The 125,357-nt window shown below is 43.7% G+C and overlaps 4 protein-coding genes across 8 annotated transcripts; 2 read left to right on the top strand and 2 right to left on the bottom strand.

Annotated features, from left to right (window-relative positions):
* Positions 1 to 43,829: 43,829 nt before the first annotated feature.
* Positions 43,830 to 94,831, bottom strand: LOC118366978 (rab3 GTPase-activating protein catalytic subunit). The gene is made up of 24 exons (XM_035749864.2): positions 94,733 to 94,831; positions 94,581 to 94,636; positions 92,665 to 92,740; positions 92,407 to 92,539; positions 90,980 to 91,058; positions 90,611 to 90,730; positions 87,893 to 88,058; positions 85,851 to 85,950; positions 82,218 to 82,299; positions 81,957 to 82,025; positions 80,323 to 80,396; positions 78,879 to 78,971; positions 78,390 to 78,553; positions 77,716 to 77,826; positions 77,249 to 77,421; positions 74,903 to 74,957; positions 69,301 to 69,678; positions 64,547 to 64,684; positions 62,282 to 62,509; positions 60,491 to 60,587; positions 60,294 to 60,397; positions 59,950 to 60,065; positions 49,021 to 49,123; positions 43,830 to 45,282 (listed from the first exon to the last, which is right to left on the bottom strand). Exons 1-24 carry the CDS (start codon positions 94,751 to 94,753, stop codon positions 45,037 to 45,039), a joined length of 2,982 nt encoding a protein of 993 aa, XP_035605757.1. The 5' UTR covers positions 94,754 to 94,831; the 3' UTR covers positions 43,830 to 45,036.
* A 490-nt stretch (positions 94,832 to 95,321) lies between these two features.
* On the top strand, positions 95,322 to 99,288 carry LOC118366977 (FAST kinase domain-containing protein 3, mitochondrial-like). Of its 2 annotated transcripts, none has more exons than XM_035749862.1 (6): positions 95,322 to 95,478; positions 95,732 to 97,140; positions 97,466 to 97,551; positions 97,757 to 98,001; positions 98,293 to 98,407; positions 98,628 to 99,288. In XM_035749862.1, the coding sequence occupies exons 2-6, from the start codon at positions 95,772 to 95,774 to the stop codon at positions 98,724 to 98,726; spliced, it is 1,914 nt and encodes a 637-aa protein (XP_035605755.1). In that variant the 5' UTR covers positions 95,322 to 95,478; positions 95,732 to 95,771; the 3' UTR covers positions 98,727 to 99,288. The 2 variants fall into 2 exon arrangements, with proteins under 2 accessions (XP_035605755.1, XP_035605756.1); XM_035749863.2 differs by lacking the exon at positions 95,322 to 95,478 and adding an exon at positions 95,619 to 95,638.
* Positions 99,289 to 102,087: 2,799 nt separating this feature from the next.
* Positions 102,088 to 114,781, top strand: LOC118366975 (mitogen-activated protein kinase kinase kinase 19-like). 3 transcript variants are annotated; one of them, XM_035749857.1, is made up of 14 exons: positions 102,088 to 102,283; positions 104,312 to 104,505; positions 105,262 to 105,453; positions 105,816 to 105,976; positions 106,265 to 106,380; positions 107,140 to 107,255; positions 108,036 to 108,096; positions 109,169 to 109,256; positions 109,997 to 110,214; positions 110,396 to 110,439; positions 110,567 to 112,792; positions 112,901 to 113,005; positions 113,248 to 113,945; positions 114,236 to 114,781. In XM_035749857.1, the coding sequence occupies exons 2-14, from the start codon at positions 104,323 to 104,325 to the stop codon at positions 114,309 to 114,311; spliced, it is 4,284 nt and encodes a 1,427-aa protein (XP_035605750.1). In that variant the 5' UTR covers positions 102,088 to 102,283; positions 104,312 to 104,322; the 3' UTR covers positions 114,312 to 114,781. The 3 variants fall into 3 exon arrangements, with proteins under 3 accessions (XP_035605750.1, XP_035605751.1, XP_035605752.1); XM_035749858.2 differs by lacking the exon at positions 102,088 to 102,283 and having other exon boundaries at positions 104,357 to 104,505; positions 105,287 to 105,453; XM_035749859.2 differs by lacking the exon at positions 102,088 to 102,283 and having other exon boundaries at positions 104,361 to 104,505; positions 105,315 to 105,453.
* LOC118366976 (cyclin-T2-like) lies at positions 114,565 to 124,634 on the bottom strand. Of its 2 annotated transcripts, XM_035749861.2 has the most exons (10): positions 124,362 to 124,603; positions 123,327 to 123,408; positions 123,081 to 123,209; positions 122,502 to 122,562; positions 121,926 to 121,988; positions 121,663 to 121,708; positions 117,967 to 118,130; positions 117,730 to 117,800; positions 116,407 to 117,553; positions 114,565 to 116,290 (listed from the first exon to the last, which is right to left on the bottom strand). In XM_035749861.2, exons 1-10 carry the CDS (start codon positions 124,517 to 124,519, stop codon positions 116,223 to 116,225), a joined length of 1,989 nt encoding a protein of 662 aa, XP_035605754.2. In that variant the 5' UTR covers positions 124,520 to 124,603; the 3' UTR covers positions 114,565 to 116,222. The 2 variants fall into 2 exon arrangements, 1 of the variants encoding a protein (XP_035605754.2); XR_004822052.2 differs by lacking the exons at positions 114,565 to 116,290; positions 116,407 to 117,553; positions 117,730 to 117,800 and having other exon boundaries at positions 117,985 to 118,130; positions 121,295 to 121,708; positions 124,362 to 124,634.
* Positions 124,635 to 125,357: the final 723 nt, after the last annotated feature.

The following is a 125,357-nucleotide window of genomic DNA, read 5'->3' as shown; positions in this document are numbered from 1 at the left end:
TGCTTATTTGAGCTGTTCTTACCATAATATGGACTTGGTCTTTTAACAAATAGAGCTATCTTCTGTATACCACCCTACCTTGTCACAACACACCTGATTGGCTCAAATGCATTAAGAAGGAAATAAAAATTCCACAAATTAGCTATTAACATGGCACACCTGTTAATTGAAATCCATTCCAGGTGACTACCTCACGAAGCTGGTTGAGCTGATTCCAAGAGTGTGCAATGCTGTCATCAAGGCAAAGTGTGGCTACTTTGAATAACCTGAAATATATCATATGTGTTTAACACATTTCTTTGGTTCCTACATGATTCCATGTGTTATTTCATAGTTTTGTTGTCTTCCCTATTATTCTACAATGTATAAAATAGTAAAAATAAAGAAAAACCCTTGAATTAGTCGGTGTGTCCAAACTTTTGACTGGCACTGTAAATCAAAACTAAACGTTGGACTGGCATCTGTGCTCAGTGTGAAGGCACACATTTTCCAGTTAACATGTCACATTCTTGACCTTAGTTCCTTTGTTTTGTCTTTTGTTTTAGTATGGTCAAGGCGTGAGTTGGGTGGGTTGTCTATGTTCGTTTGTCTATGATTTTCTATTTCTGTGTTTGACCTGGTATGGTTCTCAATCAGAGGCAGCTGTCAATCGTTGTCCCTGATTGAGAATCATACTTAGGTAGCCTGGTTTCACTTTTGAGTTGTGGGTGTTTATTTTCTGTGTTAGTGTCTGTGCCACACGGGACTGTTTCGGTTTGATTTACATCACGTTTATTGTTTTGTTCAGTGTTGTTTATTCATTAAAAAACATGAACACTTACCACGCTGCATTTTGGTCCTCCGATCTTTCATACTACTCCTCTTCGTCATAAGTAAGTAAGTTAATAGTGTACTCTGACTGCAGGTTTTTCTCTGAGACGGAACCCATCCAGAGGACTGACAAAAAAAAAACGAAAACTTTCCACCTGCACACGGAGATCCTCTGTTCTTTGAAAATTAGTTTTCCTGCTTAGGAACTAGAATTGGAGATGTATGTAATGTAGGCTGTGTTTTTGTGTTAAAAAGAGAATCCTGCTGCTCACCCTAGTCATAGTGATTTATTCCTGTGGATCTCTGGCACCCGTGTAGGCCACAGCTCGGGGGCACACAGCATTCTTCCAGACCTGCCCATTGTTTCTCTATGCTGGCAGTAATGAGAGCTTCCATAGGAACAGAGCCCATCTTTCCTGTCAGGGTGAAGAATGCAGGCGGTGTGCAAAAAGCCCACACACAGATGCGCACAAACACACATGCACGAGCACACACAAATACACTTCAGAGAGGCAAACAAGTAACACATGCACATACAACAACACAAAGACAGATTTGCCAGAAAATGTAGATGCACGCATGCACGCACGTACACACATACACACCTTCCAGCAACACAGACACTGTTCAAACACCTCAACAGCCCATAAATCACAGTGTCATTTCACACTAGCCTCCTGCAGTTAAGGCAATTAGGAGGAGGAAAATGCACTTATTTTCCCCTACATTTAACATGGAAGAACATAATAAATATAACATTATGCATATGTAAGGTATACATTTCCTGAAATATAATGTGGCTATCTGTATATGTACAGTACCAGTCAAAAGTTTAGAGACGCCTACTCATTCAAGGGTTTTTCTTTATTTGTACTATTTTTGACATTGTAGAATAATAGTGAAGACATCAAAACTATGAAATAACATAATTATGGAATCATGTAGTAACCAAAAAAGTGTTAAATCTAAATATATTTGAGATTCATCAAAATAGCCACCTTTTGCCTTGTTGACAGCTTTGCACACTATTGGCATTCTCTCAACCAGCTTCATGAGGTAGTCACCTGGAATGTATTTCAAATAACAGGTGTGCCTTGTTAATTTGTGGAATTTCTTTCCTTCTTGGTGCATTTCAACCAATCAGGTGTGCTGTCACAAGGTATGGGTGGTATACAGAAGATAGCCCTATTTGGTAAAAGACCAAGTCCATATTATGGCAAGAACAGCTCAAATAAGCAAACAGAAACAACAGTCATCATTACTTTAAGACATGAAGACCAGTCAATGCGGAAAATTCCAAGAACTTTGAAAGTTTCTTCAAGTGCAGTCGCATAAACCATCAAGCGCTATGATGAAACTGGCTCTCATGAGGACCGCCACAGGAAAGGAAGACCCAGAGTTACCTCTGCTGCAGGAGATAAGTTCACTAGAGTAACCAGCCTCAGAACTTGCAGCCCAAATAAATGCTTCTCAGAGTTCAAGTAACAGACGCATCTCAACATCAACTGTTCAGAGGAGACTGTGTGAATCAGGCCTTCATGGTTGAATTGCTGCAAAGAAACCACTACTAAAGGACACCACCACCAACACACGGAGGGCATGTGGTCCGGTCCTCTGGCAGTCTCTATGGGGGTACCACAGGGTTCAATTCTTGGGCCGACTCCTTTCTCTGTATATATCAATGATGTTGCTCTTGCTGCGGGCGATTCCCTGATCCACCTCTAGGCAGACAACAAAATGTTGTATACTTCTGGCCCTTCCTAGGACACTGTGCTATCTAACCTCCAAACGAGCTTCAATGCCATACAACACTCCTTCTGTGGCCTCCAACTGCTCTTAAACGCTAGTAAAACCAAATGCATGCTTTTCAACCGTTCGCTGCCTGCACCCGCACGCCCGACTAGCATCACTACCCTGGATGGTTCCGATCTAGAATATGTGGACATCTATAAGTACCTAGGTGTCTGGCTAGACTGCAAACTCTCCTTTCAGACTCATATCAAACATGTCCAATCCGAAATCAAATCTAGTATTGGCTTTCTATTTCGCAACAAAGCCTCCTTCACTCACGCCGCAAAACTTACCCTCGTAAAACTGACTATCCTACCGATCCTCGACTTCGGCGATGTCATCTACAAAATAGCTTCCAATACTCTACTCACCAAACTGGATGCAGTTTATCACAGTGCCATCCGTTTTGTTACTAAAGCACCTTATACCACCCACCACTGCGACCTGTATGCTCTAGTCGGCTGGCCCTCGCTACATGTTCGTTGCTAGACCCACTGGCTCCAGGTCATCTACAAGTCTATGCTAGGTAAAGCTCCGCCTTATCTCAGTTCACTGGTCACAATGGCAACACCCACCCGTAGCACATGCTCCAGCAGGTATATCTCACTGATCATCCCTAAAGCCAACACCTCATTTGTCCGCCTTTCCTTCCAGTTCTCTGCTGCCTGTGACTGGAACGAATTGCAAAAATCTCTGAAGTCTGAGACTTTTATCTCCCTCACCAACTTCAAACATCTGCTATCTGAGCAGCTAACCTATCGTTGCAGCTGTACATAGTCCATCTGTATATAGCCCACCCAATTTACCTACCTCACCCCCATACTGTTTTTATTTTATTCACTTTTCTGCTCTTTTGCACACCAGTATCTCTACCTGCACATGTTCATCTGATCATCTATCACTCCAGTGTTAATCTGCTAAATTGTAATTATTCACTCCTGTGGCCTATTTATTGCCTTTTTTTTCTACTATGTTACTGACTTGTTTATTGTTTATTGTTTACTCCATGTGTAACTCTGTGTTGTCTGTTCACACTGCTATGCTTTATCTTGGCCAGGTTGCAGTTGCAAATGAGAACTTGTTCTCAACTAGCCTACCTGGTTAAATAAAGGTGAAATAAAAATAAATAAAATAAAAATAATAAGAAGAGACTTGCTTGGGCCAAGAAACACGAGCAATAGAGATTAAAACATGAAGGACATGTGAAAACATGTCCTTTGGTGTCATGAGTCCAAATTTGAGATTTTTTTCTCCAACCTGCCGTGTCTGTGTGACGCAGAGTAGGTGAACGGATGATCTCCGCATGTGTGGTTCCCACCTTGCTAGTGACACTGTTGTGATTTATTTAGAATTCAAGGCACACTTAACCAGCATGGCTACCACAGCATTCTGCAGCGATACATCATCCCATCTGGTTTGTGCTTACTGGGACTATCATTTGTTTTCAACAGGACAATGACCCAACACACCTCCAGGCGGTGTAAGGGCTATTTGACCAAGAAGGAGAGTGATGGATTGCTGCATCAGATGACTTGGCCTCCACAATCACCCAACCTCAACCCAATTGAGATGGTTTGGGATGAGTTGGACAGCAGAGTGTAGGAAAGGCAGCCAACAAGTGCTCAGCATATGTGGGAACTCCTTCAAGACTGTTGGAAAAGCATTCCATGTGTAGCTGGATGAGAGAATGCCAAGAGTGTGCAAAGCTGTCATCGAGGCAAAGGGTGGCTACTTTGAAGAATCTCACTTTTTTGGTTACTACATGATTCCATATTTGTTATTTCATGGTTTTGATGTCTTCACTATTCTACAATGTCAATAATAGTAGAAATAAAGAAAAACCCTTGAATTAGTAGTGTGTCCAAACTTTTGACTGACTGGCACTGTATATTAATTGAGAACAAGCTGGATTTGGGGCAGAATGAGAGTATTGCTATTCCAATTAAGAAAAATTCAAATAATTTGTGGCACAAACTGGACAAAATGATGAACTTACACCATGCAATTATTCATGTCAATTATTCATGTCAACCATATTCTACTGGAGGTGCTTCCTTTTCACTGTAAGAGTTTCACTGTACGTGAGATGTGTAACGGTCAATAAACTCTCATCCATTCAGTGATTTCAGAACTTCTGTTCTTCCTTCTCTCTCCAACGCTCTAGAAATCCCTAATTCTCCTTCCGTGATGTAATTGTCTGACTTTCCAACTTCCCTAAATGTGGATGGCTCTTCACCTTAAGAGGAGCTATCCATCTATGATTTATTACGGTGAAGCACTGAGTTTCCATCTTCGCCCCTGGGTTGTCACTGCTGTTCTATAATTGGGCGAGCCGCATGACCGACCTAGCCAGTGTTGATGCTTCAGCCACGCGATAGCTAGCGCCAGCACCGACGCTGTCTTTCTTTGGGAGATTACCTCCCTTTCTCCCTCCCTTGTCTTCTTTCGTTTCCTTTTTCACCAACAGTGAGTGAAAGTAGGACGCCATTTGCGTCTCCTTCATTAATTGCTCTGCCCTTTCTAGCTCAACCACAAAACAACCCCCTATAAAAGTGACGAAGTGAAAGGAAAGCAACAAACATGAAAAAAAAGAATTAAAGAACCGCAGCCAGTGCTGGACCCAGCTTTGAGGAATGGGTCAAATTAATGAGGCTGTTGTATGCTGTGAGCTGGAGGGAGGTGGAGGCAGCTCGCTCCTGCTCGCCCTTTGAGAAAGTCATAATGATGGTGCTCTGTCTCCCTCACTGTTCCCGGTTCAAGGGGGGATGCTGGCTCTGGACTTGACCTGACCCCTATGACTGGCCTCAAAATGTAATTTGCCCTTGTGACCCTGTTATGTCTCCTGCATCCTCCAACCATCCTCTCCTCCTTCCATCCTTCCAACCTCAGCGTGTCATCCCTTATTTTTTTACCTGGCTGAGAGGACCTCTAGGAAGCTGGGATGGAAACCATCGATCTCTCCCCTCTACCTCTCCCATCTCTCCCCCTTTTCTCCCATAGCTGTGTATGTCTCTGTCAGGGGAAGAAGTCTGCTTCAAGCCAGGCAGGCCAGTTTGTTTCTCACCAACTCCACCCCTCATTTCCTTTCACTGTAGACAGTCAACACACAGAGCTTATGTAAAGCAATATTTACCTTTATAGGCTATGTCTATGTGTTGGGCATCACTTATTAATGCATGGATCCCAATGGAAATGGAGAGGCATCCCGGGTCATGGGTGAGTAACTATGTCTCCCAGGGGAAGAACAGACCAATTAACCAGGAAGACAACAATGTATTTCTGCTAATTACTCATGCTTCTTTTATGTCTGAACAAGAGGATCAACATTAAACAAAAACAAGTGGGTGTAGCTGAACAAAACAACACTGACACAGAACAATAGTTTAAACTCCCTGTATCTTATAGGACGGGGAAGTACTGTGAATGTGTTTTGAAAGAGGACTGTGCTTATAAGACAAGGATTTCCCTTGAGGCCAGTATCTCTATGTTATAGTGTCAGTGTTTCATCTTTGAGGAAATGTGTTGCCTACAACAGGAACATGGTTGATTAGCATCTCCTTGATTATCTGCTAATAAAAGGTGTGTAGCCACCAGTATTAAAGGTGTGGACCAACCAGCAGTAAGGTTGTGGACAGGCTCTGTCGACCCCCTGCCATTTGGGCTCTGTTCCTGATACCACCCTGGAGCCCGAGCTGCAGAAACCAACCTTCCTCTTACAGCCCTCCTCTCTGAAGCAGTGGTTTCCATGACAACCTCGGGAGCTCAGCTCGCAGGAAAGTTTCTATCTTCACTTCTAGAAAGTCGGGTGCTACGGGAGTCACAGAGGTGCTTTAGCTACAGGTGACATGAAGAGGAGCACTAAATATGCAGAAAAACAAAGCAGGGAGGGAGCGGCTTGGAGATGGATGGTATTATTACCAACTCCCAACCCTTCTCTCTCTTTGCCACGAGGAGTCATGAAGTGGTCTCTAATGGGTGGAAAGTGATAGGCGTCAGGCACGAAGACATTGTCTATTGTGATGAGACACCCCCAATAAGAGAGTGGCTGCCATGGCAAGGCTTACTAGACTCCTACCAGAAAATGTGATTTTTTTAATTTGTCATTTTCAGATTCGAAGTCACCAGGCAGTTGATGAATTTCACTGCAGTTTGCCTTATCCTCTTTAAGTCCTATTCTCCCACTGTTGTTCACCAATGCAGATACCAACCGTGTTTCATTCCTTCTCCACTTTCTTAACATTAACCACACTGCCAGTTAACCAGAAGGGTGAAATAGGACATTGTGAGGAGCACATCTGCAATTCCCCTCCACACACACATACACGCCGGACCCACACACGCAAACACACACAAACACACACACGATATTCTATCTACTGGCTCTCTGCAACTGAGAGAACCCAGTGAACGTGTGATGTAGCTAACATATTTTGCTTGACTCTTTACGGCGGGTCTGTTCTACAAGGCAGACATTTTGCAAGGAACAGATTGGAAGCTCAACGCTCCAATTAAGCATCGGAGCAAGTACAAAAGCAGGTGGTGGTAAGAGCTCCTGTATCGCACATCACGAAAGACTTCAAGTTTGTGTGTGGGTACCTTTGTTCCCCCCACCCACACTCAAACCCTTTGATATTTAGTGGCTCTGCACTTTTGCAGCAGCCACCTGTGAGAGGAAGCCTGAGCCAGATGATGTGTGTATATTGACAGGCAGCTTCACAGCAGGTAGCTAGCGCATCAGCTTGTTACAAAGGGAATTTCAGGTCTGTGCAGTGTGACACTTGGGGAATGTAAGGTGCTCAAAAGCACTCACACACACACACACACATGCAGCACACACACGCATGCACGTACGCACACAGACACACACATACATGCGCAGACGCAGACACACCCACACACACACACCAAACTACAGTTTTTCGGTCTTCACCTGTCATCCCAGCTCAGTTGAGGCGTTCGTTCACCTGGGCCAGGAGCAATCAATGCTACCTGCAATTATACTGCCACCTTACCCTCCCCATCATGGTGGCTGTCATAGGTTCTGTTGTCTGCTTATTAGACCAGAGACAGGGGCAGGGTGGGGGAGCAATGGAAGGGGAGGGGATGCAGGTCCATCCCCAACCCCTTCATGAGGCAGAACACAGATGTGTAGCATGGGCATCACCTGTCAGAGCCATCATCACATGACCTCCCCACCTGCCTCTCTCTCTCTCACTCTCTCGCCATGCAATTACTGATCTCATCACATGCTCTGCTTATTCTGCTCAGAAAATCCCATTGTCTTAAATTTGCAAGACCTTTCTGACCCGTCGTGAGGAAGGGGAGTGGAAGGGAGAGAGAGACCAGGAGTAATGGATTGAGAGAAAGAAGGAAAGTACACTGCATGACCAAAGTATGTGGACACCGGCTTGTCAAACATCTCATTTCAAAATCATGGGCATTAATATGGAGTTGGTACCCCCTTTGCTGATATAACCGCCTCCACTCTTCTGGAAGGCTTTCCACTAGATGTTGGAACATTGCTGCAAGGACTTGCTTCCATTCAGCCACAAGAGCATTCGTGAGGTTGGGCACTGATGTTGAGTGATTAGGCCTGGCTCGCTGTCGGTGTTCCAATTCATCCCAAAGGTGTCCGATGGAGTTGAGGTGAGGGATCTGTGCAGGCCAGTCAAGTTCTTCCACACCAATCTCGACAAACCATTTCTGTACGAACCTCGTTTTGTGCACTAGGGAATTGTCATGCTAAACAGGAAAGGGCCTTCCCCAAACTGTTGCCACAAAGTTGGAAGCACAGAATTGTCTAGAATGTCATTGTATGCTGTGGTGTTAAGATTTCCCTTCACTGGAACTAAGGGGCCTGAACCATGAAAAACAGCCCCACACCATCATTCCTCCTCCACCAAACTACAGTTTACACTATGTATTCAGACACGTAGCATTCTCCTGGCATATGCCAAACCCAGATTCATCCGTTGGACTACCAGATGGCAAAGCAGGATTCATCACTCCAGAGAACGAGTTTCCACTGCTCCAGAGTCCAATGGAGGTGAGCTTTACAACACTCCAGTCGACACTTGGCATTGCGCATAGTGATCTTAGGCTTGTGTGTGGCTGCTTGGCCATGGAAACCCATTTCTTGAAGCTCCCGATTAACAGTTTTTGTGCTGACATTGCCTCCAGAGGCAGTTTCTGACTCAGTAGTGAGTGTTGCAACCGAGGACAGACGATTTTTACGAGCTACGTACTTCGGCACTCAGTAGTCTTGTTCTGTGAGCTTGTGTGGCCTACCACTTTGCTGCTGAGACATTCTTGCTCCTAGACATTTGCATTTTACAATAACAGAACTTACAGTTGACCCGGGGCAGCTCTAGGAGGGCATATATTTGATGAACTGACTTGTTGGAAAGGTGGCATCCTATGATGGTGCCACGTTGAAAGTCACTGAGCTCTTGAGTAAAGCCATTCTACTGCTAATATTTGTCTATGGAGATTGCATGGCTGTGTGCTACATTTTATACACCTGTCGGCAACGGGTGTGGCTGAACTAGCCAAATCCACTAATTTGAAGGGGTGTCCACATAACTTTGTATATATAGTGTATGTCTGGGGTGCTTTGTGGGTTTGTGGCTGGAAACACATTGGAAGTTGAGACTCCTTGTCATCCCTAGCTGTCCATTCAGCGCCACTAGAGGGCTTGAGAGTTTCAGCACCATGGAAAGCGTCTATACTTTCCCTGCTTTGTTGAGAAAGTTTCTATCAGTGTTCTGTTATGCAGTTGGATGACCTGTGCAGTTGGATGAAGTTAGCATTGTAAGGTAATACAGGGTATTATAATTTTATGACCAACTAGAGCATAGGAAAAGCATATGTTAAAGCATACTATTACATAGCACCTTTGTATTTCTGCCCGTTGCCAGGGAACAATAGACAGCAATTACCATTAAACAGGAGTAGTACATCTCTTAACACGCTTCAGTTTAAGGAATGTTGTTTTGATTTCTTACTTTACTTTCAGCTCGGCTATTATGAACTTTGGCCTGAATGTCTCTGTGTTGTCAGGGGACTGTGAAAAGCTAGTCTTAAAATAAGGAAGAAAATTAGATGTTTTATTGCTGTTGTGTTGCGCTGTGCTCCTCTGAGAGAGCGCTCTCCGCAACTCAGGAAACTAATCTTCTCCACACGCTCTCAATAGCACGCCAGGAAAAGGTGTGAAAAAGAAAAAGGAGAAGACGAGAGGAGAAGACGACAGCAGGAAACAAAACGTCTACCGTAAAGTACGCAATTTCACCTCCCCATGCGAACATTTTCACACGTTCAGATTCCTCACCTCCAATAAGCAAGGAAATGGAGGCTGAATTTAGATCTCCCAGAAGACACTCAATCTGATCACAACACATGGTTGGTAAGAGACCCCAAGAACAAATCTGTATCACAAATGGCACCCTATTGCCTATATGGTGCAATAGTTTTGACCAGAGTCCGATGGGCCCTGTTCAAAAGTAGTGAACTATGTAGGGAGAAGGTTGCCGTTTGGGACACATCTCAAATGAACGTGATTACAGTTAGCTGACGGAATGAAGCCCTGGTGAGAAGGAGGTAAAGTTAGTTAGCTGAATAGCTGGGTTGCTGGATGACTGGCGCCCTGTGGTGTGGCCAGCAGTGCCTTCCACCAATCTCATCAGCAGCTCTCGGTGGGAGACAATCAAAGAGGGCTTTGGAGAACTTTGTGTTCTAGAATTGTAGAACGAAGGAAATGATTAACTATTGTGCTGTTGACAATCTGGCTTAGGGTATGGCATGGGTTGAGTGCTATGCATGGCAGTGTCTGTCCGCCATACAGTGGGTGGTATTATTGTCCCCTTTCAATCAGGCTCTTTTCCTAATGATGCATTTTCCTAATGACGACAATGTATCACACTGTGAATGGAATGTAGCACTTGAATAGACCGGTATGACATGATAAGACAATACAATAGTAGCCCAGTAAGACATCCCTATTTATCTTATCAAAAAAGGAATGGCCTTCGACTGAAATCGCTTTACTGTTTCATCTATGTATAAAGGTTTCCGCATGCTTCACATCCAAAACAGTTCTTAGCAGTTTGTGCATATATTATGATGACATTTTGTGACTTTTTTGTTAGTTTTGGTCTTCGGCAAAGTTTTTTTCCGGCTGTTCGTGCACATAAAAATGTTCCTTGAGGCAAGTCGAAGTCGTCAGCCGAAGTTTACACCCCTTTGTTGGTGATTGGTCAATAGTAAGGATTCTTTAACTAAGTGTTTGTTGTAATTCAACAAGTGACGACTTGTTTTCATGCAAATCTTTTCACTTGAGTAATACTGATACAAAAAAACGTCAAAATGAATGACCGATTTCTTGAGTTAACTTATATTAATTCTGACTATTTTGAGGAAGTGTATACTGGCTACGGTGTCTCAAGATGTACGAACAGTACTACTGCCACGTTCTCATTTTTCAAGCGAAGGTATTTTAAGAGAGTATGCGAGCACACTCGCTCAGTTCGCCTAGCCGAGTTTGGAGCATGCTAATGCCTTAAGAGTTCAGTGTCTGCGGCTCAGTGTCTGCATGCAAGCCCTCAGAGTAAAGGTCAATTCGAAAGCTAGTGAGCCATCTCATTGGACTCTCGCCTCAGGATAGGGATGGAGCATCCTAAGACATGCACAGCTACACAGCTAGTTGGCTACACCCCCCTGGGCCCTGTTGTTGTCTATGGAACAGGGGTTAATCCATGAAGATGGAAGCGTTCTGTCCTGTCCTGCCTCCACTGGCCGTGGTGAATCCACTGCAAAAATCTGCTGCAGGCCTTGTGACATATCATCATTATGGCAGACGAAAGGGGCCAATATTCCGTAATGGCCCTAGTAATAAAGTCCTGAACCAACCTCTCTGGCCCACGACTGGGGGTCATACAGCTCAATCTAAAAACACCATCCTCCAGGCCTATAGTCCTAGCCCAGTGAGCAACCTCATTTTCTTACCACTTAGAAGTAGCAAGTCCCAATCACGTTCTTCTATTGGTTTGAGGCCAAATCCGTCATCCCCCCACTAATTTCTCCCAGCCCCCCCATCTCTCTCCCATTTCTCCTGTTCCCCACATTTCTCCCCTTTCAATCTTCCCCATTCCCTCCATCTCTCCCATCCCCCCATCTCTCCCATTCCCCCCCCCCCCCCATCTCTCCCGGTCCCTCCATCTCTCCCATCCCCCCATCTCTCCCATTCCCCCATCCCCCTATCTCTCCCAGTCCCCCCATCTCTCCCAGTCCCATCCCAACAGTGGGAGTGTGTCAGTAATTAAGAGATGGACTCACACTCAGAGGCCCCAAAGTACAGGAGAAGGGGCCTCTGCAACTCTCTCTCCACCGAAACGTTAACTGGCCAATGACAAGAGAAGAGAGCCAGGAGGAGAGGACGTCCTTCTCCTTCCCCCTCATATCCCCACAGCAGCCCCACTCAAGGTGACAAATCCAGGTTGGCCCTCAGAGGGATTGGCATAATATGGAGATGGGGTTGGGGTAGTGGGATGAGGGGGGTGATTGAAAACAGATACAATTGTGTAAATTAGGTTATGTAGAGAATGGGAACAAGGGGTATTATGTATTCTATTGTATGTAATAAAAGAGCTCAAAATACCCTTTTTGTGGTTGATATGAAATGAGAACTTTTTTGGACTGCTGCATTCTCAGAGTGATGTAGTACCACTATTATGGAAGACATGCTGTTGCAAAACGGACAAGTCTTTCTTGTGTCAAAGTGCTAAATTTGACCTTCTGTTATATTAAATCAATCAACTCAATGTGGTTCTTTCCACCGTTTTGGGTGGTATGCTGTGTACAGTAATGACATCTCACTTCTAAGGCATGTACGTCACTGAGCTGTGTGTGCTTGTGTTTGCTTGTGTGAGTGTGTGTGAACTATGTCAGAAGATGACACACACACACCTTGTCCTCGGCCACTCGTCCCTCACCCCAGTGACCCTGCCAGCACCCCAGCCGGGTGAAGCGGATGAGGAGGCAGGTGATCTCAGTTAGACCCCCGTGCCACTGGTGAGAGGACATCTGTCTGCCTTGCCAGTCTCTCCACACAGAATAACACATACAGTACACACCAAACACACACAAACACATGCGCGCACACACACACATGACCACACAGTGCACAACAGAGAATGCCACGCCACGTATGTAACAGAGCCCGGTGGGTGAGCTCCCAAAAAACAGCAGAGAGAAAGAAAAGGGGTATAAATTAACAGGGTTAGAAATGAATTTTACCTTGATTTATAAGGTTAAGAAAACCCTTATCATCTTGCCCAACCTGTTTTTAATCAAATTGTTAAAAGCAAATAGATTTTTTTGTGCATTCAGATTTGTTTTATTGTTGGTTTCTTTCTACATCCTCAAGTTGTTATATTTGACCCCAAGTCACTCTTTGAACAAAGAATTTAAGTGCTCACAACAACAGAAATCTGCTGCCCGCCATACGTTTCATCAATCACAGCATACCCACAAATCCTCCGGAAACCTAGCAACAGCAGGAGCCAGGCTCCACAGATTTAACGATTCCATTCCATTGGTGTATCTTCTTAATTGGCGGTGTTTCCAAATATCTCTGTGTTATTTCAGGGTACAGGGTGCATTCTGCTAGATCTCACTTTATTGCTATCATGAAAATCATGCTGCTTTCATCTACCTTTCATCCCCTTATTTTCAGACAAACGGTATGGCGGGGTGAAAATGTTAACCATCAGTAGGAATTATTGTGTAGGCAGAGAATGATCATTAGAAGAGAAAGCAGATTTTTCCGCCATCAGATAAATTTCCATTGGAGACAGCACACTGGCTATAATGTAAAAAAAATGCAGATTCTGACATTCTGTGTCTTCTCCTGTTTGATATCTGAGTACACAGATGTTAATAGGCCCATTTCTTGCTCTCTCTCGCTCTCTCATCCTCAATGCAATTAACACAAGCTAGCTGTTCTGTTTTATCTCTAATAAAAGAGCTATCAAATTGAATATGTCTAGCTGTCTACCAAGTTATGTCCTAATCTCAGGCTTCATATTGCTATATTTTTCTGGTGCTCAGTAAAAGTAAGATAACAATTTGAAAGTCAGACAAAAATTATGCCCACCAGCCATCTGGTTGTCACTTATATTCATATCAGTCTTGAATCACACTATAATTTTTGATCAATATTATCCCATTATAACAGAATCTCTTATTTTTTTTTCTTTGGTATAAGAATTAATCGTACAATGACAACACCATAACAGAAAAGCATAAAAATATAGAAAGTGTAAACAGTAAATGAAAGGACATTCTTTATGAAGGGCTATTTAAAAGCCTCCTGTTTTTGCTTGGTGGATTGACCCTGCCAGTGCCATGACTCCTGATACAGAGACATTTTCAGTTTGTCAGTATTTATGGTCAGGCACCTCTTTGTACCCCTCCTCCCAGGAGAGGAGCACAGTAAGTCAGCCTCTCAGTTGGAAGATTAGATTAAACAGAGGAAAGGTCAGTTCCATCACTTTCCCCTCACATTAAGGACCTCCGTCACCTGTGCTGCTCAGAATAGCACCTCCGCCATTCTATTCTATCTCTCCACCACCATATGGCGTGATGAATGTGGAGTGTAGAGAGGAAAGAGGAGAGGAGATTGACTAGAACACGTTAACTAACGGGAGGGAATGACATTAATTCAGCTCTGGCAGAGCTGAGTAGCTGGAAAGATGTATTGACCTCGCTACCCTTGTCTTAATGAATCTACCGACCGCCACACTGAAAACAAAGAGAACACGCACCAGTGTCTGTTGTGTCTCTCCTTTTTCAATTATGGTTTTGTGATTGAACCGATGCAGCAGGCGTTTTGTTTCATAACTTATATAAAGGGAGTACATTACTAAAAGAGGCCCATTAGCGATGGTATTTGCGTTGCTGGCTCTCCTAGTGTGTGATTTCCCATTGTTCCTCCTCTGAAACATATGCTGTTGAATTGGCTCTAACAGATGCATTCAATGTCCTACATCCTGCTTGTGTTCAGCGAGACAAAAATGGGCTACATCAACATGATGATTTAATACGTAGACTTTCCTGGTTGGTTTATTGTCAGAATCAGAAATGTTTTAGCAGAAAAGTTATACTTTCTACATTTACATTTTAGTCATTTAGCAGACACACTTATCCAGAGTCACTTAAAATTTGTGCATTCATCTTAAGATAGATGGGTCAGAAATCCACATATCACAGTCAAATCAAGTACATTTTCCCTCAATAAAGTAGTTATCAGCAACGTCAGTGCTAGTAGAAAGAAACCATTTTTCTGGGATGAATTTAACATACTCTTTGAAGAGGTAGGGTTTCAGACGTATTCAGAAGATAGGCAGGGACTCTACTGTCCAGGCTTCGGGCGGAAGCTGGTTCCACCATCGGGAAACTTTCTCAATTTGAGCTAGGATATATAATCACTACAGTGTTAGAATTTTGAGAACTAAGCCATTTTTTACATGTTGGCGTGCAGACATACTGTAGTCTCATTTTCATATTGGCGATATAACTAATATGTCGGCCAAAGTGACATATAACTACAAAGGGTAAATGTCACAATTTTGACACATTCTAATGAGACCATGTTGGAATGGAGAGACATAAAGCATACTTTCTCCCTAAAGAGTTACATTCACAATGATGTTATAAAGTCCTTAAAGTTTTTCTTCATCTGTTCCTTCACAACCTGGCAGCTGAGAGACATCTGATTGGACAGTCCTTATCGCTGTGGCGACACTGCAGCTGTGGCATATTTTTCCCTACCTGCGCGGTGTTCAAACAACGAGAAGGAACCCAAGTGTGTGTCATTCCCAAATGTTCCCCTGTAGAGGTGTGATGAGGTTCTAACATTGTCTCTCTGTCACACCAGCAGCCCTGTCATGACACAACCTAATGAGCAACACTTTACTGTCTGCCACTGGTGAAGGCTTCCCTTCTTCTCTCTGACACAAGGGTACAGAAGTGAGACCAACACCTAAAGTCAACCCTTATGATTGGACCTGAAGTTTTTCCATGCAATGTGACCTGACAAAAATAAATTGAAGCCACCACTACCCCTTGACACGTATACTACAACAGTGACAGTGAGGCCCGATGTAGCGAAAAGTTTCAATTGAACTTCCACTTCAAGACATCCCTGTGCTGAACTATTCTCCCACCTTTAATACAACCCAGCTTGGAAAGGCCCCAAGGCATGTCGGCCAACAGAAAATGACAAGACGCATTTAGACACTGTATAAAGTGAGTGAGGGGCGATGCCATACATGTCTCCCTCCCAGAAGCTTACTCAAACAGCTGTAAGAGAGGGCTATACTAGTACTAAAATGAAGAAAATGTAAGTCACCTTGGCTTAGGCGAATGAATAATGGAATGGAAAGCAGGCCTGGCCCAGTTAAAATGTTATCTGCGGGTGTGTATGAAATGGCACCCCGTTCCCTATTTAGCGGTGGCTCTGGTCAAACGTAGTGCACTATCTGGGAATAGAGAGCCATTTGGGCAGCAGACTATGTGTGAGGCTGAACATGGGGAGGATGTCTCCAGTTTAAAGACAGACCTCCTGGGTGCTTCCATCTGAAACAGGATCTCACACAAGGCTATCCCCTACGTGAACTTACATATCTTATTAACATTCGGTGAACACCTATCTGTAGTGTTAATACAAGTACTACATATATATCTCCATGTTCTGATATCTGTGAAATGCGGCTGGCTATCTAACTCATTAGACTATAGTAGACTGGGGAATGCAAGGTTTTCAAGTATGGATGGTACATATGTAGAATAGAATAGAACAGAATTGAACATAATAAAATAGACTAGAATATAATACAACAGAACAGAATAGATTAGAATTGATACTGCCGTCAGCTGGTCCGTCTTTTTAAGCTCTATAAAAAGCTTCAAAAATATGTTAAAATGGATCTACAAACTAAACTGGTCACTTAATGGCAATGTCAAAAAGCCATTACAGAGGTTAAATTTCTGAATTCTATTGGAATGTTAGTCCCACAGGCCTAAGCATAGAACAAAAGTAGAACTAAGGGAATTTTAAAAATTATTCTAATCAATAAAACACAGAAAATATGAATACATCATTTACACTGATGTAATTGACATGAGCAATAGTGACAATAGGGATACATATTGTATTGTTTCTTCTTATATGAATACATTACCAAATGAATAATTCATTGATAACTGGTGGCTTAAGTTTCACAAATATGCTGCTTCCACAATGAGTTAAGCTACAATGAGGGAGATTCTGATTGCTTCAGACATTTACAGTTAAGTAAACAGATTGCTGCCAATGATTTTTTTAAAACATTGAAATTAGAGCAAATTATCTCCAAATAGTATACTGATAAACAGGTGCTGTCATCATATTATTGTACTGTTCATAACTAAAACATGTTTTTTCTTATTTTCTATTTCAATTTATCTTTATTTGACCAGGTAAGACTGAGAACACATTCTAATTTACTCTGTTTCTTCCCAACACTCCATCAGAATGTGTTTCATGCTAGATTGGTTCTGAGGACAAGCATCCATTCACACACTCTCAACACATGTCGGTGTTGCCGCGGCAGCAAGCGCCAGCAGATGTAACGCTAGGATGGGAAGCTGCCTTCATGTCGCTGAAGAAGAAGACACAGCGGTACAGCAGAGCTGGCAGCCAGCTGTTACACTCCACAGACACAGCTCTCAACGGCAATGCTCTTCTCAACTACACCGTGTGTGTGGGTCAGGGGGCTGAGAGGGTGTCACGTCTCAAATGGCACCCTATTCCTTATATAGTGCACTACTTTTGACCAGAGCCCTATGCACCCTGGTCAAAAGTAGTGCACTAAATATGGAATAGGGTGCCATTTGGGACACACACTTAGGCCTACTGTACACCCCAGCTCAACGTGATCACAAAACACATATCACCCATGATTCACAGGTCTGATGTGCGTTGGCACAACGATAGAGAGAAACGAAAGACGTCAGGTGGCTCATAGAGGTAGGCATCATCACTTTGTGTAAATAATCAGGTGTTAACCAAATGATATGCTTATTTTCATAGGTGCAAGAGGACGTGGTATTGTTCACAAAAGGTGGTGTTTAGATTCATCACTAATCATTAATCAAGACATTCTTACTATCTCCTAGATTTCCACCTGCCTTGAATTAATTAGTAGAGTCACAGGCTACGTGTCTCCAGTTTCTCACAACAATAGACAATAGATTAGTACTACACATCCCAGGCATTAGCAATCATACAGCTAGTACCTATACATCCACAGATATGAGATGTATTAGTGTTGAAAATAGAACCATTTGATATATTGCATGAATAAGTAATGAAGTGTTGTCTCAAGAATACGAAGCTTAGATTTCAATGTGTTGTTAAAAGGCATGTCTTTGGAGATTTTGGCTGGTACTAGGGAATGGAGGGGGATTTAGTGGGGGTGGGACCCAAAACTCAGATGACATTTCATAAAATCAATAAGAGTCCCTGGCCTTTTGAGAGATGCCAAGAAACAGCTTCTCGGGGTGGAAAAAACAATTAGCAGCCTTTCTGAGGCGCAGCAGAGGAAAAAGGCACGGCATGCGTCTTTTGTTTTCACATCGACCTGTGGGGGAAGGTGTCTACAGCCACTTAAAAGGGGTACTGGCAGCGGTTAAAGCATGTAGCACATTACATGGGTCGTTGTCGGTCACGCAGGCCTGCTTTTCTAGGAACACCTACCATGAGAAGTCCCCACTTAAGGCCCATATTGTAAAATCATGAAAGCTGTATATTTATATATATATATATATTTACACACACATCTGCACATAAAGCATTTAACTTCCTTTTTTTACCTGGGTTATGTCATTATCTCAATCCTCCATGTAGTGAAAAGGTCTATGACAGCCAACTCTACTGTCTGTTTGTCTTCCTGTATATGTTACATAAAGCTCGCATTTGCACGACTGTGTAAAGACCTATGTTGTGGGAATGTTTTATCCATCCATGGTGAATTCTAACATTGCTGTCACTCCTCAATGAGGATAATCGTCAATATTCCATTACATTCTGGATCTTTATCTTCCGAAGGATATCGCCGATTCCTCATCTCGCTCTCCCTGCAGACCCAAAAAGTACAGATATCTTCAAATATGGATTTCCGCGGGCCCCTTCTCTTATTTACAGATGTAGGATATTAATTGTATTTATTTTGTTGCTGAGAATTGTAAAACTTTTAAAAAGGCTTCTAAAGTTTGTAATTTCCACTTTAAAATGTCAGACTTGATTTGCCCTAACACAAAATATATCAACCCCTACAAAAAAATGTCCATTAACTACAAACCACATAATAATTCACATTTCCTGTTGCTGTAGGATTATTTTTCTGCTGTAGCAAACTGGCTCAAATTAAGATCCTACATCTGTATCCTGAGTATTCCACCCCTTCTCTTTCATTTCATCTGAAGGTTACTGCAGGGTTTAATCACTACTTGCTAATAAAATGGGATATCTAGAATGTTCAGAGCATACATCTATTTTTATGCATTCCACCCATGCAGTCAGTTCCTGTCTTGTGTCCCAAATTTTACCCTATTCCTTACACAGTGCATTACGTTTGACCAGACCCTGGTCAAAAGTAGTACACGATATAGGGAATAGGGTGCCATTTAGGACACAGCGCCTGACTGGTCTGGAACCATGACGTCAGCGGTTTTATTTTATCATTTGATGCCATTGACCAGAGTGGTGTCCTGATGGGTTTATGGATTGGCCTACGAGCTATTGCCAGGCTAGTGTTTAATTCACAATCACACCTTCTGAGGCATATTTCACTCCTTAATCACGGATCCCTACTACTGCTCCCTGTGGAGCAACAGGCCACAAATGACACCATTTATTACACCTGCTTATTTTCCATTTGAGGAGGGAGAATCTTGATTCTCCATTAATTTGTACATATATTAAAAATGGTACCAAAATATCCATCAAACTACTCATCAATACCATAATCCCATTTCTAAATGAACACAGTAAACAATACAGTACAAAATAAATGATGGTGCATTAGTAATTTACTCCACATCTACATGGTAAGTAAAATTGGATGCAAATGAAGGAGAAAAAATAGATACTCCAGAGTCTCTTCATACATACTGTGCTGAGGGGATGGGAACCATATGCTGCTCGCTACATCACAGCAGCTCGAGGTCAGGGAAGGTTGAGGAAAATGAGTTGGCAGTGAACCATCAAGTCAGCCTCATACATACACCAACCACCATCAAAGACCCAGTGTCAACCAGGGGACCAGGGTTCCGGTCTAGAAGCACCCTTTTCACTGTCTTCAGAAGACACATTCGGTACTTCAAGTTTAGCTAAAACCGAGCCCAAAAGGACAATATAGATGGCTCCATTGAGAATTCCAATTCCAAGACACTTTCTATATCACGTTAGCACCAAAAATGTCCATTCTTTTCCATGACTCACAGCTAAAGATATTAACGTATAATATTCATCCGATGTCTGCCATATTTCTGGATGACGTGATGATGTCATCTCTGCTTGAGTCCTAGTGCGGCGTTATCAACTCTGTAAAGCAGAAGACGGGCCACGAAATGGCAAATGCAAACATGGGCAGATTACGTTGAGAACAAGGGGCGTCCATCTTGGAAGCAGAGAGAGAGAGAGGGAGAGAGAGAGAGAGAGAGAGAGAGAGAGAGAGAGAGAGAGAGAGAGAGAGAGAGAGAAGAGAGAGAAAGAGAGAGAGAGAGAGAGAGAGAGAGAGAGAGAGAGAGGCAGTATAACACACCAATCAACACCCCCTCAACCTCTGGATGCCCTCTGAAACCTGTCCAAGGATTTATTTCTGGATGTTTTAGATCCTTGAAAGGATACAAAAAACGGCCAACAATCAAACAGAGATCATTGAAATGGCAAAGGCTTGTTTATTTCTTTCATTTTCCCGCCCGCCTCCACTCCGTCTCCCTGGAGAAAGACGTTGCCATGACCCCAGAGAGCAGCTCTTAATAGCTGTTAATGGGGCTGTGTGATTACTGAGGCAGTGCTGTGTTCCTATAGGCTACCTCTGCTCTCTTGTACCAGTGCTTCATTCTCATAGATTGTCAGTACCAATGCTACGTTCTCATTGGATGAGTCTTTGCTCGCCAGCGGTGGCATGTCAGGGGGTTAAATTTCGGGGCACAGTGGTGGGTCAGTTAGGTTGGACCTGCATGGATCTGATGCTCAGCACCAAGCGAAACGCTTTCTTGTTCACTCATTCGACCAGGGACACAAAAAACTCTCTCCATGAAAAAAGGAGCGTTAGCAACACGTCTTCCTTTTTTAGCAACCTAGCAACGCCAACGTGGCATGGCAGCTTGCTGGATGCTTTCTCAAGGTGCTGATTGATCCTAAAGGTTCCTCGCCCGTTGTGTCTGTTCCTTCCATGCCCATTTCCTATGTAGTGCACTGCTTTTGGACCAGGGCCTAGAGGGCTTAGGTCAAACTAATGCACTCTATATAAGGAATAGGATGCAATTTAGAAAACGAACCATGACATTTCTTCCTGCATTCAAAAACGTCTCCGTTCTATTATTCAGGAGTCAATGGGTTGTATAACCAGGTTATAATCACATTCACTCAGTACGGTCTCATGGACATTGATTGTTGAAAGTTAATAGGCGCTATAGACAGACAACAGTGGCGGTGGGTGAAGGACGCAGCAACATGACCAAACTACAGTAGAGAGAAAGAGAGTGATCTTCACAGCTTTCGCTGTCACCTGCTGGCCTTTTCTCTCACAGCTCCTGGCGTTATTATTTTGAGGCTCTGTGACAGACATTAATGAACACCACCCCCATTCCATCAGCACTACTTTCCTCTGCCGCGTTGACAGGGAGCGGGTGGTGGGAGACGGGTGGCGGGTAGTGGTGCGATTCTGCTGATGCCACCCTTCCTTCCCTCATTCGCCACAGGCTCTTATGCCAGCAGAAAACCTGACAGGATCTGTCTTCAGAATAGCAAGGTGGTGACGAACGAGATGGTGGATAGGGTCTCTGTGTGTGTGTGTGTGTGTGTGTGTGTGTGTGTGTGTGTGTGTGTGTGTGTGTGTGTGTGTGTGTGTGTGTGTGTGTGTGTGTGTGTGTGTGTGTGTGTGTGTGTGTGTGTGTGTGTGTGTGTGTGTGACACACACAGGCATGAACAAACACTCACCCATTGCAATCACCAGTTTACCTACACACACATGCAGTGAGCATACACACACACATGCAGGTGCTGACATAAACACGTTGCGTACTCTCAACACACGCCTACACAAAACCATTATCAAGTGCATTGTTGAAAAGACGGACAGATGCAGTAAGAAGAGTTATTTACAATCTCTTGCATCCAATCAACTTCATTTGATTCTGTGTCTGTCCTTACCTGACGCCCTGCAGATAGAGGAGAAGAAGAGAGGGGACATGGTCGTCTAGCTAAAGCACATAGCTGAAACTGAAACAAGCCACTCAGCTCAACTCAGAAGAGAGGAGACCTGATTTACACTGTGTCAGATTATTTTAAACCCGGGGGTATTGTTCAAGCCCCCTCTCAGTCAGGGTTTATGTTTTCTGAGGGGATCTGTTTAAATCTGTAATGAGATTAGGGCTGCTGAATGGAAAGGAAGATTATGCCGGGATGGGGTCTGGCGAAGGAGAAGAGAGAGAGAGAAGTGTATCAATGTCTGTCCTCTTCCCCCAGTCAATCACGTCAACTGCCGTCACTTGGCTGTATCGATCGCCAACAAGCCGCCATGCGTTCTCATCCTGATTCCTGTCTCTAGTCAAAATGCCTGCTCCTGCTCTCTCTGTTTCTTTCAGTTTCAACTGACTTGAGTTAAGATTTTTAAAAAGCGTAAAAACCTGGTGGGTGGATAACCCCAGTGAGTCAGTGACATCCATCCATCGATTGGCCATTTGTAAGTGATAGAATGGAGAATAGCTTTTATTCCTGTCAGGATGGAATTGGTTTTGGCTTCTGTGTGGGAGTGTGTGTGTCATTAGAGGGCTCACTCTTTCTCCTCGCCCGCCCACACGCTGAAGGGGAGAGCGGAGCGTCTGAGCAGAGCTTTCATCCCTATGGATGAGCCGGTAGATGCATGGTGGGAGGATGGAGAGAGGATGGAGTGCATAAAGGAAGAGAGGAAAAAGAGAGAGGAACCAGGATGCTGTGAACAAGACGGCAAGCACTGTGGTGTTTGAAGCACACAGAGAGAGAGAAGTCCGACATGCACATGAAGTGGAGAATGAGAGTTCATAGTGATGCAATGTGTGCGTGTGTTTGTGTGTTTGTGTGTTGTGTTTGTGATTTGTGTGTGTGATTTGTGTGTGTGTGTGTGTGTGTGTGTGTGTGTGTGTGTGTGTGTGTGTGTGTGTGTGTGTAAAGCTTGGGCTGCAAGAGAGTGCACTCACAACTTACACGAGGAGGACAGAGGTTACAGTTACACCCAAGGCTGTACAGTGTTATACAACACAATGGCTTCAGTTTCCACACTGGACCTCTTTCAGCTTTGGCTTAACACAAAAACAACTGCAGGAAATAACGGGGAACCTTACAATAAATGAGTGAAGACTGTTAGAAAGACCTCTGAAGTTTATACTCTTTTCATTTGCTTAGGAGACTCAAAGGTAACATTTGTACACTTGTACAGTACGTGATATTTATGTATTTTAAATACGTTCTTAAGCAGTTCAGCAGAGTTGAGTGACTTTAGCTGTCTTTACTCACACCCCAATAAATGTACTTCCTGTTACCAAGTTAATTACGGTTTCTATTCCTTTCGTCTTCCATTTGGACCAATTTATTGGTGAATTCTGAAAAGCTGTCCAAGGATTGTTCCATAGGGTTGTGTTTTTAGGGAGGGATATTGGTTCTTGTAGAATACGTTTCATCTTCTTCCATGTTGTTATAGTGTTCTTAAACTATGAAGTTGTTCATGTTCTTAGGTTTATCCTTTGAAAATAGACACGTACAAATATTCTGGGGATGAGCATCTTCAATATGTACCCCTAGTTCGTGCATTTAACTATATAGTATGGGTAGCGAGTTGATACAATTTCAAGTCTGGAAGTTTAAAACCATTCTCAGACATTTTATTCTATTCATTTTATTTGCCCATATAAAGTCTGTTATGTCAAGTATACTTTTTAAAAGAATGTCTTCGGTGGTGTAATTGGTATTACCGAAAATAAATCCCAAAACTTTGGGAGCTAAGCCATTCTAAAGAGTTTTATTCTACCGGTAAGAGTTATGATAATACTGTTCCATTTAATTAGTTCTGCTTTCACATTGTTCAGCAATGGATTAGTTATTTTTATATATTTGTTGTTTTCTTGTCACTTATTAAGTATCTTATATTTTTTTGTGGTCCACTTAAAGGATTGCTGTAATCTGCAAATAAATGTAGTTTCTATTCATGTTTACCAACACTGATGCCTGTTACCAGTCCAGTAGGACTTTTAATAAAAATGCTAGCTGAGGTTAACTGTTTCGAATTCCAAGCACAGATAGGACACATGGAAATGGATTTGGTTAGGCATTAATCATCAAAACACACCAAAAGAATGTATTTTGGCATGGCATCAGTGAGATTTGAACCTTGGATCTTTGGATCAATATGAATGGTTTTAGTCCACCGAGCCACCAGGATGAAGCTAGCATAGCATTATTTTTTACTCATACGAAGCTGTTCATTTTTGTCTATTCAAACAGAACCCATTAATGGGTGCGGCCAACACACCTGAACACATTTAACAAGATAAAGGATAACAAAAAAATAACAATTACGCTGAGAACAAAATGCATATGTTTTTCAATAACATTCTTAGATTATCGACTCGGTAACGGTAGTCCTTGTATATATTCTCTTTATTGTTAATTTTTGTCTTAATATTTATTTTTGGCATATTTTTCTTAATTTTTACCTCTGCATTGTTGGGAAAGGCCTCGTAAGTAAGCATTTCACGGGAAAATCTACACCTGTTGTATTCGGCATGTGACAAATACAATTTTATTTGATTCTTTGAATGTTTTCTTGTGGTTTTTATGGAAAGTTCTCTTAATGTTCTGAGAACATGACCATGGGGAAACCTGTAGGAAACGTCATGCTGAAGTATTGAAATTCCCACAGAAGAACCTTTCCTTCACATCCTCTGAACAATTTGAGAACATTCCCAATGCCAAAGCAGTAGGAGAACAGTCCTAGGACATTTACCAAACAATTTATTAAATGTAACCATGCCTGAGCTTTTAGGAAACATTCTCTTAAAGTAAGGAAATACCAAGAACATTTAATCTTGTAAAGTTCCTTAAATGTGCTCAGAATGTTCCAAAGCCAAGCAACTATCCTGCACCATAACTTTGTGGGAAGGTTGTATGCAAAATAACCATAGGACCACAACACTCACACCGAGCTCTAAGAAACATATGGTTCTCAGAACATTATGTGTCAACTGGGACAACCCTATGATTGGTTTCACACTATTTCTGTTAGGTACAGTACTGTAACTCCTTCTAGGTAGAAGACAATAAAAGGAGGCACCAGTGTTTCTTCACTCCATTAGCGGCAGCATTGAGGGAGAAAACATGATCATTAAAAGGTGAGAATCCTATGGAGGAACTAGTTCCATATACAAACCCCCAGTGAGATCACCCCTCAGCCCACTACTGTCCCAGGGCACAGACACACGCGCCCAAGCGCAAGCACACCTACTCCTATGACCTGATCCGAACCCTGTCAGGATGGGATGCACCTTTCATGTGATCCTTTTCATTCCCCCCTCCACTCCTCCATCCCTAATTTCTACTGCTCTCCGCTGCTATTTGCCACACACACACGCACACACGCACACACGCACACCCACACACACACACACACATGCACAAGCACACGCACACACACGCACACACACGCACGCACACGCACACGCGCACGCGCACGCACACGCACACGCACACACACACACACACACTTCTCAGATAATACAATCTTCCAGGAAAACTTTCAAGGGAAAATAATAAAACATTCTCAGAACCTTTCACTTGTGTCCTTGGAACGTTTAAAGTTCAGTTTTGCCGGTCAGGAAATGTATGGCTTTGTTCCCACAGCCAATGTGAAACCAAAAACATACATTCCCACAACATCCAAGGAACCAAATGTGCTAGCTGGGATAGGACTGAAAGGGAGGAATAATGGAGCTGCTTCACTGCTAAGTAAAATCCACCCAATGTCCAAAATCAACCCACTTGCTTCACGATCCACGTCTCAGAGGAGTTAATCAAAGAATTGACTCTCTAAACAGGGGTGACGTGACGTGGAGATGGGGTTGACGTGTTAGTGTCACTGCGGCATGGGAAAAGATCAAAAATAGAAATCACTCATGGGCTGTAACTTACGCTGAAGTTAACTGTTATCATCAAGTAAAGCAGAGGTGTGTCGCATGTCTGTCTACGGTGAGCTTTGATTTCACTGAAGCCAACAACGTAACTGTGATTTATCTGTGTTTGGCATCAAGTTTCATCACAGATCTTAACATGGCATCACTGAGGTAGCCTGGTTAAACAAGACGGAAGTGAAACAACCAGAGTGAAGGGTTTAGCCATGGTTTAACCAAGCTATTACTGAGGCGGAGCACAGATAATATCTAATCCGAAGAAGGTGGTCAGGAGAGAGACGTGGGATGGGCTGAGGGAAGCTGAGGGTTGGGATGTGGAATTGGAGACAAGTGGGAGTGGAGTTGTTGGGAGGGGATAGAATAACGGCCAAAGATAAAGTATAAAAAATAAAGTCAAAATAAAACATAACAAAAAGTAAAGTTTGAATGACACTGAGGGGCAGTGTTTTTACAGCTAATGCTGGTTTTCCTGAAGTCAAATAACATATAGTATCTTCACAGAGAACAATCATTGAAGAACACAAACCGAGGTCCTACCATACCAGAGCCCACATTTGTATCCTGTGGCGTACAAGGTACTCTCTAATAATGGAAGGTAAACACTGGTGGTCATGGAAGACAGAAGTAGTGGTCAGAAGGCACCAATATGCAGAGAACTAAGAATAGACCTGATGAAGAGAGAGCGATGACCCCATCTGGGATCTGCACACATAGAGTGGCTCTGGTGTCAAATCAAAATAAAATCAACCCCCTCCAATATCACCACCAGAGAATAGATATATTGTAATAATAATGAAATGTGAAACCAACGCTCCCTCCTCCAATATCACAGTGTTTGCTGAAGCGATTCCCCCCTCCTCTCCCCCTGGCTCCCTCTCTCAGGGGCCTGTTCAGATGGGGCTCGATATGAGGTTAGGACTCAAAGCAGAGGATGAGATATCGCCCACAGACTGTTTGCTCTGCTGAGCCCTGCGGCGTCTACAAAAACAACGTCGGGCGGATCCTGGAAGAGGAACGAGTGAATGTTTGGCTATGCGGGGAACTTAATCCATTGTCTAAGACCTGAGGCAGGTGGAGCTGGAACCCCATTGGCTGGTTGGTGTGGACGTTGCCTTGGGAACAGCGGTGGGCTTTATGTCGAGCAAAGAAGGTCTCTGTGAAGGCTGGGGCTTCTGGGTAGAGCAGGAACCCTCAGCGGGCGAGGCACGGATCAACAGGCTCTCACTGGTGCACCATGGGATAAGTTCACCCCTCCACAGAGAAATAAAGCAGAGAGAACCATGCAGATAAAGCTACATTATGTCGGTTTCAACGTCAACATCTGAACTCTGTGTAGTTTTGATGAGGTCTGTTAGGCTGGAGGAGCATGGAGTTAGTGTGTGTTTTGAAAGAGGTGGAGGAGAGGATAACCTTCAGACAGAACATGAACCCTGGGGTAGTGCTCAGATAGAAACACACTGCTCTCCTCTCTGTCTCTGTGTCCCAATGATCTGCTTGCAAAGCTTAAAGCCTCTTTTAGATCCATTTGACTGGATAATGACGAAAACATGATTCTATTGAAACAAGATGTTAGAAATGCTCACAAGATCATTGAAAATCCATATTTTGCTTTTAATGATGATGATTTTGCTAATTATTATTGATCATGTTTAGTCACAGTATTGAATTACTTAGCTGTTGTGTTATTAATAGATCCCAGTAAATGCATGCATGACTGTAAGTTGCTTTGGATAAAAGCATCTGTTAAATTGCATATATGTAAATATGTTATAAATGACTAGAAATCTCTAACACTATCCAAACTACTGCCTGACAAAACATATGAGAAGTCATATATGAGCTTCTGAAGTAGTGTACAAAAAAAAAAATCTGTTGTACAACCGATGAAAACTCAGGTTTACATAAGTATTACGCAAACCAATCCAATAACTAAAGTAAGATATTGTATATTCATACAGGACAGTATATCCGTCCAAGACAGTGGACGTTATGGAACAGCTAGTGTGAATCATTGTGGACTACTAGGGATAAATGTTTCAGAGTGAACTACATAAAGCTACAGCACTTTTCTACCATTCCACTAAAGCCTTTACAATACCTTACAAGAACTGGGGTGAAAGGGTAAGAACATGTTCTAACCCCCCAGTTCTCCTGTAGCTTCTCTGTCCATGGCTCCGCTACCTCATAAAGCTCTGGGAAAAAGAGAGAGGCGTCTCTGAAGCTGTCAAACAGTGCCATGGGGAGGTGGGGGGGGGGGGGCGAGAGAGAGAGGGAGAGAAGGAAAGGGGGATGAAACACCAACACATTCTCTCTCTCTTTCTTCCCCTATGATCTGCGGCTTTGTGCCGGGAGAAGATAAACGATTTGGAGCTGCGTGGGATGCCCTCCCCCTGGAAGAGAGCAACAATGCCAAGATGCCGACGGAGGGATGGTGGTGGGGGAGCGAGGGAGAGAGTTTGAGGGAAGGAAGGAGATGGGGGGAAGTAGAGAGGGTGAGATGAGGTTGGAGGAGAGGGGTGGTGAGGGAGGGGTAGGTGTTTAAGGGATGTGCAGATGCCTGTGGGCCTGTGAGACGCTTACAGGAAATAGAATCCGGGGTCCGGTGGAAAAGGCATTGATTTCTCCCTGCAGCTCAGCTCAGCTCAGCTCAGCTCACCGGTCCCCAGCCCAACGGCCCTCTGATACTGTTTGCCATTTTCCCACATGAGCCCCCAAAGACTGCTTCTCAAAAATCAATGGTAGCCTTTTTGGCTGGCTAGACCTCCGCCATGTCAGAGAGGAAATAGTCAGGACAATAAATACTATCAGTAGTGAACATGATTAGTCCAATACAGTGGAGGTTCAGACCTCTTCTCCCTATAGAGGAGTGTACAGGAAGGGGAATGCCCAGATGTGGTAGTATTGGTCTGTGTTTCAGGGGGAGGGTGTGTGTGAGTGTGCGCGCGCGTGCATGTCCTACGTGTGTTTGAGTGAGATTGTGCATGTATGTTTTCAGGTGGTTTGTCACTTCCACTAAGTGCTCCTTTAAGGTCCTCTGGTGGTTCTCTTGTGCTGCTCAGCCCAGATCAAGCATATTACACACTCTGAAATGGGGATCGATTTCTGGGGCCGGACTCCTCCTGTGGGTGTCTCTGCCTAAAGAGCCCTCAAGGTAAAGTCTGTGATTTGGGCCTCTCTCTCTCTCTAATATGCAACTGCGGTTCCATTTTGTACCCTCCCTCACTGACATTTTAAATGGCATTTTATTGAATTCATTATTAGTGTGCTGGGGACATTATTTGTTTAGCCAAGTCAACACTGCCCTTCAGAAAGAAAGAAAGTAGGTCTTCACTTCAGACCACACAACATCTGCAATGCATCATAAACAATCAAGGCAGTCATCACTAATGGGTTAGCCCATAGACAGATCTCCTACAGTTCTGAAATAGAATGTTGGAATAGAATGTCGGAATAGAATGTCGCCCTAAACAGAGAGAAGGAAGACAGATTAGCTAAGGACACAAAAATGTTGTGTACACACAGACAGAGACAAAAGTTGAGGTCCAAAAGGCTTCTACTCCCAAGTCTCCTGAACTGCTAATCAAAGCACTAACACTTTTCATAAACACTTTTCTTCTTAACTTCTTAAAGCATTGTTGGTTTAAGGGCTTGTAAAGTAAGCATTTCACTATAAGGTGTTGTATATACCTGTTGTATTCAGCGCACGTGACAAATACAGTTTGATTTGAAAAGCTCCTTGCATTGATTTGTTCTCTGAAATAACAGAGATTACTGGTCTGAGGCCTTATCCTCACAACTGAAGACAATAGTCTCTCTGATAGGTGGACAGCATATTAATAGCAAGACTGTCAGAAGTAGTTAACACATTAGAGGATGGGCAGCCCTTGTCAAAGATGAGTGGCATCAAGAATCATGTGGCCAGAGTGAGTACATGAAGAAACACTATCCATGTTTCCATTGGCTTGACACAGGATTTCAAGCAAGCTTCACAGAGTAATACAATCAGGTTCTATTAAAGTGTCCTTATGATGAACAAACAAGGGAACATATTTCATCACACGTTACAGTTTTCTTTACGTAGAAACTGTTTTGATGGATTGATCAGCAAACTTTGGCAAGACAAAAATAACCCGTGTTTGAGGAGCCCAACACACCATCCTCTCATAGAGGGGTTGTATAATAGTTTCATTTTAACAGCAGTTGTATAACGAAGCATTTTGCTCCTCAGTTCGACACAATCCTATTTCGCTGGAGGTGTTGTAGCAAAATCCATAGCATTGCTTGCTTTCCCTGTGCAGAAGGAGCATCCACCACCCACTCTGTCCTATCTCTACCCATTCAGGAATCACTTTAATCCTGATCAGCCAGCCACACAGCACAGAGACACTAATCTGGCTGTCTGCTTTTCACTGCGACCGGCAGTCAAGCTGCAGTCTCTTAAACACAGTTGATCTAAACAAAGGCGCTAGGCAGCTGTAAATACAGTATACCAGTTCCAGCTACATGCCCTCCACCATAGAGAGGTAATATCAAGAAAGATAAGCAAGTTCCCCAAAAGTACTGCATCATGGGCGAGGACTGGAGTAATCTACAGTTATCTACCATGTATTTAAGTTCTCCCAGAACTGTATCCTATGCAGCGGATTCATGTCAGGTTTGATTTATGACAAGCTTATCTGGCTCAAGGGGGGGGGGGTTAAGAGGGAATGGCGAGGGAAGGAGGGGAATGAGACAGTTGGGAAAGGAGGGTACGGTTAAAAGTGTCACAGCTATTTTTAAGTGGTGCAAAACTTAATGAAAAATGGCATTTGCGATGCCTTCTCCCTTCTCGCTGCATATTCCAGTGTGTTTTCAAGTTTCACAAAGTTCTCCTAACATCATGTCTGTTAGGTTTCGTCACATTTGTGTGAAGGGAAGGAAGGAAAGGGAAGCAGCCCTCGCTTTTAACACACCCAAAAGTTCCTTGTCTTCTTTTCTGCGCTCCAGCCGACTCTTTTTTTCAGTGCTAATTGAGCTTCTGAACTTCACAACACAACATACAGTATTCATACCAGGGGTATGTGCTTCATCGAGCTGCAATTGAAAAACAACAAAGGAGCACCGGAAATTTCCGGCCTTAGTAAAACATGTTGTTAAGTTCTCGAAGAGATAAGTGTGTGTGGTGTGTGTACGCATGCGTCCCTGTGCGTGTGTGTGTTTGTGTATCGCTGCCCACATAACAACCCATCCAACTGTACTTCTATGTTTGTGGCTGTAATACAAGAGGAGTAAGGCGAAGTTGGGGGCGGAGGGGCTGGAACAAAAGTGCTGCACGTCGCCATGGAAACAGAGGCTGAGCGATAAGCCGCACTTAGAGTGTTGAAGCGCTTTACAGCCATATTTCTGTTTATGGAAACGCTACGGGACCAGCTAGGAGCCATTGATCAAGCTGTGAACAGCTCTACCACTGAACTGATCACATTGTGCCAGGAGAACCATATCTCAATCTGTCTCACATGCTCACACATTTGGCCTAGCAATAATGAGACGATAAACTTGATTGATAAACTGCTGAGAAAGAAAGTTTTGTGGCTTTTATTTCAGTCAGTCAGTGATGAGGCTATTGAACAATTGGCAAGCTAAAAGTTCACAGAAAGGAGATGTCATTATCCTGAATATGTGAAGAAAAATGGAACTCCCTGAAACAGTTATCAACGCCATACCATTATATGGCATAGAGTCTAAACCCTGTCTAAGCTGGAGGGGGGGGGGGGGGTTCAACTAAGCTATATGGAATTGTTTTAAGAGGGTCATACCAAGGATCATTTTGCTATTTTATTTGAATTTCAAGACCCCTTGAAGTATCCCAAAATTAAAAAATCTTTGATAAAATGTTTTATTTGACCTTTTATTAGCCCATACAAACACATTGAATAACAGATTCACTACATGGAACAACAGATAATCCCACAAAAAAAATCTAAAGGTATCACGCCCTGGTCATAGAGAGGTTTTTATTCTCTATTTTGGTTAGGACAGGGTGTGACTAGTGTGGGCATTCTAGTTTCTTTATTTCTATGTTGGTGTGGTTCCCAATCAGAGGCAGCTGTCTATCGTTGTCTCTGATTGGGGATCATATAGTTGTCCTTTTTCGTATGGGTTTTGTGGGTAGTTGTTTTCTGTCTAGTGTCTGTACCTGACAGGACTGTTTTGGGTTCCCCTCTTTGTTGTTTTGTTTGCGTGTTTTAAGTATCAAATTTATCATGAACACTTTACGACGCTGCGTTTTGGTCCACTCCTTCATACGATGATCGTTACAAAAGGAAGTTTGTTCTGAAGTGTATGTCCTATATCTGAGAGATATAAAAAAGATAAAAAATGTATTTTTTATATGTGCTTAACCCCTTATTTCTGGCACTAAACAGTCCCCATATACAGTGCCTTAGGAAAGTATTCAAATCTCTTGACTTTTTCCACATTTCGTTAGGTCACAGGCTTACTTTAAAAAAATGTTTTTTAAATTCCTCATCAATCTACAAACAAAACCCCATAATGAAAGATCAAAAACAGTTATTTAGAAATGTTTTCTAATATATACAGTATACACTGCTCAAAAAAAATAAAGGGAACACTTAAACAACACAATGTAACTCCAAGTCAATCACACTTCTGTGAAATCAAACTGTCCACTTAGGAAGCAACACTGATTGATAATAAATTTCACATGCTGTTGTGCAAATGGAATAGACAACAGGTGGAAATTATAGGCAATTAGCAAGACACCCCCAATAAAGGAGTGGTTCTGCAGGTGATAATCACAGACCACTTCTCAGTTCCTATGCTTCCTGGCTGATGTTTTGGTCACTTTTGAATGCTGGCGGTGCTTTCACTCTAGTGGTAGCATGAGACGGAGTCTACAACCCACACAAGTGGCTCAGGTAGTGCAGCTCATCCAGGATGGGACATCAATGCGAGCTGTGGCAAGAAGGTTTGCTGTGTCTGTCAGCGTAGTGTCCAGAGCATGGAGGCGCTACCAGGAGACAGGCCAGTACATCAGGAGATGTGGAGGAGGCAGTGGGAGGGCAACAACCCAGCAGCAGGACCGCTACCTCCGCCTTTGTTCAAGGAGTAGCAGGAGGAGCACTGCCAGAGCCCTGCAAAATTACCTCCAGCAGGCCACAAATGTGCATGTGTCTGCTCAAACGGTCAGAAACAGACTCCATGAGGGTGGTATGAGGGCCCGACGTCCACAGGTGGGGGTTGTGCTTACAGCCCAACACCGTGCAGTACGTTTGGCATTTGCCAGAGAACACCAAGATTGGCAAATTCGCCACTGGCGACCTGTGCTCTTCACAGATGAAAGCAAGTTCACACTGAGCACATAGGAAGATTTTTGGTGGTTCCAAACTTTTTCAGTCTAAGAATGATGGAGGCCACTGTGTTCTTGGGGACCTTCAATGCTGCAGACATTTGTTGGTACCCAGATCTTTGTACCTTGACACAATCCTGTCTCAGAGCTCTATGGACAATTCCTTCGACCTCATGGCTTGGCAAAACATTTTTTTTTTTTATGTTTGCATTATGAGTTATTGTGTGTAGATTGCTGAGGGTAATTTTTTAAAATCCATTTTAGATGAAGGCTGTAACATAACAAAATGTGGAAAAAAGTCAAGGGGTCTGAATACTTTCCGCAGGCACTGTATACTTCCATTCAACTGGTACCGGGGGACCTTCAGATGAGTCTTGTGAAGCCTTTGGGTGTCCTAGAGCAAAACAACCAACACTGTACTATACATTTTCGTGAGAGTTTCATCTCTCGATAGAGGGGTCATAATAGTTTGGAGGCCAAACCGTTCGGACGCTACAGACGAGCTACAGACTATTTTGTGAGAAGACTGACTTTTGGGATGTCTTATGGTCTGACAAACACTGCTCTAGCTCTGGCACCTTTCACCGCAGATGCGGAAGTGCGACATAGGTGGATTGAGACGCATCCAAAGAAAAAAACAGATTTCTCTAGTTTAAACTAACAGATTTTTATGGGGACTTTTATATTATGTTAATTCAATTTCCGCAGGGGCGAAGGACATTGATCTATTCAAGTTATTCAATGAATCGCAATTCCACAAGAAAGAATCCTTCATATTTTTTCTTCATAGCCTAGAATTTCTTCAAAGTAAAAGTAATTTTTTCAGTGTAACAGCTACAAATAGAGCATGGACTGTCATTAATGTAGAGGAAGTCATGTTGCCTGGAATAATAACATATTAATAGGGAAACACTTTAGCTGGATAAAGGACATTAGGCATACTAAAGAGACAGAACGGAAGCCATTACAGAGGGGCTAGAGTAGCTAAACTGAATGTGGCACTAGCAGTGCTTTGATGTGATAATGATGTTCTATCTAACATTTTTACATAGAGTATGCTATTTACTTGGTGTACTTACAAACCGCATGGCAAAATTGTTACTTAATAAATACAGTTGGTTTCTTTGAGATTCATTAACCAACAGTGCAGTTCAAGAAGAGTTAAGAAAATATTTACCAAAGAAAAGAAAGTAAAAAATAATAAAAATGAACACGATAACATAACAATAATGAGGCTATATACAGGGGGTACCAGTACCGAGTCAGTGTGCGGTGGTACAGGTTGGAGGTAATTTGTACATGAAGGTAGGGGTGAAGTGACTATGCATAGATAATAAACTATGAGTTGCAGCAGTGTACAAAACAAATGGAGGGGGGTCAATGTAATAGTCCAGTGCGCATTTGATTAATTGTTCAGCAGTCTAATGGCTTGGAGGTAGAAGCTGTTAAGGAGCCTTTTGGTCCAAGAGTTGGTGCTCTGGTACTGCTTGCCATGCGGTAGCAGAGAAAACTGTCTACCCTCTTCACAACTGTCTTGGTGTGTTTGCACCATGATAGATTGTTGGTGATGTGGACACCAAAGAACTTGAAACTCTCGACCCGCTCCACTACAGCCCCGTTTATGTTAATGGGGGCCTGTTCGGCCTGCCTTTTCCTGTAGTCCACGATCAGCTCCTTTGTCTTGCTCACATTGAGGGAGAGTTTGTTGTCCTGGCACCACACTGTCAGTTCTCTGACCTCCTACATATAGGCTGTCTCATCATTGTTGGTGATCAGATCTACTACCTTTGTGTCATCAGCAAACGTAATGGTGGTGAGTCCTTAACTTAGTGATGAGCTTCGTGGGCACTATGGTGTTGAACGCTGAGCTGTAGTCAATGAACAGCATTCTCACATAGGTGTTCATTTTGTCCATGTGGGAAAGGGCAGTGTGGAGTGCGATTGAGATTGCGTCATCTGTGGATCTTTTGGGGCGGTATGCGAATTGGAGTGGGTCTAAGGTATCTGGGAGGATACTGTTGATGTGAGCCATGACCAGCCTTTCAAAGATCTTCATGGCTAGTGACGTGAGTGCGATCCAGTGCGTTGGGAGAGAACAGACCCTACTCCAACTTCGGAGGCGTCCACATCCACTATGAAGGGCAGAGAGGGGTCAGAACAGGTGCGTTCGTAAAACGTTCCTTGAGTGCAAAGGAAGGATTCGTTGGCCTCCTCAGTCCAGCGCAGCTGTCTAGGACCTCCCTTCAGGAGGGAGGTGAGAGGGGCCACCACTGTGCTGAACCCCCTAATGAAGTGCCTGAAGTAGTTGGCAAAACCTAGGAAGCGTTGCACCGCCTTTATGTTGGATGGAACAGGCCACGACCGTACTGCACTGACCATCAGCTCTTCCATCTCCACTCCTGCGGTGGATATCCGATAGCCCAGGAAGGAGACCGCCTGCTGAAAGAAAAGGCACTTCTCTGCCTTGGCATACAGGTGATGCCCCATCAGCCTCTCCAAAATGGACCTGCCATGAGAGACATGTTGCTCACGTGTAGTGGAGTACACTAAGATGTTGTCAATGTACACCACTACACAGTGACCCAACATGTCTCTAAACACTTCATTAATGAAGGATTGAAACACAAAGGGTGCATTTTTCAGGCCGTAGGGCATTACGTTGTATTTGTAGTGCCCAGTGCTGGTGCTGAAGGCGGTCTTCCATTAATCCCCCTCTCTGATGCGTACCAGGTTGTAGGTACCGCGTAAATCCTATTTGGTAAAGTACTGAGCACCGTGTATCTGTTCGATCACAGTGGGTATGAGAGACAGGGGATAACTGAATTTAACAGTTTCCTTATTCAGTGTCTGGTAATCGATACAGGGGCGGAGACCTCTGTCCTTTTTCTTTACGAAAAATAAGCTGGAGGAGGCCGGAGAGGTGGACAAGGGCAAGCTCCTCCTGGAAGTAGACTTCGGTTTCTGCATGTGAGAGAGGGTAGATGTGCCCCCCGGGAGGGTAGAACCAGGCAGTAGGTCGATAGTGCAGTCCCATGGGCGATGATGGGCAGGCACGTGGCACGAATCTTTGAAAAAGCCACCTGTAGGTTCCAGTACTCCTCCGGGATAGGGACGTGGGTGGCCTGGTCTGGACTTTCCAAGGAGGTGGCACTGATAGACACAGAGAGACACTTCCTCTGACACTCCTTCGAACAACCCAACAACCTCCTCTCTGTCCACAATATCCTGGGGTTATGGAACTGTAACCAGAGAAAACCTAAAACTATGGGGTGTGCAGGAGAGTCTAAAATGAGGACAGTGATGTGTTAATGGTGGTTGTGAGCAACTGATGAAAATGGAAATCGTGGTCTGGCTCACCAGTCCTATTCCTAGGGGACAGTTGTTTAGGGCATGGACTGGGATAGGGTGTTGTAAAAGGACTAGAGGAAGTGTATATAAAAGTGGGACGAAACTCAAAGTGGAAAATAATAAAGTACTTAAGTAATAAAAATTCCTCTCAGGAAAACAAGCAACATTTACAATGACCGACAAAGACAAATGACAGAGGGAGTATATATACAGTGATGGAGTGGGGATTGGAACCAGGTGTGTGTAATGATGACGAGACAAGTCCGGGGTTGATGAGCGAAGGGCGTTTGCCAATAGCAGGTTCGGCAGCAGCTAGAAGGCCGGCGACGCCGAATGTCTGCGCTGGATAGGAGGAGGAGCCAAAGTGAAGGATGGTGTGATGGGCTATTTTGCTTCCACTGGCCCGGGCCCTTGTTAAGGTCAACGGCATCGTGAACTTTACCCAGCACCAGGACATTGTAGCCAAAAACCTGATTGACAGGGGGCTGAAACTTGGCTGCAATGTAGGGGAGTAATGAACTACATGTAGTTCAACTAGTAATTAAACTACAGCACATTTTGCCAGGGGTGCAATTTAGGTTTAAGAAGTCGGAGGTACATTTCTATCTTTATTTATCCAGTCGGATAAAACCTTGTTTTTGTGTTTAATAGGCTAAATTGCACATTCTGTTAACATCTGAGTGTTCTGTTCATGTAATCAGTAGTCAATGAAATTTCAAATATGATAATTTTTCACTAAGTAGTTTGGATGTAGTGAACTACTTTAAAAAAAAAGTAGATTTAGTTAAAAGCTATATTTTTCTTAAGGATAACTTTAGCTTAACTTCTTCCAGTGTGAAGTAATTGATAGCTTGGTAAAATACGTTGCATTGGGAAAGTATTCAGACCAGTGGTGACCAGTTGGCATGTTTTTATTGGGAGCATTTAGTTTTTGCATGTTATTTTGGCATTAATAAGTGTCACATATAAATATATCATTGAGTTAATAAAACCGCATACAAACATGATCTCTTTTTGTTTTCTTGAGTAAGGCAGCTCCAATATGCAGGTGTTTCAGCCTAGCTCAGTGCTTTCTGTGGTGGTGGGGCAAGCCAGCAGAAAATACGAAGAGAATTTATAGACACAATGTATCGGTGCTCATCGGCCATTGGATATAAACATAACACAACAAGTAGAAAATCACAAATTCAACAATGAGTGGTTCTGAAGGAGTCAGTATGGCTAACTGTAAGCATTGCAAAGCAATCATTAGCCTTCTTTTCAGTGGAGTGGCTGTGTGGTCCCAAGTCTAAGATGAAGGGTCTCTTTTCCTAGTTTAAAATGATAATCATTTAACATTGGCCATGCTATAAATGAAGCATGATTTGTGCCGTGCTCAAAACAACTTAACTTGGAACAGCAAAATCGGAGTAGTGAGTTCAAGACAACTGGAAACTTGGGAAAAACATTTTGATCATTCATCCAACTCAGAAATGTAAATTCAGAACTCAGACCTCTTTCCAGAGCTATGACCTAAAGATCACTGATGTCATAATGATTAAACTTTTTTTCATTGAGTTCCCAGTTGTCTTGAAAGCACCATACATCTATCTAGATAATGCCACACTTTGATGACGAAATTTGCCAACGAAGGGCTGCCGCGCCACCTTCCTGTTCAAGTGAGCACAGCACAACAAGGTGAGTCCGAAAATGTATTGTATACTGCTTAATAAATTATGTAATATACCAAGGAGATATGTATACTGTAGCTAAGAAAGTAATACTAAGTATATGTTGTGTAGTAAGCTGTTAGTAGCCCATGTGCCTCACCCTAATAATTTTGTCTATTTTCACCTCCTAATTTTGCCTACTGTTCTGACATGGAGCCTTTTACCTGTTTTTGAGAAATATAATCATCAAATATTCTAAGAGCTTTCATTGTCTGCTATTAGGCCCCCTTTATTTATCTTACAGTTCAGACTTGGTATACAGGGAGAACACTGTAAGAATGGCCCATGTTCTGAATTCTGTTGCTGTACATTTCAAAAGTGCTGAACAAATAGTTATTTTGACTACGTCCGTCCTAGCTTGCTCATTAATGTCAATCGAAATAACGGATTGCCTCTTATCAGCTTGTCGTCCCCTTATGCCATAGTTTGTACATCTCAATTGTCCGTAGAAACCACATTTGCAGGTCAGCCATATCAGCTATGTTTTTCTAAAGGCACTAAATGAGGCTCCGCTGATAGCCAGGGGTAACAGTGGTAAGGTGTTGGGACTGCTTATGTAGGCCAATTAGTATTTGGTAGCATTGCCTTTAAATTGTTCAACTTGGGTCAAACGTTTCGGGAAGCCTTCCACAAGCTTTCCACAACAAGTTCGGTGAATTTTGGCCCATTCCTCCAGACAGAGATGGTGTAACTGAATCAGGTTTTTAGCCCTCCTTGTTCGCGCATGCTTTTTCAGTTCTGCCCACAAATTCTCTATGGGATTGAGGTCAGGGCTTTGGGATGGCCACTCCAATACCTTGACTTTGTTGTCCTTAAGCCATTTTGCCACAACTTTGGAAGTATGCTTGGGGTCATTGTCTATTTGGAAGACCCATTTGCGACCAAGCTTTAACTTCCTGACTGATGTCTTGAGATGTTGCTTCAATATATCCACATAATTTTCTTCCTTCATGAAGCCATCTATTTTGTGAGGTGCACCAGTCCCGCCTACAGTAAAGCACCCCCACAACAAGATGCTGCCACCCCGTGCTACACGGTTGGGATACTGTTCTTCGGCTTGCAAGTCTCCCCCTTTTTCCTCCAAACATAATGATGGTCATTATGACCAAACAGTTCTATTTTTGTTTCATCAGACCAAAGGACATTTCTCCAAAAAGTACGATGTTTGCCCCCATGTGCAGTTCTTCATGATGCTCTCTGCGCTTTTAACGGACCCCTGAGACTATCACAGTGCAGGTGCATTTATACGGAGACTTGATTACACACAGGTGGATTGTATTTATCATCATTAGTCATTTAGGTCAACATTGGATCATTCAGAGATCCTCACTGAACTTCTGGAGAGAGTTTGCTGCACTGAAAGTAAAGGGGCTGAATAATTTTGCATGCCCAATTTTTTAGTTTTTGATTTGTTAAAAAAGTTTGAAATATCCACTAAATGTCGTTCCACTTCATGATTGTGTCCCACTTGTTGTTGATTCTTCACAAAAAAATACAGTTTTATATCTTTATGTTTGAAGCCTGAAATGTGGCAAAAGATCGCAAAGTTCAAGGGGGCCGAATACTTTCGCAAGGCACTGTACACCTCAATTTGAGTCAATTGATGTCAATTAGCTTTAGAAGCTTCTAACGCCATGACATAATTTTCTGGAATTTTCCAAGCTGATTAAAGACACAGTCAACTTAGTGTATGTAAACTTCTGACCCACTGGAATTGTGATACAGTGAATTATAAGTGAAATAATCTGTCTGTAAAAAATTGCTGGAATAATTACTTGTGTCATGCATAAAGTAGATCTCCTAACCAACTTGCCAAAACTCTCGTTGGCTGGCCCTCGCTTCATACTCGTCGCCAAACCCACTGGCTCCAGGTCATCTAAGTCTTTGCTTGGTAAAGCCCCGCCTTATCTCAGCTCACTGGTCACCATAGCAGCACCCACCCGTAGCACACATTCCAGCATGTATATTTCACTGGTCATCCCCTTTGCTATTAGACTCGAAATTGAGCTCAGGTGGATCATGTTTCCATTGATCATCCTTGAGATGTTTCTACAACTTGATTGGAGTCCACCTGTTGCACATACCTGTCTATATAAGGTCCCACAGTTGACAGTGCATATCAGAGAGAAAACCAAGCAATGAGGTCGAAGAAATTATCCATAGAGCTCGGAGATAGGGTTATGCCGAGGCACAGATCTGGGGAAGGGTACGAAAAAAGGTCTGTAGCATTGAAGGTCCCCAAGAATACAGTGGCCTCCATCATTCTTAAACGGAAGAAGTTTGGAACCACCAAGACTCCTTCCAGAGCTGGCTACCCAGCCAAACTTAGCAATCTGTGGAGAAGTACCTTGGTCAGGGAGGTGACCAAGAACCGATGGTCACCCTTACAGAGCTCCAGATTCCTCTGTGGCGATGGGAGAACCTTCCAGAAGGACAACCATCTCTGCAGCACTCCACCAATCAGGCCTTTATGGTAGAGTGGCCAGAAGGAAGCCCCTCCTCAGTAAAAGGCACTTGACAGCCCGCTTGGAGTTTGCCAAAAGGCACCTAAAGGACTCTCAGACCATGAGAAACAAGATTCTCTGGTCTGATGAAATCAAGATGGAACCATCAAGATGGTCTACACATTTTTCTGTGGTCTTGGCTAATTTATTTTGATGTCAAGCCAAGAGGCACTGAGTTTGAAGGTAGGCCTTGAAATACATCCAAAGGTACACTCCAATTCACTCAAATTAAGTCAATTACCCTATCAGAAACTTTTAAAGCCTTGACATCATTTTCTGGAATTTTCCAAGCTGTTTAGAGGCACAGTCAATGTAAATTTCTGACCCACTGGAATTGTGATACAGTGAATTATAACTGAAATATTATGTCTGTAAACAATTGTTGGAAAAATTACTTGTGTCATGCACAAATTAGATGTCCTTACCGACTTGCCAAAACTATAGTTTAACAAGAAATTTGTGGAGTGGTTGAAAAACAAGTTTTAATGACTCCAACCTAAGTGTATGTAAACTTCCGACTTCAACTGTATGTCACAACAGGTGTAAATATATGGGTCATGGCAGTCTTATGACCATATGACAGGTTATGACCAATCAAATGTATTTCTAAAGCCCTTCTTACATCAGCTGATGTCACAAAGTACTGTACAGAAACCAAGCCTAAAACCCCAAACAATGCAGGTGTAGAAGCACGGTGGGTAGGAAAAACTCCCTAGAAAGGCCAGAACCTAGGAAGAAACCTGGAGAGGAACCAGGCCTCTTCTGGCTGAGCCGGGTAGAGATTATAACAGAACATGACCAAGATGTTCAAATCTTCATAGATGACCAGCAGGGTCAAATAATAATAATAATTCTATGGCAAAGATACTTATATGTCTCCCCTTTCATCTGTGTCTAGGTGTTAGCTAGTTACTGGCTAGCTAGATCTTCAACAAGCAAGGAACAAAAGGGGGGTGGTTCATTCAATACTCTGATGCAGTTGTCATGTGCTGCTGTGAATTGCATCACAAGCGACATGCCAAACGGGAGACGTAAACAGAAAAAGTACATCATACCTGCAATTTCAATGTTGTTTGAGTTGCTTTGTTTATCACCAAATTTGCTACAACACTGCATCCAAGTTTCTAGAAATAGGTGTTTATGAATATAAGCTCCCCACCAACTCAGCCTGTCTTTTCAAACTTCTAGTAGTTAGCCATGAGAGAAAAATTGGCCTTGTCAGGCGGGTTAGTTCTTCAGTTCAGTGTCCCATAGTGATGTGTTGAACTGAGAGTACTGACTGAAAGGGAACTAGAACTGCCAAAAGATTTGCTGTGATTAATTGCAAATTCTGAATTTGCACATATTTAGCTGTAATTTGAAGGGTAGGAAATATGAGTATTTACTCACCAATGTAACACCACAGTGTGGTCAAAGACTTTATTGTAGTCACGATCTGGCTACTTCAAAGTAAACAGTTATGTTTTGGGTTATTACATATTTATTAACTTATTCAGATATCTTCTAAACTATCCACAATGCGCTATTTCTCAACGTCATATGGAGGATCTACTCCGTGCTACCAAGTTTGTGTGCTAGCTCTGTAGCTCAAGCTCTTCACAGACTTTGTAACTGTGTTAACCTTATTGGAACCCGTTAGCATGGCAGGTTCTGGTGCCTTCTTGTCGTGAGCTCAAAATGAAAGAGAAAATCCTACCTGCCTGCTCTAATTGTGTAGTACCTCGTCTGTTTTGTCAACATTTTTCATGTTCGCTGTGAAATTGGCTACGGGACTTTTCTAACTTTTTCCACCTTCCACGTAGCTGACTGACATCTGGAATCTATCTATTTCGGGTTTTTCTTGCTATATAGCTATTGGATTTCCCTGACTCTTCCTCAGTCCGGTGAAGCGCCCGCCTCCCCTCACTTTGGTAGCTCTCAGCTTGTACTCTTTTTAAAAGGATAGGCCTGCACTCTACCTTCGGATGGGCCCCGGTCATCAATCTGTAAGTCTCTGCTTGCCCTTTGCTTTTATTTGTGGTTATGTTTTAGTTGTGTTAGTTGTGTTCTAGCTGGTCTCCAGTAGTTGGGGCTCTTGCTTGCCGACCATAACCTTGGTGGATGGCTAGGCTAATAGTAAGTTGGCTTAAAAGCGAACATTAGCTGGCTAGCTAAGATAACTGCATAGATCTAACATTCTTTCATAACTGGTTAGATGGCGTTATGTATTTCCAAAACGTTGGTTTACTTTAATGTAGCTATAAGGTAGGTGTTGATAGCAACTGGCTGACTTATTCAGTGCTAATGTAACGTTAGCAACTCTGTTGGAGTTGACATTAGAGGGAATAGGCTGGCTTGCCGGGTCCTCCATATTACACAACCCGGAAAAACATTTTCTGACATGACATACGTAGAATGTATGCACACATGACTATAAGTCGCTTTGGATAAAAGCGTCTGCTAAATGGCATATATATATATATATATATTCGGATTGCTGATCGGTTTTATTTGATAAAAAGTGATGTGTAACTTTGCATTGGGACTTTTGTTGTGTACACTAATGCAAATCCATACAGTATGTTATGTTTATGCTACCTACCCTTTAAGATTAATGCTTTTTGTATCACAAGAATATTGACGCCTTGATTTTGCCCAAAGTAACATTTCTTTTACCTCAATGTCAACCTGTTTTGACATCGCATTGTTGTTTTTAGCTGTATACAGTAGATTATGTATTTGAGATGTTTTCAGTGTATTTTGAACGCTTTCAGACAATATGATTAATCGCAATTAAGAAAATAAGTGCACAACATTTTAAATAGTTATACCAATAACAGATACCAATATTATACATTTTAGTGTTGAATTAAAATGTTTATTTTTTTTTACCAATGTAACAGGACTAAACTAGGAGACATTTACAACCAAGACTCACTTGACACGTACAGACTGGCTAGCTCCACAGTTTGAATCCATCCCCTCAGTCAATTACTGACAAAGTAGAAAAGTTGTCTGCATTGACTTAAGTAAAATTACTCAGCAATTTAACAATTAACAGCACTTAACATCCTTCTTCATAGAAACAGCACTAACAACATTAACTAGGACACCTTTCTTTCTGCTGCTATATGTAAGGCTACGTCTTTACAATATAGAATATGTAATTGCACTTTCAACTAGGATTCAATACATTTAGGTAACTAGGGAAAACCTACGGTGATTGCATGTATATCAATAAGCATTATTATAGTGAGAAATGCTTTAAGTGGTAACTAATTGCTGCATACAGTACGAGCGCGATGGGCAGCGTGAGAGTGTCTGGGGCTACAGAACAGACAGAGCATTGTGAGCATCTAAGAGATGATGGTCTTCAACCAATGACTGATTGGGCAACTGGAGAGCCACAAACGATCACAATCAAGTGGCAGGGAAAAATGCATGATATGCTATTTAGCGTCCTAATATATTACCACTCAGGGGGATAGGTCAAGGGGAATATTCTTATCCCCCCCCCAAAAACAAATTATTTTCACACAAGGGTACTTTTATTTTTCCCTAGGTTATTTTTTGTCAGAGCTACACAACAAAAAAGCATGAGATTTATTTGACTATCACAGTCATAGTAAGCTCAGTTCCCAATTGAGTACAGTCTATTTTACATTTAAACCCCAAATAACTGAATAGTCTAAATCAACAAATAGTCGTTGGTAGCCCTCCGGGAACCAACGAACAGTCTGATATGAGTCGTTGCACAGTGCGATGATTTCATAGGAAAGCGCTGCCTGCAAGCCCACCGTTCAGTTTCTCCGATCCTCCCACGAGACACTTAAGATGGTGCCAGCCCCGAGATGAGTGGAGCGTTCCGTCATGTGGCTTTGGAACAAACCATAGACTCGCCCATAGCTCCACTCATGATGAGATGCATACAGCCTTGATTGAGTCACTGACCAGAGATCCCAAATGCCCTCCTGACCTCCCACCAACACTCCCTGGTTCATCTTCCAGACTAGCCCCTCTCTCGCTCTCCATTTCCTTCTCTCCCTCTCTCACTCTCCCTCTCTCAGAAGAAGGAGGTGTCGGATGAGAAGGCCCCAGCCAGCCTGAAGTCTTCTCTCATCAGGACACAGAAGAGACGCTGGGGGAGAGCCTTGGAGTAGGGCGCGGGCCGCGGGACACACGTACGCAGCAGGATCTCACGCCCTGCAGGGGGAGGGAAGTCTGGCACACTGGCACCTCCCATTGGCTTTTTGTCATCAGCTCCACCCCCACGTCCTGTGTCTTCATCCAATGGAGCCAAAAGGGCAGCCTGTGTGGGGCGAGGCAGACAGATGGGAGGAGTCAACAGCTGCATTTAAACAGACAGCCCAATTCTAATAACACTAATTGGTATTTTGACCAATCCAATCAGCTCGGAAAATGATCTGATGGGATTGGTCAAAAGACCAATTAGTGGAAAAAAATACCAGAATTAGGCTGCCTGTCTAAACGCAAGCAAAGTGGCTAAAATTTAGGTTGGCACATATTTGAGTGGCTAACATTCAGGCCGGCACAAAATGGAGAATGCAGGGCCCAACACACAGTAGACTTTCTATAAAAGCCCAATAAAATGTGGAAACTAGAACACAATATATTTTTAGGCAGTCTAAGCAGAACCAGTCTAATACATACTACACTTTTACAATGTGAGTATAACAGAGTGTGACACGCGAGACTGAGAAAAACATACATACAACTCATTCTAAGTGGTTGGGGGAATGGAACAACCGCGACAGTGATCAGACCTGGCGCAAGTGAAAGCGTCTGGACTGAGAAACGACAGCAGCATGTTAACACAATCTATTTTTACTGAGCAGGAACAAATTAAATAAATTAGAAAGCTGATTACAAATTAACAAATGCCTTCCCACATCTCCCAAACTATTGTCTAAGGCGAGGAAAGGAGAACACATTTAATGGATTGGAGCGATTCGGTGTGTGCTTCCAGATCAATGTATGCATTTGTTTTCAGTGGGGCACAGCATAGCCCTAGAGGGATGGCAACACAAGAAAGCTAGGTGACGCTAAGATCTAAAGCCAAAAGGGATCAAACACACCACAGCAACCTCCAATACTTATAGTAAACTAGCAGGCTAAAACTAGTATATAACTAACCAGACAGAAAAGAGCAACCTACCACTCCTGAGTGTACATACTAAACAGCAGGATACCGCTAACCTACTGTAATGTATACACTGAGTGTACGAAACTTAAAGGAACAAAGTCCTAATATTGAGTTGCACCCCATTTTGCCCTCAGAACAGCCTGAATTCACCGGGGCATGGACTCTACAAGGTGTCGAAGGCGTTCCAAAGGGATGCTGGACCTTGTTGACGGCAACGCTTCCCCCAGTTGTGTCAAATTGGCTGGATGTCCTTTAGGTGGTGGACCATTCATAATCAAATCTTATTGGTCGCATCCACATATTTGGTAGATGTTTATTGTGGGTGTAGCGATGCTTGTGTTACTAGCTCCAACAGTACACTAATATCTAACAACACACACAAATCTAAAAGTAAAAGAATGGAATTAAGAAATATAGAAATATTAGGACAAGCAATGTCGGAGTCCGGAGTATAATTATATATGTATGTGATGGCATGTTTAGACATTATGTGGATAGAATATGTAGTATATCTGAAGAATAGGTAGAATTCTTGATATACATGGGAAATTGTTGAGCATGAAAAACCTAGCAGCGTTGTAGTTCTTGACAAATCGGTGCGCTTGGCACCTACTATCAAAGCCCATTCAAAAGGCACTTCAATATTTTTTTACAATCCATGTCTCAATTGTCTCAAGGCTTAAAAAGCCTTCTTTAACCTGTCTCCTCCCCTTCATCTACACTGATTGAAGTGGATTTAACAAGTGACATCAGTAAGAGATCATAGCTTTGAGCTGGATTCACTTGGTCAGACTGTCATGGAAAGAGCAGGTGTTCCTAATGGTTTTATGCACTCAGTGTATAGCGACATACCACTCCTTAGTATACATACTAAACCAGCTAAAACTAGTCTACTATAAACCAACCTCCACATCCACCAGAAAACACTTGTTTATCAACGCAGACCCATCAACAGAGAATGAGAGCAAATGGACATACAACAAAAATAATTGATTAGAGCTACACTAACAGATAGGTGGTTAGAAGAAAAGATGGAAGGGAGGAGGAGAAGAAGAGGGGCTAGGTGGTTAGGTAAAAAGGTCAGGGGGGAGGTTAAAAACACGGTAAGTGGCATCGCTTTAGGAACCCTGTGCTTCTCCATTGTGTTATGGAGGTCTGGAAATTGCAGCGGTTCACTCTTCCAAACCATTACCAGAGAAGTAACTGTAATCTTTGTCTGTATCCCTCCCTCAGCTGGCCTGAACCTCAGTTGCAGCACTGCTTTGCAGGTAGAAACAGGGAGAAGTCATTGTGGAGAGGGGCATGGGGGGTAGCTAGGGTGGGGGGTGAACTAGGGGTGTAAAGGGGGGATAGGGAGGGTTGCTAGTGGTTACCTCATCACTGCTGTAGTCAGCGAGCTTGACATGGGTGAGAGGCAAGCAGCGTTAGGAGACAAAAAAAACACATAATAGGATGGAGAGAACGAAAAAACATAAAATAACAAACAGAAGAACAAACAACACAACCAACACAAAGTCAGGTGATTAAGAAGAGGATTAGGTTCTGGTTGAGAAGACATGACATTCATCCCACCGAATGCATCCCATGCATAGCATACGCACTCAAGCCAGAGCAAGCGACATTGCAATCAGACAACAATCAAACTGGTACTCTAGTCTTGTACTGGTAACATGGGTAAGATGAGGGGCAGGACATCTCTCCTCTCTTCTATATTCTTCTCTGTCTCTCTTTCCCTCGTTCTCAAGAAACTCACCTCATTTGATTGGCTGATGATTTCATCTGATTTGCATGTGCTTGGGATAATTACAAGCTTTCTTTTGAGAGCTTGGCAAAACACAGGCTGTAATTTAACACTCCGACATCTTGCTGGGTAAAAAAAAAAAAGTGATTGAGGGAGTGAGAGTTTGCTGAAATCTAACAATTTTTTGCACCGTTTCATCCTCCAACACAAGGCACAGGGGAGAGAGCCAAGACAAGCATTCATTCCCTGTTTGCATTTGACTAGCAATTATTCTAAGGAACAGATCTGGGACCAGGGACTGCATCTGTTGATGAACTCCGGAAGAAGACACATTTATTGGCTTGAACTAACTTTCACGTTGAACAAACAAATGTATGCGTCATTGGATGTGCCAAGACCAAACCAGGCATTGTATTTCAATGTGTTACAGCCAAGCATACACTTACTTTCATAACCAATACAGGTGCAACTGTACAGTACAATGCGAGAGGTAATATATCATTGCAAGTGCCTTAACTGATCATCTCAGACTATTCAGTCGGAGTATACTCAAAGACATGCAGCACAGAATAGACAGTCATTTGGTCCAGGTGTCTCTCTCCTTGCTTGTCAAATCATATCAAACTGAATAAAACAAGACATGTGTTTAATTGTCATTCTGCTAATCATAACAGAGGGAACTACAGAGCCTAGATGTTTGTCTGTCAGATTGCACAAAGCCATTTTTTGACAGACGTTTTTATCATACTTGGTATGAGTTGCATTATGTGATATGCAAGAAGAGTGACTTAACTTAAGCAAGTAAAACGGTTTAATAAAGCGGCAAGAAGAAAGTAGTGATAAGTGAACACATTAGAACACAGTCCAGCAGCAGCATGCTTTTTGTTACTCAGGCAGCATGCCCAGGAGCCCCTCAGGGCCTGGAAAAAGGGTGGGGTTGTAGGAGGGGAATCGTTCAGGGGGAACATAACATCTCCTGCCTGGGCTGTTGGACAAACAGCACGTGAGGCGATAGTGGTGGCGGGATATTCTGTGACGCCAGGAGTTAGGAAAGGCCTCAGTGGGAGACGGTGTGTATGTTTGTACAAGTGTGTGCGTGTGTGTTCTGGATGGTGGTGACAGTGTGAGACGGTGTGCTTTACCCTCTGAGCGCTGACAAACAGCTTATGGATGATGCTGCCGGCTGGGCCGCGCCCTGCTCCGACCACAGACACCTCAGGCTCCTCCAGCAGAGAGCTCACGAACCTGAGAGCGAGAAGAAGAGGAGAGGTGGTTCAGTTCATGTGAGCGTAGTCAGAAAACACATGCAGGTTTTTATATTTAAAAGACATAAAATTATACTTTTACCAACAGAATAACGAGAAGGGGTTGTAAAAACGAGCTACAGTACAGTACACAACATGTGAAAACTACAGCCTATTTGGAACTCATCCCTCTCCCCTGACACAGCATCTCGGATACAAGGCAGGACAGGCCGTTTCATTGTTGGAGAGAAAAGGGACAGGTTAATGGCTGCATGGTTCCAGGCCAGCTCTGAGTGTCCTCAAAATTAGTCTGTCTCTGCCTGGTTCTACTGCCTGAATGGCTGGGCAATCAGAGGCCCCTGGGACAAATGAACACTGTGGGCCTCCCTAATATAACCCCATCTGTCTGTATATCTATGTTTCTCTCTCTCAATGTACCTGAACCTCTGACACTGTAAGTGAATACCTAGACAGACAGACACACAGACAGACAGATCTACACACTCACTTATTCACTCCCAAGATAGGCACATGCACACAAACACACCCACTATAATATGCTCCCTTATTACAATCTGAGCAGAGTGTGTGCCTGGGGAGAGGGTGGTGGAGTTTTAATATGACACACAACACAGTACTTGTGTTTGCCCAACATTTATTAGCATTCCTACTCCTACACCCCCCCCCAAGCAGGTTGTATGATGAAATAAGAGCCGGCTTGTGATATTAATAAAGCGAGAAGGATGAGATGGAAGGCACACAAGAGGTACCCACGACAATTCACATCCCGCCTCAACAGAGCCACAGATGACACAATCTGCACTCCACACCGCCCTCTCCCATCTGGACAAGAGGAACACCTATGTGAGAACGCTGTTCATCGACTACAACGACTACTACAACACCATAGTGCCCTCCAAGCTCATCACTACGCTAAGGACTCTGGGACTGAACACATCCCTCTGCAACTGGATCCTGGACATCCTGACGGTCCGCCACCCAGGTGGTGAGAGTAGATAAAATTGACAGTTTCAATACCCGGGAATAATTCATCTAACCAGAGTCCGGGGAAATACAGCAAAAATGTGCCCATTTAAAGTGTTCAAAACCAAGATATAGTGACTATGTAAAGATTCTCCGCAAATAAGAGAGGTGCTGCGCCACCTTGTCAGCGCCACTATGTAAAGATTTCACAGAAAGTGAAACTGATATTTAGTAATGATAGAGTAAATGACTTGAGAAACAGGCCGTTCATAAATTCAGAGTGTTAATCATGTTCCTCAATTAATTCAGCGCATTTCAGCAGTTGGTCCAGGCTACAGTATCTTGACACACAGCGAACCCCGAGTAGGCTATAGCGTTGTCGGATCATACAAACTTTGTAACGGCAGTCAAACAAAAGTAAAATGACCCAAGTTGAAAGCTTGCTAGATAACCTCCAACGAATGACAGAATCTCTCCTATTTGGCAAAGTCAAGTTGATGATTATACAGACAGCAGATCAGCTCATGAATAACGGGGAGATGATGAGAGGGAACTGTTTAAATATCAAGGCATCTTAACGGGGACCAACTCTATTTATAAAAAACAAAATCCATATCTACTCTCATACCGTTTGATGGTCACATTCTCTACCGAAGCTCTCATATGGGCAGCAATACAAGACAGAGCAGACATATTATAGCGGTATTTTGACATGCATAGGCGAGACATGCTTTGATAATGCAACCTATAGATTACAGAATAAGGTTAGGAATTTTCAAGCGAGACAGGAGTCAGGATTTTGGGTTTCAGTGGGATTGGGACAACAGAAAAATAACCTGGGCTCTGTATAAGGCTACGACGCGAGTCAAAAGATAAATAATAGGCTACAGTTGATTTAGGATACATGTTTCTGATCAGTGATAGATGAGCAAATTAATAAATAAGCTACCACGTCCACTTGTCCAGCCAGAGATCAATTAACCAAATATATACACAGTGAAACAATGAAACAATATATTCAGTGAAACAAAATCACATAGATTGATTATCAGACAAGTCAGAGGTTTTTGGTCAAGAGTAGGCCAGGTTACTACACGAGTGAAGGTCAAGGAGACTAGCATGTATAACATGCTAGCAAAATGTTCTGATCAGATAATATACAGTGCATTCGGGAAGTATTCAGAACCCTTGACTTTTACCACTTTGTTAAGTTTCAGCCTTACTCTAAAATTCATTAAAGGTTTTTGCCCCGTCAATCTACACACAATAATCCATAACAACAAAGCAAAAACAGGTTTTTAGACATTTTTGCAAAAAACTGAAATAATCACTTTTACATAAGTATTCAGACCCTTTACTCAGTACGTTGTTGAAGCCCCTTCGGCAGTGATTACAGCCTAGAGTCTTATTGGGTATGACCCTACAAGCTTGGCACACCTGCATTTGGGGAGTTTCTCCCATACTTCTTTGCAGATCCTCTCAAGCTGTCAGGTTGGATGGGGAGTGTTGCTGCACAGATATTTTAAAGTCTCTCTCTTAAAACGTTTGATCGTGTTCAAGTCAGCGCTCTGGCTGGGCCACTCAAGGACATTCCGAGACGTGTCCCTAAGTCACTAAGTCACTTTCTTTTGGTTGTGTGCTTAGGATCAATGTCCTGTTGGAAGGTGAACCATCGCCCCAGTCTGAGGTCATGAGCGCTCTCCATTCATCTTTCCCTCGATCCTGACTAGACTCCCAGTCCTTGCCGCTGAAAAAGATCACAAAAGCATGATGCTGCCGCCACCATGCTTCACAGTAGGGATGGTGCCAGGTTTCTTCCAGACGTGACACTTGACATTCTTGCCAAAGAGACACTTGGCATTCAATTTTGGTTTCATAAGACCTTCATAAGAATCTTGCTTCTCATGGTCTGAGAGTCCTTTATGTGCCTTTTGGCAAACTCCAAGCGGGCTGCCACGTGAATTTACAAAGGAGTGACTTCCGTCCACAACCATAAAGGCCTGGCTGGTGTAGTGCTGCAGAGATGGAAGGTTCTCGCATCACCACAGAGGATCTCTGGAGCTCTGTCAGAGTGACCATCAGGATCTTGGTCACCTCCCTAACCAAGGCCCTTCTCCTCCGATTACTCAGTTTGGCTGGGCAGCCAGCACTAGGAAGAGTCTTGGTGTTTCCAAACTTCTTCAATTTAAGAATGATGGAGGCCACTGTGTTCTTGGGTACCTTCAATGTTGCAGGCATTTTTTGGTACCGTTCCCCAGATATGTGCCTCAACACAATTCTGTTTTTTCCTTTGACATCATGGCTTGGTTTTTGCTCTGACATGCACTGTCAACTGTGGGACCTTACAGTGGGGCAATAAAGTATTTAGTCAGCCACCAATTGTGCAAGTTCTCCCACTTAAAAATATGAGAGAGGCCTGTAATTTTCATCATAGGTAGACTTCAACTATGACAGACAAAATGAGAAAGTTCTCTACAAGGCTACACACTGCAACAGAATAATACCGTTTCTGGTGAGCAAAGTTTTAATGTTCTGAATGTTTATCCATAGGCCGACTGACATCGCTGGTGAGATTGTCTCAATCCCTAGTACAGGTGACAGCACACAATTTACATCTTTCAAACTGAATTGAATGTGCATACTATTCAAATCACACAGAATGAATATGGATTGTTTACGGTAACAGTAGCAAAATCTTACATTGCCACTTTAAGTGTAGCGTTAGAGTCTGCACTTGCCTAAAACCATTTCCTACAATTTCAGCAACCACAGAGGAACTTTCAAATAGCTTCCCCATGAAACAAAGTTCCTTTCAAGTTCTTTACCTTCCCAGCTATCATTTATTTACTAGTTGGTAACTTGGAGGATGCCAGAATATATATACAGTGGGGCAAAAAAGTATTTAGTCAGCCACCAATTGTGCAAGTTCTCCCACTTAAAAAGATGAGAGAGGCCTGTAATTTTCATCATAGGTACACTTCAATTATGACGGGAAAAAATTAGAAAAAAAAAATCAAGAAAATTACATTGTAGGATTTTTTATGAATTTATTTGCAAATTATGGTGGAAAATAAGTATTTGGACCTGTAACTTCTTTAAGAGGCTCCTCTGTCCTCCACTTGTTACCTGTATTAATGGCACCTGTTTGAACTTATCGGTAAAAAAGACACCGGTCCACAACCTCAAATATTCACACTCCAAACTCCACTATGGCCAAGACCAAAGAGCTGTCAAAGGACACCAGAAACAAAATTGTAGACCTGCACCAGTCTGGGAAGACTGAATCTGCAATAGGTAAGCAGCTTGGTTTGAAGAAATCAACTGTGGGAGCAATTATTAGGAAATGGAAGACATACAAGACCACTGGTAATCTCCCTCGATCTGGGGCTCCACTCAAGATCTCACCCCGTGGGGTCAAAATGATCACAAGAACGGCGAGCAAAAATCCCAGAACCACACGGGGGGACCTAGTGAATGACCTGCAGAGAGCTGGGACCAAAGTAACAAAGCCTACCATCAGTAACACACTACGCCGCCAGGGACTCAAATCGTGCAGTGCTAGACGTGCCCCCCTGCTTAAGCCAGTACATGTCCAGGCCCGTCTGAAGTTTGCTAGAGAGCATTTGGATGATCCAGAAGAAGATTGGGAGAATGTCATATGGTCAGATGAAAACAAAATAGTTGGTAAAAACTCAACTTGTCGTGTTTGGAGGACAAAGAATGCTGAGTTGCACCCAAAGTACACCATACCTACTGTGAAGCAATGGGGGTGGAAACATCATGCTTTGGGGCTGTTTTTCTGCAAAGGGACCAGGACGACTGATCCGTGTGGGGCCATGTATCGTGAGATTTTGAGTGAAAACCTCCTTCCATCAGCAAGGGCATTGAAGATGAAACGTGGCTGGGTCTTTCAGCATGACAATGATCCCAAACACACCGCCCGGGCAACGAAGGAGTGGCTTCGTAAGAAGCATTTCAAGGTCCTGGAGTGGCCTAGCCAGTCTCCAGATCTCAACCCCATAGAAAATCTTTGGAGGGAGTTGAAAGTCCATGTTGCCCAGCAACAGTCCCAAAACATCACTTCTCTAGAGGAGATCTGCATGGAGGAATGGGCCAAAATACCAGCAACAGTGTGTGAAAACCTTGTGAAGACTTACAGAAAACATTTGACCTCTGTCATTGCCAACAAAGGGTATATAACAAAGTATTGAGATAAACTTGTGTTATTAACCAAATACTTATTTCCACCATAATTTGCAAATAAATTCATAAACAAATCCTACAATGTGATTTTCTGGATTTTTTTTCCTCATTTTGTCTGTCATAGTTGAAGTGTACCTATCATGAAAATTACAGGCCTCTCATCTTTTTAAGTGGGAGAACTTGCACAATTGGTGGCTGACTAAATACTTTTTTGCCCCACTGTATATAGACAGGTGTGTGCCTTTCCAAATCATGTCCAATCAATTCAATTTACCACAGGAGGACTCCAATCAAGTTGTAGAAACATCAAAGATGATAATTGGAGCCTGAATACTTATGTAAATAAGGCATCTGTTTTTCATTTTTATTATTCTGCAAAAATGTTCCCAGAACTGTTTTTGCTTTGTCATTGTGGGGTATTGTGGGTAGATTTATAAGGAAACAAATGAATTTAATCCATTTAAGGCTGAAACAAAACAAAATGTGGAAGAAGTCAAGAGGGCTGAATACTTTCCGAATGCACTGTATGCTACCAGCTCTCATAGGTCTCATGTCAGAATTAGACGTTCATCCATGTTTGTCAAACATCAAATTTGGAAATGATTCCAAATGTCGAGATTGGCATTTGGGATTGGCCCCCCCAAAATGGGATTGGCCCCCCCAAAATTACATGCAACCTTTGGAATCAGACACAGATGCTTAAACTCATCCGCCGTCCCTAACGCACTTGAAGAATCGAAACCAAACAAACTTGAAAAAGGTAACAGCGCTCACTGTTGATCCTAGCGGCAGGTTTCCACTTCATCTCCAGACATGGATGGACGTTGAATACTGACTTGTATCACGAGTGAATATATGAGCAAACGTAAAAATAAATATGATCATTAGCACTCAACTCAACAGCAAACATTTTCCCCAGACTATTTGTTACCAAATATCCAAACTCAACACAGGGTCCCCATCAGGGGTGCATGCTCAGTCCCCTCCTGTACTCCCTGTTCACACACAACTGCGTGGACTCAAACACAATTATTACGTTTGCTGACAACACAACGGTGGTAGGCCTGATCACCAACCACAATGAGGCAGCCTATAGCAGCGGTTCCCAAACTAGGGGTCGTGACCCAATGTGGGGTCACCTGATATGAAAACGGGTCGTGGATAATTTCCAAAATCCTGAGAAAAATATATACAGTTGAAGTCGGAAGTTTACATACACCTTAGCCAAATACATTTAAACTCAGTTTTTCAAAATTCCTGCCATTTAATCAAAGTAAAAATTCCCTGTCTTAGGTCAGTTAGGATCACCACATTATTTTAAGAATGTGAAATGTCAGAATAATAGTACAGAGAATTACTTATTTCAGCTTTTATTTCTTTCATCACATTTCCAGTAGTTCAGAAGTTGACATACACTCAATTAGTATTTGGTAGCATTGCCTTTAAATTGTTTATCTTGGTTCAAACGTTTAGGGTAGCCTTCCACAAGCTTGGGTGCATTTTGGCCCATTCCTCCTGACAGAGCTGGTATAACTAAGTCAGGTTTGTAAGGCCTCCTTGCTCGCACATGCTTTTGCAGTTCTGCCCACAAATGTTCTACAGGATTGAAGTCAGGGCTTTGTGATGGCCACTCCAATACCTTGACTTTGTTGTCCTTAAGCCATAACTTTGGAAGTATGCTTGGGGTCATTGTCCATTTGGAAGACCCATTTGCGACCAAGCTTTAACTTCCGGACTGATGTCTCGAGATGTTGCTTCAATATATCCACATAATTTTCCTCACTCCCGAAGCCATCTATTTTGTGAGGTGTACCAGTCCCTCCTACAGCAAAGCACACCCACAACAGGATGCTGCCACCCCCGTGCTACACGGTTGGGATATTGTTCTTCTGCTTGTAAGCCTCCCCATTTTTTCTCCAAACATAATGATGGCATTATGACCAAACAGTTCTATTTTTGTTTGATCAGACCGGAGGACATTTCTCCAAAAAGTACGATCTTTGTCCCCATGTGCAGTTGCAAACCGTAGTCTGGCTTTTTTATGGCGATTTTGGGGCAGTGGCTTCTTCCTTGCTGAGTGGCTGTGGATATAGATACTTTTGTGCCTGCTTCCTCCAGCATCGTCACAAGGTCCTTTGCTGTTGTTCTGGGATTTATTTGCACTTTTCGCACCAAAGTACGTTAATCTCTAGGAGACAGAACGTGTCTCCTTCCTGAGCGGTATGATGGCTGCGTGGTCCCATGGTGTTTATACTTGCGTACTATTGTTTGTACAGATGAACGTGGTACCTTCAGACGTTTGGAAATTGCTCCCAAGGATGAACCAGACTTGTGGAGGTCTACAATTTTTTACTGAAGTCTTGGCTGGTGTCATTTGATTTTCCCATGATGTCAAGCAAAGAGGCGCAGAGTTTGAAGGTAGGCCTTGATATACATCCACAGGTACACCTCCTATTGACTCAAATGATGTCAATTAGCCTATCAGAAGCATCTAAAGCCATGACATAATTTTCTGGAATTTTCCAAGCTGTTTAAAGGCACAGTCAACTTAGTGTATGTAAACTTCTGACCACTGGAATTGTGATACAGTGAAATAATGTCTGTAAACAACTGTTGGAAAAATGACTTGTGTCATGACTTGTCAAAACTATAGTTTAACAAGAAATTTGTGGAGTGCTTGAAAAACAAGTTAATGACTCCAACCTAAGTGTATGTAAACTTCCGACTTCAACTGTATATACCCTCCCAAAATGATCATAATATAGTCTTTGTATCTCAAAATCATTGCAATGTGGTTAACCTTCGTCTACATTTTTCAAATCTAAAAAGACACAACTCTACCAGAGTGCCCTTAGATCATTTGAAAAGGCTGCACTTGACTGTTGCACTTGAATCATTCCCACGGTGAATGGCTAGGCCCGCTATGCTATGAGACCACACACTATTACAGAGACTCTGATATTACTGGCCGCATTTGATATGGTGAAAACAACGTGGGGTGGGAGATGTACAGACACTCGCATCAATACCTTTGTCAGATAACACTGCTAAATGAAGAAATTATGCTATTGCTAGTAATCAAGAGAAAACTCTGACTGAATGACTCAAACTGAATGACTCCAAATGTACATTAGCCGTGAGGGCCGAGATGCCCATGAGTTGACGTTTGTACGTCAGGGGATGCTATTCACGAGGACATATTGTTCCGTCTCACGATTCCCGAGCATGAAACGGCACAGAGGATGTTCAGAATGCTGCGTGGCTATATTGACGAAAAAGATTCCATGGGATGGAATGGTGGGATCTTGCACAGATGGGGCTCCATCTATGGTGGGACGGCAGGCAGGCAGGCCTCTGCACTCTAGTTATGATTGCGTCTCTCTCTGCCATATGGAAGCATTGTATGATACACCGAGAGGAACTGGCAGCAAAAGAGCTGAGCACAGAACTGAAATATACTGCAGCAGGTAACTTCAATGGTAAACTACATCAAAGCATATCCACTGCACGCAGGCCTGTTCACAAAACTATGTGATATGTGATCAGAGCATGACAATGTTCTATCTCACACTGAGGATTGGTGGTTAGCAAGGGGGAGGGTTGAAAAGATGTTCACATTGACAGAGGAACTTCTGTCATTCACAAAGGATGTAAAAAAACATTTTTTTTTTAAAGAACTTTCTGTGTAAAGTAAAAGAAAATGTCTCCTTGCCTATGCAATAGACATCTTTGGGAAACTGAATTCAAGCATGCTGGGGGAATAAATAAAAAAACATTCTATAGATGCGTAACCGCATCAGTGGATTCAGAGGGAATAATTCTTATTGGAGAGTCTAACAAAAGTCTTACTTATTGGAGAGTCTTACGAAAGCGAACCATGCCCCCTTCCCAACGCTGAGCATGTTTCTAACAGAACAGCATCAGTAAGTGAACTGGGAACTAAGCAATCTCAGACTTCTGACTTCAGTGCATTAAGGATAACTGGGAACTAGGGAAAAAAACGAGCTCTGACTGGGAAAAATCCTTTTCAACGGTCATCCAACTCAGGCCTCTTTCTAGAGCTCCGACATTCCGACCTGAAGATCACTGACGTCATGATTTCACCTCTAATTTTTCAGAGTTCCCAGTTATCTTGAAAGCACCATAAAACTCCTAGTACCCTTTGCCAGCTCAAATCTGTGTGAAGCTGGATTGAGTGCTCTCGTTTGCATTAAAACCAAAAATGTTCCTGACTTTGAGATGCTCCGACGCGACATGCATCAAGCATACCCTTCTCATTAGTGGTGGTGAGATAAGACATTATGTCAGTCTAATTTGCAATTGACTGTCATAGCCACACATTCAAAGTATATGATGGTGAGTTAAGACAATCAGAATGTTAGAAATGTTTTTCAATTGACTGCGATAGCAGTATGTTAATGACAATTTTTAGGGACTCCCTCGGACACCGCCTGGTATAGAGGTCCTGGATGGCAGGGAGCTCGGCCCCAGTGATGTACTGGTCCGTACGCGCTAACCTCTGTAGCGTCTTGCGGTCAGATGCCAAGCAGTTGTCATACCAAACAGTGATGTAGCCAGTCAAGATGCTCTCAATAGCGCAGCTGTAGAACGTTGAGGATCTAAGGGGTCATGCCCAATTTTTTCAGCCTTTTGAGGGGGAAGAGGCGTTTATCGTGCCCTCTTCACAACTGTGTTGATGTGTGCGGGCCATGATAGATCCTTAGTGATGTGGATACAAGGAACTTGAAGCTCTCGACCCGCTCCACTACTGCCCTGTCGATGTGAATGGGGGTGTGCTCAGCCCTCCATTTCCTATAGTTTTCCATTTCCTTTGTCTAGCTGACGGTGATGGAGAGGTTGTTGTCCTCGCACTACCCTGTCAGGTCTCTGACGACTTCTCAAACTTGTTTAGCCCATGACCCCATTTTGATATCCGAAAATTCTCGCGACCCAACCATGTGAAAAAAATGGTCATTAATAGCCTATGGTTGGGGTCGTGAGAGTTTGGGAACCCCTGCCCTATAAGGAGGTCGTCAGAGACCAGGCAGGAGAACCTGTCCCTCAAACGTGTTATTACTTTTCTATTATTTTCTTTCTCTCAGCAGTTGGGAAGGGCCCGTCAGGAAGCATTTCACTGTTGGCCTACGTCTGTTGTTTACGAAGCAGGTGATGAATAAAATGTTATTTGATTTGAGAGGACAAAAGAACAACAGTGGGGAAGGAGGAGTAGTGGCATGGAGGGTTGGTTAAAATGTGCCTGCTGGTTTCATCAGGAGTAGGGCTGAAGAGAATCTACAGGGAAGTTAAAAGCACTGTCTGAACACCGATTCGATAACACTTAAGCTATTCATGGTTTCGATTGGTCTCACTTGCAAAAGAGATTTTATCTCAATAGAAATAGACCTGTATAGAAATAGATAGGTTTGAAGCAGTTGGATTGATTTCATTTAACTCCATAGGTATTTTTGTATCTCCGCAGATCTATCTGGCCTTACTGGTTAACATTAAATTACTTTGTTTAGCGCACAGTGCTTGCAATGCCAGGAATGTATACATGCCTAATACGCTTTGGATAAAAGTGTCTGATGAATGGAATATATTCGTATTATTTCAAGGCGTGCTGCTTTTGTACTACTGTACCTCTCCAGATCCTCTGCGTTGTCGCCCTGCTCTGCCTTCCCGATGCCAAACTTGGCCTTCAGAGAGCGGGAGCGGGCAATGACCGTCTCCACCGCTATCAGCTGGGTAATCACGTCCTGTTGGAGGAGACAGACGCATAGACACAGTACTAGGGTGGATGAATTGGGGGTAGAAAAAAAGTATACCGTGGCTACCTTGCAGTCCAACCAATGGGTTAGAGGTAGAGGTTAGGGATTAGAGACTGTTGGGTAGAGATCGTCAAATCTTGCCAGGTCTCCCTTGAAAAACAGGATTTATCCTGGTAAGATAAAGGCTAGATGAAAAAAAAAGTTGTTTCCAGTCACCTCTAGTTTCTTGTAGTCTGGGCTGGGGTGGCGCAGCAGCTTGCTGGCATGAGAGGTGGCCTGCTGGATGGCCTTTCTAACAGATAGGATGTCCTCTACTGACTCTGTATGGGAGAGAAGAGAGGAAGTTGGTGAGATATGAGAGAGGGATAGACAAAGAGACAGAGACCGAGCAACAGGACCCTGCGGTCACTAACCCTCCTCCTTCTCCTTGAGGATGGCAGCATGGAGGATGCAGGGCAGGAGATGGCGGGTCAGGTCTGCTGGCTTCTGTACCGCCAAGTAGTGCAGCACCTGGGGGAGGGGAAGAATATCAAAAGCAAATTCTCTCTCTCCATCTCTCTCTCTTACAGCAATTATGATTCCAGAGGTTGTCAGGGACCCGGCAAGGTACTTGACATTTCCAAAGGCATTGTTCTTTTACAAAACTGGTTCATCGGCTTCTTTTGACTTATGGAGGCTGTCTGCCGCATAAACGCAATTGTGTTGGCGAGAGGCAGCGCTGCATTTTAATGACCCTCCTCTTTATACAACACAGGGTCATTCGTTATGTTGAGTGAGTCAGTGATGAGATTCCAGAAGCTCAATCTGATTTGGTATCCCTTAATAACACACAACCCTTCAGGCTCTCGTGCACAGGGAGAGCACAGGGATAGAAGGAAAGGCACAGTACAGCTCTCTTAAGTTGTCGCAGAGTGACCTTGTGGCGATGGTCTCGACTGCAAACAGAGGACTGTGGATTATAGAAGCACACCTGTCATCTACCTACTTAAGAGGACAACTTACTGGAGCAGGAAGAAAAAAAAGAAAAAAAGATATATAAATCAGCAGTAAATTAATTCGAAACTAAATTGTGCACCTGGAATTTCCCCAAAAGAGCCGGCTGGCTGGCGGCAGCCATACGGATGAAGGACGCCGTGCTATAGGCTAGATGACCGACCTTCAAGGCCCGGCAAGGTTCCCCTGAACTCGGTTTAAACTCTCAGGGAGGGGACCCATGGCAGGGAGGGGAGGGACAACTTGTGTGTGTGTGTGTCATAGCAGGGACACCTTGTGTTCTGACCTACTTCCTATTTCTAGCAGCGCTGCATGGTGATTGGCTGAAACAGGGACAAACAGAGAGAGGCAGAGTGTGTAGTGAACCTGGCAGTGTTTCGATCTCTGGGCTGGCAGCAATGAGCTGCAGAACAGGTAGAGGTGCCATTCACTGAGTCTCAGTCTAGCAGATCAAAGGGGGGGGGGGCTTTTGAACTGCTTGTCATATTAAATCAGTCAGTGAATCACAATGCAAAATGGCTCTGGGTAAAAGTTGTTCTTAGGCACAACTTATCCTCCCCAAATCCTAACTTGAGGGGAAAACCCCAAACTGAGCTTCTCCCCCCTTTTAGTAATTCCTGGTCTGGTAACCAAAGATTCTGGAACTAACACGGTATGATGTGATTTATCAGTTGTAAAAAGGTTAAATAAGGGCTCTGATGGGACCAGAGTTTTTCTAAAAATCAGGTCACATGGTTTTAAAAACTCCTGGAAAAACTCCTGGCCTTTGGGAGGATGAAAACCATGTCAAACTGCAGCAACCTTTATATTTTAAAGCTAGACGAAAGGGGGGGTTTTCATCAACACATACACAGAGACACCAACATTATTGGACGATAGAACTCACGCAGGTCTGCATTGTGTAGGCCTGCACGACGCAACTATAGGCTTAATACAAAAAAAGACCTCAAAGTCTATGTCAGATAGAGTTCATTGATTAATTCCAGTTAATAAAGTTGGATTGAAAAAGTCTAGGTTGCCTAGTCACCCAAAGTTTGAATATAAACTAAATTGAATATTTAGTATTTTCAAAACCAAAACCTGGCCAGAGGGATAGTGTGAAGTAGATTGTATGCAGCTGTTAGGATTCTACAGTTGACCAGACTAAAAAAAAAAATGTACAAAATTATGGCGGCCCTGGAATGCACAATACAATTCTTAAAGCTCAGTACCTTCTCAGCCTCCTTGGTGTCGTCAAACAGGCGTCTCTGTCTGCGAGCGGGGGTAGTCTTGGCTGTGGCCCACGCCTCCATCCACATGTTTCCCGGGATCTTCATCCTGGCACTCAAGTCACCCCTGACCACTGTGTCTCCGTTCTCGTCCACCACCTCCTCCTCAACGTAGTCCCTGGGCGAGTACCACCTCACAAAGTCCTCCAGGGTACAGCCAGGGTTCGCTGCCTAATATGGACACGGACAGACACAGGCTTGTCACTGTCACAGCAAAGTCATGTTCTCAAACCCCGCAGATGTTCAAGGTTTTCCACTATATTCTAATCTTCCAAAGCATATATACACAGTCAAGAGAAGTAAAAAGTCTTCTAAAAAACCCTGGCGATAGTAGCAGAAAACACACATACATCTGGCTGATGTCATCACCACCTCTAGTGCTTCAGCTCCCCTCCAGAGCAGTGCTCGCTGTCTGTGAGATCATGACTCAAAGACAGGTGATGATTCAGGTGTAGCAGACAGCATCAGTCTGTTAATGGCCCTCAGAGGGACTGAGTCTGAATCAGAGTACCTGCTGCTGTGAAATAAATCAATGTCTCACTGCTTCCCTGCTTCCTCTGGAAACCAACCGACTGACCAATTGAACAAGAACTTTTGTGTGACCTTTCGCTGATGTGCGTTAGTGAGATTCAACACAGTAATTTCTCTCCTTCATTCACACTCCATAATTAATTAGAAGCCTGCCTTACTTCATTTCCTTTATTTTTTTTCCCGTGGTAAGTTTCGTAGCGAGAAGACAGCTCCATTTCAGTGCAGCGGCAGTAGATGGATTGATGAGAAAGAGGATAAAGCGTGAATAACTGAGACAGGAGCTCCTCCGTAGCCTGGGGGTCCAGGCCAGGACAGGAGGCTTCTCTACTGCAGTCCCCCTAAAGAAGGTGTGCGTGTGAAATGTGTATTTGCGTGTGGGTGAAATTCGTGTGTGCGCGCATACCGGAATTCGTGCGTGTGACATATTCAGTTGAGGCGGGGGCTGGTTACGTAGTGCTTGGCTGTCATATTCCTAAGTCCCCACCATTCATCAGTGGTCCATCCTTGGCATTGCGCCCGCAAGGACCGGGATAATTAAAGCTAAAATGCCAGATTATGCTTGGCTAAGCACAATTACATACAGAGCAGGTCGGCCCTGGCCATGAAACATTTTGAGGCCATTCTAACTCAACTAAGGGCCCCATTTACCGCTCTGGTTGAATACACAACATTCTTCTTCCTCTAGTTTATAACCCATCTCCCTCCTCCTCACGTCAGCTGTTGTCGGAGCTCAGAAAGAACAGAAGAAGAAGAGGTCGAGAACATACAACTAACTCCAAAGTAGAGCATTTAGTGGGCCAGCTAAAAACAGACCGGGGTAATGCAACAGAAAGTTGCAACTGTGCCCCCTGAAAGAACACTATTTGTCAACGTTTGTTACTGTTGGCAACAAAGGGGTTGAGCCTGAAGTCCCATCAGAGAAGTTTAAAGATAATGACCTGAAGTTCTGAACCTCTTGAATCCAACAGCTTGGAGATGGCAGGTGTGGCTTCATTCTACTCAGCAGAAAAATGGGGTACGTTTCACTGTATTCATTGCACAGTAAGGTGACCATAGAGATTAATGAAGCTTTCTTTAGCCTGAGTCCATTCTTTTTTTAAAGAGACAACTATTAAAAAAGAGCGGCTTTGTAGATTTGTCTGCATGACGAAGGAAATCTACATGAATCATTAAAAAGCATTTGTGTGTTCAACATTCTATCAACTAATACTTTTACAGGCATAACATCAACGACTAGTATTCAATACGACGGAGGCTTATTTTCTAAATGGAAATTATTTGAAGCACTAAAACAGAAATCTTTACAGAAAATCTGCTCTCAAAGACCTCTTCACATGTCCAAATCCACACCCCTCACGTTTTCTAATAAGAAAGAAGCCTTTCATTGATCTTAATAACACAATTAGCATGCCCTCCACTATGCCACCGTGTGAGACGAGGGAGGCAGAGAGACTGAGAATCAAATCAAACGCCCCCCAGTCTGACACATTGACTGACTGAGAGGACGGAGAACACTAATAGGCTCCTGTGCCACTCACCCAGTCTGGGTGTCAGTGAGAGTGAGTGTGCCTCTCTCTGTGTGTGTTTCTCTGTGTTTGTGTGTGTGCCAGCATTCATTTCAGGGTGTGTGTGTGTGTGTGTGAAATATATATGTCAGGGCGGGGTGTGTGTCCTCACCTTAAAAGACTCCATGTCTGAGAGCAGACAGGCACTCTGCATGCGGGCGCGGAGGTGGGCACCTTCGGCTGACGTGCCCAGTTTGGCCAATACCTCCGACTGCTCCTCTAGAAGGTCTTCTGTCATGGGCGCTGGCTCCTGGGGAGTGGGGAGGAGGACACTCAGGGTTTCTGTGTTTTAGGGGTTTTGGTGTGTGCATGAAGAAGTGCGTGTGTGGGGGTTGGTTTCCGATACACAAGGAAGCCAGAAACTGACCCCTAAAGCTGATCCATAAGGTCTGTATGTCTGTACAGTAATTATTAGTGTGAGAGACATGCTGCAGTGACAAGGATTGGCCCGGTCATTCACTCTGAGCACTACAGAGGAGACAGCTCGTCATGTTCATTAGCAACCTGTGGAACAATGGAACACTTGGGGCACCTACAACCCCATGCCAAAACACCCACAACGCCCTGCCAATCTCCCATCAGCTCCAGCTAATGAACACTGGTTCTGTCTTGTAGAGCAATGTCCACAGTCCTGTCTAGTGTCCAAGTTGCTGAAGGGCAACTGAACACTGCATAATGTTCGCTAAGGTCGGACTCGGTTCCACCACTGGCAAAGTCAGTTATGATCACCGGCCAATCAGGTGCATAACGAAAATGATTATGCACCTATTTGAATGAACAAGAAAGACTGATGACATGTAGAAGTAGGTGGTGGTTGGCCAAACTAAAGCCAGGGCTTTAGCTCAGAGGACTAACATTGTCTTGAGTCACATAGATTACCCAGTAGGTTTGTTATGTACAAAATAATCACTATTGTTCAGATAAAGCTGCTAAATAAAAGTCCCTAATTTCATAGAATCCTGATTCTGCTCCCTGGCTTATAATAACTCCCTAATAGCCATTACTTACACATTCTATAAGCTGCTTTAATTGGCCATTCCTGCCTTTTTCATTGCTGCCATTATGCAACTGTTTTCCAGCACAAAGCAGGCTTATATAACAATGGGCTCCATACAACACCCAAAGGATTTCTGAGCGGAAGTAGCCCAATGTAAGGCTGCTGTACCTACCTTTTTAAACAACGACCGCATACCTCTAAATGCAAAAGGCCACACCATGCAATCATGAATGGAAAACGGGGGGGCAGAATCCAACTGTGCCTTTCTTTCCTTACCATCACAGCCTCTAATGCATTCTACCCAGTGGCTCAGACTGACTAATGCACAGTCGGGTCTGGGAGAAAGAAAAGACTAAAAGCCTGTCCCCTCCTGAGCAAGTTTCTAATGAAATAAAGAAAGACCTGAGTCAGAGGGGACCATTAGCTGCGGCTCTTGAGAGACCCACGTCCTAAATTGCACCCCATTCCCATATATAGTGCACTACTTTTGAGCAGAACCCTACGGGCCTTGCCCCTTGTCAAAAGTAGTGCACCATATACAGTATAGTATGCTATTTAAGACGCAGCCAGAGTGTGGAGAATACAAACAGGGCAGACAGGAGCGGCGATCAAAAAACACTTTACCCAGACTAATTAAAACTAGGGAAGGAAGGTGAGAATGCCGAGCAGAGCATGAGTAGTAGTGGAGCAGAGGCATCCACCTCATTACAAATAGTGGCAATGCCATGAATCTAAAACACCCATCTCTGCCTACCCCTGCCTGTCCCCCCCTTCTACCCTGCCCCCGCTGTTTAAAAGTTCGACAGAGAGGGAGAAAGAGAAAAGAGGGAGTGCGGGAGAGAAAGAGAGAGAAAGAGAGCGCGGGATAGCGAGAGAGAGATTGACAGGGGTGTCAGAGAGGAAATGGTTGAAAGGTAATAGAAAGAAGAAGAAAAAACAGACAGGCGAGTAGAGATGGAGACAACAGATCCAGACAGAGACAGAGCAGCACAGAAGAGCAAACAGACGTACAGATAATCGATGGATGTAGGAAGAGAAAGAGAAAGAGAGAACATGTCATTGAGAGGACAGACAGCGAGAGAAAGAGAAAAGAGAGAGGAAATGGAAAAGGACCGAGGGGTAGTGGGAGTGATATATGAGAGACAGAGACACAAAAGTTTGGAGAATGGTGTGTGGATAAAGAGGGAGAGAGATGGAAAAAGGCAGACAGAGAAAAGACAAGTGCAAAAATCCCCGCATGATACACCGAGACAGCCGGAGACTGAGGCCGTGTCTAAGACTTGACAGTTAATGAATGCAGTTTTTGTATTCTTTAAGGACACATCATGCGTCTACAGCTACATTTAAATGTATCCACCATGTCCACAGTCAGTGTTGCCAATTTAGCGACTTTGTCTGTCGACATATTTAGCAAGCTTTCAGGCCCCCTCCGGTGACTTTATTTGTAAAAGTGGATAGTGTCAAATTCAGCTACTTTTCAGGCTGCTTTCGGGAGTTTCGACAGCGAGGATTTCTCTGATTTTAATAGCATCTTGCGACTTTCCCCAATCAATCCTGCCGCAAACAAGAGTGAAAGAAGCTGTCTGTACAACAGAAGTCACTGCAACGGTTCAGAGACAGGCAGAGAAGCACGGGGGGTGCAAGGCAAATTAGTCCACATTTTGTCAGGATTTTCCGCACTATATTCAAATGCAAGTATGTAGTCTGCAAACAGTGGAATAGGCTAAATATTATAACACAACAACTTCATGGTAGTAGCTAACTACTGTAGCTAACAAGCCAGGTAACCTCTGTGGCTAGCCAGCAAGCAAAGCTAATGGGATTGCAAACGGGTTAGAATAACTCTAGAAACAGTTGTTAGCTGGCTAGAATTCATGAGGCCAGCAAACACGTTCCTCACACGCTAGGAATGTATGTCCGCAAAAGTTATAATGAAAAGGTGCCGCTCTTTCCCAAAACCCAAGTGTTCTGGACTCTGTATACACCAGGGATCATCATTGAGATTCAGCCGGGGGACAATTCTTTCTTGAGCGGATGGTTGGGGGGCCAGAACATGAATACAAATAATTGCAAATTGACCGCAAGCAGCACAAACAGATATGTTTAACTAAAACATAATCATTTCAAACCTTGCTTACATTTGTATACGATCACGTCTTGTCTCTATTATGCGTGGGAATACTTGGGAAGAGATTTCATCCATTAAAATCCCTTGGAGCTGATTTCCTGGGGACTTTTACAATCTTTTATGTCCAACAATGAAAGTTCCACACCCAATTATTATTACAAACCTCCTGAAGGAAAACGTCTCGATAAGGTGGTCAGCCAGATCTGAACACAATCAGACCACAATGACACTTCAGCGCATCTAGACCTGATCTTCGTATTCTGATAGCAGAAGTCAAATGTAAGTGTCAATTGTAGACACGGCCTGAGACTGTGTTGTGTGTTAGCAGACACAAGCTGTGTGAAAACTTTGGGCCCATCTAGAAGTGCTGACACTAGTTTATTTTACACTCACACACTCCATCCATCCTCCACGCAGCACACAGTCAAATCCGTTCTCTTAACACGGCAAGGCGTCCGTCCTCGCCCACCAGCTGCAGCGTCTGCTGTGTGTGTCCGTGTACTGGGTCTGTGTGTCTTCTTTGTGTGCGTGTACCATGTATATGTCTGTGTACTGTGTGTGTGTGTGTCATCTTTGTGTGCGTGTACTGTGTATATGTCCGTGTACTTTGTGTGTGTGTCATCTTTGTGTGCGTGTTATGTATTTGTGGATAGATAGCAGCTTCAGACAGCCCGGGCCACCATCTCCCTTCCTGCGTCTCACCTCCTAGTGTTAATCATTGAACAGTGTCAGCCTCAGCCCTGTGCATTAATTAACTCTACTATTCATCCCAGTCTATAATTGATGAGGGGTAAAGGAGCTACACATCTCTCCAGGCTAGCTCTGGGCTCACACACATAGCAGGGAATGTAGAGGGAGGGAGGTAGCACTATCAGAGAGACTCATAGCATAGAGCACATGTGCCAAACTCGTTCCACGGAGGGCCAACGGTCTGCTGGTCTTCGCTCGTCCCTTATACTTTATTGATGAATTAAGGTCACTAATTAATAAGGAGTGTCTCTTACCTGGTTGACTAGGGCTTAATTGAAAGGAAAAAATAAATAAACCAGCAGACACTAGGCCCCCCATGGAATGAGTTTCACACCCCTGGCATAGAGGCTGATCACCAAATGGAAGAGGATATAGCCAATTATAACAAGATGTTTTGTACCTGCCCCCAAATACCTTCTACAATAAGAGGCTGAGCACAACCTTTGCTGAGTTGAGCCTGTCAGGCTAAGTTCCACATCATGCTGCTCTTGGCTTTTACCATACTTATTAAGATGAACCCACAGACATTTAAAGCCAATTATTGGATTTATGTTACAACAATTTCTTAAAAGTCTGTGATAATGAATTAGGCACTGTGTGCAGTGTGTATTGGTCAGGGCAACTGTGTTATAGTGATTTATGGTATCATAGTAACAATGAGTCACAGTATCACTACAATGTAGTAATGAATAGTTCAACGAGTCACAGTATCACTACAATGTAGAAATGAATAGTTTAATGAGTCACAGTATCACTACAATGTAGTAATGAATAGTTAAATGAGTTAGTGGTGCATATTGTACAGTACATCTGCCATGGCTGTCTATCTGTCTGACCTGTGGCATTGTTAATGACATGGTCAGTATGTGGACATATTGGTCCTAGGAATCATTTAACAATGATATGCATTGTACACCAAACATTAAACAATTAAAGGGTGCTTGAAGCCACCATGAAGATTGAAATGGCTGTGTGTGCTTGTGTGTCTGACCTGAGTAACAGGGATGTACAGGGGTTCCTGGGAGTTGAGCAGGGTCAACTTCCCGTGGGGGTGGAGCCGACCGTCTGGCTTGGCCACTTTGGCCCCGCCCTTCTCTCCGTCTGTGGACCCAGCCTCCTTCATCTCCTCTGTGTCGCTCAGGCACTCAAAGAACTCGTCCTCGCCCTCGCTGTCACTCCACGAGTCCCACGACTTCCCAGGAGACACCTCTCTGCCCATCTCCGCACTCTCCGGCCCCAGGCGCCCATTCTCAGTCCCGGTTGCCCCTGAAACCTTCCTCTCCCTCCCTCTCTCCCTCTCCTTCCCTCCCTCAGCAGTCTTCCTTCCATCATCCCTCGCTCTCTTCCTCTCAATGCAGCAGTTGAGCATCTGGGGGGCAGAGACGGACAAAGAGTGATGAGTGCAGGGAGTCAGGGAAACAGCAGCAGATGGCAAGCTTTTGGGCGGTGTGTGTGTGTGTGTAATTCTATCCGGTATAACCCCATCCCTTTGCCCCTTATCGAGCCATTTCTCATCATCATGTCCCTGTGTGCCCACACTAAAGTCTTCTCTTCCTCCTACACTGAGCTCCAAATGTCTACCTAGTGCAGGCTGCAGCACTTCATTACTATGAATAGAGTCACTTCCTGCTCTAATACTGATGCATGCCCAGCCTAGGTGGGTGGGTGGGTGGGTGGGTGGGTGTGTGTGTGTGTGAGAGAAATAGAGAACAAAGAGAGAGAAAGGGGAAAGAGAGCAGAGAGGTAGGTAGGTAGAGGGAGAGAGCGATACAGAGACAGACTCAGCTTATGAGTCAGGAGCTCTCTGCCCAGTGCAGCCTGGGCACCTCTTCCTCTTATTAAAGTGATTGCAGATAAAGTGGCTCACTCCGCCTTTCCAGAAAGATATTACCTCTCCTTCTCGCTCACACTCTCTCCGGACATCTTTATTACCACCTCTCCCTACTTCCTTTTATCTCTTCCCCTCACTCTCCTCAATCCCTCCCTCCCCCAGGTGAGGCGTGGGCAGCTGAATAACAACACTGTTTATGGGTCTGGTTCTGTCTGGGGCCTCTGCAGACATCTGGCTGGGCCATGGGGAGTAGGGCTGGCACAAAAGTTGACTGGATGACCACAATGCAGCAGCAGGACACATAGAAAAATAATTAATAGAACAGGCCTGGAAACACTGCCTGGTATTGAAACGATTTCCAAAGTAATGTAGAATGTTCATTCAAATGATGTTAACTGATTTTTTCTTTTGGGAGGGGGGAGGGTTCTATTCATTCTATTTCAATGGCAGCACATGCAGTCAGGAGCAGAGGAGAGGAGAAAATGTGTCAAGAGCAACCCCAACAATTATAATATACAATACCAGTCAAACGTTTGGACACACCTACTCAATTCCAGGGTTTTTCTTTATTTTTACTATTTTCTATATTGTAAAACAATAGCAAAGACACCAAAACTATGAAATAACAAATATGGAATAATGTAGCAACCAAAAAAATGTAGCTACCCTTTGCCTTGATGACAACTTTGTACACTCTTGGCATTCTCTCAACCAGCTTCATGAGATAGGTCACCTGGAATGCATTTAAATTAACAAGTGTGCCTTGTTAAAAGTTCAGTTTGTGGAATTTCTTTCCTAATTAATGCGTTTGAGTCAATCAATCCATCATTCCTTTAAGACATTAAGAACATTTCAAGAACTTTGCCATTTTCTTCAAGAGCAGTTGCAAAAACCATCAAGGGCTATGATGAAACTGGCTCTCACGAGGACCACCACAGGAAAGGAAGACCCAGAGTTACCTCTGCTGCAGAGGATAAGAGAGAGTTAGAGTTAACTGCACCTCAGATTGCAGCCCAAATAAATGCTTCACAAAGTTCAAGTAACAGATACAGCTCAACGTCAACTGTTCAGAGGAGACTGTGTGAGTCAGGCCTTCTTGGTCAAATTGCTGCAAAGAAACCACTACTAAAGGACACCAATAAGAAGAAGAGACTTGCTTGGGCCAAGAAACACGAGCAATGGACATTAGACCAGTGGAAATCTGTCTTTTGGTCTGATGAGTCCAAATTGGAGATTTTTGATTCCAACCGCCATGTCTTTGTGAGACGCAGAGTAGGTGAACAGATGATTTCTGCATGTGTGGTTCCCACCGTGAAGCATGGAGGAGGTGGTGTGATGGTTCTTTGCTGGTGACACTGTCAGTGATTTAATTACAATTCAAGGCACACTTAACTTCTTGAGTGTAGGGGGCAGGATTGACATTTTTTGGCTAAAAAAACGTACCCTTTTGAAACTGCCTATTTCTCAGGCCCAGAAACTAGAACTAGTATAACAGAATTGATATTGCAGGCGAAAACCTGAGGAAAATCAAACCAGGAAGTGCTGTTTTTCCTGAAAGCTCTCTGTTCCATTGGATGCCTTGACTCCATTTAAAGGGATATCAACCAGATTCCTTTTCCTATGGCTTCCTCAAGGTGTCAACAGTCTTTAGACATAAACCTCAAGGCTGTGTAAGGAGAGTGATGGAGTGCTGCATCAGATGACCTGGCCTCCACAATCACCCAACCTCAACCCAATTGAGATGGTTTGGGATGAGTTGGAACCGCAGACTGTTGGAAAAGTATTCCAGGTGAAGCTGGTGCAAAGCTGTCATCAAGGCAAAGGGTGGCTGCTTTGAAGAATCTCAAATATAAAATATATTTTGATTTGTTGGAACACTTTTTTGGTTGCTACATGATTCCATGTGTTATTTCACAGTTTTGATGTCTTCACTCTTATTCAACAATGTAGAAAATAGTTTTTAAAAAATAAAGAAAAACCCTTGAAAGAGTAGGTGTCAAAACTTCTGACTGGTACTCTAAGAATATTTTGAAGATAAATACACAACGCAGAGGATGAGAGTACTAAAAACTAAATAGAGTACTAATGGTCAATAGGGAATTGTCAAGGGAAATAATTGGGTCTCAGTTCAACAGCTGTTTAGAATCTGTGGAATGTCAGTCCTGAACTCAGAGCTACGTATGCTACGTTTTCATTGGTCTGTACATCGAGTCTGAAGCAGGATCCTTGTTATTTGGCCATTGGCCAAGTTGTACTGTAAGGACTTCGGATTGGTCAACTCCAGGCTAGGGTGGGGGGGTTACAAATGGCATCCTATTACTTTGTTCTACCTCCCAGCATAACAGCTATGATTTTTCCTTCTCAAATACATTTTTTACATTTTTTTATTTTCTATTTTCTCCCCAGATTTGCTTTGGGGGTTGTGTTATTGAAGTACAACAACTGCAAATAATACTGTATACATTTATTTTCTTGCTATTCAAACAGTTATTACGGTGACCGCGGCAGGCCAACTACTGTCATCCAAAATGCCATGACCGTCACAGCCCTAGGGGGGAGACACTCCTGCCTGCAGACTGGCCCCCTCTCTGCCTCGCCCCCCTCTCCTGCCTGTCGGCTCGCCCCCTCTCCTGCCTGTCGGCTCGCCCGCCTCCTGCCTGTCGGCTCGCCCGCCTCTCCTGCCTGTCGGCTCGCCCGCCTCTCCCTGCCTCGGCTCGCCCCCTCTCCTGCCTGTCGGCTCCCGCCTCTCCTGCCTGTCGGCTCGCCCGCCTCCTGCCTGTCGGCTCGCCCGCTCCTGCCCGGCTCGCCCCCTCTCCTGCCTGTCGGCTCGCCCCCCTCTCCTGCCTGTCGGCTCGCCCCTCTCCTGCCTGTCGGCTCGCCCCTCTCCTGCCTGTCGGCTCGCCCCCCTCTCCTGCCTGTCGGCTCGCCCCCCTCTCCTGCCTGTCGGCTCGCCCCCTCTCCTCGGCTGCCCCCTGCCTCGGCTCGCCCCTGCCTGTCGGCTCCCCCCTCTCCTGCCTGTCGGCTCGCCCCCTCTCCTGCCTGCCTGTCGGCTCGCCCCCTCTCCTGCCTGTCGGCTCGCCCCGCTCTCCTGCCTGTCGGCTCGCCCCGCTCTCCTGCCTGTCGGCTCGCCCCGCTCTCCTGCCTGTCGGCTCGCCCCGCTCTCCTGCCTGTCGGCTCGCCCCGCTCTCCTGCCTGTCGGCTCGCCCCGCTCTCCTGCCTGTCGGCTCGCCCCCTCTCCCTGCCTGTCGGCTCGCCCCGCTCTCCTGCCTGTCGGCTCGCCCCGCTCTCCTGCCTGTCGGCTCGCCCCGCTCTCCTGCCTGTCGGCTCGCCCCGCTCTCCTGCCTGTCGGCTCGCCCCGCTCTCCTGCCTGTCGGCTCGCCCCGCTCTCCTGCCTGTCGGCTCGCCCCGCTCTCCTGCCTGTCGGCTCGCCCGCTCTCCTGCCTGTCGGCTCGCCCGCTCTCTGCCTGTCGGCTCGCCCGCTCTCCTGCCTGTCGGCTCGACCTCTCCTGCCTGTCGGCTCGATCTCCTCCTGTCGGCTCGCCCCCCTCTCCTGCCTGTCGGCTCCTCCTGCCTGTCGGCTCGCCCCCTCTCCTGCCTGTCGGCTCGCCCCGCTCTCCTGCCTGTCGGCTCGCCCCGCTCTCCTGCCTGTCGGCTCGCCCCGCTCTCCTGCCTGTCGGCTCGCCCCGCTCTCCTGCCTGTCGGCTCGCCCGCTCTCCTGCCTGTCGGCTCGCCCGCTCTCCTGCCTGTCGGCTCCCTCTCTCTCTCTCTCTCTCTCTCTCCTACCTGTCGGCTCTCTCTCTCCTACCTGTCGGATCTCTCTCTCTCCTACCTGTCGGATCTCTCTCTCTCCTACCTGTCGGATCTCTCTCTCTCCTACCTGTCGGATCTCTCTCTCTCCTACCTGTCGGATCTCTCTCTCTCCTACCTGTCGGATCTCTCTCTCTCCTACCTGTCGGATCTCTCTCTCCTACCTGTCGGATCTCTCTCTCCTACCTGTCGGATCTCTCTCTCTCCTACCTGTCGGATCTCTCTCTCTCCTACCTGTCGGATCTCTCTCTCCTACCTGTCGGATCTCTCTCTCCTACCTGTCGGATCTCTCTCTACTACCTGTCGGATCTCTCTCTACTACCTGTCGGATCTCTCTCTACTACCTGTCAGATCTCTCTCTCCTACCTGTCGGATCTCTTTCTCCTACCTGTCGGCTCGCTCTCTCTCCTACCTGTCGGCTCACACTCTTATCTGTCCACTCACTCACACCCTCTGCATCATAAACTTAAGGCAGAGGCATTATTATCAACAGTTCTACCTTATTCATCCTATCCTCTCCAGGATAAATTTAGACTCAATTGAGTGAACACTCGGAGGAGAGATGTACCCCTTTTGTACTACCAGTAAAAATGTTTTTACATGCTATCGCTACCAAACTAATATGCAAAACCAAAACACAGAAAGATAGAGACCCTGGTGTACAAGTTGCTGCTACCACCATCTTAATCCATCATTCCTAAACAATTCATTTCTGCAGATAGTTTGCCTTGTGCTGGATTAATGCTTTCATGTAGCTATTGTTTATGTTGGTGTGTGGGGCTTACAGTGGTTTTTTACCAAAGGCATTACAGAGAGCTTTGTTGTTGTTGCAGGCCTTAAAGAGGGAAAACTCTGACAAAGCTTTTTTTTTTTTTAAATTAGGACTGAGTAAACAGTCTTAGTAATAATCATAGTGAGGTCTGTATGTATACAGTTGATAGACTGGGCTCGTCACCTGGAGTTTCTGGTGCAGGAGACAGCAGCGAAGGTCTGGAGGACCACTGGCCAGTCTGAAATAAAAGACAGGGAAGTGGATAATTCAGTATACAGTCCCGGTGTATACCCTCAACATCATTATTGATGGGATTCCGGTTTGGGTTCAATCCAATTTGATGAGGGTTCAATCCAATTTCTATTTCTATTCCCTCTAATCAAGTGCAGTGTTTCCCCTAGGATTTTTTTCAACAGCGGTGGGAAAGGTAGCGGGAGGGGTGGGGGGGGGTCTTTGCTGCAGGGGTCCGGGCGCATGCCCCCAGGAGATTTTCTTGTAGAACGACTGAGAAGGTGACAAAAAACAACAACATTTGACACCAAAATGCATGAAAATTAAATGATGTTGACACCATATTAAATATAACTGATGGGAGCCAGTGCACTGTAGGGATATGAGCAAGCGGTGGCTGTGTGCTTATGGTTCTGAATCGCGCCACTGCTCGCTCTGCTTGCTACAAATATATGATGTAACTTGTTTCTCTGATCTTATAGGGATAAAAAAAATGTTTAAAAAATGTGTCTCTGCGTGCAGTTTGAACAAAATTGAAGGTAGTTTCACAAGCCATTGCTAACTAGGGCAATGACTTGAAGGCTAGGGGAACAGCTAGCACGTTGGTAGTCTACAGGCACAGCTAGCATGCTAGATGTTCCCATAGACATGCAGTCATTGCGCTTATGATAGTTAGCAACTTCCTTCAAACTGCACGCAGAGACATAAAAATGGTATCCATGAGTTCATCTGACTCTGGATAAGTAAAGAAATGGCTTAGTTGCCAAAATGTCAAAATATCCCTTAAAAAAAATGTAAAAGCACACTGCTGCTAAATTAATATATAGACTCAGCAAAAAAAGTCTTGTCTTGTCTTTCAAAGATAATTCGTAAAAATCCAAATAAATTCAAAGATCTTCATTGTTTCCCATGCTTGTTCAATGAACCATAAACAATTAATGAACATGCACCTGTGGAAAGGTCGTTAAGACACTAACAGCTTACAGATGGTAGGCAACTAAGGTCACAGCTATAAAAACTTAGGATACTAAAGAAGCCTTTCTAATGACTCTGAAAAACACCAAAAGAAAGATGCCCAGGGTCCCTGCTCAGCTGCGTGAACGTGCCTTAGGCATGCTGCAAGGAAGCATGAGGACTGCAGATGTGACCAGGGCAATAAATTGCAATGTCTGTACTGTGAGACGCCTAAGACAGCGCTACAGGGAGACAGGGCGGATAGCTGATCGTCCTCGCAGTAGCAGACCACGTGTAACAACACCTGCACAGGATTGGTACATCCGAACATCACACCTGCGGGACAGGTACAGGATGGCAACAACAACTGCCCGAGTTACACCAGGAACGCACAATCCCATCAGTACTCAGACTGTCTGCAATAAGCTGAGAGAGGCTGGACTGAGGGCTTGCAGGCCTGTTGTAAGGCAGGTCCTTACCAGACATCACCGGCAACAACGTCGCCTATGGGCACAAACCCACTGTCGCTGGACCAGACAGGACTGGCAAAAAGTGCTCTTCGCTGACGAGTCGTGGTTGTCTCACCGGGGGTGATGGTCGGATTTGCGTTTATCGTCGAAGGAATAAGCGTTACAGAGGCCTATACTCTGGAGCGAGATCGATTTGGAGGTGGAGGGTCCATCATGGTTTGGGGCGGTGTGTCGCAGCATTATCGGACTGAGCTGATTGTCATTGCAGGCAATCTCAACGCTGTGTGTTACAGGGAAGACATCCTCCTCCCTCATGTGGCTCATCCTGACATGACCCTCCAGCATGACAATGCCACCAGCCATACTGCTCGTTCTGTGCGTGATTTCCTGCAAGACAAGAATGTCAGTGTTCTGCCATGGCCAGCGAAGAGCCCGGATCTCAATCCCATTGAGCACGTCTGGGACCTGTTGGATCGGAGGGTGAGGGCTAGGGCCATTCCCCCAAGAAATGTCTGGGAACTTGCAGGTGCCTTGGTGGAAGAGTGGGGTAACATCTCACAGCAAGAACCGGCAAATCTGGTGCAGTCCATGAGGCGGAGATGCACTGCAGTACTTAATGCAGCTGGTGGCCACGGCAAATACTGACTGTTACTTTTGATTTTGGCCCCACCTTTGTTCAGGGACACATTATTCCATTTCTGTTTGTCACATGTCTGTGGAATTTGTTCAGTTTATGTCTCAGTTGTTGAATCTTATGTTCATACAAATATATACACGTGTTAAGTTTGCTGGAAATAAACACAGTTGACAGTGAGAGGACATTTCTTCTTTTGCAGTTTAGTTTGTTGCGTAATAAAAAAAGATAATGTCTCACCCGTAGACGAGGTAGTTGTTCTCCCAGCGGTATCTCATCTCAAGGACAAACTCCTGCCAGAGGTGAGCTACCGCCCTGACCCCTCCATGGTAGAAGTTAACCAGACACACACACAGAGCCAGGCGGTATGTCAGACTGTCACTAGGCGCAGACTTCAGCTGGTTGTACAGGTTCTGGATGGAGACAGTTGACAAAGAGAATGCAATCAGGATGCGGTACTACAGACAATTACACTAATCAATCATGGATTTTCTGAATGTGTAAGTTTGACAATTGAAAATTGTATTTGTGAGTTTCGTTCAGTAAGGAACAATCTCGTTCACACTGAAAAAAGACGAGTGCTTTTATCAGACAAGTTCAGGTATTTAAATGTTTTTGTTGGAATGTCATGCCTACTGAACACACCCCTGATGTACAATGTCTGTCTGTGAGAACAATAGTGAGATAGAGATAGAGGGCAGACATACATAGTCGTCAGACTCCTTCTCTTCTGGTTTCCCATCAGTATTCAATTGAGAAGCCTTGCTCTCGCTGTTCTCTGATGATGACTTGTCTATGGCGGCGTCTGGGAAGAGATACTGAGAGACACACACAAATATGAGCTTAACCATTCTCTTACATAGGGAACATCCATTCCATTTCACCCTTTGGACAAAAAAAAACCCCTCAAGGAACAATTATGCTACTAACAGAGTGTGGTTTAAATGTTTTATTCACCTCACTGACTCACCACTGAGCCTCTAGCAGTGTGTGTATTCCAAAATGGCACCCTATTCACTATTCAGTCCAATACTTTTGACCAGGACCCATAAAGGCCCTTAGGGGCTTGCCAATTGAGACTCCAAGTGTCTTCACGGCTGATTAAGAAACTGTTCCACACAGCAATGCCAGTGGAGCCTGGCTGCAGACTCGGCTCCCTTTCTCTCCTCTCAGTGAATGTCTGGAGCTCTCTCTCTCTCACAGCCACTGAGGCAGAGCCACTTGTGTACTATGTCAGAAAGACTAAATCCCCATAAATCCTTCAGAGGGCTGCGGTAGACATCTGAGCAGGCCAAACACATGGCCTAGCGTACCCATCAGAACTGATGCATTGTTTATATTGGGTTTCACTGTGTGTGTGTCTATGCGTTGCCCCTCTCACCAGCAGTATGGAGTTGAGTACATCGTTGCTGAGCGGTGATTCGTCGACGCGGCGGTGGCGGCGGATGCGTTTGCGGGCGCTGTGCACCATGTTAGAGACAGACAGCTTGGGGATGGGCACGGCCGTGGGCTCTGTCAACTTAGACAGGGCATGGCTGATGTCATCTGTAACGACAGGGGAGGGGAGGGAGAGAGAGAGAAACATTATACACAGGGAGGGAATGAGGGTGGGCTCTGACAGAGAGAGCATATGCTCCCTTCACATGCACCAGCAAACAAACAAAAATGGAAAGACACAAGCCAAGGGTGCATCTCAATATTCCAAAGTGGCTTCATGTTCTACTCGTCCTTTCCTCCATCAGCACTGAGCTCTGCACAAATCCCCTTTGGGCACACAACATATTGGAAAATGAGAGGGAGTGAGTGATGTTAGACTATTGATACACACCCCAGTAGCCATAGCACACACTAATAGAGGGAGTCCTATTACCTTTGCCTTCCTCCTCAACTGGACCCCGTCCCAGGATCTCCTCTGTTGACTCTTTCTTAGAGCACAGCTTGAAGAACTCCGTCAGGAAGTCACCTGGGATGGGCAACATGAGATTTTATTACAATCAATTCAAAGTCAAAAAGCTTTATTGTAGGGTTGGGCAATGGCAACCTTTGTCGTATCGTGCTTAGGTACCCATAAAACATTGTGATATACGATGCTCTCTCTATTGGCCACCAAAACATTTAAATCAGCTAAAACAGTTGGGCTATAGTGCGAAATTGAATGCAACTGGAAGAACCATGACAAAAGATAAATGTTGTTGAAAGCCTGGGAAGAGGCAAAGTGCCGGCAATGGCAAATATTTTCTAATTTTACATTCCGGTGGAGGAGCAGAACTGGTTTGTGTGTGTGTGTGTCTGTGGCACGTACATGCTGGAGCAGTAACTGTCTGATGAGGAACGGACTTTCTTCCTGTAGTGAACTAGGTTATAGGCCTACATCACGGGCTGGATAGAATCAGTCTTCAAAACTGGCCAATAATAGCGTTATTTGCATCATAAAATAATATAACAAACAATATTATTTATTTTTCTCTCGCTCATAAAGCTGTGACTGAGAATAGCCTATGCCTAGACCATAGACTTCCATTCTGGTTATTTTTGAAAGCCATAACAACTTTAGAGCAAAACTTTCGTAGGCTACTATATTTGGGAAATAAGCTACGGTTCATAACTTTAAACTAGTCATAAAGCTTTTATGATCGGCCTAGTAGGAGGATCAGGTTATTGGCCATTTGGTTGTCAACCTCGCATGGAAGGATTTTCCCGGCCAGCAAGAGTCATTTCTTTCTTAAAAGCGTAAACTTGATTTAACTTGACGTTCTATTTTCCTATTGATATTGTTTGTTCTCTCTAATTATTAATACTCTGGCTACCTTAAGTTTTTAGACTATTCAAATAACTTTGAGAAGGAACTCTGTTACGTCCATTGCTTGATCGGAGACAAGCCAATCATATTCATAGCCTATCGAATGGAGAGAGAAAGGAATATAGGACACATTTTTTTTAAACAGCTCGACACAAGATAGTTAAATCAGTGTCCGATACAAAATAGGCCATAACAAATAGGAATAGGCAAATTACTCTGAATGTCACCTGTGTGCTGCCCTGTGACACTCAGTCTTTTTACTGGGAGGTGCCAGTCAAGATCAAATAGGCTAAAACCATCATCTGTCAAATGATTTAGTCACCATCGACCTAACCCTACTTTATTGTCCAACATATCTTACAAAAGACCTGTTTTGCATGTAGTTCCCAAAACCCCCACTATACACATATCTGGTAGCTGAAGGACAATGGAAATGCACACTGCTCTACATGGGTATCCATGGGATTTTATAATGTTTCTTTAAGGTCAGTAAGTCTTTTTGTGAAGGTCTTACCGAGCAAACAGGTGGGGCTGTCTGCTTTCCTGACTCGGACTGACCAATGAGGGGCCTGGAGCGGGTCCAGATCACTATAAGGTCACACAGAGAACACAGTCAGACAACACAGGGGAGGAAGGTAAACTGGCCCTGGATCGTTTCAGTGGTTCACATTTACCATTATAGTCAAGGTTAGGACTGAACAATGGCTATTAAAACATGGTGCTCTGAAAGGAGGAAAGGTTCCTTGTTAGTGTAGTTTATTTTACAGCCTGGAACGTCCTGGTGTTAGTATAGGGATTATATAGTGGAAAGAGTAATTACATGATAATCATCTATTGACCTTTTGGTTAATTTGAGATCTTTGAAATAAAGACCACTAAACATCACTTGCCATATAAATCTACACTGAGTGTACAAAACATGAAGAACACCTGCTCTTTCCATGACACAGAGTGACCAGGTAAAAGCTATGATGTCACTTGATAAATCCACTTCAAATCAGTGATGAAGGGGAGAAAACAGGTTAAAGGATTTTTAGGCCTCGAGACATGGATTGTGTATGTGTGCCATTCAGAGGGTGAATGGGCAAAATAAATATTTAAGTGTCCTTGAACGGGGTGTGGTAGTACATGCCAGGCTCACCGGTTTGTGTCAAGAACTGCAACGCTGCTGGGTTTCTCACACACAACAGTTCACTGTGTGTATCAAGACTGGTCCTCCACCCAAAGGACATCCAGCCATTTAGATACAACTGTGGGACTCATTGGAGTCAACATGGGCCAGAATCCCCATGGAACACTTGACACCTTATAGAGTCCATGCCCTGACAAATTGAGGCAGTTCTGAGTGCAAAAAGGGGTTCTTACCCAGGTATATTACCCATTCAGTCAGGGAAGGTAGAATTTACATTTCAACTCATATCTTTTTTTTTTAAACGCCAAAACACCATGTATAACATTTCTATCCCAGAATGCCCTAAGGGGATTCAACAATAAATCCAACCATCAAAATAAAACCCAAAACATATTTGGAGGAGGACCATCTTAGGCTGGGCTAATCTCGGTCTTCGATTCTCTTCAGAGGGCTGAGATTAGTTTCGATGTCTTTATACAGTGAATGTCATGAACATTTAGGATGAAGGGCCTCAAAGAAAAACACAAACACTGTTAATAAGATGCGCTGGCTCACTGAGCACCACTTTATCACTAAACTGAAAAGCGTAAAGTCATTCAGCTTTAATGCAGTTGAACAAGCGAGTGGTGATGCAAGGGCTGAAGTACTTGTTATATCAACTCCCACGCAACTCCTCCAGATCCATCCTCAACACCTACACTGTCTGGCACACAGGAAATTATTATGGGCAACAACCTTTCCCAATGTTTCAAAGGGAACTTATTTCATTGTTGGCATCACCTACCTGGAGGTTCCCTCTCTCTATCTCAATGCTCACTTACTTGATGAGTTTAAGCTGGCTACTGATTCTATTTATTGAAGACGACACCTCCATCTTACCTGTCTAAATACCTGTCATTCTGTGGGGGGACAAACAATGTTGTTGATAGATCATAGCTCAGGTTGTTGAGATGTTTTTTCAGTGTGTGTCAACCAGCAGGGCAGAAGAGAGAGGGAGGGTGGTGGTGGATACATACGAGTACACATCGTTATCCACCACGATGCCTTCTGTCAGGTGGGGCCAGGTGGTCGCTAGGTGAAGCTCACTAAACAACAATTAAATACATATATGTTTGTTTCGCATAATCAACTTCACTTATGAGATTAATTAATTACATAAAACAATTAATTACAGGCTCTTATTAGAAGACACAAATAATACACATGACCAATGATGTAAATTGCTAAATTAAGCATGAATTGTTTTATCGTCATGGCTACAGTACCATCGATCCTACCTGATTGGATCCTCACACGCTCCAAATGGTAGCTTTCCGAACTCCACCCCTCCCACCTCACCTCCGAGGAGAGCGTCGAAGTCTGGAGGCAGCAAAAAACACAAAAAAAAAACCCACTTACCTTCACTGTTCAAACATGACTTTGATTCAGCACACAATACTTCCACTTAGAAGTAGCAAGAAGAACCCAAACTGTAAACACTTTTTACGCTTTGTCATCTTCAATGCCTTGAAGGCAGGCAAATTCATCCCATAAAAACTAAAGGTCCAAATATACTCTGGTCTCTCAAACTAGAGCTCACCAGCCCCATTCAAGAGGAGCAGAAATAGTGACTGTTTGGAAGCCGTTTGAAAATCTCTTACCTTTTATCACCTTCCCTGCACCACTCAAAGAGTTGAGCATCTCTTTGCAGCACTAAAATGTACCCCAGGGAGCAGCACTTAACATGGCCGTGGGAAGAATCATCCACTATTGAATTTGGAGCATAGAGATCGAGTGGATTATATCAGTTTCCTAAAAAAGTTGGCAATGCGTGTGGAGGCGTTGAAAGACCGGTTCCAATACACTATGGTCTAACCTACATAGGCCTAGCACCAAGTTCAGGAGGAAAAATATAATAAGTCACATAAAAGTTTCATGGACTCAGTGTTCAATAATAGGGTTGAATATTATTTTTGAATGACTAACTCATCTCTGTACCCCACACATACAATTATCATCTGTAAGGTTCTTCAGTCGGGCAGTGATTTCCAACAGATTCAACCATAAAGACCAGGGAGGTTTTCCAATGCCTCGCAAAGAAGAGAACCTATTGGTAGATGGGTATAAATAAATAAAAAGCTGACTTTGAATATCCCTTTGAGCATGGTGAAGTTATTCATTACACTTTGGGTGGTACACCCACTCACTCCAAAAGACACAGGCGTCCTTCCTAACTCAGTTGCCAGAGAGGAAGGAAACCACTCAGCGATTTCAACATGAGGCCAATGGTGGCTTAAAAAAAAAAATGTTTTACCTTTATTTAACCAGGCAAGTCAGTTAAGAACAAATTCTTATTTTCAATGACGGCCTAGGAACAATGGGTTAACTGCCTGTTCAGGGGCAGAACGACCTTGTCAGCTCGGGGGTTTGAACTTGCAACCTTCCGGTTACTAGTCCAACGCTCTAACCACAAGGCTACCCTGCCGCTTTAAAACAGTTAGAGTTTAATGGCTATGATAGGAGAAACCTGAGGATGGATCAACAACATTGTAGTTACTCCACAATACTAACCTAAAGGACACAATGAAAAGAAGGGAGCCTGTACAGACAAAATATATTCCAAAACATGCAACCTGTTTGTAATAAGGGTCTAAATAAAACAACAAAACATTTGGCTAAGAAACTAACTTTATGTCCTGAATAGAAAATGCTATGTTTGAGGAAAATCCAACAAAAGATCAGAGTTCCACTCTTCATATTATCAATCATGGTGGTGGCTGCATCATATTATAGGTATGCTCGTAATCAGCAAGGTTTTTTTTTTTGGGGGGGGGGGGTAAAAATAAACGGAATAGAACTAAGTACAGGCAAAATCCTAGAGGAAGACCTGGTTCAGCCTGCTTTCTAACAGACACTGGGTGACGAAGTCACCCTTCAGCAGGACAATAACCTAAAGCACAAGGCCACATACACACTGGAGTTGCTTACCAAGATGACATTTAATGTTCCCCTTCGTAACCTAGTTACAGTTTTGACTTAAATTGTCTTGAAACTCTATGGCAAGACTTGAAAATCGCTGTCTAGCAAAGGTCAACAACCACCTTGAGAAACCTTGAAGAATTTCTTAAAGAATAATGTGCAGATATTGTACCATCCAGGTGTGCAATGCTCTTAGAGACTGAGTGTCTTATGTATATCATCAACAGAAAAAAGACAATTAAATCCATTTGAATCTCACCTTGTAACACAACAACATTTAGAAAAAGTCAAGGGGTGTGAATACTTTGAAGACACTGTAGCTCCTTCCCGTTTCATATTTAGTGGTTTTACTGAACGGATAGGATGTGGTTTTATAAGATCAACCAGGTAAGGTAGGAGGAGTGCGACTGTCCGAGTTAGAAGGGCAGTGGGCTGAATTCGATCCCATATCGACTCTGGAATACACGGTGCCTTCCGGAAAGTATGCCGACCCCTTGACTTTTTTCCACATTTTGTTAGGTTAAAGCCGTATTCTAAATCCCCCCTCATCAATCTACACACAATTACCCATTTTTGCTAATTTATTATAAACTGAAATATCACATTTAAATAAGTATATAAGTATTCAGACCCTTTACTCAGTACTTTGTTGAAGCTCCTTTGGCAGTGATTACAGCCTCGAGTCCTCTTGGGTATGACGCTTCAAGCTTGGCACACCTGTATTTGGGGATTGTCTCCCATTCTTTTCTGCAGATCCCCTCAAGCTCTGTCAGGTTGGATGGGGAGCGTTGCTGCACATTTATTTTCAGGTCTCTCGAGATGTTCGATCGGGTTCAAGTCCGGGCTCTGGCTGGGCCACTCAAGGACATTCAGAGACTTCTCCCGAAGTCACTCCTGCATTGTCTTGGCTGTGTGCTTAGGGTCATTGTCCTGTTGGAAGGTGAAGCATCGCCCCAGTCTGAGGTCCTGAGCAGGTTTTCATCAAGGATCTCTCTGGACTTTGCTCCGTTCATCTTTCCCTCAATCCTGACTGGTCTCCCAGTTTCTGCCGCTGAAAAACATCCCACAGGATGATGCTGCCACCACCATGCTTCACAGTAGGGATGGTGCCAGGTTTACTCCAGACGTGACACTTGGCATTCAGGCCAAAGAGTTCCATCTTGGTTTCATCAGACCAGAGAATCTTGCCTCTCATTGTCAGAAGGTCTTTAGGTGACGTTGGGCAAACTCCAAGCAGGCTGTCATGTGCCTTTTACTGAGGAGTGGCTTCCGTCTGGTCATTCGACCATAAAGGCTTGATTGGTCACCTCCCTGACCAAGACCCTTCTCCCCCGATTGCTCAGCTTGGCCAGGCTGCCAGGTCTAGGAAGAGTCTTGGTGGTTCTAAACTTCTTCCATTTAAGAATGATGGAGGCCACTGTGTTCTTGGGGACCTTCAATGGTGCAGACATTTTTGGGGGCCCTTCCCCAGATCGACACAATCCACAATGCTTCGACACAATTCAGTCTCTGGGCTCTACGGAAAATTCCTTCAACCTCATGGCTTGGTTTTTGCTCGGACAGGCACGGTCAACGGTGGGACCTTATATAGACAAGCGTGTGCTTTTCCAAATCACGTCCAATCAATTGGATTTACCACAGTTGGACTCCAATCAAGTTGTAAAAACTTCCCAAGAATGATCAAGGCACCTGAGCTCAATTTCGAGTCTCATAGTAAAAGGTCTGAAAACTTAGGTAAATAAGGCATCAGTTTATTTTTAATACATTTGCAAAAAATAAAAAATAAACTGTTTTCGCTTTGTCAGGTGTGTAGATTGCCGAGGACATATTTAATACATTTTCGAATAAGGCTGTAACGTAACAAAATATGGGAAAAGTCAAGGGGTCATAATAACCAGATACATTTCTTCCAGTTTAGTAGGCTGTGTGGTTGTGTTGTTGGTGGTACTGACCAGGGGGCTGCTGAGGCCAGGAGTACTGCTGCCAGTCTTGCAGGACATACGTGAAGCGGATAGCGATGTTGATGGGAGGAAGAGGAGTCAGGGGACAACCCTGGAGAACAACATAAGACAGAGAAGAGAAAAAGGGAAAAGGGCAGAAACAGAAAGAGTCAAGATGATGTATTATCTTGTTCCATCCATCATATGTACATTTAATCCAAGTAAAAAGTCTCTGTCTAAGGTCAGTTAGGATCACCACATTATTTTAAGAAATGTGAAATGTCAGAATAATATTAGAGAGAATTATCTATTTCTTTCATCACATTTCCAGTGGGTCAGAAGTTCACATACACTCAATTAGTATTTGGTAGCACTGCATTTGGTATTTGGTAGCCTTCCACAAGTTTCCCACAATAAGTTGGGTGAATTTTGGCCGATTCCTCCAGACAGAGCTGGTGTAACTGAATCAGGTTTGTAGGCCTCCTTGCTCACACATGCTTTTTCAGTTCTGCCCACACATTGAGGTCAGGGCTTTGTGATGGCCACTCCAATACCATGACTTTGTTGTCCTTAAGCCATTTTGCCACAACTTTGGAAGTAGGCTTGGGGCTATTTGGAGTGGCAGCGTAGTCTAGTGGTTAGAGCGTTGGACTAGTAACCGCAAGGTTAGAAGATCGAATCCCCGAGTTGACAAGGTACAAATCTGTCGTTCTGCTCCTGAACAAGGCAGTTAACCCACTGTTCCTAGGCAGTCATTGAAAATAAGAATTTGTTCTTAACTGACTTGCCTAGTAAAAAAAATTGTCCATTTGGAAGACCAATTTTCAACCAAGCTTTTAACTTCCTGACTGATGTCTTGAGATGTTGCTTGAATATATCCACATAATTTTCCTTCCTCGTGATGCCATCAATTTTGGGAAATGCACCAGTCCCTCCTGCAGCAAAGCACCCCCACAACATGATGCTGCCAACCCCGTGCTTCACGGTTGGGATGGTGTTCCTTGGCTTGCAAGCGTCCCAATTTTTCCTCCAAACATAACGATGGTCATTTTGGCCAAACAGTTCTATTTTTGTTTCATCAGACCAGAGGACATTTCTCCAAAAAGTATGATCTTTGTCCCCATGTGCAGTTGCAAACCGTAGTCTGGCTTTTTTATGGCAATTTTGGAGCAGTGGCTTCTTTCTTGCTGAGCGCCTTTCAGGTTATGGCAATATAGGACTTGTTTTACTGTGGATATAGATACTTTGTGCCTGTTTCCTCCAGCATCTTCACAAGGTCCTATGCTGTTGTTCTCGGATTGATTTGCACTTTTCACAACAAAGTACGTTCATCTCTAGATGTCAGAAAGTGTCTCCTTCCTGAGTGGTATGACGGCTGCATGGTTTTTATACTTGCGTAGTATTGTTTGTACAGATGAACGTGGTACCTTCAGGCGCTTGGAAATTGCTCCCAAGGATGAACCTTGAAAAGCCTTGAAAATACATCCACAGGTACACCTCCAATTGACTCAAATGATGTCAATTAGCCCATCAGAAGCTTCTAAAGCCATGACATAATTTTCTGGAAGTTTCAAAGCTGTTTAATGGCACAGTCAACTTAGTGTATGTAAACTTCTGACCCACAGGAATTGTGATACAGTGAATTATTAGTTAAATAATCTGTCTGTAAACAATTGTTGGAATAATTACTTGTGTCATGCACAAATTAGATGTCCTAACCGACTTGCCAAAACTAGTCTTAACAAGAAATTGGTGGAGTGGTTGAAAAATGAATTTTAGTGACTCCAACCTAAGTGTATGTAAACTTTAGAGTTCAACTGTATCATAGAATTTAATTGTAGGACTGAGTGCCCGGACCCAGATTCACCCTAGTCATGGCTGAACAAGCATGCTCAATTGAGATTCACCATTGAAAGTACATCCTAGTCCACTATGCTTACTCTCATTCCTGGGAAACCAGTCTTACAATTATTTATGGGTGACCCATGTGAAATGCACTCCTCATAAAAGCCCATGTAAGGCAATAAGTAAAGCCCTGGTCCTTCCATACTCACTATTTTGGACTTGAAGATGTCCAGTAGGCCTGAGAGATGGTTGTATTGGTTGGGCACTTTGCGAAGGTGGACCATCTCAAAGTCGGTACGCACCCCCAGGCCCTGGCACTCCCCATGGTACATCCTCCTCCACTTCTGCTGGATCTGCACAAACATGGGTACCTGGCTGCATGGCATTCACAGGGATAGAGGACGTTAATGGGGATAAGTCACTTCAAATTCATTCAGATGGTTTGTGGGAAGGTAGCCACACATTGAAATCCTGTTGCTACTCTAACTACACCTGTTCTTGTGTCAAGACGAGGCAATGTCCTATGCCATCAGTTGTGAAGACATAGCTATGCGCATCATTCACCAAATTAATGAGATATATAAACACCACCTCGTCGAAACATTTTAGATGCTGCTCATCTTTCCCATTCGTTTGGGATCGAGGCATTCAGTTGGAGCTGCACAACAGACAAATCGTGATGTTTGAAAAACTTTGATTTTGAGAGACATGCAAGGCATCTCTGGTATCAATGTGGAAGAGCAGGCACACACTGAAATCCTGTAACTACCTCAGCATCCCTGAGCATCCCTCCCTACCACAGCTACACAGCAGCACCTGGTGCACAATAGAGAAATTACAATCAAAACAATCAAAACATTCACCACCTAGTGGATTGAACAAGTATGGAATTGAAATAATAAGCCTTGTTATATCTATGGATTCATTTTTTTTTCATTTTCCTTCTTTTTTTCCAGTCACAAAACAAAATGCAGTAAATGCTCTATGCATTAGTAATAGAACACGTGTTCGTGCAAGAAAATAATTTGAAGCTATACAGTGCCTTCGGAAAGTATTCAGACCTCTTTTTCCACATTGTTACATTACAGCCGTATTCTAAAATGGATTAAATAAAATAAAAATTGGACGTGATTTGGAAAGGCACACACCTGTCTATATAAGGTCCCACAGTTGACAATGCATGTCTGAGCAAAAACCAAGCCATGAGGTCGAAGGAATTGTCCGTAGAGCTCCGAGAGTGGATTGTGTCAAGGTACAGATCTGGGGAAGGGCACCAAAACATTTCTGCAGCATTGAAGGTCCCCAAGAACACAGTGGCCTACATAATTCTTAAATGTAAGAAGTTTAGAAACATCAAGACACTTCATAGAGCTGGCCAAACTGAGCAATCAAGGGTTTTGGTCAGGGAGGTGACCAAGAACCCGATGGTCACTCCGACAGAGCTCTAAAGTTCTTCTGTGGAGGTGGGAGAATCTTCCAGAAGGATAACTATTTCCGCAGCAATCCACCAATCAGGCCTTAATGCTAGAGTGGCCAGACGGAAGCCACTCCTCAGTAAAAGGCACGTGCCAGCCCGCTTGGAGTTTGCCAAAAGGCACCTAAAGACTCTTAGACCACGAGACACAAGATCCCCTGGTGGGATGAAACCAAGACTGAATTATTTGGCCTGAATGCTAAGAGTCACATCTGGAAGAAACCTGGCACCATCCCTTTGGTGAAGCATGGTGGTGGCAGCATCATGCTGTGGGATGTTTTTCAGCTTCAGTTACTGGGAGACTAATCAGGATCGAGGCAAAGATGTACGGAGCAAAGACAGAGAGATCCTTGATGAAAACCTGCTCCAGAGGTCTCAAGACCTCAGACTGGGGCGAAGGTTCACCTTCCAACAGGACAACGACCCTAAGCATAGAGCCAAGACAACGCAGGAGTGGCTTCGGGACTTGTCTCTGATTGTCTTTGAGTGGCCCAGCCAGAGCCCAGGCTTGAACCCGATCGAACATCTCTGGAAAGACCTGACAGAGCTTGAGGGGATCTGCAGAAAATAATGGGAGAAATTCCCCTAATACAGGTGTGCCAAGCTTCTAGCGTCATACCCAAGAAGACTCGAGGCTGTAATCGCTGCCAAAGTTGTTTCAACAAAGTATTGAGTAAAGGGTCTGAATACTTATGTAAGTGATATTTCCGTTTTTAATTTTTTATAAATTAGCAAACATTTCTAAATACCTGTTTTTGCTTTGTCATTATGGGTTATTGTGTGTAGATTGAAAAAATACAATTGAATCAATTTTAGAATAAGACTGTAACGTAACAAAATGTGGAAAAAGTCAAGGGGTCTAAATAGTTTCTGAAGGTACTGTATGTTCTGATGGTCTGCTACATGCTTCCTTCTCTTATAACCGCGTTATTAGTGTCACTCTGCCTCACAGTAAACTCCCAGAGACACAGTGGGAGGCCAGGTGACCTTGCTGCTACCACAGAGCATAGCTGCAGAGCCACAGCACTCGGAGCATCTACAATGGTACCATCTCCCATTTAGCCCGGTGTTGCCATGGATACCAGCTGATCTACCGCAATACGATGCCATAGAGAGCTGTACTCACCACCCACAGTGTTGCTATTTTAAAACATGCTTGTGTCATCAAACAGAAACACACACAAAGGGCAGGTTGCCACTGGATGTGTGAATGTGTAAGAACTAACACTGTTTTCCCTTAGCGTAGATTCATGAATATGAATAGAATACATTGGCAGTATCAGCCCTTTTCTTTGTCAAAGCAAATTATGTTACCAATATTAACTTGATTTTCCATAAGAACATAAAGTGATGTTGTGGCATACTAATGTAACTGAATTATAACAATTATACTGTTCCCAAATAGTATTAGTTAATATATTATTCACTGTTGCTCTGAGTTACTGTCACCTACCAGCCTGTGTTGGCCAGAGAGATGGAGATGGAGCTAAGTAGCAGGTTGCACTTAGACTCACTGATGACCGCCTCACAGTTGGCCCCGGGGGAGATGACCACAAACTCACGCATGCCATACCTGCAAACACAGACGGAATACTTTGAAGAGAGCAGACAGCTACCATCTATCTATCCATCAAGTCTCATTTAAACCAAACCCTGTAATATATTTCTCAAAAAGATCAGACATCAGGTGGATTTAGTGTTAACAAATATCAATAGCAGTTGTGAATGTCTATCTTCAGTCATTTTAATTCCCATCTTAAAATAAATGTAAGAGGTAAAGGTTAGAGGTCGGAGGTTAGGAGACCTGTAGTACTGTACTCACCATCTGACGAGGCAGTGGGCCCTGGGAGGGAAGTCATTGTTCATGCAGAGCAGGTCCTGCATGGCTGTGGGGAAGGCATCTGGAGAGAGAGCAGAGTGGGAATCTTCATTTATATTTTAACATCCACTACGATTCTCTCTGTTGCTGGAGAGCAGAGGTCCAGACAAAACTGTGGAGTTCATCCATATAGTCTCATCATATAGTTTCTGTGTTGGAATGGTGTGGGAATACCCTAACACAATGGTGTGGGAATACCCTAACACAATGGTGTGGGAATACCCTAACACAATGGTGTGGGATTTACCCTAACACAATGGTGTGGGATTTACCCTAACACAATGGTGTGGGATTTACCCTAACACAATGGTGTGGGATTTACCCTAACAGAATGGTGTGGGATTTACCCTAACAGAATGGTGTGGGATTTACCCTAACAGAATGGTGTGGGATTTACCCTAACAGAATGGTGTGGGATTTACCCTAACAGAATGGTGTGGGATTTACCCTAACACAATGGTGTGGGATTTACCCTAACACAATGGTGTGGGATTTACCCTAACACAATGGTGTGGGATTTACCCTAACACAATGGTGTGGGATTTACCCTAACACAATGGTGTGGGATTTACCCTAACACAATGGTGTGGGATTTACCCTAACACAATGGTGTGGGATTTACCCTAACAGAATGGTGTGGGATTTACCCTAACAGAATGGTGTGGGATTTACCCTAACCGAATGGTGTGGGATTTACCCTAACCGAATGGTGTGGGATTTACCCTAACCGAATGGTGTGGGATTTACCCTAACAGAATGGTGTGGGATTTACCCTAACAGAATGGTGTGGGATTTACCCTAACAGAATGGTGTGGGATTTACCCTAACAGAATGGTGTGGGAATACCCTAACAGAATGGTGTGGGAATACCCTAACCGAATGGTGTGGGAATACCCTAACCGAATGGTGTGGGAATACCCTAACCGAATGGTGTGGGAATACCCTAACCGAATGGTGTGGGAATACCCTAACAGAATGGTGTGGGAATACCCTAACCGAATGGTGTGGGAATACCATACTCTGAGGAAATAGCAAGACTTTTTAAATGGTCTGTTTGAGATACAAATTTGAGGTGGGGTTTTTGAAGTGTTTTTGTCCAATTTATGATTTGGCCATAAATACATGTATAGGACAAGTCACCATCATTATTTGGGTATGAGTTTACAGAATAATTACTTTTAAAAGTGAAATTATCTGCAGCCAAGAAAGGGACCTCTGAAATTTTAGGTTGGAGACCTCATTGGTCACACCCACTACACTAAGTTTGCTACCACTGCTGAAATAAATCCTAGGGGAAACACTGAGTGACAATTCCTATGAGACAGATATGATAACAGGGATTATAAATAAAAGCCGCAGCAGCAATGTACCCTCCTCAGGTTCCTCCTTCCCCTCGCCCTCCTCAGACTCCTGCTTCAGGCAGTGGTGCGTTACGGAGAATTTAAAATCAGCAAAATTGATATCCTGGGTCTTCTCCTCCCAGGTACCACTGGTGTATTCACCCTGGATCAAGACGACAATCAGGGCATCCATGAATGAATTCAACAAGCTTACCGGATCGCTGCTTATTAATGCGTGGTGCTTCTTACATAACATGAAGGTCTGATGGAATGAGGGTTTATTGTTACCTTCTCTGGTGGTTTGCTTGAATTGTTCCCAATCAACTTCCAGTCATTCAGAACCTCTTCTACTCTGGACACAAACCTAGCAAACAACATGGGGATCATAACATATACCAAGAGAAGTCAGAGAGCAGTGATCACACAAGCAGGCGTGCACGCACGCACACACCCGCACAAAATCTCGAAATAAATGGCTCTGGGAAATACTGTTGATAAGGAAGGACAAGCTACACTACAAGGTCAAAAGTATGTGGACACTTGCTCATCTCATTCCAAAATAAATGGGCATTAATAAGGAGTTGGTCCCACTTTGCTGCTATAACAGCCTCCATTATTCTGGGAAGGCTTTCCAACTTTATGTTGGAACATTACTGCAGGAACTTGCTTCCATTCAGCCACAAGAGCATTAGTGAGGTCAGGCACTGATGTTGGGCAATTAGGCCTGGTTCGCAGTCAGATTTCCAATTAATCCCAAAGGTGTTCAATGGGTTGAGGTCAGGAATCTGCCAGTCAAGTTCTTCCACACCGATCTCGACAAACCATTTCTGTATGGACCTCGTTTTATGCACAGGGGCATTGTCATGCTGAAACAGGAAAGTGCCTTCCCCAAACTGTTGCCACAAAGTTGGAAGCACAGAACCATTTAGAATGTCATTGTATGCTGTAGCATTAATGTTTCCATTCACTGGAACTAAGGGGCCTAGCCCGAATCATGAAAAACAGCCCCAGACCATTATTCCCCCTCCACCAAACTTCACAGTTGGCACTACGGATTAGAGCAGGTAGCATTCTCCTGGCATCCGCCAAACCTAGATGCGTCCGTCGGACCGACAGATGGTGAAGTGTGATTCATCACTCCAGAGAACGGGTTTCCACTGCTCCAGAGTCCAATGGTAGCGAGCTTTACACCACTTCAGCCACCGCTTGGCATTGAGCATGGTGATCTTAGGCTTGTGTGCGGCTGCTTGGCCATGGAAACTCAATTCAGGAAGCTCCCAACTAACAGTTCTTGTGCTGACGTTGCTTCCAGAGGCAGTTTAGTGTTTCAACCGAGGATATACGATTTTTACGAGCTACGCACTTCAGCGTTCCCATTCTGTGAGATTGTGTGGCCTACCACTTTGTGGCTGAGCAATTGTTGCTCCTAGACATTTCCACTTCACAATAACAGCACTTACAGTTGACCGGGACAGCTCTAGGAGGGCAGAAATTTGATGAACTGACTTGTTGGAAAGGTGGCATCCTATAATGGAAAGTACCTGAGCTCTTCAGTACGGGCCATTCTACTGCCAATGTTTGTCTCTGGAGATTGCATGGTGTAGGGCTCAATGTTATACACTTGTCAGCAAAGGGTGTGGCTGAAATAACAGAATCCACTAATTTCAAGTGTGTCCACACACCTTTGGCCATGTAGTGTATGTAGGGCTCTGCTGAGCTGTCAACATTGGTAAGAACAGTTGCTTTCTTTTGCAATTCTGATGTGACAGGACAGTTAGCTAACCTATGGGTAAACCACTAACAAAACCCTTACAAAAAAGATTGCCGTTTTGAAACTGCAGTAAAAGTGAAGTAACTGCAGTCGACTGTTGTATTTTGTACGCAGTAATTGCAGAATAGCTGCACTGTAACTGCAGTTGTACTGCAATATTTCTTCGTGAAGGAATGCAATGCAAACCAGCATAGCTAGCTGGTTGATCAATGTGATTGACAGCACAAGACAGGAGACGAGAACGTTGTCTGTCATATACTCAGCATATTATGCTAGCTATATGGAACAGGCGAACTATATTTGGCCAGCCATGAATAGCTTCTAATCCAATTCTTCTATCTAGTCTGATGATGATTCATAACTAACGTTACTGTTGTTGTTGTTGTTAGCTAAAGCTAATTTAGCTAGCCAGAGATCTCCAGTATCCACCTACCTCTCCCACTCCGACGCGGTGGTAAAATCCGTGATCTCGAAGACCTCCGACTCCGGCTGTAAAGGAAATAACGTTAACATCCAATATTTTCTAAACATGTTTAATATGATGCAATGTTTACTTTATAAACTGTACACCAGTACTGTACTCACGTCACTGTCAGCCGCCATCATGAATTCCTGTTTATGAATTTTGCTGTCCGTTGCATTATGGGATTCTTGTCGATGGAGTCTCTTCCGCAATTAAGCAATGACGTCACCAAATTTGACACATTTTACACCGAAAAAAGCTTTTGACACAAGGCTCGCTCGTGCTTTGACAATTTACCTTCACTCGAATACTTTGTTTTAAATTCCTTTATTTAATGCAGTTTCATTTGTTCATCTAGTAGTAACAGTAGTAGAAAAATACATTTTACTTTTACAACTTAGTCTTGGAATTAATATCAGTCTGCATATTGTCAAACACTCAAATCAGATAAAATCAAATATTATTTAACACATGCGCAGAATACAACAAGTGTAGCCCTTACAGTGAAATGCTAACTTACAAGCTCTTAACCAACAATGCAGTTACTTAACCAGTTTATGCAGATACAATTATTGCTTTGATACATATTGTAATATATGTGTTATTAAAGGTGATATGATGGCATAATAATAAGCTTTATTGGAGACGTGAAATGCCTTCATATAATAAGCCATATTGGAGACATGAAATGCCTTCATATAATAAGCCATATTGGAGACATGAAATGCCTTCATGGACACATGTTGCCAGCAGAGGGCAGCAAATAGTGAAACATGTGACATTACACAAGGTATTTACCGAACACACAATGCCAGTTCCGTAAGTGCCCGTGACTCGTCAGTTCTTCCAATTTATTCGAACCGAGGAGGTAAGCAAACTACACACTTAAAGAAAAATATATTAACGGTGCTCAAAAACTAATGATGATGTAAGGTAGGCAATGTTTTTTACTGGAATTTTCATTCGGCATTTTACCAAAAGTGAAAGAGTGCTGTGTTTTTGGTGCATGGAAGTTACTGCTAAAGAAGGTACTTTAACAAACTGGACTGCAATGTAATTAATGAAGTATTATAATGTTTCTGCATGCATAATAACACACTTTCATGTTCTTATTATTATAGGTTCCACTTTAATTCAGAGGAGGATTACATCATTTCAATCATGAAGTCAGTTGTCAGCATTTCTTCCTCAGTTAGGGCTGTGTGTCAGTACTCTCCCAACTATTTCATGACTTGTAGTCGGGGATTAATACGTCACTCAGATTCATCTGGAAGAATATTGAAATCGGACGTTTCTTTTAAAGCCAGAATGGCACAACCATGTGTAAAAAGTAGTTTAGGCTGCTTCCATAACACACGTGAGATGGGGGCGGTGGCGCAACAGTTAAGTAACCTCCCATTTGCAGACGAGAAAGACTACGAATTAAGGGTTCACCCGGAGAAACACATTTTGCCCAAAACAGCTGGACAGCCTTCCATTGACACCCAATTAGGAACCAGTGCTTCACCAACAAAACTAGGGCACGTAAAAGTGGAGACACTTTCTGTCAAATCCCTTTTCGAGGTTGAGGTTTTACCTGAGTTGTTAACACGTTTGAAAGAAGCTCCCAGCGATGAGAAAACTGAGGGTCTGGCAACCTTACTAGGAGTATGTGTTGAGTTTGGCGTAGACTATCAAAGTTCAATTGTCTCTAGATTGAAAGAGGAGTGGAGGACACACCTCTCCAAAACAGACATTGGGGTCATTCACCTGTGCCATCTTGGAGAAGTAGCCTATAATCTGGAGGGGAAGAGGTCAGAGATTGTTGAGCAGGTTCTCGACTCCGTGAGCATCAGCATTGATGCTCTCACCCAAAATGAAACCGCTCGTGTGTACTCCTTCCTTGCACTACTCGAGGACCCACACCATTGCCAAGATCTCATGTCAAGACTACACAGACACACAGAGAAATTGATACACAGACTACAAGCCATCAACATCAGTGACATCTTCCACTCCCTGGTGGCATTACAACAGAGGCAGGCCATTGCGCTGATTGTGAAGCTGAGCAGACGGGCCTCTAGGGTATTCAGATCGTTCCAAGATGAAGAGCTCATCAAAGTTCTAGGTGCCTTAATGCATTTCGGTCAGCATGGTGAAGACTTCATAACAGCCATGGAAAAGCACCTGCCAGTGAAAATAGTAGACGCAGACCCCGAACTCACAAGCGTGGTGATGGAGTTTTGCCTTCAGATGAGGTGTCGCTCAGAGCCCATATTCGAAGCTGTGGCTGAGAGCTTTATTTGCAACTCAGAGAAGTATACCACACCCCAGATAGCCCGGCAGATCATTGCCATGGGGAGACTGAGCTACCTGCCCCAGTGCTCCAGTCAGATGTTTAAGAAGCTGGAGAGTGTGCTGTCCTCTCGCTTCTCCCAGTTCCAGCCCAGGGCGCTGATTGAGGTGCTCCACTCCTGTATTCACCTGGAGAGGTTTCCACTCAACTTTGTGTCCAAAGTCTTCAGCCCCTACTTCCTACAGAGGTTGCAAGGTAGGCTAGTCAGTTTTGGTGCGTGTGTGTGTGTGTGTGTGTGTGTGTGTGTGTGTGTGTGTAAAAAAAAAAGGTGAGAGCAAAAGTAAACGGGCTACATGTGAGTATGTGCGCACAATTTCATGTCAGGTGTGTATGTCTATGTAACAGGGTCAGTTTTGTCCTTTCCATTCAGTTGCAAATTAAATTCCTCCAGATGATGGTCAGAAATACTCTTTGGTTTAAGTTACATCATACTAGCAGCACAGTTCTGTCACTGTCCACCACTGAGATAGCCAGAGTCATGTTATGTATGTGTCTGATGACGGCTGCTATTCTTTCCCAGCACAAGGGGAGCCCCTGGACAAGCATGCCTTAGGCCAGCTAACCCAACTCAACCTCTCTATCTCACTAGAGTGCACCTACTACCGGGTGAGTACCTCCCTAATAACATTGTAAATATACAAATAAATCCTACAATAATTATGCAAGATTGTCTGTCAAATTAAAGCCCTCTGACTCTTACAATGGGCCTTCACGTGTCACACTGAATGAAAAATATTATTTTGTAGTAGTTGGATTGAATACTAAGTTCATTCTGATGTATGTACTGTATATTGTACTGTGTTCTGTACAGGGCCCGAGATTACCTTACCATCTCCATGTGAAGAAGTTTTCCTCCATGGACCACTCTTTTGAGAGCCCTGTAGAGAGCTACCTGTACAACCAGGTGAAGGGCCCTCTTAACAAGCTGCTAGAGGGAAAGACCTACTACTCTACCAGGGTCTTCACGCAGCCTGGATATACCATAGACGTGGAGATCTGTCTGGATGAGGATGGGTTTGTCCTGCCTCTCTCACAGTGGGATCACACTCATAGGAGGTTAGAGCCATTGGAACTTTGTTAGAGGATCAGTCTGACAGGGCGCTGCACAGACTCATTCCCTGATCTACCAATCACCCTGTTTTCCAAAGTGCCCAATAAGTGGTCCTTACTTCCAAAGATTCAATTAAATTGAAATACAACAATTTATTCCAATGAGCAAATCTTCACAGCACCTTGTTCAGGCAGATCCTCGGACACAGAGAATGATACTTATTGCATTTCACAACTTATCACCCATTGAATAAAATGGCCAGTCAGATAACAGGTTAATTGTTTTCCTCTATGTAGGATTGCCTTGTGCCTGGATGCTCAGGACCGCTTCTGCAGCAACACCCATCACCTTCTGGGAAAGGAGGCCACAAAGAGACGCCACCTCTGCAGAATGGGCTACGAAGTGGTTCAGGTAGGGGAACTCCGCTCCTAGTTACAGGCTAGAATAGACACACAATGTAAGGTGTGTGGAATGTGTGTTAGTACTCTATGTGCTTTGAATTCATCTCTATAATCAATGTAATGTGTCATTTTCTGTGTCGTTCTGTGACTGAGTTACATTTGTCAAGGCGTATTTATTTTCTCATGAAGACCTATCTGACATTGGTCTTTGTCTGTATGTTCCCCACCAGATCCCATACTTTGAATTTGAGAAATTGAGAACACAAGAGGAACGGGTACAATACCTTCATAAGAAGATATTCCCCGCAATCTTCAGGTTTTACCGGTGACTTCTCAGATAGGATAGGAGGACGTTGTGACATCACATCCAAGCTCTGTGACCTCTGACTTGACAACATGGCCTTCAACAAGATGAATTAGGATGTTTCATAAACTGTCTACTAATCATCACAGAAAACATTGGTTTGGATTAGGCATGAACCATCCGTTTCTAAAGTCTTCATAATACTATTATGACTGTGTGGGGGTTATGACAGAGTGGTCTAGAAAAGTGTTAAGTAATTGTACATAATGTGATGGAATTTTTCACAAAATATGGACTATGGCAAGTAATAGGTCAACTATAAACTGCATACTTCCTCCATATAGGAGCTTTCTGCAGTTTGTTAGTTATACACTGACTCTATATTCATAAATAAAACAGGTTTGTGTTTCCATGTAAGCTTGAAGGTACTGTATATTTTGTACAATGGACTGTATTTTCCAATACAGATGATTCTATATTGCAAAATAAAATGTGTAAAACCAGTTTTCAAACAACCATGGGGGAAACTCAAATTTCCTTCGCTGTTATGTGTTTTTGTAAACAAACATTATTTGTATAAAGCCTCAGCTCTCTTCAGTTTGTATTTATTTTACCTTTATTTAACTAGGCAAGTCAGTTAAGAACAAATTATTATTTTCAATGACGGCCTAGGAACAGTAGGTTAACTGCCTGTTTAGGGGCAGAACGACAGATGTGTACCTTGTCAGCTCAGGGATTTGAACTTGCAACCTTTCGGTTACAAGTCCAACGCTCTAACCACTAGTTTAAGGGGAACGTAAAGTAATAGATTAAAGGGTACTTAAATGCTGACATGCATATGGACCAAAGCATGTACATGGGGTGGTCTGCATAACAGGCTTTATTTTGAAGACAAAGCTATACCCCATACATGTCACGTGAAATATGAGCGTAATACTGATTAACTACAGAGCTGAGTGTCAGAACAGCTTGTTGTGACTGAATTGACATATTTTTGGTGTAATTTATGATTACTAATTCACAGTGGTGTAAAGTACAGTGCCTTGCGAAAGTATTCGGCCCCCTTGAACTTTGCGACCTTTTGCCACATTTCAGGCTTAAAACATAAAGATATAAAACTGTATTTTTTTGTGAAGAATCAACAACAAGTGGGACACAATCATGAAGTTGAACGACATTTATTGGATATTTCAAACTTTATTAACAAATCAAAAATTGGGCATGCAAAATTATTCAGCCCCTTTACTTTCAGTGCAGCAAACTCTCTCCAGAAGTTCAGTGAGGATCTCTGAATGATCCAATGTTGACCTAAATGACTAATGATGATAAATACAATCCACCTGTGTGTAATCAAGTTTCCGTATAAATGCACTTGCACTGTGATAGTCTCAGAGGTCCGTTAAAAGCACAGAGAGCATCATGAAGAACAAGGAACACACCAGGCAGGTCCGAGATACTGTTGTGAAGAAGTTTAAAGCCGGATTTGGATACAAAAGATTTCCCAAGCTTTAAACATCCCAAGGAGCACTGTGCAAGAGATAATATTGAAATGGAAGGAGTATCAGACCACTGCAAATCTACCAAGACCTGGCCGTCCCTCTAAACTTTCAGCTCATACAAGGAGAAGACTGATCAGAGATGCAGCCAAGAGGCCCATGATCACTCTGGATGAACTGCAGAGATCTACAGCTGAGGTGGGAGACTCTGTCCATAGGACAACAATCAGTCGTATATTGCACAAATCTGGCCTTTATGGAAGAGTGGCAAGAAGAAAGCCATTTCTTAAAAATAACCATAAAAAGTGTTTAAAGTTTGTCACAAGCCACCTGGGAGACACACCAAACATGTGGAAGAAGGTGCTCTGGTCAGATGAAACCAACATTGAACTTTTTGGCAACAATGCAAAACGTTATGTTTGGCGTAAAAGCAACACAGCTCATCACCCTGAACACACCATCCCCACTGTCAAACATGGTGGTGGCAGCATCATGGTTTGGGCCTGCTTTTCTTCAGCAGGGACAGGGAAGATGGTTAAAATTGATGGGAAGATGGATGGAGCCAAATACAGGACCATTCTGGAAGAAAACCTGCTGGAGTCTGCAAAAGACCTAAGACTGGGACGGAGATTTGTCTTCCAACAAGACAATGATCCAAAACATAAAGCAAAATCTACAATGGAATGGTTAAAAAATAAACATATCCAGGTGTTAGAATGGCCAAGTCAAAGTCCAGACCTGAATCCAATCGAGAACCTGTGGAAAGAACTTAAAACTGCTGTTCACAAATGCTCTCCATCCAACCTCACTGAGCTCAAGCTGTTTTGCAAGGAGGAATGGGAAAAAATTTCAGTCTCTCGATGTGCAAAACTGATAGAGACATACCCCAAGCGACTTACAGCTGTAATCGCAGCAAAAGGTGGCGCTACAAAGTATTAACTTAAGGGGGCTGAATAATTTTGCACGCCCAATTTTTCAGTTTTTGATTTGTTAAAGTTTGAAATATCCAATAAATGTCGTTCTACTTCATGATTGTGTCCCACCTGTTGTTGATTCTTCACAAAAAAATACAGTTTTATATCTTTATGTTTGAAGCCTGAAATGTGGCAAAAGGTCGCAAAGTTCAAGGGGGCCGAATACTTTCGCAAGGCACTGTTCTTAAATAAAAAATACTTTAAAGTACTACTTAAATAGTTTTTTGGGGGGTATCTACTTTACTTTATTATTTATATTTGACAACTTTTACTTTTACTCCACTATGTTCCTAAACAAAATAAGGTACTTTACTCCTTACATTTTTCCTGACACCCAAAAGTACGAGTTACATTTTGAATTCTTAGCAGGACAGGAAAATTGTCTAATTCACACACTTATCAAGAGAAAATCCCGGTCATCCCTCCTGCTTCTGATTTGGCACTCACTAAACACAAACACTTCATTTGTAAATGACGTCTGAGTGTTGAAGTGTACCCCTGGCTGTCCGTTAATTAAAAAAAATCTATATAGTGCCATCTGGTTTGCTATAACCAGAATAAGGAATTTCAAATGATTTATACTTTCACTTTTGATACATAAGTACATTTAAAGCCAAATATTTTTACTCAAGTATTATTTTACTAGGTGACTTCCACTTTTACTTGAGTCATTTTATTTTAAGATATCTTTACTTTTACTCAAGTATGACAAATGGGTACTTTTCCACAACTGCTAATTCATACAGGAAAAAGTAATATTTGACAGATCTCACTTCTAATTGTAGGCATGCACTCAGTGTTGCCTTTATTTGTTTGAGAGGCCCATTCAGACTGGCAATTAATCTACTGTTGGCCTGCCTGGCTGACTATCTCCTTGGTAACAGAATGTAAACATTCGAGCTACTTAGGAGGGGAGGCATGCACACTGCACAGGGAAAGAGAACAGACACACTGAAGAAGCTAAACTAGGAGGTTTTCTTATAAAACAGCTGCTATTAAAATGCAGAACACTATATTTGTTTGCCAAAGAACATTGGAGTAAATGTGAAGCATGAAAATTGGGCAAAGGATTGAGTAAGACATTTCAAAGTATGAGACCAAGAATACTGAAGGTGAGTAAAGTTGTTCATTTCACTCAACTACTGCTTTTCTTTTTCAAGACTTCTTGCTTTAACTATGTCCATTCTGACTGACACTTTTAGTACTATTCCATTAATTGGTTCTAGAATGCTAATCTGTAAAGAACTCCCAAAATGGTATAAATGACTAGTTGTCAGTCATGAATCCACTGGTTAATGTTCCAGGGATGAATAGTTAATAATATAATAATAATAATATAATAATAATAATAATAATATAATAATAATAATAATAATAATAATAGTTGTTATTATGATGCCAGTGGTTTGTATTAGCTCTCATTAACTCGTTGTCATTGTCTAAGTCACATCATGAGTCAGTGTTTGTATCCCTAATGGCACCCTATCCCCTACATTTGTGTTTCTCAATTTGAAAAACAGAACTGATTTGAGCATTAAGGCCTGTAGTGTGAACAAGGCAAGAGCGTTGCACATCTGGATTGGGCAATATTTGCTCATTATTCTTTTCAAAATTCTTTCATCTCTGTCAAATTGGTTGTTGATCATTGAAAGACCATTTTCAGGTCTTGCCTAAGATTTTCATACAGATTTAAGTCAAAACTGTAACTCGGCCACTCAGGAACATGCACTGTCCTCTTTGTAAGCAACTCCAGTGTAGATTTGGCCTTGTGTTTTAAGTTATTGTCCTGTTGAAAGTTTAATTCATCTCCCAGTGTCTGGTGGAAAGCAGATATCCAGGTTTTTCTTTGGGATTTTGCCTGTGCTTAGCTCTATTCCGTAAACATTTTTATTGTGAAAAACTCCCCAGTCCTTAATGATTACAAGCATACCCATAACATGATACAGCCACCACTTGAACATATGTAGAGTGGTATTCAGTCATGTGTTGTTTTGGATTTGACCCAAACATAACACTTTGTATTCAGGACATAAAGTTAATTTCTTTGCCACATTTTTACTTCAGTGGTTTATTGCAAACAATGCATGTTTTGGAATATTTGTATTCTGTACAGACTTGTTTATTTTTAATCTGTCATTTAGGTTAGTATTGTGGAGTAACAAAAATGTTGATCCATCCTCAGTTTTCTCCAATCACAGCCATTAAACTCTGTAACTATTTTAAAGTCACCATTGGCCTCATGGTGAAATCCCTGAGAAGTTTCCTTCCTCTCTGGCAACTGTTAGGACGGACACCTGTATTTATGTAGTGACTGGGTGTATTGATACACCATCCAAAGTGTAATTAATAACTTCACCATGCTCAGATGGATATTCAATTATTGCTTTTTATTTTTACCCATCTATCAATAGGCACCCTTCTTTGTGAGGCAGATAGACATGTTTACAAAAAAATGAAAAGCTGAAATGTCTAACAACATAATTCAACACTATGGGGCACTACTAGGCACCGTAGTGCATTACTTTTGACCAGGGGCCCTGCATCAAAAGTATTACACTGTATAGGGCCCTCACACAACTCTGGACATCAAAGCCAGTTCCACTGCTTTTTCTCCAGTGTTCCCCTCTAATATAGAGGGGACTCTAGGTGTGTGCAATTAATTATGAGGTAGAACAGAAAACCAGTAGGCTCTAGACCTTGTAGGGTAAGCCTTCAATACCGCTGGTATAGGGGATATAGGATACCATGTGAGAGGCAGTCATTCTCTGTTACACATGATACAGTAACGAGAGGAAATGTCCTCCACTCCACCTCTCCTACTGGAGCTTATGATATTATAGTAATTATTATAAGCAGGTGCGCTAGATTAGGGTTGGCGTGAAAACCTACTGAACAGTAGCTCTGAAGGAACAGGGATGGAGAGCCCTAGAGGCTTGCATCAACATTCAACACAAACATGCTGAAGCCCCACACCATACGTGGAGGGACCAGATCTTGAAAGAGGAGAGTAACCATGAACCAAGTGTCCACAGCAAACAAACTAAGCTGAAAGGCAGCAAGCTTCAGAGCAACAAAACAACCTTCGCTGTTATCTCTTACATTCATCCATCTGGCTTCTATTTTCGCCAACTTGTCAACAGGACCCTTGTGGATGATGGAGAGTAGTGAGAGAAGGGTTCTGGGGGCTGGTATTGAGGTGCTGAGGGGAGAGCTGGAGGTGGTAGGCCTGAGGCTGGAGGAGCTGGGAGATTGTCCCTGGGAGGAGGTGGATGTTCCCCGCATGGAGGGGGGCTGTACTCCTCTTATCACTGCCTGCCAGAGGGGCTTGACTGAGGTAAGCATCATTGGGGGAGGGGAATTTGGTTTAGGGGGAGGTCTGTCTGGTATGTTAGTCTGCTTCAGTGACCCTTTGACTGAACTGATGTGATTAGTATTCTTATTGTTAGTGAATAAGCCTATATATTTGAATGGAAAGACAGCATGGCTGGTATGCTTTATACAGACTTTGTTCTGTTTATGTGGTTGGATGTCTATTAGTCTTGCACATTGTAATCTATATTCAACAAAAGCATCACTGTGTGAATGAAGGAATATTTCAATCAAAAACAGTTTCACATACTGTGAGGATGTGAACAATCCATTTAAACACAGGTGTTGACCGATGAAAAATTCTAGACTATTTATTTTTCTTCCCAATAACAATAACATGGTGTCATGTGACATTGAGGGAGGGGGGTGAAGACCCATGATCATTCTCTGGAGATACACTATCAAAACAACCACATTACTTTGTTACTAGTGTGTCTAAGGCCACAGGGAAACAATTGTTTGCATGTGTCCCAGGAGTTGGGTCTTTCTGGCTTTTGTTTTGACTCTGTATGACTTCACAGATTTCACTGTTGCCAAAGCAAAACATGGCATTGTACTATGTACACTGAGAAAACATGCAATAAACCCCATACTATTATGCTGGATGTCATTTACTTGACCTTTGCCATTTTGAAATAGGGGACCAAAGCATGTCATTAACCCTACCCTACCAATAAAACATAGAAGGAGGGGGGTATTTTAATGTAAATTTTGTTGTCAGGTTGTACACTTCCTTCTGAAAAGAGGAGCCGATGTGACTCTGTGCAACCATAGCAACCAGACACCACTGCATGTGAGTCTTCCAGTCCTCCAGGGGGTGCTGTTATCAGCCATGTTCAGGGCTCTGCCCCACCAGACCCAGCTCCTCCAGGCTGCTTGGCAGGGAGACCTCCACTCCCTGCAGCACCTTCTGGTAAGTCCACCTCCCCCCAAAACACCTTTACAACGTCCCACCATAGACCACACACACACGCGCACAAGCACACACACCAATCGTGCACACAGTCACTGCCACCGGCACTGATATCACTCCCAACGCCCTTTACATTGTGTAACTGGAAATGTGACCCACAGCATCAGGTGCTTGTCTAACAACAGGGTAGGCTAGAGTTTAGATTAGCACAAAGGACAGCATTGTATGGATGCAGCCAAAGCAGCTATGAGCATTCCATCTGTAATCATCTCCAGGACATTTCTCATTTGACCTTTCTTTGTTCGTAATGTGTAACTCTCAGGCACCAATGCTGAGCCTATTTCTCTATGTCTGTGTTGCAGGCCCAGACAGACCTAGTGGACGTGAACACTCAGAACCGCGACGGGCTGACCCCTCTAATGCTGGCTGTGAGGGACGTCGACTTGTTTGAGGAGCTGGACGTCCGATTGCCATGGGAATACAGACCTGTGGAGGTGGTCAGGGAACTGCTGGCTCTCTCAGCGTAAGGAAACCTGCAGCAATGACAATATCACTTTGGTTTTGTTATTACAACAGCCTAAAACATTACATTATTACAGAACCTTATTGCAAAATGACCGTATTATTACTGCAATACAATTTTATTACAATCTTACAACATAATAATATATTCCACCTCCCAAGCTAACAACTTCCTTGTTCCATAACAGCACTCACAAATACCTTTTCACATTGCCCCTGCATTTTCATTGGTCTATACGCCGCCTTCCGCTCTATAAATTATGTTAATTATTCTCCCTCTTTCAAACAGTGACCTGGGGGTGTGTGATGACAACGGCTGTTCTGCTCTTCACTATGCTGCACAGATAGAGAGCCCCATGAAAGACGAACTCATCCACATGATGGTTGAGTCCCTCAGACAGCCAGGTATAACATGACTTTCAACCAAGATGGTCAGACAATGTTGTTACTACAGTTATTGCTGTGTAATTACATGACATGACTTTCAACCATGATGTTCAGACAAATCCAACATAACACAACTCAGATGTTTGGTATGGTTTGATATATTCTGTTTACTTTTGAGGATATTCCAGGGAAATACTTCTCTATCCAAGTACAAACCATGTGATCTGTCGGTTATACACATACTAGTACCACACCAAATCTGCTTGTTTGTGGCATTTCGTTCTTATGACATCACAGCACTCAGGTCATGTACAACATGATGCCTTTAAAGTTTTCAAATCGATCCTGACAGAAATGCAATACAGATTTGACTTATCTATTAGCTTAGTGTATAGCACAGGTGGCTGCTGAGGGGAGAACTGCTCATAATAATGGCAGAAACAGCACAAATGGAATGCCATTAAACACATGGAAACCATATCTCTGATACCAACCCACGTATTCCGCTCCTGCCATTATCATGAGCCCCTTCTGCCCAATTAAGGTGCCACAAACCTCCTGTGGTGAGTAGTATTGATTTAGTCGATCCGTGCAGTGTGTACTTGCGTAATCAAATGTTTTCCTGAGCTTGGAGGAGGGGTCAAAGCCAGCACTCATATGGGAAATCCTGGTGAATTCCTGAGGGGCTGAGTGTGTGAGAGGGCCTTGTTTCCTCTTGTGCTCACTGACTCCACTAACTCCACACCTCCGTCTCATTCTTCCCTGGTCAACAAACAGCGCCCACGCCCCTGGACCTGCAGTGCTTCCACCCTGATGAGCTGAGAGTAAACTCCCCCAGCCCCTCTCCCTATCTGACCCAAAATGTCCTCATTCAGACTGCTGCCAGCACAGAGGTAAGTGATCCTCCGGTTGTACAGTTATGTAAGAAGTGTACAAGTTTGTAATTTTGTGGAGACCTACTTCATCATGTGATTTTGTTCACTATGTGTTAACACATTTTAAGATCATCAAACATATTACAAGACAAGTTAGTTGTATTGCATCAAAATAAATGTACTACAACATAGCTTCTGTCTCAAATGCATTATTTATTACTTGCCCAAATATAATTAATCAATTAAAAGGCTTAATCCATAGTGGCTCTTCCCCTAAAGCAATGGGGCCCAATTCACCAGAGACCTGAGTTACATCAGTGTAATTGGCTGGTGGGGAGTCTGTGTTCTGACTAGACGACTCTTAGCTATATCCTGACTTTGCTTTGAAGTGGCCTTAACAGGTGAGACAAGGGCAGGGAGCGCAGCTGGCTACTGTCTGGTGTCTAATGACCCAGCCCACTTATTGAATAGCAGAAGGGCAGATGGTTGAAAGAGGCTATCCCAGGGGCACACAAACATAGCAGACTGGGCACTAACCTGAAGCTATATAATATTTTAGGGCCCCCCCCCAGGGAAATTAAATGGGGTAGAGTTGTTCATCAGATGTTTAACAATCTAATTCGTTATAGGCTCTGAAATAAATGTCAGTTGAACATAATAACCACTAGCTACAACAACAGTCACCATCGTCCTCCTAACTGCACTTAGGACAGTGATATCATAGATATTTTTGTGGATTCATGCCAAATGCCACAGGGTTTAAGGCTACTTATGACCATTCTTATTTTCCCATTGTAGGATTTGCTGGAGTCTCCAGAGTGTGTTCCTTTATCCAACCATCATAAAGCCATCAATCAAGGTAAGCTGTATTTCCCTATTTTGCACTGTCACCTACAGTAGGTAGGGTCTTGGACAGTGACTCCTTGTGTCCCTGGTCTGTGTGCCCTGTTGGCTCTACACAAGACCACCCCCTCCTCCCAAACACACCCTTCCCCTCTCTTCACACACTGGGCCTATCCCACAAAGAGACAGCCACAAAGGCCAGCCCTGCCATGGCCCAAGCTGATTGGGTCAGTGTGCTAAATCACTCCCCTCAAGGAGACACAATACAGACTCTCAGCTGGAAACCTTCCTGACTCCTGTCAGACACACACAACAGAACAGAGTTGCTCAGAGAGCGAAAACGAGAGCGAGCGAACGAGAGGTGTACAGCCCCTCTCAATCTCATTCTGTCATATAATCTGAGTAGGTTGAGATGAGGGTAGATTGGACTAACTGGCTCTGAAACAGGTAACGTCTATTGTTTCTTATGTTGTTTTCCAACCACTTTGTTTGGAAAGTACTGTAAATGCTAAATGTCATTTGTAGTTCTCTGCACATAGGCTGTGTATAGAAATAGTTGTGGGTAGAAACAACATGTAAATAGTGTAAAATGTTTGGTATTATGCAGTGATAATAAATTATATTATTGGTTCAGTTGGATCTTGATGAAATTCTACTGAACATAAACAGTGTCATGGTGGAGCATCTGGACTCCCGAGTGGCGCAGCGGTCTAATGCACTGCATCTCAGTGCAAGAGGTGTCACTACAGTCCCTGGTTCGAATCCAGGCTGTATCACATCCGGCTGTGATTGGGAGTCCCATAGGGCAGAGCACAATTGGCCCAGCGTCGTCCCCGTTTGGCCGTCATTGTAAATAAGAATTTGTTCTGAACTGACTTGCCTAGTTAAATAAAGGTTAAATGGAGAAAAAAATAATCGGATTTGTCAGTGGACTGTTGTGATACCGAATACTATCCTACGTGTTACAGAGGAACCATTCACTGTTGGCTTGGGACTTTTGCTGTTGACACACAGTAGCAGTAATGTCCCTGCTTTGTGTGAAAGGTACATCAACCCCTACTGACCTCAGGCTGTGTTGGGTCCTGTAGATAAGGGGCTCTCCCTCTCCTTCCAGAGCGCCATGGATACCCTGATGGACATGAGGCAAGCCTACCAAGATCTGGGGAAGGGTAGCAGGTGGGCACGCACACACGCTCCATGTTAATTAGAACGGCTATAAATTAATACAACAATACAGTAACCACAGGGCAAATTGAGTCAGGAACACACCCAAACACCAACACCTGTTCATACAGACACACACAAACACTTATGCACACATCCCTGCTATTAACAAGCACTCTCACACACAAACAAATCCACCGTATGCTAGTCCCTCCTCCTTGTGTGTACTTCACCCCCACACCTCCCTCACTTACATAAATACAGAATAAGAAGTGTCCAGTTACACAGTCAGGCCAGCAGTCATCATGTCAAGGGCATGCCAATCTTCCCAAACAGAGAACAGAGGGAGACCGAGAGAAACAGAGGAAGGGAGGGAGAAACTGAGGGAGAGTCTACTTTGCTTTCTGAAACAGATCATTGTCTGTAGGGCTCTTACTGCTGAAAGAGGTCCAAAGGGATCCTGGGAGAATAAACCCCTTTGAAAAGTTCTCACTTTACAGCATCAGCCCCTGGCCAGCGTCCTTCTGCTGTGCCCTCTGTCCTGCATCCACACAGAACAGAGAATGTCCATCCCTTTCAATTGCACTGTGTTCATTATTAGGAAATTATATAAGATTACCCTACGTCTCAGCTCCAGGTTTTGTGAATTATAGATGATTTTAATGAAAAAAATTATTTTCCCAAGATTACCTGTGAAGAGCATTGTGAGGTGCAAAGGATTTATTCTCAAATCTACTTTGTTCTCTCTCCAGTCAAGGTTCATCTATACCCAGTCTGTGGTTCAGAGCCAGACACTTAGACAAACTGGATCCTACACCGGGGCTATTGAAGACCACAGGAAGCTCACCCTGCCTGCCTGTTCCCCCCAGCCCGATGGCCCCTCACCCAGCCCAGCTGAGCCAATCTGCCCCCGGTCTATTGGAGCCTCTCCTGGACTCTCTGGTCCAGGCCCGAGTTCACATCCAGAACAGTTAGTAATATAATAATTACTATCTGCTAAAGGCTTAGAGGACAGTATAAAGGTCAGCATGTTGTTGATTCATTTGTTTAGGTAGGTCATGCTCATGAATGTGTTTAGAGAAGTACTCTTTGTTGAGGAAAAAGTTGCGTAATTTTGTGTTTGTAAAGCTTGGCATGTTCTTGTCTTGCAGGGCTTGGATGTGGTGAAACGGAGAAAAAAAGCAGTGGTCGAAAGGTAGGTCAACGCAAATAAATCGTGTTTTATTCGTACATCACATTTTCATACAGCTTCCTTAGTTTGTAAAAAACACCTGTAATCTGATATTTATTCACCGTTGCCTTTTCCAATCATCTCTGTCCAGGGCTCCTTCCCTGCCCTGCTTCCAGGCCCCATCAGGACCCCCAAGCTGTTAGCCCCTCTGGAGGGGAGGCATAGAAACGGAGGAGTGCTGCCCGGCCTGAAGCACCCTTCTCCCCTAAAGCCCATCAACCTTGTGCCCCTGATGCCCCTGACCTCCATGTCCTCCATAACCTCCAGGCTGAGGAGGGAGAGGCTGGCCAGGACCAGGGTGAGCCCCAGAGGGTCCCCAGGCACCAGAGGGGGCAGCGAGGAGAGCAGCTTCAGTAGCCAATCCACCATTGACTTGGAGGTAGATGTGGATGACAATAAGAGAGACTTAAGAGAGACTACAGCAAAACAACACGCTGGAGAGACTTTTGAGGGAAGGTTGCAGTTGGATCTAGACTCATCTGGGAAGTTTAATGTTGGAGATTACAGTCAGGATAATGCAGACCATAGGAATAGGGAGTCGACAAGACATCAGGGTGCCTTTCCTAGGGATAACAAGGAAGGAGTATCTATCAAATCTGACCCTGGAGGGAGAGGGTACAAAGCAATAATTGAGTTGAGTCACCAACTTAACCCCGATTTGACGAATTTCAAAGATGTTAACAGCACTTCATGCTTTGAGAGGGACTGTGAGGGTGAGGTTGTGGCAGTGGAATGGACGGAGGTGATGTGCTCAGGGGGTCTCTCAAAAGAGACTACAAGTACTGAGCCAACTACCACACGTCCCTTTGCATCTAAAAGAAATGGAAACAAAGAGATTCAAGTTGATGACAATGCAAAGACTAGTGTTGTGGATGACACCAAGTATCAATGTCTTCCTTCTACTGTGAATGTCACACTACCTGAATTAAACCCTCCTACAGAGAAAAAGATCAAACCTACCAAGCCTGCCAAGAACAAAGAGAGTAGAGGCAGCACTAGCATCCAAACCAATCAGTCTTTCAACGTCTTGGCACACAAAGATCACATTCGGGGGAACAGCAAGTCCAAAAGCAACCTGAGGACTTCACCCATTCCTTCACAAGTCAAAGGCAAAGTCAGAAAACCTCCTGATCTCATCGTCAATGGGATAATCTCTACAAAGACTGGTCAGAAAAGCACAGACTCAACCTCTGTCAGAACGAGGGTTACAGAGCCCGTACATCCAAGCTGCAAAAAGCTGAACAACGACAAAAAGGCACCTAAAATAAAAGTACCTTGTCAGAAACATATTCAGCAGAGGGAACCGAAAAGTGCCAGACAAGCCAAGACTGGGTCACAACTGGGGACCCTGAGGGCCAAGTCAGCCGTGGACTACATCACGTATAGTGATATCTTCCAGGAAATCAACACCGGAGATGAGGGACCAGTCATCTATGAGATGTTTGCCGGCCCGGTGTTTGACAACATAAGAGTTTCCAGTTCATGTGAGAGGACGAGGCAGGTCCTGTCTGCCCCGTCTAGGAAGACCCAAACCCACAGGACCAAACACAAATGCCCTAAACCACTGGAGAGCAGAAGAGTGAGGCGAAGCCCTGTGGACAAGGCCAAGCAGAGGAAGAACAGGGCTATTAGGCCTATATCCAGGGGAAAGTCACATCTGACACCTATCGCCAGCACGCATGACAAAGACGACGTGGTGGTTATTTCTGGGCTTGACTGGCAAATCCACATCCAGACTAAGACTGAGCTGGTCCTCGGTAAAGATGGAGAAGAGACAGTCTCTCCCAGCACACCCGAGGTTCAGGAGGGGGACCATATGTTGTCACTGTCAGTGATCGAAGAAGTGCTGTCTATGTCCAGCCATACGCCAAACCCACTAATCTCTCACCACTGGCCGAGAGACAAAACCTCCCCCAGTCAGACAAAGACTAAACTCACATCTCATTCTGACCCAGTTGATGATCACCTCCATGTGCTGCACAATAGGGGACCCATGGCGAACAACATGTCAGAAAGTGAGAAAAACAAGGCAAATCATTTAGACCATTCATCCACCCCATCCGATTGCCCTGTGCAGCCTAAGATCAACACCTGGACCTCAGGTAGCTGTGACAGCAGGACAGTGTCCCCTGTGTTCCAGAAGTTTCTGGATGATGTGGGGGAGGGACCACTGACCGATGACCTGCTCCGTTGTCTGGCAGAAGAGCTGATATCACTGGATGAGAGAGATGGTGTATGTCCAGAAAACAACTGTGACTCAGACCAGAGGGAATTCAGAAACAATTCTGAGCTGAGATGTGAGAAGTCATTACTGGGGGTAAGTTGGCACTAGAGGAGTACCTACACCAATTACAGCTAATCATATCTACACACACATACGTGTGGTTGTGTGTGTAACTTCCCACCCTGTGCGGTTGTCCATTAGGATTTTACATCACCTGGAGAAGTGCTCAGTGGGTCTGGGTTGGTAGTGGATGATGCCATCACCTGGAGGAAAGGAGAAGTGCTGGGCAGAGGAGCTTATGGAACTGTGAATATACGTTTGCTTCTCAATTGCCTCGTAGAAAAGGAAAAGTCACATCACAGTAAAGAGATCCAATCATGCCAACACCCAAACCTTGCTATAGTTGTATAATCCCATATCAAAACAAGGCTACCTTCATTATATAGATATTTAAATGAAACAGTCAAGCTTATCTCTAGGGTCTCAAATTAGCTCCTGAGCATGTCTGTAATAGGAATTTTAAAACTTCATATTTACGCTGTTTTTAGGTGTTCTGTGGACTGACCAACCAAGGCCAGCTGATAGCCGTAAAACAGGTGGCCCTGGACGCCTCAGACCTCAAAACCGCAGACAAGGAGTACAACCGTCTACAGGAGGAAGTAGACCTCTTAAAGAACCTCCATCACGACAACATTGTGGGATTTCTGGGCACCTCTCTGCGGGACCACATGGTCAGCATCTTCATGGAGTATGTCCCCGGAGGCTCCATCGCCAGCGTGCTCCACCGCTTTGGTCCCCTTCCGGAGCGCGTCCTGGCCCTGTACACCCGCCAGATCCTGGAGGGGGTGTCCTACCTGCACCTCAACAGGGTCATCCACAGGGACCTGAAGGGGAACAATGTGATGTTGATGCCTACGGGAGTAGTCAAGTTGATAGACTTCGGCTGCGCCCGCCGTTTGAGATGCCTCACTCACACATACAGTCATAGTGACCTCCTGAAATCGGTGCACGGCACGCCCTATTGGATGGCGCCAGAGGTAATCAACGAGACGGGTCACGGCAGGAAGTCGGACATCTGGAGCGTGGGGTGCACAGTGTTTGAAATGGCCACGGGGAAGCCGCCGCTGTCACACATGGACAAGATGGCAGCGCTGTTCTACATTGGGGCGAGGCGAGGCCTAATGCCCTCGCTGCCTGACAGGTTCTCAGAGGACGCCAGGGATTTTGTTCAAGTCTGTCTGACCAAGTGAGTTGATTTACAATTCTGTCCTACATATATTTTTAAAGGCATAGTTCAACTAAATGACTGGATGTTTCCTTACCTTGAACCTGGTCTCCGAATATGAGGATTGGGATCTACTCTGGGTTTATATAGAATGCTATGAAGTAAAACAGTGTGGATTAACATTTCAGTAACTTAATTAGATTACCAATTACTAAGTCAAAGACAAATGTGACAACTCACCAACAGTCAGTAAATCATGATAATAAAAAGGCATCCAAGTTGAATAACATATTAATCTGTCCTCTTTGCAGTGACCAGAAACAGCGCCCGTCTGCAGAACAACTATTGGACCACCCTTTCATTCCTAACAATGTGATCTTAGTTTAGGACCTACACTCAAAGCTGTTAGGAAATAACACCAGATGTGCCAATCAGGAACACCTATCAATCATTTATATAACAATGTATTTTTAAATTCCCTTTCAAATGTATTGCTTAAAATTTAGATACTTACCCTAGGCTATTACACAAATAATTCCTTGAATATTTGGGGCACCTTTGATACAACGAGCATTTGTCAAACATATTGCATCCATACTTTTCATATAGCATACAGTAAATACCAACCATACAGCATAGGTAATGTTTTAAGGTAGTGGTAACCGTAAGATTTATTTGTAGAACAAAAAAATGGATGTCAAGGTTTGCATTTGCCTTCTTGTTGAGACCAAACCACTGTAATAATGTCTGTGCCCAAGAGTATAATCACTATCAGTACTGGGGAAATATACCATCTTGGCCTCAATACAAACTCTCTGCACACTGAAATAAAGGACTAACCAGTCAAAGAACAGTTACTATTGTGTGTCCAGAATTGAGAACGATATACTCCATATATATTAGGAAACTGACCCGTTGGAGAACAGCATACAAGCCACCGTACTGTATCAACACTGACAGCCTTTACTGCTAGCCTGGTCCCAGATCGGTTGGTGCTCTTGCCTACTCCATTGTCAAGCCATATCAATTACATATGGAGTTGGCAAGAGAGACTGGCACCCAGGCTACTTTTATGCTGTTGTTTTCTTTCACCAGACATAAACAATACTACATTACTTACCTACAGCTTTGTATCTATGGGCTACAGCGTCAAGCCAAGTAACAATTTTGTGTAAATGCTCTTCACAGCAAAGGTTAGGCATGTAAACGTTATAGCACTATTATTATTGTCCTCTTCTCATGTATGTCTTTAGTTTTTTTGTGAGGCAAAGCCTTTGGCATCCAGCTTAAGGTAATCTTGGAAGTCAAAAAAAAAAAAAAAAGTGTACAAATTGCATGGCCTCTGACAACATGCCAGGTGGTTGTTACTGTTTGTAGGGTCTGGATTGGCTGAGTTGGAAAGGTCGAAGTTCAAGTGCCATCTCCTGGCAGCCAGCCATGTGTAGTACAGGCTCTAAGCACAACACAGGAATGCGGCAGTCAGAATCACCGATGATAGGACTCCTACATCAAGTTACAATAGTATTTTTTCCCAATATATATTTCTTGTTATAGTTAGTTACAAGCAGCTCCAAACCTGAGTATTTATGGTATAGCTTTTTAAACATACAAAAATGTATGTACATTTATCTTTACTTTCTGTAAACAGCGGTCAGCTTTCTGAGTTATCCCTTTGATGATTGCATGCAGATCCTACATACAGTATTCAGCATAAAAAAGGAAAAAATAATTCAAGAGAAATAAACAACTAAAAATCCAACTTCCATTGGCAGCCATGTTTGGCCTGCCTTTACTTCTGTCTGAGCTAAGCCCCCTCCTGCCACAACGGAGGGCTACTTGACATGTTTTCCCACCAGAATGGATAATAGCTGTGGCAATGCTGTTTAAATTATTATTTAAAAGAGACTGTTAGAAATTGCACCTTTCGTGCCTTTTCAGTATTTATACTTTTTCCCCTCCGAACATGGAGATTTAAACTCGGATGACCCCCTAACACTCACACACGTCCGCATTCCATGACCCATCCTGAGAATATGGAGGACAAAGCAGCAATTACACATTGAAAGGGGAAGGACTATACCAGCACTGCCAAAATATCAGATGATCAGGAAGCATTCATTTTTCTCTTTTTGCCTCAAACGTTGAGATGTCCTACACTTTCCGTTATATTTTTTACTTTACCTTCCTATGCTTTGCTATAAAGGGTTCATGAGTTAATTCCTTGGGCACTTGAGAGAATCGAGCATGTCAGAAGTGTTTGTAGTCTGCCCGTTGGCAGCAAACGCCCAGCCGGCTCCCTCAAGACTGCGGCTCTCCACTGGCTTCTTGTCCAGTTTCACTAGGGCGTTGAGATGTTCGTAGCCCACCTGGTATGTGACAGGGGGAGGAGGAGGGGGGGGAGGTTAAAACCAGAGCTGTGACTGAGACGACACACACTGTGACTGCAGCTGAACAGAGGAACAATGAGAGGAGGAGGAACTACCTGCGCCGCCCTTGGAGCTTTTGCTCGTTTTGGAGGAGTGGTGGTTGTGGCTTGCGACGTGTGGGTGCCCCCTCTTGCGGGAGGAGCTGGAACCAGAGCTAGGGGCCATGCCTGCCACCCCCTCAACACCCCCCAGCCCTAGGGGTCTCCGGAGGACGGCTGGCCCGGCCCCCGCTGGCCCCTCGGGGACCCCTCGGCCGTTGCCACTGTGCTGTGCTGCATGAAGGTGAGAGTGGCCGTGCTGCTTGTGGTGGTGGCGGTGGGTTGAGTGTTCTCGGTGCTTCTCCTTGCTCACTAGCGGGCTGGAATGTTTGCTCTTGGCCCCGCCCTCATCAGAAGAGCTGTGGCGCTCCGAGGACACCTTGATTTTCATCTTCAGCTCCTCTTTGCTGGCCACGCCCCCCTGAGAAGGAATTGGAAGGCGGAGTTTGAGTGGGCCCCCCTTGTCCCGTTTGTCAGAGGGGACCTTGTCCTGGCCTGGCGTGGCGAGCTTCATTTTAAGAGGGGAGGCAGTGGTGCTGCTGCTCCCAGGGTTAGGGTGGAGCTGCATGTGTTTCCTGTGGTCTGATTGGACAGAGGGTATATATGACTCCCTGCCCTCAGGCTCGAAACTCTGCTGCTCTGCCCTGCGTTTATGCTGCACCGCCAGCTCAGCAGCGTGCTTCTCTCTATACTTGTCCAGGGACATTTTCTGAGCCGGCGGGGGCGGTGGAGGGAAAATTGGCTGCTGTTGCTTCCCCACACCCCCCCCTGACCCGACCTTGTGTTCATGTTTAGTAGGGTTGAACTCTCCTGTCTTATCGGGTCTGTTTGGGTTCATTGGAGGACCCTGCTGGAGGCCAAGTGCATCTGTTTTGAGGGAATAGCTTCCTCCCTCCAAGCGACCCCCCGTATCCTGGGGCCAGTCGCTGGGGGCTGTGAAGGTGTAGGAGGTGCCCTGCATGGACGCGATAGAGTCCAGGGAGAGGGGCCCACTGGCGTGCCCTGGCAGAGGGACAGGGAACGATGAAGCGGCTTTGGAGAAGGCTGAGTTGGAGACCCCAGGGATGGCATCTCCCAGGGAATGTTCGTGGATCAGGGAGGGTCCTGGGTAGGGGTCGTTTGCCTGAGAGCCATCCCCCTTGGTCTTCTTGGCAGCTTGCGTGGTCTGGCGAGTGGGAGAAGAGCAAAAGATGGCGTGAGGAGGCGATTTTGCAAAGGGCATTATATAAAACTATACAGCAATAAAACTACACTGAATTAAAATCAGCAGACAAGACGCTCTACAGTGTTTAACGTGAGTAAGAGGTCTTAATGATTCACTGGTGAAAAACAGAAGCTTACCCTCCAATTTCGTATCCTCTTCAACCTGCTCGGTGTCTTCTCCAGAATCTGAAGGAACTCATGCGTCAGTTCTGAAGGCAAGGAAAGATCACACTTCATTTTAACACCCAATTCATAGCAATGACATGTCGCAAACATTTCTCATTGACGAAAACAAACTATTCTTCTAAACTAAACCACATTGTAACTGTGGCTTTTCGACTATGAGCATAAACCAAAATCAAATCAAAGCCTCACCATCGAGAAGCTCCAGTGTGACAGAGTTGTCCACGTACTCCCACCAGTGTTTCCCGTCAGTGGAGACCGGGATCTCCCAGTTGGACCATTTACAGGCCAGGTGGATGCAGACGCAGGCGATTACTGTGGGCTTGTGTTGCAGGCAGAAGGTGGTGAGGTGGAGGCTGCGTGAAGAGAGGCCGGAGCACAACGGGTCACATGGACGAGAGGGAAGAAAAAACAAAGAGGGGAGGGGGGGGGAAATCGACGTTAGTAACAGGTGCTTAGGGCTGAGGTAAAACATAGTATTAGAGAAGAATAAGAGTCATTATAACAGAAATGTTAGACCCAGATTGACACAGTTGCACACTTACCAAAATAAAACAACAACTGACATGCAGAATAGATCATGAGTCAGTTTCACATTGTGGCTACCATCCTAGTGTTTACCACAAGGAGCTGTAGATATAGCAATAACTTCAATTCTAATTAAAAAAAGATGACTTATGTTTTTTTTTGTGTGGTAAAAGTGACCGAATTTCACCCTTTATTGAAACATCAACCACCAATAAATAACACACAAGGTGAACATTTTATGGCAAAGTAAACTGGTTATGGTGAGACATGCATAGAAATGCCTTCTTCTGGTCAACTCTAGTCCAAGTTGGTTTGAGTTCTGAAAGAACCAGAGTAATAGAGAACTAGATCGAGCTACAATACTGAACCTTACAATATTTTCTAGCGCAGAGAGCTAGATATCCTACCATTTGAAAGACCGTGGTAAAAGCTGGATGGTAACCTTGTGTCACAACAAGTACAATGTCTGGACGCTAGACATAAAAAAAAAATCCATAATATGCATTTTTTATATCAATCTCCTGTATGACCGCGCAGCCTGAGACTAGTGCGCATACAATCCTGAAAAACATACAGATCAGAAGTTCCAGAATTCACCACGGCGACGAGCATTTCCATGGTTTGGATTCTAAGACAGACATTCCCATTCAAGTCAATTATATTTCTATGCTCCTACTTGCTGTGGCTGGTCATTGGATTCAGTTAAGGCATTAAGAAGCCATTTATCCTCGAATTAGAGTGATGTCTCAGGCACAGCGGAAACCTTTTATTCTCCTTGTTCACTGTCTATAAGCCTCTCCAGTTCAAACGTCTCAAACTCAGCCTGAACAGGCCGCTTTTGGAACACAGCGTTGTCTTTGGCTCTTTGATAATTGTTTCTATATATATAAAAAAATATATCTCCATACAATTGCTGAATTACAGCACTTTACAGAAAAGTGACTATCAAAATCTGCGTCCAGACACTGTAGTTTGTTTTGAGGGCATTCAACAGTTGGAAACAAAAAGGCTATATTTAAATCCCAACCCAACATGTCATGTTAAAAGTAACCCTTTAAGGACCTAGTTCTACGAGAATTTGCAGACCATGAACTGTGGAAGGTTGTTTGTACGCGGAAAGCCAGAAACCAAGAATAATACGTATGATAATGGGCAGATGTGGCACCAAATCAGTATTTTACAATGCAATGAAATGGTGCATGAAAACATGAATTCTTCTCTTCAAAGCAAATACAAACTTGTCATTTGAGCAGGTCCTTAATGGGTTAACACCAGAAATGTAAAATTGGCACTTCCATTTCTGTTTTATACACAAAACAGCTCATTCGGGAAGAATTCAGACCGCTTGACCCTTTCCACATTGTTACGTTAAGACTTTTCCCCAAATGGATTAAATCATGTTGTTTTCCCTCTATCTACACACAAAGACAAAGTGAAAACGGGTTTAGAAATTAATGCAAATTCATTCATTTAAAACAGAAATACCTCATTTACATAAGTATTCAGACCCTTTGCTATGAGACGTGAAATTGAGCTCAGGTGCATCCTGTTTCCATTGATCATCCTTGAGATGTGTCTACAACTTGATTGGATACCACCTGCGGTCAATTCAATTGATTGGACATAATAAAGGCACACACCTGTCTATATAAAGGTCCCACAGCTGACAGTGCATGTCTGAGAAAAAAACCAAGCCATGAGGTTGAAGGAATTGTCCGAAGAGCTCAGAGATCGGATTGTGCCGAGGCACAGATCTGGGGAAGGGTTTCCAAAACAATTACTGCATCATTGAAGGTCCCCAAGAACAAAGTGGCCTCAATCATTCTTTAAAAAATGGAATTAGTCTGGAACCACTAAGACTCGTCCGAGCTGGCCGCCCAGCCAAACAGAGCAATTTGGGGAGAAGGGCCTTGGTGAAGGAGGTGACCAACAACCCGATGGTCACTCTGACAGAGCTACAGAGTTCCTCTGTGGTGATGGGAGAACCTTCCAGAAGGACAACCATCTCTGCAGCACCCCACCAATCAGGCCTTTATGGTAGAGTGGCCAGACGGAAGCCACTCCTTGGTAAAAGAGATGACAACTCTCAGACCATGAGAAACATGATTCTCTGGTCTGATGAAATCAAGATTGAACTCTTTGGCCTGAACACCAAGCGTCACATCTGGAGGGAACCTGGCACCATTCCTACAGTGAAGCATGGTGGGGGCAGCATCATGATGTGGGGGTGTTTTTCAGCGGCAGGGAGACTAGTCAGGATCGAGGGAAAGATTAATGGAGTAGAGAGAGATTCTTGTTGAAAACCTGCTCCAGAGCGCTCAGGAATTCAGACTGGGGGCGAAGGTTCACCTTCCAACAGGACAACAACCCTAAGCACACAGCCAAGACAATGCAGGAGTGGCTTCGGGAAAAATCTCTGAGTGTCCTTGAGTGGCCCAGCCATAGCCCAGACTTGAACCTGATCAAACATCTCTGGAGACATGAAAATAGATGTGCAGCGACGCTCCCCATCCAACCTGACATAGCTTGGGAGGATCTGCGGAGAACAATTGGAGAAACTCCCCAAATACAGGTGTGCCAAGCTTGTAGAATCATATCCAAGACTCGAGGCTGTAATCGCTGCCAAAGGTGCTTCAACAAAGTCCTGAGTAAAGAGTCTGATTACTTACGTAAATGTGATAAAACCAATTTAAAAATATATACACGTTTGCAAAAATGTCTAAAGAACGTTTTTTTTTTTTATAGCTTTCATCATTATGGAGTATTGTGTAGATTGATGAGGACATTTTTTTTCATCCACTTTAGAATAAGGCTATAACGTAACAAAATGTGGGTAAAGTCAAGGGTCTTCATACATTCCGAATGCACTGCATATTCCACGAAAAAGTATTTGGTTAACTGACTTAAAAAATTTAAACTTAAGAAAATACTTAAACTATTTTGTGAAATTGGAAAAAAACAAATAAAAAGAAAATAGGGTATTGGTACTTACCGGGATGACTTCTACGTTATGTTTACATCTGTGTAATCTTTAGCTGCTATTCAGGCTACCAAAGTGTCTTTTTAGACATATGCACTTTTGTAACCGAGCAAACGTGAGGTTCTAGCGCACCACTACACTTCACATTGTGCATTCAACCCCACTGTGCCAACTCTGGTCCCTTGTACAATACACCGCACTGCAACCGGGGCCGGTACCGCCAAACGCCCCCAACCGGGGGGGGGGGGCAAGGAGGGGGCTGGCGTCCCAGTAGCCACCGGCGCATAGAGGGCCGTTGGACACTGAAAGGGTACCCTGCATTAAAGGAAGCTATAGTGTGCAGTAGTCACAGTGCAACAAAGGAGGGTCAGGATAACAACCTGTTGGTAGCCATGAAATAGGAAGTCTGTGCCAGATCCTTGCTTGCTGCAAGTGAAAGAAAAAGAGGGTAAGTCTTTGCCAACCAGTGAGCTCCGGTAAGGGTTATCATTAGAAGTTCACAAATTGTACATCATGTTTTGTGAACTCTAAGGTCAACAATGACTTGTTGCACAATCATTATGTCAGCATTATCTTCCCTCCCACCCACGTTAGAGGTTGGGTGGACTAGAGGGCATGAAAGAGCAAAGAAAGAAGCCTCTACCTCTCACTAGCTGGGAACATTTCACCACATCAGTGTGTGGATGTTCAATAGTTATTTCAAATCCTGGAACAAAATACATGACAGGTGAGTTTCAACAGTAACAGTTTGTAGATGAAATGTATTAAAGTAATGTTCTATGGTTCTTCCCCTCTAGTCTTTATCACAAGAGCACAGTTAGGATAACATGTGGACTATGAAAGGGAGTTCTCATTTCTTTCCGTCCAAATAAGAGTGAGTATATTGGTGTTGTATAATCAAAATGGCCACAGATGGTGGCCACAGAGTATATCGTAGTCATAGAGACCACAGATTGGAACATGCTTGGGACTGCTGTTTGCCCAGATCTGAAATTCATCATAACAGAAGAACATTTTGACCTGCGCGGGTACAATAGATTTATGGCATTGAGGAATGATCAACATGTTACCATGACAAACAATTTAAACAGTCTGAAAAATGGAAATTCACCAATGCCTGGCAGCAATGAACCAACAGAATAGTCAAACATAATATTCAAACACTTTGTAGACAAGATCAAGCTCTCACTAAATGCTCACTCAGTCAGACTTCACTTACCTAAAGTCTGCAGCACTATGGTTTCAAGTATCACCAGCTCTTGAGCTTGCTGGAGGTATGCCTGAAGTTTAATAGACAATCATTACATGACATTTGTAATGTGTCTATCCCATACCTCTATTTCAAAGCCCAATTCCAAACTATAACAGTATTGTTTTCTTAGTGTCAGTGGTTTCAACTCAGTCTCGATACTAGGAATAATATGAGCGCGAAGATCTTGCTGAGACTGGACTGAGACATCAGTCTGACAAAGCCTAAATATTGTCAATCTAGACTCGCCCTCTGGTGACAAAGGAGAATATACACCGAGTATACCCAACATTAGGAACACCTACCTAATATTGAGCTGACATCAATAAGGGACCATAGCTTTCACCTGAATTCACTTGGTCAGTCAGTCTCACGGAAAGAGCAGATATTCTTATTGTTTTGAATACTCAGTGTATACTAACACTTTGTATAAACCTTTACACTCAAACCTCAATACAATCACACAAAAGAAAGTGTTCAAGCCATTGACAAAATGGGACAAGCAGGGAGGTGGGAAGGGAAAATAAAACCTACAATACCCATACTTACATTACTCTTTGTATCAAGCGGGGTCTCTTGAGGGTTTAGACAAGCATGGGCAACTTTAATAACATGCTCAAGTTTCCGAGGTTGCTCTTCAACTTTCGCAGCTAGGAATAAGGTGGTTGGAGAAATTATCTGTAACAAAAGAAATGGATTTGAATATATTAGTAAGTAAACATGTTGCAAATGGTCTGTATGGAGAAAACAGAGAGTAAGGCTGACTATACATAATGAAGAAAATAAAATACTTACATTTCTGTGGAATTTGGTAAAAGAGTGGAACATATAAAATCTATGCATGTAAACAATTGCTGTATTTATTGTAAGTTGTGAGCTGGAGAAAATGGGTTAAGGAATTCAAATATATTTTAACTTACAATGTTTCATCAACTAACTAAAATTATGTATTTTAGTCCACAGATCCCAGTTGCGTTTACAATCAGTCCAATTGTGATTTTTTTTCACCAATTGGTCCTTTGACCAATCAGATAAAGCTTTAAAATATTATGTGATCATTTTCCCCCACTGATTTATCTTTTGACCAATCACAATTGGGTTGCCTGTATAAACGCAGCCATTGTTATCCACGGAGTAAGCCATTAGTTAATTAAATCAAGTCAATGAGATGTGGCAACTTCTAATCATTTGATCCACGTTGTTGACAATGCCGAATAGATACTAGCTAACTATTAGTTAAGGTACAGTAGCTAGATAAATTTGATCCAGTAAGCAACGTACTAACATGGCAAACGAGCAAATTAAACTGAGAAATTCAACAATGCACGTCCTGCTTTACCTGAGTGAACTTGCTCGAGCTAACTAGCTAAGCAACTTAGTCACAACGAACAAGCTTGCTTGACAGGACCGTTCAATGCTAACTGACTAGTGTTGGCATGCTGGGCAGCTATCACTTGTCTAAGCGAAGTAACTATGATTCATCATTGAACATCAGCGTTAGCTAAGTAACATTTCAGTTATGGTAACTAACAAGTAGTGGGCTAGTTAGCTGCTAGTTTGCTAACTAGAGCCAGAGAGATGCCCTAGTTAGCTGCTAGCATGGCTAGTTTGCTAACTATCGCCAGACAGATGCCCTTCATGTTGGGTGATGTTTCCTAGTTAAACTTGGATGGATAACCTACACCACATTTGAAATGTTCTACTATGACAAAATAATGCCGAACATAACCTGCCTCTAGCGCGTGCCCCAGACACGGGCCTACAAAGAGCGCTATGTAAATCCTCCTTCCTTCGACATCTGATGACTACAAGCTTGTTTATAAAGGATACACGTTGAGCCTCTGTCCCATATCTTGAATGAGGTTAGCCGCCTGTTGTCGGTAAGATAGCTCCTTGTCCGGATCCACTCCCGAACGGCGGGACGGCGTGGCTTCGATTTGCTCCCGGGTGAAAAACCATTTTGAAGAGGATCCCCGGCACGCCGCCATAGCTCTCCAGCTTTCACACAGCACACCAAGGACCGAACGGACGCATGCGCGGCAACCACAATAGTTTTTCTTCGAAGGCTTTTTTTTGACACAGCCAAACCAACTGGTAGTGCATCATCGCCACCATTCTTTCTGGAGTGTGAACTTCACGATTCTGTTTTAATGTGTAGCCTAGTGCGCAATTAAAAAAAAATAGTAGGCTAATTTTAATTAGTTTACAGGCGATAAAAGCAATAGAGAGGAAGAGGCGAGTGTTGGCTATATGGAGTAGCAACGCCCCTTTCCCTCTACCTACATGTCTTGATGGACAAAGATAGTGGGTAAATGAACAACAATTGTTAACAGATCCGGTCTGCTTAAGGGGTGGCTCTCCCATATGCACCAATGCATTAGCAACTGGGTCTGGTCTTCTTAGTTCATTGATTGTTTATGAACCAGAAAAAAAAGAGCAAAGGAGATCTCTGCTGATGGATGCTCAGCAATGGCAGTTCATGGTTGTGACTTGATGGCATACAGCCAGCAGGTTAGGAGAGCATTTGAGCTAACCCTTTTTCTAACCTCAATTTTTCCAGAACCAAAAAATGAATATTTTCAAGGAACAGAAACAGAACCTGGAACAAAAGTGATCCATACTGTTCCGTAACAGAACCATTATTATAAATGCATGAGAACCGGTTAATAAAGTTATTTAATGCATCAGGCATTTTTTTCTAGTCCCACAACAAAACACCTATGCAAAGCCCTCACTCTGTCCCTCAGAAACGTATTCCAGTGTCTGCCTGCAAGCTGAAAATCTTTGCCTGTGCATGTTTTTTTTTTGCTACCTGCTCCTCCCCCT

Source organism: Oncorhynchus keta, chromosome 34 (genome assembly GCF_023373465.1).
Source record: "Oncorhynchus keta strain PuntledgeMale-10-30-2019 chromosome 34, Oket_V2, whole genome shotgun sequence".
NCBI classification, from domain to species: Eukaryota; Metazoa; Chordata; class Actinopteri; order Salmoniformes; family Salmonidae; genus Oncorhynchus; species Oncorhynchus keta.
Note: the sequence above shows the minus strand (reverse complement) of the source record. Positions and strands in the feature narration are given on the sequence as shown.

What these genes read in the sequence shown, in the direction of transcription:
- LOC118366978 (XM_035749864.2), bottom strand. Translation starts at nt 94,753, where the DNA reads ATGATGGCGGCTGACAGTGAC. An exon ending in TCTCTGGCCAACACAGGCTG is followed by an intron (nt 88,059 to 90,610) that starts GTAGGTGACAGT and finishes AATGCCATGCAG; the next exon opens with CCAGGTACCCATGTTTGTGC. An exon ending in CAGACATGGAGTCTTTTAAG is followed by an intron (nt 62,510 to 64,546) that starts GTGAGGACACAC and finishes TGTCCATATTAG; the next exon opens with GCAGCGAACCCTGGCTGTAC.
- LOC118366975 (XM_035749857.1), top strand. Translation starts at nt 104,323, where the DNA reads ATGATGGAGAGTAGTGAGAGAAGGGTTCTGGGGGCTGGTATTGAGGTG. An exon ending in ACTCCCTGCAGCACCTTCTG is followed by an intron (nt 105,454 to 105,815) that starts GTAAGTCCACCT and finishes TCTGTGTTGCAG; the next exon opens with GCCCAGACAGACCTAGTGGA. An exon ending in AAAAAAGCAGTGGTCGAAAG is followed by an intron (nt 110,440 to 110,566) that starts GTAGGTCAACGC and finishes ATCTCTGTCCAG; the next exon opens with GGCTCCTTCCCTGCCCTGCT.
- LOC118366977 (XM_035749862.1), top strand. Translation starts at nt 95,772, where the DNA reads ATGAAGTCAGTTGTCAGCATTTCTTCCTCAGTTAGGGCTGTGTGTCAG. An exon ending in CTTCCTACAGAGGTTGCAAG is followed by an intron (nt 97,141 to 97,465) that starts GTAGGCTAGTCA and finishes ATTCTTTCCCAG; the next exon opens with CACAAGGGGAGCCCCTGGAC. An exon ending in TAGAGTGCACCTACTACCGG is followed by an intron (nt 97,552 to 97,756) that starts GTGAGTACCTCC and finishes TGTTCTGTACAG; the next exon opens with GGCCCGAGATTACCTTACCA.
- LOC118366976 (XM_035749861.2), bottom strand. Translation starts at nt 124,519, where the DNA reads ATGGCGGCGTGCCGGGGATCCTCTTCAAAATGGTTTTTCACCCGGGAG. An exon ending in CGCTTGATACAAAGAGTAAT is followed by an intron (nt 122,563 to 123,080) that starts GTAAGTATGGGT and finishes ATTAAACTTCAG; the next exon opens with GCATACCTCCAGCAAGCTCA. An exon ending in AAGCTCCAAGGGCGGCGCAG is followed by an intron (nt 116,291 to 116,406) that starts GTAGTTCCTCCT and finishes GTCACATACCAG; the next exon opens with GTGGGCTACGAACATCTCAA.